This window comes from Ictidomys tridecemlineatus, chromosome 11 (genome assembly GCF_052094955.1).
Source record: "Ictidomys tridecemlineatus isolate mIctTri1 chromosome 11, mIctTri1.hap1, whole genome shotgun sequence".
Taxonomy (NCBI): Eukaryota; Metazoa; Chordata; class Mammalia; order Rodentia; family Sciuridae; genus Ictidomys; species Ictidomys tridecemlineatus.
The window spans coordinates 112,407,380-112,537,988 of record NC_135487.1 but is presented as its reverse complement, the minus strand read 5'-3'; the positions used below and the strand labels follow the sequence as shown (position 1 = coordinate 112,537,988).

At 38.4% G+C, this 130,609-nt stretch overlaps 3 protein-coding genes, 2 long non-coding RNA genes and 1 pseudogene across 8 annotated transcripts in view; 4 read left to right on the top strand and 2 right to left on the bottom strand.

The window, feature by feature from the left end:
- Window positions 1-15,950: 15,950 nt before the first annotated feature.
- LOC144367767 (uncharacterized) lies at window positions 15,951-22,235 on the top strand. The gene is made up of 3 exons (XR_013427276.1): window positions 15,951-16,264; window positions 16,704-16,980; window positions 20,786-22,235. It is a non-coding gene; the product is annotated as an uncharacterized LOC144367767 (long non-coding RNA).
- Window positions 22,236-26,674: 4,439 nt separating this feature from the next.
- LOC144368647 (dual specificity protein phosphatase 4 pseudogene) lies at window positions 26,675-27,843 on the bottom strand (annotated as a pseudogene).
- A 7,963-nt stretch (window positions 27,844-35,806) lies between these two features.
- LOC144368301 (uncharacterized) lies at window positions 35,807-56,220 on the top strand. 4 transcript variants are annotated; one of them, XR_013428105.1, is made up of 6 exons: window positions 35,807-35,966; window positions 36,245-36,354; window positions 42,713-42,804; window positions 43,021-43,253; window positions 52,784-53,134; window positions 54,084-55,987. It is a non-coding gene; the product is annotated as an uncharacterized LOC144368301 (long non-coding RNA). The 4 variants fall into 4 exon arrangements; XR_013428106.1 differs by lacking the exons at window positions 52,784-53,134; window positions 54,084-55,987 and adding an exon at window positions 55,996-56,220; XR_013428104.1 differs by having other exon boundaries at window positions 43,057-43,253; window positions 52,784-55,987.
- Window positions 56,221-58,747: 2,527 nt separating this feature from the next.
- Window positions 58,748-74,557, top strand: LOC120890498 (uncharacterized). The gene is made up of 5 exons (XM_078027811.1): window positions 58,748-59,834; window positions 65,653-65,859; window positions 66,623-66,671; window positions 67,511-67,677; window positions 74,226-74,557. The coding sequence occupies exons 1-5, from the start codon at window positions 59,627-59,629 to the stop codon at window positions 74,555-74,557; spliced, it is 963 nt and encodes a 320-aa protein (XP_077883937.1). The 5' UTR covers window positions 58,748-59,626.
- Window positions 69,001-77,424, top strand: LOC144368300 (myomegalin-like). The gene is made up of 4 exons (XM_078027114.1): window positions 69,001-69,111; window positions 74,226-75,552; window positions 76,550-76,688; window positions 76,977-77,424. The coding sequence occupies exons 2-4, from the start codon at window positions 75,496-75,498 to the stop codon at window positions 77,096-77,098; spliced, it is 318 nt and encodes a 105-aa protein (XP_077883240.1). The 5' UTR covers window positions 69,001-69,111; window positions 74,226-75,495; the 3' UTR covers window positions 77,099-77,424.
- A 52,271-nt stretch (window positions 77,425-129,695) lies between these two features.
- Window positions 129,696-130,609, bottom strand: part of LOC144367766 (regenerating islet-derived protein 4) — a 15,375-nt gene continuing 14,461 nt past the window's right edge. Inside the window, exon 5 of the mRNA XM_078024928.1 lies at window positions 129,696-130,609. This exon is cut by the window's right edge and continues 153 nt beyond it. The gene's annotated coding sequence lies outside the window, so the exon portion shown is untranslated.

The following is a 130,609-nucleotide window of genomic DNA, read 5'->3' as shown; positions in this document are numbered from 1 at the left end:
AGTTTTGCTTAGATTTTTTCCTTATTGACTGCAGGTGCGCATAATTGTATTAATAATCATTATCAGCTCGTGAAATACAGATATTATTGTCCCATGCAGGACCCCATTTAATCTGTTTAATTGTTGAAGTATCAACTACCAAAGTCTAATTATGGATTCTCTAAGTGTGCAATTCTACAAGGAAACAATGCATAGAAACTGTGGCTGGGTAAGATATACTATTAGGCTTTCAGTCTAGAATTCAGACTGTGGCATATGGTTAGCATCTTGCAAGCAGAAGGAAACGAAACTATGAGTATATTAATTTGCCATCAAGGATGGGTTATCAAGTATCATTAATTGCATAAGGTTTTTGTTTGCCCCTTGTTGCTCTATGACATGGGAGATAAGCCTGAGTGACTTTATAGCTGCCAGAGGTTTATTTTGTCTCCAACAGCAGGCAGATGTTTAGCACAGAGAAGGTCTCACCCTGCATCCGTAGAGGATAGCTCACAGCTGTGGTTCTGGACATTGTTGTAGGCAATTGCAAGCAGCTTATTTGAGTTTATGTTTTGCTCAATAATTATTAGATCCCGAGGACAGTATATTTCACAGTTAACTGAACTGTGCTGTTGATTTTCCTCGTTGGTAGGCCTTATATGCATTTCTAATCTTTTCTAAAGGAGGAAAATTTGGGATATATTTCACCAGTTGATACCTGGCAATAGATTAATGACTGACATTTCTAAGAGTCTGCTTTGATGAATTTAAATAAAAACATGTTAACCTGATGCATTAGAGTCAATGTACTCTTGTTGCTATCATTGTAAAGGGAAATGATTCAGAGGAAAAATGGAGAAAAGTTGTGTTAGATAGATGAAAAGGTCCTTCAGTACTTCCAAAACACTATTTTTCAGAGATTATTATTCCCACAGGAATTTGAATACCATGTGATGTTCAAGTTAACACACCTTGAGAAGAAAATAAGACCCTCTAATTCATGAATAAGGTAACATTAATACAATGATCAAGTTAACTCAGTTGTTTTGTAATAAGATGAACCACAGATACGAGTTACATTTAGTGCTGAGTTAAATGTCACTGATCTTGGATTTTGCACTGTAGATGTATGCTCAGTATCACCAGACTTTCAGCTTAGTTGCTTTCTGTGTAAACCAAAACCAGTATAATAAGTCCCATTTACTTCACAAGGTTTATATAAGAATCAAATAGATAATAATAATGAAGCATTTTGTGAGGTTCAAATTCCTATGTAAATATAAAATGTTATTTATATTAAAAAAACTTAAAAGGAACCACAGTATGAGATATATGCTTATCATTAACATTTATTGCATGTTACCATGTCAAGTACTGTGAAAGCTATCTATAATTTGTTTTTTGACACAAAAAGAAATTTTCAAAGTTTGCTTTATTATTTGATACAATTAAAAGGGTAATCCATTCTACTTGGAGGAAATCAAGAATGCTACACATTTTGCCTTAGATCATGATTCTCAGGCTACTGCTTTCATTATACCATTCTGACTTAGGATTCTGCTTTCATGAAAATATCACAAGAATTTTCCATGTGTTAAGGTCTTTAAATGCTACATTTCATTTGACCTGCAATGTGTTTAAAATGTAACAATAGGTGTCTGCCTTGGACCATTTCCTCTGCTATAACAAAATATCTGAGATCAGGTAATTAATTAATTAATTAATTTATTTATTGCTCAAGACAGTACAATGATCTTGACATATCATACATTTGATTCAAATAGGGTATGAATTCTCATTTTTCCACCTGTACAGATTGCAGGGTCACATTGGTTATACATTCATGTGTATACATACAACAATCCTAGAGATCAGGTAATTTATAAAGAACAGAAATTTATTTCTCGAGTCTGGGAAGTCCAAGTCAAGGTACTGGCAGGTTTGATTTCTGGTAAGGACCTGGTTCTGCTTCCAAGATAGCAGCTTTGACAGGGAGGGCAGGCTGGAAAACCTGAAAGGCTGAGCTACTTCCTTCTAGGTCTTTTCTAAGGTCACTAATCCCATTCATGAGTGCTCTGCCTTTGTGACTTAATCACCTCTGAAAGCTCCCACTTCTTAATGCTGTCACATTGGGGCATAAGTTCCAACATAGGCATTTTGGAGGGACACATAATTTAAAACCAGAGTAGCACCAGTTTTGCCTCAGTCTGATAATAGGCATTGCATGACTTTAGTCCAGATTCTGAATAGGTTTTGTGTTGTGTGTAGATTGTGGCCTGCAGGTGTGGACTACATTGAAGACATGGTTTTGCAGGTGGAGGTGTTATTATAGATGAGAAAGTCCTCTAGGGAGTTCTTGTAGTTCTAGTGATGGTTCCCTAGAAGTACCTGTTATATTTTACAGAACCTTGGGGACAATCTGACAGTACTATAAGTAATGCTTGCTGAATATGCAGTAGGTAAGAGACTATTAGCATTCTTTAAAAATAATTTTGGTTTTTGGACTTTCATTCCCACAAAAACTACTTATATATTTCCAATACCTATGTTTTTCTGTATAAATCTTGGGGAAAATTGAGGTCATTAGTGTTTGTGTTTATGATCCTAAATGATATTCAGTTTTGTCTTACTGAATAAGCCACAGATATCAACTAAACAATAGCTACATAGTGATAGCTATTATTTCTAAATATACTTTAGTAAAAAACTGGCTTTTTCCTCATACAATGGAAACCACTCTCTGACCACAGCTTTACTTTTCTGTTTGAATCTATCATGTACAGTAGTGCTACCATGTTTTTTTTTAATTTTAGTTGTATATGGACTCAATGCCTTTATTTGTTTTTATGTGGTGCTGTGATCAAACCCAGTGCCTCACACTTGCAAGGCAAGTGCTGTACCACTGAGCCACAACTCCAGCCCTAAAGGAATGTTTTCATAGGTGGTCATAAAGTACTGAATTCCATTTGAAATAAGAATTGAATATCCCTTAATTTGTTATTGAGTTTATATTCCTTTTAACACTGTTCTTAAAAGGTTATGAGAGATTTAAAAGCATACCATTATCAACTATGTAGTTCAACTTATTGACTGTGTACCTGTGCTTCTCAAAATTGTGCTTCTCTTCCTTCTGTAAATATGATAATCTCTGCCACACTGTATAATCAGGCCTACTTAATGTACATAGATCCTTCTATTTGATTTAGATTGTTAGTCATGCTAGAAAGGGTAACAATCACTCTACACATAAAGGACAAGAAAAATTATCCATATATGGTCTATAAGATGGAATAAATTTTGAATTGATGCAACAAGGGAAAAAATCTATTTCCTATCCATACAGTATGAAAAAGCCTCTTACAAAGGTCAATCTATCAGAAAGATTTTCTCCTCTAGCAGAATCTGATTGCTTCTTGTCAAGAGTTTGACTCTCAACAAAATTCATCATATTATCATTGAAAGCAATGGATTTGCTAATGAATACTGTTGTTATAAAATTATTTCAAAAATCTGAAAAGAAAATTTTATTGTTATCTGCTTGATTGGTAGTGGTGGGTGGCAATGTTGATACAGATGTTTCTGTTGAATTCAGTTCGTAATATCAGTGAGAACCAAAAAGAATGCTAGACATCTACCCATGTTCTTATTTATATTTTGAATAAATCAACTGTATAATCAGTTTATCCCTATTTGCAAAATTTATAGAGCTCATTGACCAGATATTTAAACTTCCTAAGTGCCTTAGTTTGGAGAAGCTATTTTGTTGCTTCTGTTTTGAAGCTGCATGATCTATCTCAGCATTTCAATTTTCAGCACTTTAAATAATATGCTCTGAGAATAATTTATATGTAAATTTCATTTTGAAACTCTCCAGAGACAACTGAATTAAAGCAAAATTGATGTCAATAAGTCAAGGAAAAGTTATAAGTCTCTTTAAATATGAAGAAAGAAGACTCCAAGAGCAAGTAGGAGACTCAACACCTTTCTCTACTTCACTGGGGTAAATGTCCCTGGTTTTCAAGTACATATAAGATATTCCTGTGCAGATGGGGAAACTCTCCTGAGTGGCGATCTAGGTTTCTGTTCATTCTCAGAGACACAAATGTGTTCTGGACATTCTATTTTGGTTTAGTGCAGATATTTTTAAATCATAAACCATCATTATGAGTGTGTGAGTGCAATTGACCAGGTGACTATTTAATGTCTATCTGTGCCATCCACTTGGATGCTAATAGGAGCTAGTAGATTACACCTGGTAAAACAGCTGATAAATGCAGTCTGCAGTGTGTTGGCCCAACTCTGGAATCTGCCCTTCTCAAATGTCACCCCTCTACACATACTGATTTCATTATTAGTATATCAAATTTGTAGAAAAATACATAAATTGTTTAAAAAGAGCCATAACCAACATTGTTGCCTGAGCACATAAAACGTATACTCCAGATGAAGCTTAGAGCTAGCTATATAATCACCCTGGCCCCTGGAGAGGTTATAAAAGGCTTTGTATGTAAAATAAAAGTGCTGAGAGCCATAGCCGAGTCAGGATGACTCGTGGCATTTTTGCCAGAAGTAGTGGTTGAGAGGTGACGCCAGTGAGCCTTTAAGATGATGAGTTTTGAGTTCTCACAGAGTTCCCGTTGAGTTCTGGGGGGGGGGGGGATTCCTGAAGAGTTCAAATTGGTTGGGGAAGTGCCCGAGGAGGGATTTTCGGTTGGTGTGTTCATAGAAGAGCCCTGTGGGTGGTGTTCGGGAGAGTTCCGGGGGAGTGTGTGTGGAGTGTGTTGGTGGAGTTCAGAAATAAAGTTTTTTCCTGCTTGAGTGGCTCATGATTTGTGCCCAGCCAGACTGTGGCATCAAAGATGCACACAGAATGTGAAAGTCATCCCTAAGAATATATGTATAAGGCCAAACATCAGAGCTTCTGTAACATCATGTCCTTCCTATGTATATGTCAGTATTGTCCAAGCAGGAGGCCATAAAACCAAAGTGAGGTACCTGTAGGGTCCTAACTGCTCATGAGCACAAGGTCAATCAATATCACCAATGCTGTGATACATGCCCATAAATTAAAACATTCTCCGGTAACGTTGATTTAAAAAATTTTTGTTGAGATTAATGTATTGCAATCACCTCAGACCAAATATTATTGGAGGTTGTGTGCCATATCTCCAAAGAACCCAGCTAACCCTTTTAGAAAGAAACAGATGTAGGGCTGGCGATGTGGCTCAAGTGGTGGCGCACTCGCCTGGCATGCATGAGGCCCGGGTTCGATCTTCAGCACCACATACCAACAAAGATGTTGTGTCTGCCGAAAGCTAAAGGATAAATGTTGAAAATTCTCTCTCTCTTTAAAAAAGAAAGAAAGAAACAGATGTAAAATACTAAGAATCATTATCTAAATCTAGTTTCATAAAAGTAATCAGATTATCAGATAACTGCCTGAGAATGTGGAAATTGTCAATGGAGGAATGTAAGTCATACTTGAATTCAGTCAGTATTCCTGAAAGTGGGTAAATATCATTTTTGTTGAAGAAAAATAATCTAGGACATGAATTTCTAACTTGTGCATATATTCTAAATAACTAAGAGTTTAATCACTTCCTATATGTTAAATACTGTACATAATGTTATACTACATCTCATTTAAACCTCCCAAAGTCATATCAGCAGTTCCTATTGCCATTTATAAATTATATATAGAAAACAGAATCTGAAAGGCTACAAAGTGCCCAAAGTTACTCAGCAAGAAAAAGGCAGAGCTGGAATTGGAATCCTTGTTTGCATAATCTTGATTGACATCCCTTTTCAAAAATAAAGGTAGATTTTTTCTCTCCAAGTTGGAAAATCTTCTGTTATACTAGTTATGCTGATGTTAAAATGATTACAAAGTCTGTGTGGGGACTACAAATGTCCAGTGAAGACACTGAAATGGCTTAATTATCTCCTATCCATAGTCACTCTCCTTTCTATTATTTCTAGAGTAAGATCTTATCAGTTCTTAAACTTGACTAAGCAAAGGAAGGGATAAAACTTAATAGCAACACTGTAGTTCTTATCCAGAGGAAGACATATGCAATTTTTAATTTCTTCATTTCTTTTTTTCCAATGTTTTACAGATTCTGCCTTATGTGGTAGCTAAGGTGAGGGAAGATGTGGAAAGTCTTTGTATCATAATGGACTATTATATCCACAAGGATAGGAGCTTTTCCACTGAGAAACTATGTTCTGTGTCAGTTATTTACATCACCTGCATTGCTAGATGGTATCATATATGACACCAATCTACATTCGTACCAGTTGAATTGAAGAAATTTGTAAATAGGGACATTATCTGATGTATACATACAAAGGAATTTTCACTGTACCATTTTTATTTGCTATTTATTGCAACCTCAGACATTTCAGTTTGCTGAAGGAAATTCACCACAGCACCTCTTGTGGACATTTATTTATATTTTAGGGGAGTACAGGAAATTTCAGGGCAGTGGTTGTGGGATTTAAGACCTTTCACTATAGAACCAGTCTGCCAAAGCCACATCAATCATAATTGACAGTTATTTGTCTCTGTGGGCCATTTAGTAGCCTAAATGAAATCACTTAGTGGTCTAAATTTAATTCCAGCTTGAAAAGGAGAACAATAATGGGATGCACCTGTTAACTCAGAGTGAATTTCTCCTGTGGACATAGTAAAGTTTACCTTCAGAATTCTAGTTTTAAGTGACCTAAGAGTTTTAAAAAGAGAAAGATGTTTTATTCAGTGAATGAATGTAGTGAATAAAGCAGATTTTATTTCAGTGTGTACACAACGGTAATTCTCTTATAATATGCACTTAGAAGTGAATATCGTGTGTCTGCCTTGATTCTCCATATTTGTCTGATTGAACTTTGTTAAGGTGAACTATGTCATAGTATTTATTATCAAGTGACTCAGAAAAAGTTGAATACAAGCTTACGTGATTTCTATTTTATTTTGTATGATTTCAGGAGTCTTATAATTTATTGGTAAAAATTAGAATAATCATCTCTGGGAATTCTGCACATACTTTATCAGGCATTTGTTCTCAATATAAATTATAAAGTGTGTCCTGGCAGTTGTGGCTATTCCCCTCAAGTTGACATTAGTCATGGTGGTGAGAAGGCCTCTCGATGTGTAGTTCTTGTGCATTATAGTGATTGACACCTTCGTTAAGTAACTTGGAACACTTTCCTAGAAATACTCCAGATCCTAGAGGAAATAAGTGGGGAAAAAAGGAAAAACTAGTGTCAGCAAATGAATACTTAATAAGTACCTAGCTCAGTGGTGGGTAACAATAAGTGCTCTCTGATTATTAAATAGAAATTGTTGTACACCTTTTTAAAGATAGTTTTAATGACTTATAGATAGTCTTTTAAAATTCTTAATCTCCTACTTGGAACCATTTCAAGCATTTTCTACAACAGGCATTTAACAAATGTGATATGAACAAAGAATGAATGTACCATTGATTACTTCTTCCACACTTCTGCTGACTGCCTATTCCCATCCCAGGAAAGGGGCTGTTCATCAGGTTGTCATTTCTACTAGATGTTGTTGACAGTCATAAACTGAGATAATGATGTCTCATGATTCATGGCTCTCGGACAAATAATGGTTCAAACAGTACTCAGTGGCATAGAGTTGTGTCTGCTTTTAATGCACAATCCTTGATAATGTAGGTATAGTGCCGATCACAAACTCTTCAACAATTCAGAGGAAGCTTGTTTTTCACAAGTTCCATTTTCTAAGACCCTTTTATCACAAGTGGATACTAAACCTGATTGACCCATTTCCCCCAGTCAAGTAAGGGAGCCTCATGATTGTTGGTTTGACTTCTTTATATAACTCAAAACAATTTTATGACTAGGTCATGTTAAGCAATGGGAAGTTATCATAAAGACATAATTATAATCAGCATCTTTGACAGCTGATTTGCTACAGAAAGTTCCATTTGCAGAGGAGAAAGTGTTCAAGACTAAAGTGTTAAAGACATGCACTAAACTTCCTAGAAGTATATCAACTTGATTATATTACAGAGAATATGAATGTTCTTTAATCTGTTTGAAGTGAATACTTCTGATTGACACTATAATGTGGTTTTATCTCTTTGAATTTTATTGTTGTTAAGAAAGTATATTTACTTGTTGATGGTAGGAATATTTCATATATTTCTATTCAGTATAAATTGTTGATTGTATTATTTAGTTGTGTAGTTTCTTTTTTTCAAATATTTTTATTTTTTTACAGCTGTGTTTTTCTTTCTTTGTAATCGGATATTGAACTGTTCAGCAATCATTCACACATACTGTTGTAACACCAACTTATTGAAAAGGTAATCTGCAGTTTTAACAAAGCACACATTGAACAAACAAAATCCAAATGACTTTTTTGCATTTCTAAATAATAATGACTGAATATATGCCTGGGAAGCTCCAATCTCTATTTTTCCTGGAGTGCAAAGGAGTTGTGCTTTTTCCATTTCTGGAACCAGCCTAACTTAGCTCTTGAACTTCATTCACCATTACAAATCAAAGCATCTGTTATGATCCATCCATTCCTCCTACTCAACCTAATGAATCTGAAATTTCTTTTAGGGATGAGCTGACAGGTGACAAATCTGCGTTGAACATGCTTTTCAAAGAGGTAGTTTCTACCCTGCTGGTTCTAGTTGAAAAATGTTCAGTCTTTCAGGAATATAGTTGAGCATTGATGACTAATATTCCCCATCCTGTTTGATGAAAGAATTTCAATGCTGGGCCTTGTCATTAATAAATTTTCAGAGTTCATCTTGAGGTATTTTTGTGACCTAAGAAAACTGGAAATAAGACAAATGTGCATCAAGCACACAAAGAATATGATGGTGTAACTTTATTACTATGAACAAATTTAAGTTGTGTGTAGTAAGTTATTTAACAACATAATAAAATGGATGTTCAAATAATAAGTAATGATACTTGGTATATAATGTGATAATATTTTTGATTCTAAATTACAACTTAGTTTGTAAATATTAAAAAGAATGAAGAAGTACAATTTTAATTGCAAAATGTCTTCAGGTTGTGATTATGTTTTTTCTTACATGTGTATACATATCCCTTCAAATTTCTCAAATTTATATATTTCTCCAAATTTTACTCTCAAATGCTTACTTTTGTTTTATTTCAGAAAGCAGTTCAATGCTCAAGACTTCAATATTCATCATGTTGTAAATAAGAGGGATAATAACAAACATACTGTGGTGATTTCTTCATTACAAAATGAAGATCACATTTTTTTCATAGCACACTTCTACAAATAGATTTTTAAAATTTTTGACAGGCAGTTTTTCTTAAGATGCATTGAAAAGTTGTCAGTGGTGTGATGGATATAAGTTATATTTTTCTAATTTATGGATGCTTTTTGAAGAATAAATTCAAACTTTTTATGGCATTCTTTTGACTTAACTTTTTCCAAGAAAAGAGGCTTAAATACATTAGTTTATCTTCTGTTTTCCCCTGTTTGTAATTATGCATATATATGCCCATAACATGTTTAAGAAAATTATTCTCTTACAGGGAAGAGAATTAAAAAATATTTGGCAAACTACTATATGTCGGTTGAACTCCTACATCTTTCAGTATTTAATTCAAATATTACCTTTTTTAAGAAGGTTTCTGTGGTCTTCTCAGCTGGATGTCATCTCACTCCTTTATGTGCACGCTCTCTCAGAGATGACAACTTTAGACTTTATATCTTGCATCTTTTATATCTTACCATATTTTCTATGTTTAATTAATATTATGGTCTTTATTTGAATACTGCTTTAAGGATATAATATATATTTTTTATGTATCCCTTTAATTATTATTCTGAGTTCTTGAATATGGTATGTAATAATATTTTTGGATGATTCTCTGGAACATCTGGGCATTTTTATTGTTTCTGTTTACTCTTTTTTCTGTTGTTTACTCTTTTTTTTTTAGAGAGAGAGAGAGAGAGAGAGAGAGAGAGAGAGAGAGAGAGAGAGAGAGAGAGAATTTTAATACTTATTTTTTAGTTCTCTGGGGACACAACATCTTTGTATGTGGTGCTGAGGATCGAACCCGGGCCGCACCCATGCCAGGCGAGCTCGCTACTGCTTGAGCCACATCCCCAGCCTGTTGTTTACTCTTTATTTGAGCCTGAGTGCCTCTAATATTTATATTGGAAATTCAGGACCATCAAATCTGGGATAAGGGTGGAATTTACTGTTAATGTTATATGCTCCACAAAATATTTCCTCTAAAGTACACTTTAGAGCTGCCTTTAATATATCCTATTGGGATTCAAGGATAAAAATCTCCCTTGAATACAAGTGAAAATGTTTATTCATTCTAAATACATTCTCTATGATTTTACAGAGGATTCACTATCTCAGCTGATATTTTCAGACTAAAAACCTTAATCTTTTAAATTAGTTCTCATGGCAGTTAATTAAACTTATTTGTTGTTGTTCTTAAATATAACTAATACAATCAAATCTTTGCCAAGTCTTCAGGACAAAAAATATATCCATTCTCTAGTAGACATAAATAGATTTTTTCTGATTGGCCGTATTTTAGGGGGCTGAAACCCTGTTACCCTTTTTGGGTACAGCAAGCCCTTAGAAAATGATGTTATTTTAATTAAAAAAAGTTTAAAAATCAGTTCTTTAGCCATAGTAGCTGCATTTCAAAAACCATGCATGATTATTAAATACTTTCTTGATAGTACAGATATAGCATATTCACATCATCACAGAAAATTCTTTGGGGTGACAGTAGTTTACAGCTTCTCTGTTATGGTAGCTTTCATATGGACAATTTAGCTCATCCAACCTTCTCAATTAAAAATAAACTGCTTTTACTGAAAAAAATTATATTTCCCTTGTCATTTGTTTTATACTTGCAGCATTTGACTCTTACTCCCCATTTTTCTGTCAGAATGTAATCATTTTCTTAATGTCTAACAGCCCCAATTATCCTCTTTATCACTGCTTTTCAGTAATTTGATTCTGATGTATCTAATATGGTTTTTCTGTGTATTTTTTCTGCTTGTATTTATTCATTGAGATTCTAGGAGTATCTTTTTTGTCATAGTCAGAAGTTCTTTGCCATTTTGTTTCTGAATATTTTTCTGTTAGCTTCTCTGGGACTCTAGAGGCATTTTAAGTAACTTGATATTCTTCACTGATCCATGAGGCTGTTTGCTTTTCATTTACATTTTGGTTATTCTCTATTGGTACAGCTTCAGATTTTCTTCCCTGTTCTGCAAAGCTTTATCACCTGTGTTGTCTATCCAAATTCCTTAATAGGACACCCATAGCACAAGAGTTAACAACAAGAATCAACAAATGGGACTTACTTAAACTAAAAAGTTTTTTCTCAGCAAGAGAAACAATAAGAGAGGTAAATAGGGAGCCTACATCCTGGGAACAAATTTTTACTCCTCACACTTCAGATAGAGCCCTAATATCCAGAGTATACAAAGAACTCAAAAAATTAGACAATAAGATAACAAATAACCCAATCAACAAATGGGCCAAGGACCTGAACAGACACTTCTCAGAGGAGGATATACAATCAATCAACAAGTACATGAAAAAATGCTCACCATCTCTAGCAGTCAGAGAAATGCAAATCAAAACCACCCTAAGATACCATCTCACTCCAGTAAGATTGGCAGCCACTATGAAGTCAACTATGAACAGAGCAGGGAGGAAGAGCAGGAAGAAAAGATTAACATTAAACAGAGACATGAGATGGGAGGGAAAGGGAGAGAAAAGGGAAATTGCATGGAAATGAAGGGAGACCCTCATTGCTATACAAAATTACATATAAGAGGTTGTGAGGGGAATGGGAAAATAAACAAGGAGAGAAATGAATTACAGTAGATGGGTAGAGAGAGAAGATGTGAGGGAAGGGGAGGGGGGATAGTAGGGGATAGGAAAGGTAGCAGAATACAACAATTACTAGTAGGGCATTATGTAAAATTGTGGATGTGTAACCGACGTGATTCTGCAATCTGCATTTGGGGTAAAATTGGGAGTTCATAACCCACTTCAATCTAATGTATGAAATATGATATGTCAAGAGCTTTGTAATGTTGTGAACAACCAATAAAAAAAAAATTTTTAAAAACTTTTATATATTTAAATTTTTCTCTTTAAAAGTTCCATTTGATTGATTTGCGTATCTTTCATTTCCCTCTTGGTCATGGTCATATTTTTCAGATGACTAGGAGGTTTGATCAGATGCTGAGATGGTGTGTTTCCTGTTGCTATTTTTAAAAATAAATATCATTGGGCTGGGTATGTGGCTCAAGCGGTAGCCCGCTAGCCTGGTATGTGTGTGTGCCAGGTTCGATCTTCAGGACCACATACAAACAAAGATGTTGTGTCCGCCGAAAACTAAAAAATAAATATTAAAAAATTCTCTCTCTCTCTCTCTCTCTCAAATAAATAAATAAATAAATAAATAAATAAATATCATGCTTTTCTCTAATAGTAATTTTGATTTCTTCAGTTTTATCATCTGGTTTTCATGCTTTACAAGGATTGGCCTCCGTATCATTTATCCCCATTAACTAAGGTCCACGTCTGATGTCTAAATTTGATGCTCTCAGTAATCTGTTAGCACTCTCCAAAATTGCTGATAGACCCACTGTGGATCTTGTGATTAATAGTTCAGAGCTTTCCAACAGCTTTTTAAGCAGACACATGCATTTTACCCCATTGTGTGCATGTCATAGAGATCAGCATTGATTCAAGGGACAACCTGAAGCAGATTTCTGGAGTTCCTTTTCTCCGTAGTTCTTTTCTCTCATGAAAACTGCCTCACAGGGCTGAGTCTATAGATCAGTTAGTAGAGTGCTTACCTAAATGCACAAGGCCCTGGGTTCAATCCTCAGTAACACACACACACACACACACACACACACACACAACCTTCCAAAGTCCTCCTTTCTTAGACACTCTGAGCTCTGGTTTTAAGCTCTTCAACTCAGGTCACTGTATTTGCAAAACATCCTCCAACCCCTCTTTATTTTCTGTGATCTAAAATATGCTTTCTAGGCAGAAAGCTGGGGCTACCCTAGGACTTAATTTGTATTCTTTCATGTCTTGGCTTTGTACTGCTTGTGGTTTAATGTCTGAAAAACAGTTGCTTCTTCTGTGTTTCCCTGGTTTTCTAGGTGTTTGAGTCAGGTGGGTTAAGTTTAGTTCCTGTTATTTTATCATGACTGAAAGTGGAAGTCCTTCCTCAACTAATTGAAAATTCATGTAATACGAAGTTACAAGCCAACCAGTAGACTAATAATGAAGTATTAGTACAATAATAATAGACTTGACGCTTGACTTTCAGAGAATGTTGGAGTGATAACACAAGAAACCACAAAAAAACATTCTTTCTCATCAATGCTAACAGAAACTGGCAAGATTAGATGCATATAGACTTTAGGGTACCTAGTAGTCATTGATTACAATTACACAATCTACAGTTGGGAGTTTGTCACCCTCATATGATAAAAGGATGGTGTCAAAGATCACATGTTGACATTTAAAGTGAGAACTCTAGAGTACCAGAGTATCCTGTTAAATCTGACCAAGGACCACTGTCTGATGCAGAACACTGGGCTGTGTAAACCATGAGTACAATCTAATCTAACATTTTTTGTGTTTGCATTTTAACCCATATATCGCTGTCCAGAAAATAAAATGTCAACCATAGAAAATATTTAGTCTAGAAAATGACTATGTTATTTAAAAAAATTATCAAATATCAGGAAAAAGAAAGTAATATGATATCCATGGATTATCTTACTGACTTGGACCTCTACTGGTAAGAAATAAAACTAACACTATGTAACACAGCTAACATTGTTATATACACATACTTTGATTTTTGTTGTTGTTTCAGTTGATTCTTGTATCATTTTTCTTGAGGATTACAATAGCTCAAATCTCAAAATTTTAAAAAATTGTGACCTTTTTTCTTTAGTCCTAGCTTGATTAGTTTATAAAGAAGCCATTTAAATGTAGCTAAATTGAAACAATACAAGGCTGTGGTATATTTTTTGTTTCTAATAGTGTCTTACTCTTAATTTTTATGTAAATGGCTTAATATTTTGTTTAGTAAATAAGCCTTCATTATAGACAAACAATGTTGAGGGGTCTAGTTTGACTTAAAGCTTTAATAACCACAAAAGTAATAATTGGCAGTTTTATTCAAAACACTTTTATGTTGTTTGCTTTTGATTTGGGAGTTCCTGTTTTAAATGTATAGTGGGTAAGTTTTCAGGCATATCCAATTTACGTGCTTTTAAGACTTCTTCTACATTAATGCTTAATTTAGAAATGTCATTTAAAATGGTTCTTAAATATCAAATGCAATTATTAATTTGGTAGCTGTGATATTTTAAGAATTCTCATATAAATATGTATTCATTGCTGATTAAGTATATCAATTAGCTAATGTTCAAAATAGAAGTTTAATTAAGTTTGACTAAACACAATTAAGTCTTCCCCCAAGCTCAGAAAACAATTTTTAAAAATGTTAGGAGTCCTCAGGCAACATAGAAGCTTTGTATTAAAGGAATAAAAAGTGGGGTTGAGAATAAAATTTCAACAGTTACAAAGTGTGTTAATTTTCTGATTATTATGAACACTGACTACATATGTTGTTTTGTAATTGATATATACTATTGGTTTAATTAAATAACATATACAGCATTAATTCTAATTAAATATCTTATTCTCAAAATTATTCTTTTTCATGCTAAACTTTCTAAGTGAACTTCTGATTTTAATACCTTTTTTTTTGCTTCCACAGCCTTTAATGGAATTAACTGTTTCTGATAATAGGGTTTTGATATTGAAATTGATAACATATATACATATAATAGACAATGGAGAAATAAAAATGCATGTTCTCAGGGAGAAATTGGAGGTTACATTGCTATGTTCCATATTTCATCAGATTTTTTTTTCTGTTATGGAAGTTGTTTTTCATTCACACAAAAAGGCAGTTTATTCCTAAAATTCTTTTAGCAAATATGGGCTAACTTTGCTTTAGCATCCTGATAAAGGGCAATACCTCCCATATTTCTTAGGATACAAGACATCTTTTGTTTATCAGTAAACCAATGTGGATCTAAAGTGGAGGTATCTATGTTATAGACTGAAGTGGCTCTGAAAGGAGACTAAAAGTTGTAATAGAAGAAAAATGCTGGATAAATTGTGTACTCTCCTTGCCCATAAGGACTCTAATAATTATCTGTCTGTATATCATTGAACCATTCCTTTAGGCCTTAAATTTATAGAAAGAGGAAACTCTTTGTAAACATCCAAGTTAAAGGAAGACTGTAATAAATGATTGGCACCATTGACAATTTCAGGTAGGATTATGTCATATAAATTTCTACTTGAAAACAAAGAGGCTTGAGTACAGCCTAACAGTGTATTTTCTTTTTTACAGTGTATTTTCTTTTTCTTTTTTTTACATTCTTTAAAAAATATATTTTAATTTTTTTTAAAGATAGAGGGAGAGAGGAGAGAGAGAGAGAGAGAGAGAGAGAGAGAGAGAGAGAGAGAGAGAGAGAGAGAGAGAGAGAGAATTTTTAATATTTATTTTTTAGTTCTCGGCAGACACAACATCTTTGTTGGTATGTGGTGCTGAGGATCGAACCCGGGCCGCACGCATGCCAGGCGAGCGCGCTACTGCTTGAGCCACATCCCCAGCCCAATATATTTTAATTTTTATATAACAGCAGAATGCATTATGATTCATATTCCACATATATATCACAATTTTTCATTTCTCTGGTTGTATAGAAAGTAGAATTATACCATTTGTGTCTTCATATATGTACTTAGGGTAATGATGTCCATCTCATTCCACCATCTTTATGTTTCACCACCTATTCATAATACTAATTACATGACGGGAAATGTAGAAGAAAAACTGGCTATGTTTTCTCAAGCTTTGAAACACTGTACTGCTTCTCTGCAAGTTGTGAGGATATATATTTTTAGCTGGTAAATATCCATAACAATGGAAGTATTATTACTTGTTTGGAAGAAAAAAATAAATGAAATAGATGACAATTTCCACATGTAATTTCAAATTAATGAAATTTTCTTCTCCCTCTTTTCCTCCACTCCTTCCTATTCTCTATGTTATGTCTATTTTACCTACATAGCAATGTATCTTCCAGTAGGAAAGAAGGAAAAAATCCTGTATTAATTTACATATCAAAGTAAAACAGAAAGCCTGGGTAAGTTTTCAAGTGAATTGTCAAGTTGTTTGTACATGTGCACCTTGCTTTGTATTCTATTCTCCATTTTCTGCATTTGATAATGATTGGAAATTGCAAAAGAAGGTACCATAGAGCTTTATTATTTTCTAACTATGAAAATAATTTAAAGTAAATTAAATATAGAATAAGTGATTAAAGGATGGGCTAACTGAAAAAAGAAAAAAAAACATTTGGTCATTTTTCGGAAATAAATTTTGGATAAGTGAATCAGGTATTTATTCAAACTTGTATGTTGAGTATTTTTGTTACATTGAGCCATGCAATGTATACCTTTTATATTACTAAATTTGGGATTTGAGCTATCCTGAGTATAATATTGAAAAGCTAAAAAAGCCAGTGATACCTGTGTATCTACTTGTTTCCTTTTTGACTGTGTTCTTTTGTTTCTTTGTTTAAGGATTAAAACTAGGTGAGCTAACCATGACTGGCAACACACAGGCTAACAGTATCACCGACAATAATGACCTCAGGTCCATCAATTCCGGTGTTTTCATTGGCAATTTAAATTCAGCCATTGTCAAGAAATTTTACATTAAAGCCATTTTCCAAAGTATGGGAAAATAGTTGGATGCTCAGTTCACAGAGGTTATGCATTTGTCCAGTACATGAGTGCACAGCATGAAGAGCTGCAGTGGCTGGGGAAAATGCCTGGATCATCCCTGGTCAATCGATGGGTAAGCCGTGTTCACTTACATATTGATCATTTCATAAATTTATAAAAAAAATTTAAATAATCCTTCAGAAAATTTTTTTTGTGTCCTTTTGTGTAGACTAATGAAGCTATTAGTCTACAGCTATTTCCTAGAAATAGTTAAAAATTAACACAAACAGTGACAAAACAAAAACTATAATCATTATCATGAAACTACTACCATTACCAGCAGCAACAACAAAAAAACCTTCAATAGACCTCCCAGTGTAGAGACATGGCCACTTCCTTGGGGAGATAAGAAGTCAACCTGTGTTTTACACTTGAGTGTTTTAAGTGTTTGTATGAGTGATTTCGGGTTTGAAATACAGAGGAATTTGCTGGCAGATTTAACTGAATCTAAAGATACAGCCACCAATGGTAAGGATGTACCTATGCAATTTCACAGGAAAGGACATATTTTGCTGGTCAAGAGATACTATTATGTATTTTAAGTGCTACAATAGGTACATGTCCTCTTTTCTGGCCCTGAGTTTATTGCAGCAGCCTGCAAATTTCCTTCCTTTACTTCTGATCTTCAAGTGCTGGTAGCCTTGATAAAATAATCAATGATCACAGGACAACTCAAATATTTCTACTTAGTAAGTCAGCTTCCTAGGAAGCAACTTTACAATGACACAACAACATATTACCTCTTGTAAGTCTGAGACTGGTGGATACAGTCCCCAGCTACTTTGGGGGAAAAATTTTGAAAGTTATTATATTTCTCCTTTTATTATAGAAATAATTCAAAGTAGCTGTTTGAATTAATAATTTTTTAAAAGGTGACAGCAAAAGCTGGAGTTGTAGCTCAGGGGTAGAGCATTTGCCTTGCAAGTGTGAGGCACTGGGTTTGATCCTAGCACCACATAAATACAAAGTCATTGAGTCCATATACAGCTGAAATAATTAAATAAATAAAAGGTGGCAGCAAAATATCCTTGAGGCAGATTCTACAGTATGTAATTTTCTATAAGTATATTCTTTCCATGCGTGTGGCAGAAACACAGCTCATTCTGTAAGAAATTAAAAAAGGTGGGGGGGGCGCTGGTGAAGTTCATATAGTGCTTATGTTGCAAGCACAAGGCCCTGGGTTCAATCTCCAGCACCAGAAATTTGAAGGAGAAAAAGAAAAGGGGAAAACCTCAGTCATGTATGACTACCACTGCCTTCCAATTTTTTTCTAATTCAAATGAAATCCATGGAGAACCCTGTGAGGAAAATAGAGTGAAAATCCATAAAGGGAGACAGAAAAGAAAGGAGAACAGGTACCTATTGTAGCACTTAAAATGCATAATAGTATCTCTTGACCTGCTGACCTAAGACCTTCAGAATTGACAGAGAATTCATCATAGGGTTAGGGTTATGAAAATAACACTATATTCCTAATGGTGAAGTAGAAGAACATGGAGAAGGAGGAGGAGAAGGAGAGAGAAAAGGAAGAGAAAGAGGAGAGAAAAAGAAAAAGTAATGAAGAAAGGAAGGTGTGCTGTGTCCTTGGAAATCTGCCAGGGGCTCCATTGGCTTCCAAACTTCTCCATGATTCTAATAAATATAGTCATCTCCCCCCTCAATACAATGGCAGCCTTTCCAGAACTATGTCCCACCACCTTGTGCTCTCTGCCCTGAAATTACAATTCTGCATTTTTCTCTATTGCTGGCTCCTTCACCAACAAGTCTTCTAATCTAATTCAGAACTTAGGAGAGAGAAAAAAAACTCATTCTTCAAAGTGTTTTAAAAAATTAATTTGGAGGTTATTAGATTGAGATCCCTCCAGTACTGTGGCTTCCTATTGAAGTAAAACAACCCACAGCTCAATGAAAACAGAAAACAGAAACTCAAGATTAATCACTAGACACCAACAATTAACTTGCAACTAAGAGCTTTGCAGTTGAACCAATCAAATATTTTGTCTTATTTCATTAGCACCTTAATTATTTCTCTGCCACCCATTGAGTGGAGTCTTGATCTTCTACCAACTGAGCTATTAACTCATGAATCAATGCTGGTCAAATAACTATTTAAAATTTTAATATGACTACTTTTTCTTTGATTCAAACAACAAAATCCTCATCTTCCTATTCCTTACGTTAGCCAGCATCGTTTTCCCCTGAATTTTCATTTCTTATAATCTGTGCTGTGAGGAAAAGAAACAAAAGCCCCTGAAATACTACAAGGATGGACAAGGGAGGATATGCCAAGAAAACCCACATCTGGTGTGCTTTGAGAAATAGCCCTGAATCTGCATACGCAGATGCACATTTTGTTCATGGAATATGGTACAACTGTCCTGCACTGTTCTATAGCCTTTGTTTTGCAAGTTTCACATTGTTATAACACTTGAACCTAGATTTCCTCCCCTTGGTGTATAATCAGGGAGAAAGGTTAAGAATCCAACCAAACAAGCAGGGAAGTTTCACCAACTTTGCATTTTTAAGTCAACAGATAATATTTTATGGTTATTCATGGGGCACAAAATGATAATTTAGTACACTTACACAATGTGTAATGACCAAAATCAGGGCTGTTACCATTTCCATCCCCTAATAAACTCAACAAATTTTTAAAATACTAATTATGTTTACTGAACACAAAATTATGTTATAATTAATTATAGGTATCTATGAAATTCCCATATACTAGAAATACAAATAATATCCTCTTAAATAATACAAATGAAAGAAAAAAAATCACAAAAGAAAGTGGAAATTTTTCAAACTTAATGACAATGAAAGGAATGTATGCTAAAATTTGCAGCCAAAGTGGTACTAAGAGGAAAATGTAAAACTTCATGTTGATGTCAGAAAGACAATTTAAAATCAATGATCTTAATTTCTATCTTAAGAATCTAGAGAAAGACAAGCAAATAAAATCCAAAGTAAACAGGACAAAGAAATCATAAATAGCAGAAAACAATCCAATAGAAAACAGATAAACTACAGAAAAAAAATCAAGTTTTTAAAAAGATTAAAAAAACTGAGAAATACCAAGCAAGAGTAATTGAGAAAAATGACAGAAAATACAGATTATCTTTAGGTGGTATACATAGATTCTACAAACATTAAAAGCATTATGTCCAGAAATACAATAACTTAGGTAAAGTGGACAAATCTCTTGAAAAATAGATTTCCGAAGACAACAAGATTATCCCTCTATGAAAAAAATTGCATTTATAATTTAAAAAAATTAAATATTTTGGGTTTTTTAAGTTGTACCTTTATTTTAATTATTTTATGTGGTGCTGAGGATTGACCCTAGCGCCTCGCATGTGATAGGTGAGTACTCTACCGCTGAGCCACAACCCCAACCCATAATTTGAAAATTTAACACAAATAAAATTCTAACTCTCAGAGATTTCACAGATTGAATTCTTTCATTTATTTAAGGAGAAAGTGATACAAATATTCACAAGTTAGAAAATAAAAGGAGAAAAATAAATCTCCCTACTCATTTCTTAGGTAGATATAACCCTGATACCAAAACTAAATGGAACATATCTGATGCCAAAAGATCTGATAACAACAAAAAAGTATGCACAACTCTTTCTCATAAACATATGTGCAAAAAAATCCTCTACAAAAGCAAGCTAAATCCAGACATATGTAATAGGAATAATACATCCCAACCAAGTGTAGTTTGGGAATGTAAAGTTTGCTCAAAACTGGAAAATTAATGAATGTAATTTACTTCATTAACAGAACAAGGAGTATATATAATAATTTCAATAAATTTTTAAAAAGTATTTGACAAAATTGAAACTCATTCCTAATTTTTTTCTTTTGCAAACTAGGAATAGGAGGAAATTTTTGTCACCTGACACAATGTGTCTATGAAGAACAAACAACTGATACATTTAGTAGTGAAATGCTGAATGTTTCCCACCTAACATCAGGAACAAGGTAAGGGTTTCCCTCCATGTTCACTTACTCTAATGCTGGTCATCTTAGTCCACAAAATAAGGAAAAATAAAGATAAGCTGAGAGGAATAAGTGTGGAAATGAAAATAGGAAACTACTTTCATTTGAAAAAAATCCTAAAAAATCTTCTTCAAAATGTTATTATTATTTTGTGATATTGACAGGGTCATAGGATTAAATGTTAATGAACAAACATGCAAAAGTGTTGACAAAGGAAGAGAACCTGCACAGCGACGAATTGGAAGACTTTAATGTTACCAAATATGTTATTCTTCTCTTTACATCTGCTAAGTTTCCAGTGTTAGTTGAAAAACTTCTCCCCAAAGTCAATGTTATACAAATACTTCTTAAAATTATCAATTAGTGTTTATTTTTTTAACATTTTGGGCTTACATCCATTTAGAATTTTCTTTTTGTCTGATGAGTCAGTGCTCCAGCATTATTTCCTTCCAGATGGACATCTAATTTTGCCAGAAGAGATTTTTTTTAAGTTATCATTAGCTCCACTGATTTGATATATCATTAGCTTATTTGTTTATATGCCAATATAATCATATTTTTCAAGTTCAAGGAATAGAATGTTTTATTCAGCTTTGTTTCTGTGACCAAAATACCTAGCAAGAACACCTTAGAGGAAGGAAAGTGCCTGTGCAGCTAAATATAAATGGAATAGTTTGTCATACATTCTTTACTATCTGACTCCTTTTGTGCACCATAATATTTCTGAGATTTTTTTATGTTATTACTCGTATCAGTAGTTTATGTTTTTATTGTGGAGTTTTATTCCATTTCAAGGATTATGATAACTTGTTTTATCCAGGCACTTGTTCATGGACATTTTGATTGCTTCCATTTGGGAACTACTCTGAGCATAGCAGTTCTGAAGTTCATGGGAACATGTACTTTTCTAGTTTTATGCATTTATGTCTGGTGACAGCATTGACAGGTCACATGATTAGTGTATGCTCATCTTCATAAGCAGCCACCAAACTGTTTTTCAAAGTGATAGTAACATGTATCCCTCTCAACAACAGAGGATGGAGCTGCAGTTGTTCTAAATCCCTGCCAACACTTGGCATTGTCATTTGAATTTTAGACATTGTGATGGATGTGAGTTGGTCTTCATTCTTGCTTTCCTGATGACTCGTGCTCTTGAGCAAATTTTCAGGTGTTCATTGATGTTGAAATATTTGATCCTTCTTTAAGTTGCTTGTCTGACTATTGCCAAGTTTGAAGATTTCCAATGACCATAAATCTTGTCAGATACCTGAATACTGTTAATCTATAAAATATATTATTATTACTAATATTGTAAATATTATATGTGACATCTTTTCATTTTCTTTTTCTTGATGGAATCTTTCAAACAGCATAGTTTAAGATTCCCATAATGTTTGATTTATCCCTCTTTTACCTTAATAGTTTGTCCTTTCTGTGTCAGATACAAGAAATCATTGCCAACGTAAAAATTCAAGACCAGAAATTTTTTCATCTTAGTTTTATTCTCCAAGGTTAGAGCAGCTTTTATTTCTAATCCAGAAACAATGGATTAGCACACTGAGAGACCAAACTGAAGTCTTTCTCTAAATAGAGAACAAGGGGTAACAGCATCTATAACAAAAAGATAAAGAAGTATAAAAGGGAAGCTAAGGTAAATGATTCCAAATCTGACTTGTAGAACAAAAACAAACAAACAAACAAAAAACCCCAAACAAAGAACACATTGGAGGAGCACACACAAGAAAAAATAACATAAACATAAGAAAAATGTCTTAGCTTGTCTTCAGATCAAAGACATACAAAATATTAAAGAAAAGTTAAATCACACATACATGTGTACACACACGCGCACACACACACACACACACACACACACACACACACACAGGCATACCCCAATAGAAATTTAAAGTGTTTAAATTTAAAGTGTTCCAGGATAAAAACAAAGTGCAGATTCTGCACAAAATTACATATGAATTCACAATAGTAGTACATAACGAAAAATACAAAGGAAGATCTTATTATGTTATAAAATTACTAATAATATAACTGTGGATTTGACAGCAATTTTTTAAAAGAGGTGCATAAAATAGAAGCATGAGGTAAAGTATGTTATTACTAATCTCTTTAAAAAGTTTCACGTGATGCTAACAGAATTGCAATAGTTGGAGAAAATGGTAACAAATTATTGTGTAGGAAAACTGTTACCCAAAGCAATTTTTACTACCCCAGAAAGCATTTCAAACCCATGTAAAAGGGAAATATGAACTGGCCAAGGCTCCAACTGTTCTTTTCACCATGTGTCAAATTGAGAAATCACCAACTGGCATGTTTCACGGTTGCTGTTTATTTATGTCACTATGTTCATGGCTGGTCCCTAAGATCTGAGTTGGCAGAGGCAGAGGCTCTATGTATACAGACCAACATCTCTAAAATATAGAAAAAAGTGTATTTTCTCTTTTCTTATAGTAAACACAGAATTACCTTTGTTTACCAAAATGTGTGTGGATATTTGATCCTCTAACAGTCAGTTCTCTAGTAGATACCTCTGGGGGTATCCTGACAATAGGGTTATATTCCACAGTTTGAGGGTGAATCTTATGAGGCTGCAGTCCACTTTGGATGTGAAATGCAAGCATAAAACCTTATTTTAGGGGGTACTCCTATAAATTTGTAGTCCACCAAAGAGGACCTGTGCTTCTGTATATGTGGGATGTGTGTGTGTGTGTGTGTGTGTTTTTGTGTGTGTGTATTTGTGTATATTTACATTTCATTTTATGTTTATTTATAAAATAAATATTTTATAAAATAAATATATATAAAATAATATAAATCAATATTTTATTACACACACACACATACATATAGCTGGTAGGCTATAAATTGGGGTTCCTAATGCCCTCCTTAGGTTTGTTTAATTTTCTAGAGCAGCTCAGGGATACACTTGTGTTTGTAATTTCATTGGTCTATCAACAAAAGATATTACAGAGGAGACTGATGGGAAGCCAGATGAAAGAGAGCACAGGTAAGGGCGAAGAGGCGCAGAGCTTCCCTGCCCTCTCCAGGAATGCCACTCTCCAGGAACCTCCCCATGTTCCACTACCTGAAAGTTCATTGAAATCATGCCTATTGAATTCCTATGAGTAAAACTGAAAATACTTTAGATGGAAGTATGTAGTGTGTCAATGTCTAGGTCAATCCTGACATGCCTGGTCATGTTACTGGAAAGCAGAAACATGTTCTGTGCTGGGCAGAGTATTGAGTCCTTGACAGCCTGTAGATTTCCAGATTTGGGCAGGTGGGGAGTGGTGCTTCTTGTAGTAGACTTGATATGTGTTGGGGGTGAGTTAAAGTCAGAGCTCTAAATTAACAGTCAGCCTGAGAAGGGCACCTGCCAAGGCATTTGCAATAAGAAATAACTGCCACTATTCTATTGACTGTGTCCTCCTTTCTCTAGGGAGCAGGCATTTTAGGAAGTGTCTACAGTGGGCCTGCAGGAGAGATGAGAGGACCTGTCCAAGAAAGAGCAGTGCCCTTCATTCTTTTATTGGTTTATTTTTCTTGCTGTTGTCTGCAATCCTTGTATTTTCCAGGGTAAGGATAGAAAAATATCTTCAATATGTAAGGATCAGAAAACCAAAAAAGACACCCAAGGTGAAAATAAAACCTAATCAAAGAGATGTAAAAATAAAAAAGCTACCCCTATGTATTCTGTAACATCAGGTTTTATTCTAAACAGTGCATCTTTAAGATACTTCCCTTTGCTTTACTCTTGACAATATCAGTGACTGCTATTTTCTTTAGGCAAAGAATAGTGTAATCTACTTAGAAAATTTTACACACACACACACACACACACACACACACACATATATGTGTGTGTGTGTGTGTGTGTGTGTGTGTGTATAAAATTTTCTCTATATTGACTAAACTAAAAGTAATTGTCCTTTGAAGTTGGGGTTGTGACTCTATGTTGGAGAGCTTGCCTGACATGTGTGAGGCCCTGGTTTGATCCTCAGCAACACATAAAAATAAATAAGTAAAATAAAGGTATTGTGTCCATCTACTACTAAAAAGCCGTTTAGGGGCTGGGGATGTGGCTCAAGTGGTAACGTGCTCGCCTGGCATGTGTGCGGCCCGGGTTCGATCCTCATTCTCTCTCTCTCTCTCTCTCTCTCTCTCTCTCTCTCTCTCTCTCTCTCTCTCTCTCTCTCTCCTCTCTTTAAAAAAAATAAAAAAATAAAAATCTGTTTAAAAAAGGGGAAAAACACTATTGTCCTTGATGAAAACTTATTTTAGGTTTCATCCAATAAATTGGTAGTCCACCAAAGGTTTTGATTGTGTGGTTGTCATTCTCATTCACTTTTGTGTATCAATTCTTTTAAATAGGAATTTGTCTTACATTTTCATTAGTAAGTAAATTTGCTTTTCCTTCAAATCTTTGTCAATCTGATTTTTAAAAATAAGCTTCTCTTGTTCTAAAATTGAGGAAATCATGTTATTTCTGTTGAAATTATAGTCCCTTATGAATCTTGTAGGCAGAAGTGAAAATGAATGATATTGAGTCTTTCCAAGAAAAATCAATTCAAGTCTCTTTTTGTGCATAACAGCATTTTAAATTATCCTTCCAATAGATCTTGCACAGCTTTCTAATTTTTTTTGTCTAAGTATTTGGTTTGTTGTTGCTATTACAAATGGATCCTTTCTTCCTTCACATCTTGTGGTAGTTGCTGTATGTGTAGCAGTAGTGATAATAATAGAAAAAAATGTACTGAATATTAACCATGTGCAAGTCAATTGTTCTAGTAAGGACCTAGAAATATCCCCTCAGAACTCAAGTGTTAAACAGGTAACCATGTTCAGAGGTGAAACAGTTGGATTACAACAACTGGATTGATCCATTTGATGAATTAAAAATTTGAATGAACTATTGTTTGGTAACTGTAAGCAGGTGAGTCATGATGGGAGGAAGATAATATTTCTGCCTTGGAGCCAGCCAGTGGTAGTCTAAACACTCTGAAATTGTGAAACAAAGTAAATCTCTCCTCTAAAAGTTATTTTTTCAGGTATTTTTCATCAAAGCTCATTAACATAGCAATGTTGTGTTTTAGGTCAATCAACTCAATCTTCACAAATAAGGCATCAGTCAAGTCTTATATGTAGAGAGGAGAATACACTCTAGTAATTATATTACATAATTAATTACATATAATTACATGTAATTATATAATATAATGCAATTATATTACATTAAGGGATATATTCAAGATATTTCCATAATTTATAAATTTCTAGGAAGGATAGAGACCTCTGTTTGGATGCTGCACAGCTAGAAAAAAAAATGGAGTGAGGAGAAAGGTCCAAACACAGCACAGAAATATTCCAGTGGACACTACTCCCCAACTTGTGCCACTTAATACCTTGCTGCCAGGAACCCAACTTCAGAGCTTGATCAGGATACTCACTGTCCACAAGAACATAAATTCCCTACATGTCATTCCTACCCTGAATCGTCCATATGCACATGTAGGTTTGTCTCACATGAATTCATCTTATTGAAGAATCAATGCCAACTGCAATCCTTACTCCAGATGAGACTGGGAAACTGCACTTATATATTATCAGTCTATGCAGTAGTAGAAGGTATGATAAATGGAGAAAAAGACATCTACCATAGTAGACATTAGACTCATTATATACCCTTGATACAAATTTATATATTGTTCAGTCCCACAGAGGCATCCCTGGCAGCAACCTTAGTTTCAGGGGTTAGGTGAGTGGCTCTGAGTGCTGGGGGAGGTAAGGTTGGGGTTGTGCTGGTCCTGCAGTCTGCTGGGGGCCAATTGCAAACCCAGAGAGATAGGGAAGCTGAAGTCAAACTGTGAGGTAAGGGTGGAAGTGGGCTTGCAGTACCCCTAAGGGGCCTGAAGGGCTGGCGGGCCTGGAGGGGCAGGATGTGGCCAGCACCTGGGACAGCTGCTCCATGCAGCTCAAGGCCTTCTCCAGCCTCAGCTGCTCCTTTATCATCTGCTAAGCCAAGCAGATGGTAGCAGAGCAAAGGATGCCCTCCTAGCAGTGCACCATCCCTAGTCCTTCACTGCACAGTCCTACTCCATGGCTTCCATGAACCAGGAGCCCATGTTGGACTTGTGGTTGTCATCCACCAGATGCGTTTGTACTGGTAGCATCCTACCATGTGGTTTGGGCATTCAGAGCCATTCATTAGGACTGTGATCCCTAGGGCATGCAGCATGTCTCTCCAGGCAGCCTGGAAGGCACCATGGAAGTAGAGGAACTGAAGAATCTCCAAGGGACCCCACCGCCTGTGCAGAGCGGCTCCAGTGGAGCTGCAATGCAGGTGAAAGGACTCCATGGCACTGGGGAGAAGTCTGCCGGGGTGCTGGTTTTGGAACAGAATTCTGGGTAAGCAGAGGAAAACTTCTTACAGCCATGTTTGAGCAAGCAGATGTCTCTTCACTGGGACTTACGATGGAGTGTCTGCACTATTAAAGTCAAGGTGAGGTCCTCCCTGAGCCCCTGGAGCCTGAGCTCCACTCAAAGTAGAGGATGACAGCCAAGAAGAGACTAGAGCACAAGAGGGCGCACTTCCCCCTGAGCGTGCAGGATGGACTCCAGGATCCTGGAGCCCTTGGCCCACCTATTTTCCTGGGTGTTGTATCAAAGAAGGTGGACAGAACCTCTGACAGGAAAGGTGTGCAAAAAGTCCAGCAGCAAGCGCTTGCTGGCGCTCCCCAGCCCCAGGGTTCAGGGGCTGCCACTGCTGTCAGCCCAGCTGCCTCCAGGCACTGCAGTCTCCACCCCGCCCACATAACCCAGGGCAACCACCACCTCCCAACCTCTTTGCCTCTGAGGCCACCACAGCTACAGCCTCTGCCTGCTTCATAGGCTTTTTGAGCACACTGCGGTCCATCTCTCCCAGTTAATCAATCATCACCATGGAGTGTAGAAACTGGGGCGACAGATAGTCACCCAGGCCAGCCAGCCAACAGGAATGGGCGAACAAGGGCTAAGAGAGGGAGCCTTCAGAAGTGACCGCCAACTTGGTCCTCAGAGACTTGGGCGGCCAGAACCCTATTGGGACCCCTTCCTCCTGCAGCCTTCAGGTTACAAAGCAGCCCTAGCAGCCTCAGGTGCCTTGCACACGCTGTGTTTGGACAAGGGGGATGGTAGCACAAGTGTGTGTGTTGAAGGCAGAGAAGCACTGGCTCACCCCTGTCATTGCCTCAAATGTGTTTTGCTGCTCCTGCACCTTGAGCTGCAGCCTGCTCATTGCTGTTCTTCCCCCAGCATTGCCAGAGCTCTGTGCACTGCCTCCACTTTTTCTTGGAGGAAGTTTGATAGCATGAATAACTAAGATATAGTCCTTTCCCTTTCTTTCTCTTCCCACTCCATCCTGCCTCTCAGTGACAACACAGTCAAGATCTTCACCTGACCTGTGCACATCTTCAAGACACCATTCAGCTTCTGGCCACTTGCACATTTGCCTGCTATGGTGCTGCACTCTTTGTGATTGCACGTTGGTAATTGGTATAAGCTACATCCACTGGCCCTGGACTCCATGGACATATCTACTCTAAGCAAATTCTTAATTATTATTAGAAATAAATTAGTGTTAGTGCTTCTCAAGTTGCATGATCAGAGTCAACACTGATTTAATCCCTATGTCTTTTTCTAATGTAAGTAGGTGGAATTAGAAGCACTTCTTTATGAACTACTTCATCGGCCTCCTATTGCTTTTGATTTGTTGAATCTTTGTTATCTGTCAGCTCAAAAGCATTTCCAATTTTCCTTGTAATGCTTTTCTTTACCCCATATATATTTTTTATAAAAGTCTTTGCTTTATTTGAAACTTCTGATGATCTTTGAGTTATTTTTTATTGTTGACTCAAAATTTAATTTTTATGTTCAAATCATCTATTCTCAATAAATCCTTGAGGAAATTTTGAGTCTTGATTTATGATTGCATTTGTTATCTTGCTTTTCACGGCTTCAGAATACCTGAGATAAACTTTTTTTCCTTGTACTTTTTCTATTAATTATAGACAGTGTTTCCAATTGTATATATGGCAGTGGATTTCCTTTAGTTATTGTTAATATTTCTCCATATAATTCTTTTACTAGGTCCCTGTTTATTTTTTGTATATGTTTTATACGTATTTTCACATGCATATTTTTTGAATATTCATGTTTATATATATATATATATGTGTGTGTGTGTGTGTATATATTCATACCCTAACTCTAACCCTTATACTACACAATATTTAATAGTAACCCTAAATTTACCCCATTCCTAAACCTACATTAATACAAAAGCATATATAGTAATATGAATATTCTCACATACTTATATTCGAATATGCAACTGATAATCATATACAAAAGTATTTATATAAGTTCACATGTAATTTATATGTGCACACCTTTTCCTATTTCAAAACACATATATTTCTGTGTATTGCAAATTTCTACATGTATATTCTTATGATTATTCATGTTTTTCAATATACCTATTCAATTCCTAATGTTCATTTGTATTTTGACTTGCATTCAATTATCAATGGTATATTTGCATATGTATATTTGCTTTCACAAATTAAAAATGTGTCTTCCTACATCTCACATTAAACTCTTCCCAGTTTCAAAACATCAAAATTGCACATGCACTTTCTTAAAATATTCATATTTTTCAGTATAAATATTCATTCCCTTACTATATACCAAATTTAATACTAACCACAGTTTTACCCCTATAACTAACCTACATTCAGATAAAAGCCTATATCCTTACATGAATATGCATATATATTTTCCTTACATACACATCAATGTTATATTTGCAGAAGTGTTATTATATTTCATATATAAAATTTATCTTTACATTTGCATATTAAAAATTTGTACTTATGTCTCATATTAACACTTCCTTATTTCAAAACATATATTTATGTTATTTTTTATGCAAATGTTACCATGTACATTCCTAGGTGTATTCATGTTTTCAATGAATATATTTATTCCTTAAAAATAAACCTAAATGTACACAAAAATTTGAAATCGATACTAACCATATATTTACTTGTATACCTAAACCTAACTTAAAATAAATGCATACATAAATTTTAATATTCATTTGTAAATAGTTATGTATACGATTATCAATGGTATATTTGAATATGTATAAGTATATATTCATATATATAATTAATCTGTGCAGTCCTATTTTTAAAAATCTGTATTCATATGTGTCACATTAAAACCTTTCTCAGTTCAGGGCTGTGGCTGTGGCTCAATGGTAGTGCACTTTACTGGCATGTGTGAGGCACTGGGTTTGATTCTCGGCACTGTATATAAATAAGTAAAATAAAGGTCTATCAACAACTAAACTTTTTTTAAATAATAAAAAATAAAACCTTCCCTAGTTCAAAACTTATTTATATTTTCATACATGTATTCATGGGTTATTCTAATGAGTATTCTTGGTTTTCCATATGCATTTTTTTCCACTAACCCTAGCCCTTACCCTACAGAAAATTTAACACTAAACCTAAATATAACCGTATACCTGAATCTACATTAATATAAAGCATGCATAAAATTGTGAATATAAATGTGTAATAAGACTTATATATTCAATTATCAAAAATATATTTGCATATATAATATATATGCATATTTATTTGTGCATTCACAAATTTAAAAATGGCTACTTTCATACCAGTTTATAAACACCCCCACTTCTGCTTTTGCTCATCTGATCCCATCCTCTCAAACTTGAAACCTATTGTCTACTTATTTTCTCTAAAATAACCATGTCCACCTGTAGGTTTTTCCTGATAGATTATCTGCAGCTGAATATCAATGTGAACACACTGTTGACAGGCATGCAATTAAACATATCAACATTAGTCGAGATATGCTGAACACACAAAGGCTAGTACATAAATTCATACTTACATTGGATATCCACTCTTCCAGACTTGTACTCTTCATATATGCACCCTCTCCATTCTTCTGCGTCCATCACTCTCTAAGGGAAACACAGAACCACAACTTTTGTTTCCTTCAGAGAACAAGAAAACCTCACACTTCCCTGGTATTTACCACCTAAGTATGAGCTTAATGAATGCTTGATTTTATACTTTGAAAAGCACTGGCTTACTAGTCTAGAAACTCGGTGGACAGGGCCCATATTTGTTTTGTGTCCAACACCCAACAGTATGCTCTCAATAGCGTTTCAATAAAACGATAAATAAATGACTATAATATTATTTTTTAAAATATTTTTTTAAATGGGCCTGTATCTTGGTGCTGAGAATCGAACCCAGTGCCTCACAAATGCCAGGCAAGCGCTCTACCACTGAGCCACAACCCCAGCTCCAAAGATATTATTATTAAGCGATTCTGTCACTCAGTTGCTGCACCACTACCTTCTGTGTCTGATAGATAAGATGGAGGAGGCTGGGAGAGGCTGAGTGGAGGGTCGGGGCAGCGGGTCGCTCCTAGCACTGTCCAGACTTAGAAGATCCCAGAGGAGTGCAGGTGGACCTAAAATCGACAACACGTGTGTTAATGAACACAGGGACCTCTGCATATTTGCATTTGTCAAAATACACCTTTGAGGGAGAATTAACCAGTGACAAACCATCAACTGCGTCTACACAGTCAACGAAGAAGAAAGCCAAAGGGGGAGATGAGCTTTCAGAGTTTGACTGAAGCAACTGATAAAACCACGCAGGCCAGGCCTCCAAAGGATGGGAACTTAAAAGTGCCATCGCACACCATCGGGCACCACATCCAGCGGGTTCTGAAGCCTTGTGCTTCCCGCCCAAATTTGCAAGTTTCCCGCCCACCCGCCTGCCTATCCCGGATGTGGCCCACGCCTAGCTCCGCCCCCCACGCACACGCACGTGCTCCGCACTCTCCAGGACCCCGGAAGGCCCAGGCGCCTGTGGGGAACACAACCCTCAAGACCCGCCCGAAAGAGCAGTTCCAAGGAGTTGGCTTCTGGGCCGTCCTTCACCAGGTGACTTCTCACTTTCCAAGCCCTACTGCAGTGAGTCCTGCGCCTGTGCCCGCGTCCATTCCTCTGAGGGTCTGCTGCTCACCTGGAGAGCTGGTAAGAAGCCCAACAGGTGGCCCTCCATGTGGCCGCCATAGCCTCCGCCCCGCGCACCCTGGGTACACAGCCTCTCCTGTGTGCTGCAGAGGACGGTGGCAGCGCCATGCAGGACCCTGGGAGCGCAGCGCAGGATCCTGGGAGTGCCACAGAAGACCTGGGAGTGCCACGCAGCTGGGGGGCTCCTGCTGAGAGGACTTCACTGGGAGCTGCAGCTGGGTGTCAGCCTCCAGGTGAGTCTGGGAATTCTTGGGTGGAGTCCTGGAATGGCTACTCTGTTCTCAGGAGTCCAGCTCAATTCTGTTGACTCTAGTAATGAATTGGGTTAGACCCTGAAATCCCCTGACCTTTCCCTGTTAGCTGTAGGCCAAGTGAAAGCCTCTGAATGTTAGTGAGTTGAAATGACCAAAGACTGAATGCCCCCAAGGATGTTTCAAGGAAACTATGGGGAGTAGATGGAACCCATGTGTTAAGGGGGACTCAACATCAGTTTTGAGTGATTTCATGATGTAGTATACCACTAACACAAATATTATAATAATATCAAAATAGAAGCATTAATATTATAATAATAACAAAATAGAAATACAAAAAAGAAAGACTTTGTATTTCTATGTGCTACCCTAAGGAGTTTATACATATTTTCTTATATAACACAACAACTTTATTAGTAGGTCATGTATGCTGGAACTTAGAATGGTAATCAGCAAAATAGAGAACAGAAGTTGTATTATTTTCTAAGTAACATCATCAGAATATTATTTCCATGTAAATTAATCCTGGTGCTTCCATTTTACAAGTGTGTCCCCCTTCAGTAAATTCATTCTGAACTACAAAAAAGTTGAGTTTGGGTTGTTTTTTTCATAGAAACTCCAACAAAGCATGTTTTTATGAAGGTAATATTGTGTCTTGAGTCTTCATGAATACTGATTGAGCCACCTGCTTTATGTGCCAACTACTCCTTACACTACTGCAGATAAAGGTTTCTAATCTCATGGAGCTTATATTTTAAAAGGAAAAGATAGGCAATAGATAAAAATCAGGTGGTGATCACTGCTAAGGCAGAATGCCAAGATCAATGCTAAGACACTAGAACAGTGTCACATCATAGGGCTTCATTGATTTTGCCCAGCACCTTTCCTGTTACCTAAGTCCTAGGCTAGAGGCCTATCTCTGTGGGTCCACAAAAATCAGAATTGACCACTTGCCCCAAAAACCAAATGGAGATTACAATGGGGAAAGAAGGAAATAAACTTTAATAATCATTGTACCTATATTTGGAAGACAAGTGATGTCAAGTGTCTCAATTCTGTCTTTCAGGAAACTGATGTGAGTTTTACCTTCAGAGGAAGAACTGGGGTAGGAAACAAGAAGTATGTGTAATAAGCAGTGTTGGTCAAACTGTGGTGTGTTTTATGATTTTCTTGAATTCTGATCATACCACATGTTATTGGTGTTGAGGAAATTGCCAGCTATTCAAAGGGCAATTTCCACTTGCTTCATAGAATACTTATCTATTAGATCTGTGATTCTGGGATGTCCTATTCATTTCCCATGGGCCTATATTGCTTCTGCTGAGAGAAGGCCATCTCTTCAGGGTTGATCTGCCTCCAGGACTAACTGTACTAAAAGTAGGGTAAAGACTGAAGACTTCTGGGCACCACTCCAGGTTCCTGGAACAGGACATAGTAAAAGAAATTGGTCTGTAGAAAATATCTTAGTTTTTCTGACCTTGATGTCTTCAGCCTTGAAGGAAGTAAATTATCAGATGTAGTCAAATATTCCTTAAATGATTAATAGGCTTATGCTTCTGTAAATTAGTAGAGCAGTTATGGAAATACTATGAGGCTCCTCAAACAAACAAACAAACAAACAAAAAACACTGGGGATGTGAGTCGGTGATTGAGCTCCCCTGGATTCAATCCTCAGTACCAAAGAAACAAACAACAAAAAAGTATTGTTAAATGTTTGAGGGTTTTTTGGAGCATTTTGAAAATCTAGGACCTGTGATTGTTAAAACCTTGGGGAAAAGAGAGGACATTTAACAATGAGCAAACTAAGACACAGAACATTTAGGAAACTAGTTCAGTATTTTCTAGTGAGTCAGCATTAACTTCCAGAATGAAGTCTAGCTCAACTCTTTTTTCATTCCTTCCTAAGGTTATACAGTCATGATGCTTTCATTAATTCTGTTTTATTCCTCTACAAAAGGGTAAGTCCTCTAACAACAGCAACCCAGTAGCATTAACAGTAATCAAATCATGCCTTTGATAGTTCTTAGCATCTTCAACCCCAACCCAAACAAACATGATTGAAGTACAGGATAGTGAACAGATTATGTGTGGTATCCACTATATCTTTGGTTTACTGAGTTACAATAGAATACTAGCTGGCAGCATCTACTGAGTCAGATATGAAGCTTGAGTAAAAGATGTGACCATAAGGGAAAATGCGAGAACTCTACTTGCATACATAAACTTAAACCTTTGGGCTAAGGTTAGGATTAAGTCAGTGCCCTTCACTGAGTTGAAAGCAATTTGAGTTTTTACTTTCCAAGAATGAAAAACTACATTTGACTATGATGTAATTATATTTCTGAGGCATTAAATTTACTTAATAAATGTAAAACCCAGAAAACGCAAGAGCCTGAGAAGATATACCAAGGAGAGTGTACATTCAAGTATAGCAAGAAGTGTTTTCAGCATCTTGTCCAGTCACCTCTGAGAATTGTCATTCCCTTTCAATACTAAAGGTAAGGTCACACAATAAAATATTTTCAAATAAATCTTTGAGGACACAGGTCAGAGATCGTAGATGGCTCTGCACTGAAATTTACCTGTGTGTCTTGTTTGACAGAGCAGTTCTTGTTTTCCTTTTTTGTTCATTTGTGATACTTACTGGGAGTGAATTCAAGATCTTGCACATATTAGGCAAGCACTCTCTTACTGAGCTACATCCCCATCCCTTTATATATTATTTTATTCTACTTTATTGAGTAAGGGTTAATGTGTTTAATTTGCCAAAGCTGGGTTTAAATTCATGATCTTCCTACATTATCTACTTTAGTAGCTGTGATAACAAGCATGTGCCATTGTGCCCAGGTTTTTTTTTAATTTTATTTTGTAATTGAATTCTTTTGCAAATTAGTCACATCAGTTTTACCTTTTGTTCTCTGTCCTGCCTGAAACCTTGTATATAATCCACCTTGCTAGTTCCTGGAGCTTTTGAGTTTACACGTGCTGGAATTTAACTTTTTGAGAGATTTTCACATAGGGAGTAGGTTATCTCAATAATAAAATTACACGAACCCAAAATGTTCCTCATGATTCAGCCGACATTGAAACCCTAGGAACTCTCTGTGACCGTCCACTTCCACTGTGTTGATGAGAACCCCCAGCCGTCTCATACTCTAACCTTACAAAGCCTGGGTCTTTGCTTATATTTTGTAGTTTATCTTTTATTATAGCAGAAAGTCAGAGTAACTTCCATATTGCAGCTGAAGGATCAGATGGATGCTTCTGGAAAGAGAGGAAGATGACACCAGGGTGCTCCTCAGCTCTGGGTCTTGCAGACACAGGGCTTCCCCATCCTGTGCAGAGGATTTCTTCTAAAGAGGGCAACTGAATCTGGCTTCCCCAGTCAGCTCTTGTTACAGCATTTATTTGAGTGCCATGGCAGCTGTCATTCTTAAGAACTGTTGACAGATTTGTGCTTTCTGCCTCTTGTTCTTTCTTTAGGAAAAGTGACATTGTCCTAGCCAGGTGAATATCCTTGAAGACCATGAACAAGAAAAGAATCTCTGTGATTGGGTGGGCCTGTTGGCTCTGTTTTGTCAATGGCTGCCTGGATGAAGTCTTGGAAAACCTGTTTGCTTTGAAAGGACTGATGACATTGGAGAGCTCTGGAGGTATCAGGTCAGTGTTTTTGTCCCTTAGTACTTGAATCCCTCCCTGCACCTGGGCGCATGCAATATTTTATCTCATGTCAGGTAATATGAGAGCTTGGTAGTGACTAAATCTGATAGAATTCTGCCTGTTGACTTCTTAGCAGCCCCTCACCCCACCTTTTATGGGAGTTTGACTTTCCCTCTGTTGGCTGCAAAATGCCACATAGATATGACCCTTTTTCATTTTCTGCTGTCTATGTAAACCACAGAGAAGATTTTCATTTCATTCGTTTTGCTGTTTTTCAGAAGATAGAAATGATCCGGAGAGGAAGGAAGGATGAGAAACAAAATCACATACATTAGAAAGCACATGGGATTATAAAATGTAGAGTGGTTCCTTCTGATATGTCTTAAAGGTAAGTGAGGTAGAATTACCTGCTAAAAACTTGTTCCAAGAACACCCACTGCCCTGCCCAATCTTTAACCTTATTTTTTCTATTAAAAATTCAGGTATTTCTCTGACAATTCTAGTCCTTGAAGAAAATATAAACTCCGATACTGTTATTTGTTTCAAATTTCTTGCATTGAGAAGTTCAAAGTTCTTTGTATTACAAAAAAGGGAAGAGGGCACCTGCAACTGGGTTTTCTTATTCTTTTAGGTACTCAATTTTAAAGTTAAATTGTTTTTAATATGCCTCCAACGCTGTAATTTGTTAGTAAGCATTTTAAATATCATCTACTTAAATGATAGTTATGCTTAATCAGTGCCCAAAAATATCAGATAGCTTCACTGCTCTCTTAATTGGTTTTCCTTAAACTCACTTTCTGAACTGGTGAATGGAATTGATGTGCCAAAGAAGGTATATACCCATTATAGAAATGCAAATCAAAATAACACTGAGATTCCATCTCACTCCACTCAGAATGGTAGTTATCAAGGATATAAGCAACAGTAAATGGTGGTGAGGATGTGGGGGAAAAGGTACTCACATACGTTGCTGGTGAGACTGCACATTTGTGCAATCACTATAGAAAGCTTTTTGGAGAGTCCTAAGAAAACACAAGTGAGTGAAGGGAGTGGGGAGGCAAGGGGTAAGAGCATAGTGAATGAATCAGAAAGAGTACTGGCACCAAACCAGATATATGGAGGAATGTTAGGTTTCTTGAGTTCTTAATGTGTTCTGGAGAATAATGCTTGATCTGAGGTACATGTGGTAAAGATTTTTTCCCATTGTGTAGGCTCTCTCTTCATGTTCTTGATTGTATCCTTTGTTGTGAAGAAGCTTTGTAGTTTGAATCCATTGCATTTATCCATTCTTGGTTTCACTTCTTGTACTTTAGGAGTCCCAGTAACAAAGTGCGTTCCTAAGCCGACATGGTGGAAATATGGGGCTACATGTACTAGGATCAGGCCCAGGGTCTCTGACCTAGTGCCTCCACCTTTGATCCGCTTTGAGTTGATTTTTATGCATGAGAGAGATGCTTTTTATTTCTTTTTGGTAGGTATAGATTTCCAATTTTCCCAGCACCACTTGTTTATGAGGCTGTCTTTTCTCCAATGTATATTTTGGTGCCTTTTTCTAGTGTGAGATAACTATTTTTGTCAGATTGTCTCTGTGTCCTTTCTTGTGTACCATCGGTCTCTGTATGTGTTTTGCTGCCAATATCATGCCATTTTCATTCTGTGCACCTCATGTGCAAAAAGACTGTACCTTGCTCTTTTGTCAATGCATACTTTGCAGACATTGACAGACCCAAAGGGTCCCCACTCTGTGTTCCTAAATGCTAGCTGAGCGAGAGCTGGTCCTGCATTGAGGGTATAGTTCAAAATCAGGGCACCATCCACATCTACATAAGCTGGCATCCTTCATCAGCCAGAGCAGCCACCTCAGCAGTCACTTCAGCAGTGTTAGCTGGGCCTCTCAGCATTCAAGATTCTCAGATTTTCTTTATCCATTCATTTATTGAAGGACATTTAGCTATTGTGAATTGAGCTTCCATAAACGTTGATGTGGCTGCGTTACTGCAGTATGCTGATTTTATGTCCTTTGGGTATAAACCAAGGAGTGGGATAGCTGGGTCAAATGGTGACTGTCTCCATAGAAGAGGTCCAGAGTACCATAGAGCACGTGCTGCAAGTTAGATCCATTTCCATTAATGGAATGTGACAGATTTTGCAAAACTCTGGGGCAGCAGGAGAGTTTGCTTTTCCAGTGTCTCTTTTTTTAAGTTTTTAATTTGTTTTAATTAGTTATCCATGACAGTGGAATGCATTCATGCCCTTTGGTTATCATTTATACATGGGATATAATTTCTCATTTTCTGAGTATGCATGTTGTAGGATCACATTGGTCGTGCAGTCATATATATATATATATATCTATATACATAAAGTAATAATATCTATTTTCTTCTGTTATCCTTCCTATCCTCATGTTCCCTCCCCTCCCTTCACTTCCCTCTGCCAAATACAAGGTAACTCCATTCTTCTCTAGTTCCCTGCCCTCCCCTTTATTTGAATTAAAATGCACATGTCCCAGAAACCATTTTGCCTTTGGTTTATGGGTATTGACTTCTTTCTCTTATCATGATATTCTCCAACTCCATCCATTAACTGGCAAATGCCATAATTTCATTCTTCTTTAAAGCTGAGTAATATTCCATTGAATATCTATCTGAGATTTTCTTTATCCATTCATCTATTGAAGGACATCTAGCTATTGTGAATTGAGCTTCTGTGTATGTTGATATGGCTGCGTTACTGCAGTATGCTGATTTTACGTCCTTTGGATATAAATTGAGGAATGGGATAGCTGGGTCAAATGGTGGTTCCATTCCATGTTTTCAGAATATTCTCCGTACTGCTTTCCCTTGTGGTCATACAGTTTGCAGTCCCCACAGCAATGTATGAGTGTATCTTTCCCCCCATATGGAGTGTTAGTGTAGTTTTGATTTGCATTTCTTTAATTGCTATAAATGTTGAACACTTTTTCTTATACATTTGTTGATCGATTGTATTTCTTCTTCTGTGAAGTGTATGTTCATTTTCTTAGCTCCTTTATTGATTGGGTTATATGTGTTCTTGGTGTTAAGTTTTTTTTAGTTCTTTCTGTATCCTAGAGATCAGTGCTTTGTGAGAGGTACATGTGGTAAAGATTTTCTCCCAGTCTCTAGGCTCTCTTCTCACATTATTGTTTCCTTTGCTGCTAAGAATCTTTTTTATTTTAATCCATCCCATTTATTGATCCTTAATTTTACTTCTTGCACTTCTGGGGTCTTGTTACAGAAGTCTGATCCTAGGATGACATGGTGAAGATTTGTTTCTACTTTTTCTTCTGTTAGGTACAGGGTCTCTGTTCTAGTGGCTAAGTCTTAGATGCACTTTGGGTTGACTTTGGGGCATGGTGTGAGAGAGAGAGGTTTAATTTCATTGTCCTGCATGTGCATTCCCAGTTTTGCCATCACTATTGGTTGAATAGGCTATTTTTTTCTCCAATGAAAGTTTTTGGCATCTTTGTCTAATGTGAGATAATGTATTTATGTGGGTTTGTCTCTGTGTCCTCTGTAGGGCATGACATGTGAACTTGCTCTACCCCTCTGACCTTTATCCTGATTGGCTCCTGCACATTATATTAGCTGTGTGTACTTCCTCAATAAAGGAGATCCTGCTTTGACTGGTCTCCCTGGTGCTTCTGATTGTCCTCCAGTGGGGAGGGCTGGGTGGGCGGCTGGCGGACCCTCACCTTTCTTGAACCTTCCAGTTTGGGGCCTGTTCTCCTAAGCCTCTCTGTGGGATGGAGTGCATTGAAGAAGTTAAAAACCCCAACATCCTCTATTCTGTACCTACAAGTCTGTTTTGGTGCCAGTACCATGTTGTTTTTGTTACTATAGCTCTGTGGTATGGTTTTACGTCTGGTATGGTGATGCCTCCTGCTTTACTTTTCATGCTAAAGATTGCTTTGCCTATTCTGGGTCTCTTATTTTTCCAAAGAAATTTCATGATTGCTTTTTATATTTCTATGAAGAATGTCATTGTGATTTTAATAGAAATTGCATTAAATCTATATAATGCTTTTGGTAGTAGAGCATATTGGACAGTAATAATTCTGCCTATCCAGGATCATGGGAGATCTTTCTATCTTCTTAGTTTTCTTGACTTTCTTTAATGTTCTTTACTTTTCATTATAGAGGCATTTCACCTCTTTTGTTTGATTGATTCCCAGGTATTTTATTTTATTTTATTTTGAGAGTGTTGTGAATGGGCTAGTTTTCATAATTTCTCATTTAGTGGATTCATCACTGCTGTACTAGAATGCGTTTGATTTATGGGTGGTGATTTTACATCCTCTGACTTTGCTGAATTCATCTGGTAGTTTCAGAAGTTTTCTGGTGGAGTTTTTTGGATTTTTTTAGATACAGAATCATGTTATCAGCAAATAGGGATAGTTTGGGTTCTTCTATACCTACTTGTATTCCTTTAACTTCTTTCTTATAATTGCTCTGGCTAGAGTTTCAAGGATGATGTTGAATAGAAGTGGTGAAAGATGACATCCTTGTCTTGTTTTAGTGTTGAGAGGGGATGCTTTCAATTTTTCTCCATTTAGAATGATGCTGGCCTTGGGTTTAGCATAGATAGCTTTTACAATGTTGAGGTATGTTTCTACTATTCCTAATTTTTCTTGTGTTTTGAACATGAGAGTGTGCCGTATTTTGTCAAATGCTGTTTTTTGCATCTATTGAGATCCTATGATTCTTGTTTTCAAGTCTATTCATATGATGATTTACATTTATTGATTTCTGCATATTAAACCAACCTTGGATCCTTGGGATGAACCCCACTTGATCATGGTGAACTATGTTTTTAATATTTTTTGTATGCAATTTGTCAGAATTTTATTGAGAATTTTTACATATATGTTCATCAGGGATATTAGTCTGAAGTTTTCTTAAAGAGTCGTTGTCTGGTTTTGGTATCAGGGTGATGTTAGTCTCATAGAATGAGTTTAGAAGGCTTCCCTCTTTTCCTGTTTCATGGAATACTATGAGAAGTATGGTGTTAATTCTTCTTTGAAAGTCTCATTGAATTTAGCAGAGAATCTGTCTGGTCCTGGACTTTTCTTGGTTGGTAGGCTTTTTAAAATATATTTTTATTAGTTTTAGATAGGCACAATGCCTTTAGTTTATTTTTTATGTGATGCTGATAATCAAACCTAGTGCCTCACACATGCCAGGCAAGCACTCTACCACACAACCCCAGACTGGTTGGTAGGCTTTAGATGGTGTTTTCTATTTCATTACTTGCAATTAATCTATTTAAATTGTGTATGACCTCCTCATTTAGTTTGAGTAGGTCTTATGACTCTAGGAATTTATTTATGTATTCTATATTTTCCTTTTTTTTGGAGTACAAATTGTCAAAGTAGTTTCTAATTTCCTTCTGCATTTTAGACATGTCCATTGTGATATTACCTGCTTCATCTTCTTTTTTAGTAATCTTAGTTTTCTTTTTCTCTTCGTTAGCATGGCCAAGGGTTTATGTATTTTATTCATTGTTTCAAAGAACCAACTTTGTGTTTTGTCAATTTTTCAATTTTTTTCCTTTAGAGTTCATTGATTTCAGCTCTGATTTTTATTTTTTATTGGTTGCTCAAAACACTACAATGATCTTGACATATCATATTTCATACATTTGATTCAAGTGGATTATGAATTCTTATTTTTACCATGTGAACAGATTGCAGGATCACATTGGTTATACATCCATGTTTATAGTGTCTGTTGTATTCTGCTGCCTTTCCTGATTTTAACTAGTTTCTATCTTCTATTGCTTTTGGTATTGATTTGTTCTTCTTTTTCTCAGGTTTTGAGATGTACTGTTAGGTCCTTTATTCGTGCACAGTGCAGTAAACTTTCCTCTTAGTACTGCCTACCTAGTGTCCCAGAGATTTTGATATGTTTTATCAGTGTTCTCATTTACCTTTAACAATTTTTTTTATTTCATCCTTGATTTATTTGACTATCTGTTCCTCATTAAATAATGTATAATGTAGTCTCCCTTTGGTAGAGTAGCTTCTGTTTTTTACTTGAGCGCTGATTTCTAATTTCTTCCATTTTAATATGATAGAATGCAGGGTAATTTCTTTGCTTTTTTTGTATTTACTAGGAATTGCTTTTCAGTGTAAGTTATGGCCTATTTTAGAGAAGAAGACAAGTGCTGATGAAAAGAAAGTGTATTTACTCGTTAATGGATGAAATATTCTATATATTTCTATTAAGTATAAATTATTGTATTATTGTGTGGTTTCTTTTTTAAAAATATTTATTTTTACTTCTTAGAACTTTATTTTATTTATTTTATATTATATGCTGTGCTGAGAATTGATCCCAGTGCCTCATACATGCTAGGCAAGTGCTCTACCATGGAGCCTCAACCCAAGTCCCTCTATAGTTTTTTCATTAGTTTTTGTATAGAAGGGCTGTCTAGTAGTGAGACAGGTGTGTTAATGTCACCCAGTATTATTGTGTTATGGTCTATTTTACTATTGAAATAGAGAAGGATTTGTTTGATACATGCAGAGGTCCATTTTTTGGGACACAAATGTTTATAATTGTTATGTCCTCCTCATAAATACTTCTCTTAAGAAGTATGAAATATCCTTCTTTGTCTCTTCCAATTAAATTTGACTTGAAGTCTACTTTATCTGAGATGAGCATGGAAACCCCAGCTTGTTTACACTATTAATGTGATGTTTTTTCCCATCCTTTCACCCACAGCCTGTGGATGTCTTTCCCCATGAAATGAATCTGCCAATCTGCATATTCTGATTGATGAGTTCAGGCTGTTAATATTTAAGTTTATTATTGAGGTATGATCTGGGTTCCCACTCATTTTGAATTATATCTGGTTATTAATGTGCCTTAGTTTTTAGTTTGATTGACTATTTATTTAGTGTAGATCCTCCCTTTCCAGTTTTTTTAAATTCATCCTCATGAAATATTTTGTTGAGAATGTTGTGTGGTGTGGGCATTCTAGTTGTAAATTATTTAGTTTTTGTTTATCATGGGGAACATATATCTGGCAGGGCTCTGAATGACATTGGTTGATGTACATCTCCCAGCGAGGTGCCCTATGGCCCTCAGGACCCTCGAAGTGGAAGCTGCTGTCTGTGTTTACACACATGCCTGCATGCACACAAGGATTGCTGTTGGCATCAAGACACGAGCACCTGTGACCAGGACCCATGCACCAGCCAGAATTTCCACACATGCAGACAGCAGAGGATCATCTGCTACTTACACCAGCCCCAGAACTTTGGTAAGCTTGCTTTCTGCTTTTTAATTTGTTCAAATATATTCTTCACTTGTTCTGATCAGTTACACATGACAGTGGAATGCACTTTGACACATCCCAAATCAGTGAAGTGTAATTTCTCCTTCATCTGGTTGTCCAGGAAGCAGATTTACACAAATCATGTAATCATGTGGGCCCATGCATTAGTAATGGCCAAATCATTCTACCATTGTTTCTTTTTCTTTTTTGTAAATATTTATTTTTTTGGGGGGGCTATACTTGGACACAATATCTTTCTTTAATTTATTTATTTATATGTGGTGTTGAGGATTGAACCCAGAGCTTCACACATGTGAGGCCAGTGCTCTACCACTTTACTACAACCCCAGCCCCTCTACCATCGTTTCTAACCCCATAGTGTCTTTTTTCAATTTTTTTTTAAAGCTGTGTTTTTCTTTCTTCGTAATCAGGCATTAAACTTTTAATTAATCATTCACATCTACTATTGTAACACCAATGTATTGAAAAGGTAATCTGCAGCTTTAACAAAGCATGCTTTGAACAAACAAAATCCAAGTAACTTTTTATTTTTGCATTTCTAAGTTATAATGACTTATGATATGCTTTGGAAGCTCCAGACACTACAAACAAGACAAGGCTGTGGTATATTCTTTGTTTCTAATTGTGTCTTACTCTTACTTTTTATGTAAAAGCTTAATATTTTGTTACTATTTTGTTTATTAAATTGGCCTCCTTTGGAAAGACAAATTTAATGTTAAGTGGTCTAGTTTGAAGTAAAGCTTTAATAACCATAGAAGTAATAATTAACAGTTTTATTCAAAATATTTTTATGTTAAGTTGTTTGTTTTTGATTTGGGAGTACCTGCTTTAAGTGCATAGTGGGTAAATTGTCAGGCATATCCAATTTACTTACCTTAAGACTTCTTTTACTTTAATACTTAATTTAGAAATGTCATTTAAAATGGTTCTTAAAGATCAAATGCACTCATACTGGAAAAAAATTCCCAGATTCTGTTAGTTGAGTGCCATACTCTGAGACCGACTGGTCCCATTATTAGAAACTCTAGGTTTGAATATAGGACTCCTCACTTTACTAGTTATGACTATAGGGATTTAAATTATCTGGATCTTGATTGTTTTTTTGGTAAACTCAACTTTCAACTACCTGTTGTACTTACTTTGTAAGACTTTTGTGAGAATGAAATGAAAATAAAGGATATGCAAACTATAAAAAGGTCAAATGCTAACTGAAAAAGAAAAAAAATTTGGTCATTTTTCGGAAATAAATTTTGGATAAGTGAATCAGTTATTTATTCAAACTTATATGTTGAGTATTTTTGTTACATTGAGCCATGCAATGTATACCTTTTATATTACTAAATTTGGGATTTGAGCTTTCCTAACTCCATATGCAACAAAGTGAAATTAAACCCCTATCTCTCACCATGCACAAAACAGAATTTAAAATGGATCAAGCACATAGGAAATAAACCAGAGACCCTGCATCTAATAGAAGAAAACTCTGCCCTAAAGCTCTCTTCTCTACAGTCTGTTTTCACCCCTCATCCAGGCTTGCCTCTGCTGCTAAGTTTCATTATTCCCTAAATCAATTTTGCATCATCTAAAGGAACAAATTGTATATTTCTCCACAGATTAGTAGCTATCCATCTCAGCAGTAACTCAATGATTGCATTTTTTTTTCAAACCTCCACATCAGAAAGACTTAGATGGGAAAGAATAATTTAAATCTAGTCCAGGTTGTACCCCTCGAACTGAGAAAGTTAGGATTTCATGCCATATAAAGGAAATCTTTGTCATTAATTTATTAAACCACTTTTCAATTGACAGATATAATTGGAATGATCATATAAGGAAATTTTAATTCATACTTTCTGATTCTGCTCCTTCTTTGTTCTTTCCATATTATTGCTTCTCAGTATTGTTATCAACTAGAAATTCTTAAATTAAGATTGAAAGTGACCTCATTTCTAAAGCATTTAAAGTTATCACAGGTGAAATCTTTCTGAAGAGCTTTCAGTCTTTCAAATACATGGATATACAATCTATGTTACTAATGAATTCTGAACATTAAATTGACCTGAATGATTGGAGCCCAAACTTTTTTCTCACTTTTATCAAATTTCTGACATAAAACTTAGAATGTTAAGAGTTGAAAAAAGCTATTAGAATAATGTACAGACTCTGAAAGGATTTCCAGGTAGCTACATTTTTTTCTTTTCTAAATATAATGGAAATTTCCAATAATTTTTACTGAAAAATAATTTGGCTTTCTAAATTTCATAGTTTAAACAAAAGATAAAATTGTTAGACAAGCTGTACTTAATTCAATAAAGGACTGAAGGCAAAATATCATGTACTTGATAAATATATGTAAAGTTTCTTCTCTGATTTCATTCCAGCATTAAGATAAAATAGCTAGGATCATAGGATTGTGTTCTTTGTGATTCAGGGAGTTTACTTTGACTCTCTTCCTGACAAACATTGGACTAATCCTGCCCAGATATCCTGAACATCTCAATACAACAGTGAATGAAAGATGAAAGACAGTTCAGAGCCAGTGCAGAGCCATCACAGATACAATATCTATAAGTGAATATATTACTAGTGTGATAATATAGGTACATATTTATATATGCCTACATGCATGCATATATATACACACATATACATATTGTCACACATATACACATCTATTTACATAGTAAAACAATTATTTAAAAAAGGAGCATATGTCTGACTGAATGACAATTATTTGTTTTCATTTTAGTATTTAAAGCAGTAAAATTAAACCAGATTAACGTTCTATTTGATCAATCATCAAGTTACACATTTTTACTTTTATAGGACTATAAAAATATTTGTTTCAGAGGGAGCAAAAGTTTTTGGCAGTTTCCTAAAATGGGCAACAGTTAAGCCTAAACTCTTCTTACTGTTTGGCAACTTAAGGTGTATTCTAAATTCATAATTTAAAAACTTTATGCTATTTATCTCTTAGTAACAACAGAAGTGACAGGTTTTCTATCTGAAATATAAATCACTTACCATCATTAATTCTCCTCTTTTAACTCCTATGCATAATGCCCTGCCCAAAGCATTTATAGCAAACTGTTAAGGATATCTAATTAATTGTGTGTGGCAGAAGAAAAATGTTCCAAACTCTTGACCTACAATTACAATTTCTGGCAAACTTAAAAAGTCATCTTTGACATTTATTTAGCATTTATGTCCCTGATTTCTATTGGCTCAGAGTCACAAGCATTGATTGAGGACTTGTAAAGCAATTTGTTTTGACCTCTGCTCTACTATTTTCCAAATTATTTTAAATTGAGCCAAAAAATTTCTATATATTTTATCAGTGCAATAACCAAAATTCTCGATTAGCCCATTAGATTTTATTTCACCATTTCTCCCACATTGTGTACACTAAGTTGTTTAAGATTGTATTGCTAAATTCCTCATTTTCCTGGAGTTTGTACTTGGAAGTTCACCAGGTAAACTTCAAATCAATAATACTTAATTAAAACTAAGTACAGGTGCTCTATATACTTCACAATGCTTAATTAATCTCCCCCAATAAAATAGTTCAATTCTATTTTCACAATGGAAATAGTATTATGAGTCTGTTTCAGTCAGTTATTGTGATGCTAAACTTCATTCCTATTTCTCCCTTGGGGAGCAATCATATTACCTACTGGTTATCATGGCCTGAATTTTATGCCATGTAAATTGGTTTTATAAACTATAATTGCATATAGTTCATGAATATTCCATAAGTTTTCTAAGATCTGCCTACACAATTTTTTTTTTTATTGGTTGTTCACAACATTACAAAGCTCTTGACATATCATACTTCGAACAATAGTTTCAAGTGAATTATGAACTCCCATTTTTACCCCAAATACAGATTGCAGAATCACATAGGTTACACATTCACATTTTTACATAATGCCATACTAGTGACTGATGTATTCTGCTACCTTTCCTATCCTCTACTGTCCCCCTCCCCCCCATCTTTTCTTTCTATCCCATCTACTGTAATTCATTTCTCTCCTTATTTTCCTTCCAATTCCCCTCACAACCTCTTTTATGTAGTTTTTTATAACAATGAGGGTCTCTTTCCATTTCCATGCAATTCCACTTTTCTCTCTCTTTCCCTCCCATCTCGTGCCTCTGTTTAATGTCAATCTTTTCTTCCTGCTCTTCCTCCCTACTCTATTCTTAGTTGCTCTCATTAATTTTTTAATTATCTTAGTATCCATTTTATTCAAGTTGTTATTTTAAAATTGTCTTTTTAACCTTCATGAAGTGGCTTAAGCCCAGACTATTTCATTCTAAATATAACATGATTTCTAATGTCATTAAATAATATTCAGAGACTCATTGTCAAGACAAGACCAAAAAAAGAAAAATACAAGAATGGATACAGTCCACACTTTATTCTTTTCACATTACTGTAAAAATTTGATTTGTCATAATGTTAATTGATTATTTGGAACACTGAATCCAATTGATCTAGTCACTTTACCAAGAAAAGAAGATAGTGTTAAACAAAGACTTTGATAAGATTGGTATGGAGCACTAAAGTAGATTAATTAGTTTGCGGCATGTTTTAATAAAAGTGGTGCTGTGTACTTTCATAGATAAAATATGCATTCACACATAGAACAATGTTTTGTTGACAAACTGAATTTTTAGTTCTTCATAAAACAATAATCTTTGCATTCAGTGCATTCTAGTTTGGTGTGAATACTGTGTAGTATATGTCTGTGAGTCCTTCAAAGAAATATGAGAGATTATATATCTGCCAGAAACCAAATTGTCTTAAAGCAATTTGAGTCCTTTGTATCTGCAGTTTCTACATCTGTGGCTGCAATCAACTGCAGATCATTTACTATGTATGTAGTCAGGCCTCTCATGGCTGCAGCTGTACAAAATATGTACAGGCTTATTTGTCATTCCTCAAACAATACAGTATGAAAACTATTTAGATACCATTTATATTGTATTTGATTTATTAAGAATCCATAGATGACTGAAAGTACCAGGAAGTGTGTGTGTATATTATATGGAAATACTATTCCATATGGTTTAAGGGATTTGAGCATCAGTTCACATTAGTAAAATTCCAGGAACCATTCTGTACACATCAAGGACAACCATATATAAAATGAAAAAAAATATTAAACAATTGTTTTGAATAACTGTATACATAAATAAATCTCATTCTTAATGTAATTATTCAAGATTACGCTTATATAACTTCCTTTTTGTAGCTATGTTCGGTGTAATATCTTTCTTACAGATAATTGTTGAAAAATTAGTTAAGTGTAATAGAGATGTTTTGGTTACTACCTAATAGTTCACATGGTGTAAAGGACAAGGATAAGTGTAAGTAAAGGATAAGGATAAGTGTAAGTAAAGGATAATGTGTTATCTAATATGATTTAAGTTCTATTTGTTTTTTTCAAATGAGAAATAAAGAATACACTTCCATTTTTAACAACAAAATCTATAAAACAAAATTTGGCTTTAATTCATATTTGAAAACTAAGTACACAATATGATATAAAATATAATACCTGTGTATTTGTATATATGTATGTATACACTCGCACCTATGTATAAATATAGGTACATTGATCGAGTGATTGATGGAAGAAAGGTATTGCATTATTACTTCGAATTTACGAGCCAATTTCCAACAATTTGCTGTAATTTTTTTGCTCTTATTAGTTTCACCAAGTCTTTTTTATGGCTACAGCCCAAGTTATCCTTTTCAGCTTTAAAGTAACACACTAAATTCACCCATTTATTTGAGAAGATTTTTTTTGAGGGGGGAACTCTCCTATGCTGGGCTTTATGAGGGTAGAAATAATCAGCTTTACTAAAGTTTTTAAACTCAGAATCTATGTCTATACTCTCTGTGGATAAATTGAGGATGAAATGTATATCTAGTTTATGCATGGTTGGCTGTAGCATATTGGCAGGGATTTCATACCAAGGAACCAGAAAAAAATGATATCTATTCACAATATATAGAGAAAGAATCCTAGAATGCACAAAACCTCTTGGATTCTGCAGTGTCTCAAGTGCATTGACTTCTGAAGTATGTAAAAATCAGTGTAATTTATAGAAAAGTTGGAGCCACTGTTGTGTTCTCTGTGTGTGTTGTGGGTCCTGCTTGTATCAAATAGGGAGCATTGAGAATCCATCATCCTCAGCTCATTTTCTAGTCAGTGCATCTTCTTTTATGTTCTGCCATGAAAGCAGCAGCACTCTGCCATTATCCTAGGTGGACCAGTTTCTTTCTTTTAGAAGGTAGTTCCCCTGACCTTCTGTGACCACTCCCTTAGGCCTCTTTGAGAACCACCTGGGACTCTTGCATCTGACTTTCTTGATTTAACCATACACTTCATCACACCAGACTGAAAAAGAGGGACAGGAGGAAAAGGAGGAAGTGGAAGAAGCCCTTAAGGACTCATTAATGAGACCCATAAGACATCCTCCATTTACTGTGAACTGCCTGATATCCACCAACTTCCCTGCTCCAGTGTTGACCTCTTAGTGAGTATGAAGTCACTTCTCTTGGTGCAGCTTGGGAGTAGTTCATTAAGAGAGAATTATACTGATATCAGTTAGATTTCTGTTGGGGTTCAGTGAAAATTCAGGATGGTGAACACAAGAATAACCAGAGTGGGGTGGTTGTGGAGACTGCAACAGTCCCACAGGCACCACTGATTCATGTGTGGAGCAGAGATCTGCATGGTCTCGTTCCTCCAAGCTGTAACAGGTGATCTCTCCTATAATGTCCTTGCTAATTTTTGATCCTGAACAGTAAGTCTACTTTGAGGATTGGTGAGTGTACAAATAAGTTAGTGCTCTTGATTGTATCATGGGAGATATTGTTTGTATGGTCCCTCATGAATGTGTTAGAATTATTCCTTAAGGCCTGGACTGGACCCTGACACACTCCACTCCCTTTAATAGAAATTATTCTGTTTGCTCAGTAGCACAAAAGATCTTTCCTCAAGGAAGGTCTATAGATCCCACACATTATTTCAGTCCCTGTAAATAATCTCAAATCTACAAAGAAACTAGCTTCTGGAGTAAGGTCTGAGTCTTGAAGAAAGTGTTCTACAAGCCAGTCTTTAAGTTTTTCTTGATCATTGGGATAATGAATAGTCTCAGCTGATCACCAGATTCAAAAAATAGAGTATGATGCTATTAATTGACCAAACAAGGGATATCTGACCAGTGACTAAGGAAAGGACACCTTTCCATTTCTCAGAAGATACACCCCAAGAGTTCCTTGAGTGTACTCCTCAGAGTTTCCTTTCATCACATAAAGAATACACTCACCCTGTGAATAAATTGGTACCGGGTTGGTAACAGGACATAAGGATAAGTTTTTGTTGTTATTCTTTTTGTCTGAGTATATTTGCAGAAACTTAAAGCAATCTGAAGCAAAAGAGCCAGTGCACTCCAGGTAAATGTGCAAGTCATGGATAATGAATGTAATGGTGATATCTTGAGATTGCAAGTCCCAAGGAAGAGCAAAAGTACAGAATGTACTTATTCCATCCATTCTGGTAACCAGGAAGGGGGCCTCTTGTTTCTTTTCTTGGTTTCTACCTTCCATTAGTTTTTACCTTAGCAACCTAGAGACAGTCTCTTCCTGGTGTTAAAGTCAAGTTTCCTTCAGTCACAGTGAACCACTGTGCTCTCCTATGCAAAAGGCAGTTAGGAGGAGACACACATCATTTTCTGTGGGTTAGGCCTGAGTTTGTTGGTTTTGTTGAATTCCATAGCAAGAAATGTGACCAAACCACACCAAAGTCATATAAAATCAAAATATTAAAGAACAAGGCCTGAATGCCCAACATCTTTTGGAATCAATAATGCCTCAGGAACTTTGATTTATTAGAACTTGTTCAAGGAATGTGTAAGAAAAGACTCTGGGGTTGTACTGTTTGTTATTGCTGTCATTGTGATATGACAGGCCTGAACCACATAGGGATAGATGAGTCTCCTTCCTCACCAGCAATGTTACCTAACCAATGAACTGAGCACCTGAAGCCCTCTCTCACACTCCACCCTTTCTCAAATTCCCATGAAAGTCAACTTGAATGAGGTGCTTTTGACTCATTCCAGCTGTCATGACTTGTCTCACTCCGTTGGCCTCCCAAGCAAGAGTCCAGCCTCCCTCTCCGAGAAACATGTGGTTTACTCTACTCTGGATGTGGCTAGTGAGTACACTGCTTACAAAAAAAGGTTATGGAATGGGGCTGTAGCTCAGTGGCAGAGTGCTTGACTAACATGAGCGAGGCACTTAGTTCAGTCCTTAGCACTGCATAAAAAAAAACAAACAAAGGCATAAAGAAATAAACAAATAAAACCATCCATCTACAATTATTTTAAAAAAAGAGAGAGGAAAAGCAACTGGCTGAGGAGTGCAAGCTGGCAGAGCATTTTGTAAGGTGCCCAGAGGACCTGCTCACAGGAAGCTGCTCCAAAGTGCCCAGTTTATGAGAGATTCCATTAGGCAAGTGATATTTGTACCTGCTCTCCTGGTATCTGCATTTTGTGTGTAGTCTTGAATGATGAGGACTGGCTCAGTGGGAGGACAGTAGATTCTTCCAGTAGGTAGAGGTCATACTATCCCAACACTGTTCCTGTCTAGATCAGGCATGTGCCTTTTAGATAGCAGGCAGCAACTACCTAGCATAGTTTCAGGAAAGATCGTGTTACAGGTGCAAGTTTGTGAAATTGAAAAGAGCGTGGCCTAAGAAAGAAAACTTTTAAGGAATTTGCAGGCTGATTTAATTGTGGGCCAAGGGAGATTTATCCTTTCTGGTTTATGTTTCCTCTTAGAAATATTGCTTAATGCACATTGCATGATAACTGTAGCATTCAAATGGAGAATGTTTATGAGTGTATTTTCGAAAGTCACTCCCAGGGTTTGTTTTAGGGAGTTGAAGTAGTAAAATCTGAGGGTGGGATGTAGGGTACACTGCAATACTAAAGAGGTGAAAAGGAGAGAATTTTCCCTTGTTAAGTGATAAAAGCAGGCCTGGAGGGTCCTGTGTAGTTCGCAGATGCATGGAGTGTCATGGGATAGGGTCCCTGAAGAGGAATGAGTATGTTTTCTATGAAAGTCATATTGGGAGGTAAATCACTGTGCCTGGGAAGCAACCATGTAACATCAGGTAGGTACAGCTGGAGCTTCCCAAAGTTTACCAATTTTCTGCAGTTTCTGTTCATGTGGGGAGAAAAAGACATTTTTCCCTCTGCCCAGTTAACCAACTAGCATGCTGCTCATGAGATCTATTTTACAGGGACTACTCTGTTTCATGGATAAGAATACCTGGGCAGGCCATTTCTTTAAAGTAATGAATGAGATCTTTCTAAATTCATACCAGTAATTTCTCTGTGCCATGATAGGCTACTGTGTTTTTAACGAATTTGGTAGAACTGCTTAATATCTAAAGGGGCTTTAATAAATTTGTTTGTAGGAAATAGTGAAGAGCATCATGATGAAGAAAAGCATCACTTGAATCACTGGCCCCCAGGGAATCATCATGGGAGGGTAATTATCAGACAAAATGGAGCACACAAACAGGCCAAAATAGCTGCAAAGGTAAAAACCGTCTGCTGGTGTCACTGGTTTACTTTGCTAAACCACTCTGTATGGCCTGTTTTCTGGTGAGCATTTTTGTCATCTGTCTGAGAAGACTTGGGGACTTTCTCCCTTAAAAAAAGTCAGTTGTTCCTTTGAAAGAACTAAAATGAGAATGACATGAATAACTTCTTTCTGCAGTGTTATCCCAAGATCCTGGACAGTTCTGCCATAGCAAGAACAGCAGGTACACAAACAACACCAGTATATCATATGATGTGAAAATATTGACAGGAAGAGGACTAGAAGGCACAAGTTCTCTGGGACTTTTTACATGCAGGAAGCTATATTCACTTGATAGGAGAGTGTAAAATTCAACTTTAGTTATGCATAAGATTGACTCACTCCTGTGGTTTTCACTCTGAACACTTTTCTGTATCCAAAGCTGCTGTCCTGCTCTTCTTTGTAACTGCCACACTGATGCAGAGCCAATTCAGTGTCCAAATATTACGAAAATTATCCTTTAAACACATGATGCTGTCCCTGAATCACACACATTGCAGGCTGTTTTGCCTTTTCTTCCCAGCTCCCTCAGATCCACTCCCTCTTTCTCCTGGGAGGCATGGTCTTCGTAAATCACTGGCACATGGATGCTTTTCTAAGACCTACCTTTTAGAACAAGCATAAGTCAATGTGTAAGTCTTTTCTTCAGTCAACCTTTAACTTTTATACAAATTAAAAATTTTTAAAAAATTAAAACTGACAGAAGCACAGATTACAAACCCTAGAGTGCAATGTGGATTATAGGTGGGAAACAAAGTGTCCTTAGGGTAGTTTTCTCTTCTTCACATGCAGAGTTATGTGCAGGACTCCGTATGTGGCACTGTGGACTCATTGAAGGGGACACTAACTAGAAGGCTTTAGATGACACTGTAAAGGACTTCATTGTAATAACTGTGGTATGCAACCACTTTTATGCATTCACTGAGTGTATCCTGCCAGGTGCTTCAGTGCTTGGGCCCCACTGGAAACTGAACACAGAGATGGGTCAAACATAATCTTAGCTTTTACAGAACTGTCAGTCTTGTAAACAGCAAGTGAAAGAATTGATAGTGGACTCATTGGTGAGTGTAGCCAGTGCTGTATCAAAAAATGTTGGTAGTCAGGTTGATCCCCCTACTGGTTGCTTCCAACAGGTCCCAGCATAATGATGTATGACTTCTCAGACCAACACCTGCTCTCCAGTTTGGCTCATAGAAATCCATATTCTCAAGATCTGAAGATGATTTTGATGATATCAACAGATACTGAGTATGTTCTGGCGAGCTGGAGAAAGAGGCAGGATAAGTTAGACACATAAGTTCTTCCTTGCGAAGATTATCCTGATGTTTTCTCTAGACCTCGGCATTTTCTATCCACTTCAAAACAAACTAATATTGTCATTCCTCAAAGTTCAACTCTTGTTTTTACTCAAACTTCATTTCAAATGCAGGTAAATAATTGAAGTAATTTTCAGGTTTGCAGTCCAAAGGGAGGAAGGTGGGGCTAAAAGCCAGGCTTTCTGACATTCAAGTGGATGAGAGTCCATGACTCTTGTGTTCATAGAAGCAGAATAAACTAACTCCCCTGCTTTGCTCCTCAGTTTATCCTGTGATGTGTGTAAAATGTAAAATCTCCATGTATCTAGAGAACTTACATTATAAGTGGGTTAAAGCAAATGAATGCATTTGCTGAGGTCCTACAGATAAAGCACTGGGCTCATTTCCCTGCAGCATGCTAGGAAGAGTATCCAATCCTTACTGAAAAGAGCTTAACGTATCTGCTTCAGATTCAGCCATGGTTCTCAGTAGGTGAGAACATTGATTACAGACACCAGTAGCCTGACCTAGTGAAGGGAAGATTGCCATGAAGAGCAGAGTCAGAACTGGACATTATCTGCTTTGGACTTAGTAAGAGGGATCTGGAAATTTTCTTCCCAATGAGCATCCCACAGTTGAGGGTTCACAGAGATTTAGCATGGCTGTCGTCCATGTTTCTATTCTCCTTTCCATGTTCCTATTGCCTGAGCCAATTGGAACTTTTGTAATAAATGAGGAATTCCTTCAGAGTCCTATACACCAACAGATGTCCCAGTGAGAGAAAAGAGGCCACAATAAAAATGGAGTATAACAAAATAATATTAAGAAAGTGCAGAACACAATTTCAAACACTCATGGTTTACTCTTTGTTCTGTATTTTTAGTGGATTTTGAAATAATGGCTGCATATTCAGAGAAGAACATTATGACTATGTTACATTGACAGTTTTGCATTGTTCCCTTGAGGAAAAGCCTTATGATCCACTTTATTATTAAGGAAATAGTGAGGTGACCACTGGGTAGTCCTGTAGATAATTTTAACTTGTTGGGAAACCATTTTTACTTCGAGGATTCTCAAGATATACCTGTAGGAGTAATGTGAAATATGGTGTTTGGAGAAGGGAACACAGAAAAGTTGGTAACGTTGCCATGAGGGTACACAAGTACTGAGACTGCCCAATGAGTGGTGGTCTACATCTGTAGTGACCTTCTGAGGAAACCAGTGGGTCAGCCATCATGAGGCCATTGGAAGGCAGAGGCTCCCACATTCCATGACATCTCCCACCTTCTGATTCTGTTAGACTGTTACCTAGCGCACTCAGCCCTACCTCCTCATTTCTGTCTTGAGTCCATGCTATAGACTCAGGTGTGTGGATCCTTGTTTGAAAGGTGAAGGAGTTTGAAGTGTTGTGGACTGCTGAGTACTTAGTTCTCAACAGTAAGTGAATCGTGACAGCTGCTGTCTTCCCTTAATCCCAATGAATTCTACTTGGGTTATTTTATTTTTCTAAAATATTTGGGTCAGAAGCACTCAAACACTGAGCCACATATGCAGCCCTTTTTTGTATTTTATTAAGAGACAGGGTCTCACTGAGTGGCTTAGCACCTTGTCATTGCTCAAGCTGACTTCTAACTCTAGGTCCTTCTGTCTCACCTTCTGAGCCTCTGAGATTATAGGCGTTTGCCACTGCATCCAGCTCTTGGATTCACTTGTTTTTAACCCATAACATGTTTGGGTTTCCTCTTTGCAGGTCCTGGCTGTACATTTACTGTACAAACATGGCAGTATTCTTCAGCCCTTCCCCTGATGGAGGGGCTGAAATGAACCTTGACGGAGAGCCTCAGATGAAATTGAAAGAAATCATACGGGGACTACAAGCCGAATTACAAGAACACAAACTGAATTTCCGTAATCTGGAAGAAAAATTCATCTTATGTCAATCTACCGTGTATACCCTGGCCAACGAGTTCCAGAAATATCGTAAGTTGCAGATAGGTTTATGGTCACTAAAGTGAGGTATGATTGTCTGTTTCCCCTCTGAGAAAAAGATTTTCCCCAAAACTTTTTCTCCTCTTTTCTTTCATCAAAAGGAAATCCATCATTTCTAGAAGTAAAGATATTGTTATTTTGCCTTCAGTTTACTAACAATAGAATAATGAAACACAAAGACTATAGCAACTTCTAGTTTACGGGGAAGTGTAGGGTGGGCATAGGTTAATTCCCAGTTACTGATGTCTACTGGAGACATGAAAATGCCTTTTCATCCTCAAGAATAGCTCAAATCTCTTATATTAGAATCCAGTCTGTACCATATCAGTTCCACAGACATATAACAGCCGTGTTGGTAAAGGTCTGGGACTAATGATTCTCCATTGAGTTCAGGCTTCCCCTGTGTTTGTAGTGAGTGATGTAGAAACTACTCATTGACTGACTGTACATTTCTGAATTTGATTTCAGGGAGTGGTGCAGAGGAGGAGAGTGGAAAAGAACAGGGATTACTGGCTCCCAGGTAACACTGAGTGTTAAGAGCCTGGAAGAGGATGGGTTAAATATGAGGAGGGTCCCCAGATGAGCAAACCAAGAGGTACAAAGAGTCCACACTATTCACATGCAAAGGCAAACACAAGCTGCTGGTATGACTGCATTCCTCAACCATGGAAGAAGTCCATCTTTTAAGGAGGTGTTTTTCTTTTCTTGTGGTTCCTGTCTGTATCCAACTAGAAGTAATCAAACTAACTAAATTTTTTTTTTTTTTTTTTACCTCACGGAATCTACATCTCCTGTCTTATATGGGTCCATTGAGTATGAGATATATATCGGATTTCTTTCTGGTTGATAAGACTTTTTGTCTGGCATGTCATAGCCTTGGGTGGGGGGAATACACACACACACACACACACACACATATACAAATGTGCGCACAAACACACACATAAAGTCCATTTTCTGTGTATGCTGTGGCTCATGGTTGTATCACACAGGGAGAGTGGAGTGTCTGTCCTCAGCTCTTTTCTAGTCAGTAGATTGAGCCCCTCTTCCTATCTCCTGTCATAAAGACATGTGCACCCTGCCCACATCCTAGGAGGATCATTTTCTTTCTCTTTGAAAGGAGTACCCTCTTGCCCTTCTGTGACCACTCCCTTAGGCCTCTATTTAGACTAACTGGGACTCATATTTAATCCTCTCGTTTAATTGTACTCTTTATCCCTCCAGTCTGAGACAAGCCCCACAGGAGGAGAAAGAAATCCTGCAGGACGTATTGAATGAGGGCTGTAACACTTGCCCCAGTCACTCTGAATCATCAGATATCCACCAGCCCACCTGCTTCAGTGCTGATCTCTTGGGTGAGCATGAAGTTTCCCTTTGTCTAGCTGCAGCTCATGACTACCCCATTAAAACACAAATGCACTTCTATTAATTATACTTCTGAGGGTCCAGTGACAAATTCAGGATGGTAAACCTAGAACTAACAAGATCAGGGAAGTTGTAGAGACTGTAACCTACTCACAGGTACCATTTATGTGTGTGCATATCAGGGCTCTGCATGACCTTATTCTTACAACCTAGGACAACTGATCTCTCCTAAGTGTTCTTGCTCATGTTTAATTCTTTGATTACAAGCACAAGCCTATAATCCCAGCTGCTCAGGAGGTTGAGGCAGTTGGATCTTGAGTTTAAAGCCAACTCAGAGGGCATGTGATGTGGCTCAAGTGGTAGGACAGTCACCTAGCATGCATGAGGCACTGAGTTCAACTCTCGGCACCATAAAAAAAATAAAAAATAAAGGTATTGTGTGTCTACCTAAAACTAAAAAGAAAATTTTAAAAATTTAAAAAGCCAGCCTCAGGAAAAAGCAAGGCAGTAAACAACTCAGACCCATCACTAAATAAAATACAAAATAGGCCTGGGGATGTAGTGCAGTGGTCATGTGCCGCTAAGTTCAATCGCAGGTACCAAAAACATAAAAGAGAGAGAACATTGAAATGGTTAATTTTGCTTCCATTAAAATGCTAGAATCAGGTGGTAGTAATATTTATACCAGAACAGTTCTGAAAGAGGAATTTCCTTCTAGTACACTGCCAAAGTTAACTTTGCGATCTTTAAAAAAAAAAAAAAATCCCTAGTATTGAGAAAAATGAGGCTCAGGGCTTTTAATCCTCTTCATAGAGAATGAAACTGGTTCTATTTGAGAATTGTGAGGGGGCCCAGAGCCACTAAGTGTTGGAATGAGCTTTGTGGAAGGAAGGAAGCTGCAGTTAGTGAAATCCAGAAGAACCTGGATGAGTATCCAGGGATCAGGAGACCAAAATGCATTTTGACTTTGTCCAATTACATGAAGAGCATTCCATAATGATCCCCCCAGTCAGAGACGTTGTGCATGATGGATCAGCATAGCATTTCAGACCATTTCTTTAAACTCAACATGTGAGTTCTCCCAGGTTAAGTCCCTTAGTTGCTCCCTGAATTATATATACATAAATTATGTCTTCTTCTGAGGGAGGTGTCTGTATTGGAATGAGTGAAGGGGAGTTATTTAATGACCTCTGCATTTCTGAATATGTTTACAGAACACCATGACAATGAGGACAATGATAAAGAAGAGTCACTTTATTTCAGGTAACAATGAATGACCAGGGGCAAGAAAAAAATGGATAAAATAAAAGGGGTGCAGGAATCCTAAAAGTACAGAGCATGAGGTCAAATGTAGTCAAAGTTTCTTAAAGGCACAGTAGGAGTGCTGATTGCAGTGAAGTTGTTGATTCAACCCAAGATGATGGAACCCATTAGCAAAATTCTTTGTCTTCTTTATAGTATTGTAAGAGTAAGTCTTCTCAAGAATAACTGAGCAGCCTTGGGCACTTCTAGATCTTAAATAAATCATATGTTCCCTTTGTAAATGTCAAACTCAGGATGAGACTCAAAAATCATTTCTGTACTGTTAGCCTGAGCTCATCAACAGGTATTGCATAGCAAGAAAAATAGATAGAATAAAAATAATATCATGAAATAATATGGATGTGCAAAGAAGGCAAAATGTCTCTGAGACTCTTGAATTCAGGAGACTATTGATCAGACACTTGTGTCTAAAATTCACCATGCTTTATGCACAAGGTTGGCCCCTGCTATGCTTCTCATTGTGTGATCCTTCTGTGACTGTGTCTTATAGGTGAGTTAAGCCTCCTTCCTCATTAGCTTGTTATCTTGTTATCACTACACTGAGCACTGGTGGCCCTTGGTCTCTCTCATACCGTGGCACCTAAACTATGTCCTTGAGATGAAAATGGTTTTCTGGATCATTTTTGAAGGGAGGCACCTGTTTTGGACTCCACCCTTCAGCTTTGAATCGGGACCAGCTGGGAGACTGTAACTTCTAAATCACCATGATTTCATCTTTTGTTCTTCCCTGCCTCAGCTGTCTCAGCAGTATCAACAGTGAATTTCAGGAAGAGGAAGAGAATGACCTCCAGCTGGATGAAAAATATTTTCAGTACTCTGGTCATCCTAATTCATGTGACATACAAGAACTTGTCATAAGCTCTGTGTTCCCATCACATGAGTGTAAAGTCAGCTCTACTGTGGATGGAACCAGTGAGTACTCTTATCCTAATTCAGATGAATGCAACTTGTCTCCCTGGTAAATCACAAATTCTCTGCACTCAACTCCACTATCTAGGCTGAGACATATGCCTGAAGAGCCAGGAGACCATTTTGTTTCTCAGCAGGTGTAGAGGTCAGGTGGATCTGAAGCTTTGTTATTTTTCCTGCTAGGTCAGTTTTTTTTTAATCCTGGTCTGCAATGTGCCAGCCATAGTTGCAGGTAGACTGGAGTTAGGAGGAGGGGATTAGAAGCATCTCACAGACATCACTACAACTTTTTCCAGGAGGGATTGGTCAGACCTCAGTCTTTAAAGGGGTTAAATCATTCCTTCTGCAGTGTCCTTGGAAATTGCATTTATTTTCTTATGATTTCCTCTCTTCTTTTCATGAGATAGAATATTCAAAAATCATTGTGGAGGTCTTTTATGGTTCTTGAGTGTTGACGCACTTTCTCAACTTCCTCTGAGAAGGCTATCGTTCGATTAATCATTCCTGTTTCTGTTTCACCATACATTGCTGTAGTTTTCAACCCAAAGGAGCACAAATGATTCTTTCCTCCATAGATTACATGTTGAATCATCTGTTCCATCTGAGAGTTATGTTCTCATGTAAATTGTCAATGGCCAGTGTACATGTTGGGGAACTGACCCAGTTATTCAGTCAGCAGAGAGCATTTCTCTCCACAATTCCCAGGAATGTCACTCTTGTTGAACAAGAGCCATGAGTGGTAGAACCTTTATAGAGTATGTAGAGAAAAAAATATATTCTTGCCTCTCACTCAAGGTAGAGTTCAACTTTTCCTCAGATAAACTTTTGAAATTCTTGGGAGTCTTTACTCATTAAATCAGTTTTTAGGAAGAGCAGAAGTCTGATGTCTCACTGTATCAGAATGTTTTATAGTAAAATTAACTGACTAAATTTATTTTCCAACCCTTGCTTTAGTCAGTGCCTTTTCAGGTGTGACCATCTTTTTCTGTTTCCCATTTCCACTGAGGTGCAGTGATGCAAAAGTTTAATCTCAGTGTCACAACATTTCAGAAACAGAAATAAAATACATGTGTGACCTGTAACCACTGCCAAGGGATCTCTGTATACAGACTACTCCATTAAATCCTCAAGAGACACTATTCACAGTTGGTGGTTTCTCTACAGTAGTGCTGAGGACACTGAGATTCAGCATGATCACTGCCCCCCAATCTCCACTAGTGTGTGGTGGGAACACAGGGCCCATGTCTGCCTGACTCCTCAGCCAACATATTTTTACTGCTGTGCAGCCTGATCTTTCAAAGAGGAGGCTGGGTTGGGTGTTCACCCATTTCTAATTCTGTATGTTACAAATGTTTTTGAGACAATTTCAAAGAGAAACAGACATTGCTTCTCTGGAACAAAGAATTCATAAGGCCTCTCACATGGGTTTTTGAGCTATTAATCAGTATACTTTATCCCTGGGATGAGCCAGTGCCTCATCCATTCCCTCCAAATAGAGATGGACACATTCACCTTTATACATGAATCTGAAATGAAGAAAAAGAGCATTCTAATTGTACTAATATTCATCCTGTGTGGGTTCACTGACCCTAAAGTGTATATTGTGAACAGGACACAGCTGTAACTATAGTAGTGGTGCTGACCTCTCTGCTCGGACCTATCCTCTGTGTACATAGAAAGCCCTGCAGAAACAACATGAATATAACTAAGCGACAACTTGATATTTTGTTGAGGACTTTTACATCTTGCCCACTAATGGCATGCAACAATACTTTTAGAGTTTGATAAATGGCTCCAATAGTTGCAGAGGATCTTCTACTGTGAGCCTTGAAAAATGTCAGCAAGGTTCCTCCCTGATAAAAGCAGGTAACCGAAAACAGGACAAAATTCTAACCCAATTTAAAATATTTATTGCAGATGACCTAGAGGGTAGTAGTAGCTCTGTAGTCATTCACGGAAGTGGTAGAGAGAGTGAGTCTACATTGAATTACAGCCACTTTGAGACCAAACTACCCCAAAGCCCTTCAGTCTGAGTTCAAGGTAGTTTAAATGTAATATCCTTGAGGGAAGGTGAGACTTTCCCATGGGACTTCACAGATTTGGCCACTTTTCATAATAGATACTATATGTAGGAGGGGCTGGAGGTTTAGACACAGTGGAAATAAATATTGTACCCAATGATTGAGGGATCCAGCCTCAAGGAACTGAAAGAAGTAGATTGAAGGGGAGGAAATTTGATTTGATATAATGATACTAAATAGGTTTTCATGAAAAGGAATGGGCCAGGATTTCAGGGGTTGGACATATAAAAGGAGTTCTCCTTCCCACCAAAATTATGTAACGACAGAGTGGCTGGTAGAAAGCATGCTGTACAAGACCTTTGTGAAGAAACTGTCCACGTTGCCAAGAGTCCATGAAGAGATTCTTGTGTCAGTGGCCATTTTCAATCCTTCAGTGTCTAATCTCCTTTTTTTCTCTGTTTCACCATTGCTTTCACAAACAGGTATATTGGTTTAAGATATTTTCTCCTTCAGGTCAAGAGGATCTCTCATGCATGTTACTGAGTGTCTTCAATGACAGATGATTAATAATGGATGAACTGAGACTTGGGGACACACAGTACAATACAGGCAGGGAGCAGCACCTGTAGACAAAGACATGAATGCTGGAAAACAGTGAAGCAGAGTGAGAGTCAGGGAGGAGACAGCCTGACAAGGAAGGATGGTGTATAGGAGTGTTGGGATGTGATGTTGGATAACCTTGTGGGGCCAGGAATGAGGACTTCAAATGCAGGATAGGGAGTTGGAATTATTCAGGGGGATGTAGGAATGCAGTTTTCCCAAGCAGAGTGGGAACATGGTAAGAGCAGGACATTGAGTTAGAAGTTAGTGAGGCTGGGCTCAGTGGTCCCAGCAGGAGGTTCTTTCATGGCCAGGAGCATGAGGCCAGCATGGGTAACACTGTGCAGCTGTATCTTAACAAACGTTAACCTGATGAGACAGTTGATCTTTGGGGAAGTTCACAAGAAGAGAAGGTAGTGAGGAGGAGAGTAGAAGAATCTAGACACCAGTGATGAGAGTATGATGAGGTGTGCTCTCAGGGTGATGGAGCCAAACAGTCAGATTGAAGAAATTTTGAGAAAACTGAAGCAGATCATGGTGAGAATGAGGGATTTTCAAGGAGAGTGTGTGGAGAACACAGTAGTGGGCAGCAGGCCCTATTGTACCCAGTTCTTCCTGAGTCTGACCTGGATAGACATGAGGCTGCTGGAAACCTCCAGTCAGCTCAATTTCTAAGGACATCTATTCATTTCCCTAGGGACATAGAACTCAATTATATCAGGAGGAATGTCCAATTTGCCTCTGTAGTATGTGGAAAATATAAGGATTATGGACCCGATATCTCTTCACAGTTTCATACAATTGATTTATAATAAGGAGCCAGCTCCTCTGCTGCATTTCTTATAGCTGCTAACAGCCTCCAGGTGGCAACAGACTGTATATGTGTATGGATTGTAGGTGGTACATAGGCCACAAGGAGTCATAGGCAGAGAGGGTCCCATAACTAGGAATGTTATACAACCACTGGACACCCCTCTCCATGGTATCCTAGATTCTTTCCATGATCTTTCCTCCCTGGGAAGAGAGATCATTAACTCTTTTTATTTCAGTCACTTCATTGAGTCTCAATAGAATGTCCTCTCTACAAACAGTGATGGAGTTTAATAATCCTGGGAAAATAGCCTTGAACTCATTTTTTTCTTCAAAGCCATCTTAAGTGGATGATTTTTCTTCAGGGACACTCTTTTCTGGACACCTGCCTTTGTTGTGGTTGTTCTTGTTCAGTAACATATGACAGTAGAATGTATTTTGCAAATTACACATTAGTAGAGTATAACTTATCCTGTGGATGATGCCGCTCTTTTTGTTTATGATGTGAATTTACCCTGGTTATGTACTCAAATACAAGGCTAGTGAAGTCCAGTTAATTCTATTGTCTTTCCTGTTTCTCCCTCTCCTCCCATCCTTTTATTTTCCTTTGTCCAATACAGTAGATTTCTATTATTCCCTTCCCCAACCTCCCTTGTTTCCGGTTAGCATCTAGAAGTCAGAACATATAGCCTTTGGTGTTTGGGATTGGCTTATTTCACTTAGCATGATATCTCCAGTTCCATCCATTTCCTGCAAATGCCATTGTTTTATTTTTCTTTATGGCTGAGTAATATTCCATTCTCTATATACATTATATTTTCTTTATCCATTCATCTGTTGATGATGTCAAATGGTGGTTTCATTCCAAGTTTTCTAAGGAATCCTCATAGTGCTTTCCATAGTGGCTGCTCTGATTTTCAGTCCTACCCAAAATGTATGAGAGTACCTTTCTCACCCCATTCCCCACCAACATTTATTTTTACTTGAGTTCTTTATAATTGCCATTCTAATTCAAGTGAGATGGAATCTCTGTGTAGTTTTAATTTGCATTTCTCTAATTGCTAGAGATGATAAAGAGTTGTTCTTGTATCTTTTGGCCATTAGTATTTTTTCGGCTGTGAGGTGCATGTTCAGTGCTTTGCCCATTTATTTATTGGGTTATTTAATGTCTTTTTTTTTCTTTTGGGTTTTTAGTTTTTTGAGTTCTTAATACATCCTGAGGATTGAATGCTCTTGTCTGAGGTGCATATGGTAAAAATCTTTTCCCATTCTGTAGGCTCTCTCATCACATTATTGTTTCCTTTACTCTGAAGACGCTTTGCAGTTTGCCATCTCATTTATTGATTCTGGCCTTCTTAGCATCCAGGCACAGAAACCAAAGGTGACATATCCATCACACTCATGATCTCTGTCACTGTACCTGAGATACAAGCTGGTTTCCCAAATAGACCGGGACATAAGAAATGGGCATTCTGGATGGGGGTACTAACGAAAGAAAGAACTGGGATAGTTACCCTCTTCTCCTTTTAGGTGTCACTAAGAAGGCCTGCCTCCAATGGCCTTTGAGTGGGCATGTGAGCCCCAGTGTATCAGAGATGCAAGCCTTAGATGCACACCTGGATGTAAATGCCCAAATGAGTAGTTGTCAGGGGACAATGTTGGATCACCAGTTAATCTGTGGTGATGGTGGAGCCAGGCTGAGCCTTTCCTCTGCTATCTATAGCTGTGTAACCAACACTGACCCTGGAATATAGTGGATGCTCTTCCTAGATAGGAAAGGAAAGGGAATTGGTAAGCTCTGATCCACATGTTCATTGTCAGAATATTGTGGGTGGCAGAGATGGTGGGCCTCTCCATGTTCTCTCAGTCAGACTTAAAGCTGTGATTCTCTGACATAGTGATGTGAGCTGGATCCTGGGGTCTAGGGTTAAATACACTCTCAGGTCCTGGGCTGGCCTTTACCAAGTGCATATCTTAGGTGCTTTCATCTCTTTCATGGTTTATTAGTTAAAATAATTTCCATAGTACCAATTCAGTAAAAATAAAATAGGTGTCTATAACTTCCATATTTCTTGAATATTTTCAAGAATTGGAAGCACACTTGCCTCCTGTCAAGTTTATCATAATGGATATGCCAGAATCATCAACAAAATGAAAGTATCAGTCTCAATGTCTTTATTTTTATGTGGTACTGAGGATAGAACCCAGGGCCTCATGCATTTGAGGCAAGTACTCTAACTCCAAGCTACAACCCCAGCCCTGAAAGTATCAGTCTCTATAAGCTACACATCAATCCTTAGACTTTCTTGTGCAAGGCTGCTTTCTTGATTAGGTGACTCTTCGGGGTCAATAGTTGTGTCACAGGATAATAGTTCCTGTTTTATTTTCAGAACTGAATTTGGATACTTGCATTGAACTGCAGAACCCTCCCAAGCTTGAGGGTGATGCCCTTGGAGGCTTGGATGTCAAAACACCTGGATGTGAGCTGCATGTCCTCACTGATACCATGAGTGTCATGAAACAGAAGATCATGAAAAGAAAACAACTCTTCTGCAAGTGGAGAATGGCATGCAGATTCCCAGGACTTCAAGCTTCGGGTAGAGTGGTGATGGCTTCTGTGGCTCTGGGATGCACTTACCTATTTTAGCTCTCTATGAGGATATAGCTCCTTCTGCTGTGATTTCTCTTCACCATTGGTTTTTTCCAACAGCAGATGGAGACTGTCTGGTCTTATGTCTCTATTTTATGGTCTCCCACCCTGAGAGGCCGTTCCATCTCCACATCCTGTTTGCATTCAGAAATCTGCTCTGTTCCTACATCTGCTGTCCTGATATTCCCTATAACTGACACAGGAAAGCCCAGCTTAATTGGGGGTCCTAATCCCATGAAAAGCATCTTTCAGACACATGCCACCTTCCCTATAATCACACACTGTCTAGGCTTTTGATCTACCCTGCTTCCCTGACTCTGCTGCCTCTTTCTTCTGGGAACATGGCCTTCATACGTCACTGGCACATGGCTCCTTCTTGGACCCTCCTTGGCAAACAGGACTAAGTCAACACACAAAGAAAAATTGTGAAAACTGATGGGAAAGATTATGACAACTGAACTTTATTTGGGCTGTAGGTGACAGACCCAAACAGGTCTGGAGTCATTTTGTCTTCACCCCTTAGCCCACTCCATTTTCCATGACCCTTTTTTCTGCTCATTCCTGATCTGAATTGTAATAACTTTCAAGATTTCCTGCAGATTCTTTTTCCTGTCTAGCCAAGGTGACTGAAGAACCCACATGGGCTCTGTGTTGAAATGGGTGAAATAGCACTATGTAATGACTCCTGGATGTTTTTGAATTGATTGTAGAAAACCATGAGAATGATGATGAAAAAGACCAAAATTCACTGAATTCCAGGTAACAACAAATAATGTAGAGATTGTAAGAAAGGGCAAAATAAGGGGTTAAGGATAACCTGAAAGAATAGACCATGAGGTCAAAAGTAGACACATTTGATGACCAAATGTAAAAAAGACTACTGTTGGCAGGGGTGATGTTGACTAAGCCCAGTGTGATGGAGCCCTTTAGCAAGGTTATCTTTTATCTTCCTGGTGCTGGTATAGTGGGCGTGACTGAGAAGAACTGCACAGTCAGTCTTGGGCATTTCTTCCTTTTAACAAAATCACTTGTTTATTTTAAGTTGAATAACTAGAATTAGAGGCATACTATCTTTCTATACTATGGCCTGATAATCGCAGACAGGTATGTCATAGCAAGAAAAACAGAAATACGCTCCCTTTCTACCCCTTTCCCCCCCTCCAAAAAAATGTATTATGTCAAAAAAAAGGATAGAAAAAGTTCTAGAAGGCACATATTCATTGGGCACTCTATCATGTACCAGGCTGTATTTGCTGGCCATCTATATGCAAGTGTCAGTATCAGTCATGCCCTAGGTTCAACTACAGCTTTGCTTCTCATTGTATGATCCTTCTGTAGTTGTACTTTATAGATGAAGTTGAGCCTCCTTTCTCATCAGCTTGTTATCTGGCCAGTACACTGGACACTGGTGGCTCTCCCTCTCTCGCTCATACCATGGCACCAGAACTATGTCCATGAGTTGAAAATTATTTTATGGATCACTTTTGAGGGGTGGAATGTGTTTGGGGACTCCACCCTTCATCTTTAAATCAGAACCAGCTAGGAGGCTGTAGCTTCTAAACCATCTTAATTTTATCTGTTATTCTTCCTTGTCTCAGCATTCCCAATGGTGAGCTGCAGGAGAAGAAAGAGGATGACCTTTTGCTGGGGAAAACTTATTTTCTACCCTCGGATCATCCTAATTCATCTAACACACAAGAACTTGTCAGAAACTCTGTCTTCCCATCAGCTGAGCCTACAGTCAGTTCTGCTATGGATGAAGCCAGTGAGTACTCCTATCATAATTCAGATGAATCGAACTTGTCTCTCTGTGAAAGCAAAAATTCTCTGCACTCAACTCTGCTGTGTAGGCTGAGATATATGCAGGCAGAGGCAGGAGACCCATCTTGTTTCAGAGTAGGTACAGAGGTCAGGTGGATCTTAAGCTTTGCTGTTTTCCCACGGCCTGGTCAGGTTTATTTCATTGTTGCCTTTGCTATGTCAGCCATATATTTGCATGTAGGTTGCAATTAAGAGGGAGCACATCATGAGCACTTCAGAGACTCTGACTGATTCTGTCTTTAAAGTATGTCCACTGTGCTTGGCATGGGGGCTCAGGCCTATAATCCCAGGGGCTTAGGAGGCTGAGTCGGGAGAATAATGAATTCAAAGCCAGCCTCAGCAACAGCGGGGTGCTAAGAAACTCAGTGAAACCCAATTTGTGAATTAAACACAAATTAGGGCTGGGATGTAGCTCAGTGATCAAGTCCCCTGAGTTAAATCCCTGCTGCCCCCCCCAAAGAAAAATATGATGTCCACCATTTCTATTCATGATCTTTTCTGCCTGTGGATCAAGATCAATAAATTCCTTTTTTTGTCCCATGCCCTGGTGTCTCTGTAGAATGTTCTCTCCAGAAATAGTGACTAAGATTAATTTTATTTGGATACAAAACATGAAGTCGTTGTTACTTCAAAGCCCTCTTTGTCAATTGGATTACTTTATTTTAGGAACTTTTGCATGGGCACCACCCACCCAAGAATACCTAGGCACATGTACAAAAGATGACATGTCCATTGGACACATGATTTCTGTCACTGTGCCTGGGTTGCTAGGTTGGGTCAATTGGCAGGGACATAAGAAATGGGTTTTTCAGGAGTGGTTAGCAAAGGGAGAATTGGGATTGTTACTGAACCCTCTTCTTCTTTCAACTTCCTCAGAGAAGGCCCAAGGGCCTTTGAGTGGACATGTGAGCCCATACATATCATAAATGCAAGTTTCCCATGCACAGGTGGAGTCAAGAGCCCAAAGGAGCAGTTATCCATCAGATAAATAGATCCCTCTTGTGTGTATTACACATTGTTTATATATGTGCTTTATCATATATAATGGGTATACATGCAGTGTATCATTATTATGCATATTTTCAAATTCCTTAGGATGAGTTTTCCTTTCTTTAATAATGTGTTTCTCCTTTGATTTTGCTTGATTTTTATTATCTCTTCCTTCCCCAAAGCACAACCTACCTCCACTCTGATTTTCTAGTGTTTTCAAATATATCTGGGTGTTATTGGATTTTACAAATCCTGTCTTATTTGCACATACTTACAGAGCATGTCCTCAATGATGCCACAGGTGTCTGCAAACAAAAGATAATTACAAGAAAAATTCTGATGAGCAAGAGGAAACTAGCATGCAGATTCCCTGGCCTTCAGGCTTCAGGTATATTGGCTCTGGGATGCACTTGACTCCTTTTAACTCTGTAAGATTGTAGCTCCTCCTTCTGCAGTGATTTCTCTGCACCTGTGCTTGTCTCCAACAGGAGATGGAGCCTCTATTTGGTCTTATCTGTATTTCCCATGGCCTTGTAGCCCTGACCTGCCCTTCCATCTACATTCCCTGTTTACATTCTGAAATCTGCTCTGTTCTCATGCCTGCTCTCCTAATATTCTTGATAACTGCCGCAGGGAAGCCCAGTCCCAACCCTATGAAGAGCATCTTTCAGACACATGCTACCTTCTCTTAAATTCTATACTTTCTACACTTTTTTTGCCTTCTGTGCCTGACTTCCTTGACTTCATTACCTCTTTCTGCTGGGAATGAGTTTTTCCTAAGTTACTAGCACATGGATCTCTCTCTGGGGGTTTTCATAGGGAACAAGTCTAACTCAAACCTGGGTTGTTATCTTTTTTTAATATTTATTTTTTAGTTGTAGTTGGACATAATGCATCTATTTCACTTATTTATTTTTATGTGGTGCTGAGGATCAAACCCAGGGTTTTGTACATTCGAGGCAAGTGCTCTACCACTGAGCCACAAACCCAGCCCCCTGGATTGTTAATTTAGACATGCAAATTAAAGTGTCATTTTTTATTATGTTTTTTATTACTTCTTTTTAGTTATTCATGAGAGTAGAGCCCATTTTGAGATCATATAGAAGCATGGAATATATATTAATCTAATTAGGACCCAAGGCTTTTGATGTACATAAAGGTGACATTCTCTGCATTGTGTACCTATATGTACATAGCAAAATTATGTCAGCTTCATTCTTTTTCTTACCATTCATTTCCTTTCCTTACGGTACTCTTTTTCCTTCATTTCCCTTTGTCTAATACCTAGAACTTGTATTCTTCCCCTCTTCCCTCATTAGTGTAGATTAACTTCCAAATGTCAGAGAAAACATTTGATATTTGTATTTGGGGAGACTGACTTAATTTACTTAGCATAGTAGTCTCCACATTCATCCATATACTGGCAAATATCATAAAGTTATTCTTCTTTATGGCTGAGTAATACATGTATGTGTGTGTGTGTGTGTGTGTGTGTGTGTGTGTGTATCAAAACCTAGGTTGACTCCATATCTTACCTATTGTGACTTGTGCTGCTAAAAACATTGATGTGATTATATCACTATAGTGTGCTGAGGATAGCCTCTTCAACAAATGGGGCTGGAAAAACTGGAAATCCATATGTAGTCAAATGAAATTTAGCCCCTCTCTCTTAAAAGTAGACCAGAAACCCTGCATCTACCAGAAGAACATGTAGGCCTAACACTCTAACATTGAGGCTCAGGAACTGAATTCCTTAAGTAGACTCCTAAAGTTCAAGAAATAAAATGAAACATCCACAAATGGGATGGCATCAACCTGAAAAGTGTTAAAATTGATGAGCAATCATCCTGGATAAAAAGCTGTATTGCAAGACCAGAAGATGGTGAGATAGTGGAAAGCTGCATTACATTGTCTCATGAGCACAGCAGCAGGAATATAGACACTTACTGAGGTTGATAAAAAAGTAATTTCACAAAATATAATAGTGTACATTCAGTTGGACTAGGGAATCAGAAATTTGAGTACAAAAAGAAAGAATAAGAATATGTAGATGCCAACTCACCTGCCACATGGGTACCGAAAGCAGCAAGGATTCCCCACAAAGGGAGGGGAGAACACAGAGAAACACAGATTGAGTACAGAAAAGCCTGAAATCAGAGAAGCTGCCTGAACTTGTTTGATTTAGAGGTTGCAGTATTTAAAATCTTAACAATTAGAGAAATGTAAATCAAAACTACACTGAGAATTTACTCACCCCACTCAGAATGGTAAATATTAAAAATAAAAGCAACAGTAAATGATGACAAGGATGTGGGGAAAGAGATTCACTTAATACATTGCTGGTGGAATTGCAAATTGGTGCAACCATTCTGGAAAGCAGTGTGGAGCTTTTACACAAAACTTGGAATGGAACCGCTATTTGACCCCATTATCCCACTCACTTTATACCCAAACAACTTAAAATCAGCACACTGCAGTGACATACCACTTCAATATTTAATATCAGCTCAATTCATAATAGTCAAGCTATGGAATCAACATAGGTGCCCCACATCAGATGAATAGATAAAGAATTTGGTACACATACAAAATGGAATACTACTCAGCCATAAGGAAGAATGAAATTATATCATTCACCAGTACATGGATGGAACTGGAGACTATCATGCTTTGTGAAATAAGGCAGTCCCAAAACCCAAAGGCAGAATGTGGATGCTAACTCACAACTAGAGAGTGAAAGATTAGAGGTTCATTGGACTAGACAAAGGGGAATGAAGAGAAGGGGGGAACATGTAATAGGAAAGACAGGAAAATGAATAAGACACATCTTTCCTATCTTCATGTATGAATATACAAACAATGAAGTTCTTCGTCATGTACAACCACAATAATGGGGGATCCTATTTTCAACAATTTATACTTATTCTATGTATGTATAATATGCCAAAATATGCTATTATGTAAAAATAATAATATTTTTAAAAAGAATTTTCAATAAAAATACTGTATTCCTAGATTTGGGGTTGTAGCTCAGTGGCGGAGCACTTGCCTAGCATGTGTGAGGCACTGATTGGATCCTCAGCACCACGTAAAAATAAATAAAGTAAAAGTATTAAACAAAAATAGCTCTGCCAAAAGAAAAATACTGTATTCCTAAATATATATATATATATTGTAATTCCCACCACTTCAAGTTGGGATGTTAATATATTAGCCTACATAGTTGTCTCCTACTATCTAATTCTTGAAGTAGTTTTCTATTTCAGTTTGTTTTTTATTATTGGTACCACTGTTAAATACAAAACACCAGACAATAAGTAATGCTGCAGAGCTCTAGTAACAAAACAGCATGATATCGTCACAAAAATAGACCCAAAGACCAATAGGACAGAGTAGAAGACAGAGTCAAATCCAATACTTAGAGCCCACTGGTACTTAACAAAGGTGCAAAAATATACATTGGAGAAATGAGCCTTTTTAATAAATGGTTCTGGGACAGCAGGATAATAACTATGTAGAAAAATAACACTAAAACCTTATTTCTCACCCTGCACAAAACTCAAATAAAAATGGATCAAACACTTAGGAATTAGACCAGAAACTTTACAACTGTTAGAAAAGAATGTAGTACCACCATTCTACATATAATTGTTGGCACCAGCTTCCTCAAAAGTACATGAACTGAAACTATGAATAAATAAATAAGTGGGACGCCATCAAACTACAAAACTTCTTCCCAGCAAAGGAAAGAAAGAAGAGTGTGAAGAGAGAGCCTACAGAATGGGAAAAATATCTTGGCCAGCTACTCATCTGATAAGGGATTAATACCCCAAATATATAAGTAACTCAAAGCACTTCATACAAAAATATCCCAAATAACCCAATCAATAAATGGGTAATAGAAAAAATGAAATAGAAACTTCGTAACCAAAAAAAATTACAAATAGCCAAATAGATGAGAAAAGGTTCAATATCACTAGCAATTAGGGAAAGCAAATGAAAACAATGCTAAAATTTTATCTGACTCCAGAATTGCAATGTTCAAGAATATACATTAAAAAAATGCAGGCAAGGTTGTGGGGAAAATGTAAACTTGTATATTGTTAATGGGACTGCAGACTAGTACAAGTCCAGAAACCACTATAGAGATTCATCAAAAAACTAGAGATGTAAACATCGTATGAGGATCTGCCCACTCCTTGGTATTTTGCCAAAACTTCTAAAATCAGCATACTACAATGATAGCTACCTCAATGTTTATAGCAGCACATTTCAGAATAGCTAAATTATGGAATCATCTTAATAGATAAATAAATTTTATAATTCTGACGCATATATATGATATGTGTGTAAACACACACATACACACATTGGGGTTCTTCAAAGGCATAAAAGAAAATGAAATAATGACATTTCAGGTAAATGGATAGCAATGAGAATATCATGCTTCGTGAAATAAGCCAAACACAAAAACTCAAAGTTGAATGCTTACTCTCATGCAGAAACTAGAGTAAAACAAAGGAAATGGGGAGGGCAGGATAGGATATCATACAGATAAAGGAAAGAGCAGTAATGGAGAAGATTGAGAGGCAGAGTGCAGAGATGGTAAGGGGAGTCAATGCAGATGATTGTTTTGTTGTTTTATAGATGAACACAATATATTTATATATTTTTTTAACCTGGTGCTTAGGGTTGATCAAAGGGACTCAGGCATTTGAGGCAAGTTTTCTTGACTAAGCCACAACCCCAGCCCCAGAATGAATTCTTAAAAAGTTGTTATGTGGACATATAAATATACCACAGGGACTCCACCTTTATGCATAGGTAGAAAGAAGCAATCAAATATAAATTAATAGATGAACAAAAACGAAGTCTAGTAGATGAAAGAGATTTGGGAAATGTTAGGGGGAATGGGAGAAAAAAAAGAGAGGGAAGGGGGCAATCATGAACTGAAGTCAAATTGCATGTGTGTATGATTTTGTCCGAATGAACCCACTACTATGTATAACTACACAGTTCTAATTTTAAAAAAGAAATATAGATAAGAAAATCATTATGAAATTTTCTGTGTGCGACATCCTTTTTCCTGACAGAGAAAGCATCATCCATGTTCCTTGAGTCTTCTGTGGCTGCCTTTCTTCTCATTCTTCTTCTTGCCACAGTTGTCCTATTGCTCTGTTTGGGTCATTGCCCTGTACACATTCTTATTCAATTGTCTGTGCCTTTTCTATACAGAAAACTTTCATGTTTATAATATTTCCCTGAATAGCCCACTTGTCAATGAAATCAAAATTTTTTTCTGAAAGTTTATCATCATGTAATCATGTAAGAAAGATTATAAAACTAAAGAAACCAAAAGGTGTCTAGGGGCTTGATCCACCCTGCATTTCTGAAGGCTGCCTTTCTTGAGCCTGGGCTCTTTCACTGTCTCTGCAATGGTGAGAACCTAGGATATTATCATGAATAACAGCAGATCTTTATTATTGTGGTTTTCTTTTTCAGAGCTGGATTCAAATGATGCTTCAGGAATGAAGAACTCTCTGAAGCTAGAGGGTGATACTAAGGATGGCTCCTTCGCCAACAAGCATGGCCGCCACATCATAGGCCACATTGATGACTATACTGCTCTCAGAGAGCAGATTGCGGAGGGGAAACAGCTGGTTGAACAGATCCAGTCTCTCCTGACACCCACATGCAACTTCCTGGGCCTTGAAGCTCAGGACTCAGAGGTAGTCACACCTGCAGCTCCTGCCTTCACTCTTTCTTTGTGCCCTTCATCCTTAATTCTAGTTTCTTCTCCCCTATTTATTTTTGTGGCCTGCATCTCCCAATGACAGAGAAAGCATCTTCCAATTATTCTAGCCAAGCCCTTGTTTCCCTATCTCCTGATTCATTCTATGTTCTACTCTGTGGTATAGGAAACCAACTAGATATTCTGCCTCAGAGCCACAGAGATGTCTGTGCAGTGTTGCCACCATCCTCAGTAAAGTATTTGTTAAGAGTTGATGCCCATATGATGTTGAAATCAGCACGGTCTCATGGCTCATTATCTATTATACTCATGCTGACCCCTGTGGATTAAAATCAATCAGATGGACAGGTACTAAGGGATTTGCATCCATAAAGGCCTTGTGTGTGGAAAGAGTAAGAACCTGGAAATGGGAGGAGGCAATCTGCAAATGCTTCTCAGAGTACATCTCTGTTGAGAGACAACAAGTGCCAATGGCTGTGCTGTCTGAGCCACCAGAGACCCATGGATGTATAGACAGAGCCTTGCATCCAGGTAACCCCCACTTCAGGGCAAGATACATACCCCTATTCATAAACCAACTAATGGGCCACAGGCCCAATGTGAGAAGTCACCTCTTGTGCCTCGAGTTCACTGGTGCAGAGGGGTCTTTTATTGTATGCGAGGAAGGTAAAAGGTCTGTAGAGGACATGACATGGGAATGAGCTGTGACAGCCTTATATAGGGTGTCCAGGTGAGGAGTCATTCCAGGTAAAAGGAGCCACACTTCAGTCCTGGGACCTCAAAGGGATGAGCCAGGGTTTCCAGGTTCAAGCAGCCCATGCTTTGTGCCTCATCAACAAAGGAAGCTTGAGTCTTGTGCAGGGCTGCAATGTCGTGAACCCTGAGATGTCTCAACTTCAGTGATGTCCATGGCTCCCTCCCACCTTTCCACAGGCACCAGGCAGCAAATGTTTCCATGAGCTAAGAAGCAGTGCTCATGCCCTGCAGCACACCCTAGATGAGTCAGCCTCACTCCTGACCATGTTCTGGAGAGCAGCTTTACCAAGCTTCCACGGCCCTGGGCTGCCTGGCGAAGTGGTAAGAGGCCAGTGTTGTCTTCTGGTATAAGCCCTGCTCTTCTGCCCCATGAGATTCTGTATTCTCAGTTCCAGGGCTTTCTGAGGGTCAGGAGCTACATAGGTTGTTAGAATGTGCTGGATCTTAATGTAGCATCCTGGAGGGAGACCCCTGGTGGATGTTTTCATTGAAGCTCTGATTACCTTACTTTGTCCTCACACCCCAAACCCCAAGATAATAATTCAAAGAGAAGAAAAGGAAATGGAGAAGTACAGACATAGATGCCCTGGTAATCTATAAATATCTGCTTCCAATAAATCTGGAGTTTGAACTAAAATTCAGGGGCCTTTGAAGCTTCTCCATTCCTCAGGGCTTCTTGGTCAAAAGATCAAAGGAAGTCACTGTGATCCTGCAGCTTCTTTCAGTCATGCTCCTAGAATCCCAACACACCTTTTATCTGTGTTCCAATCTGGGGAAAAGGTAGAGCCCCTAAAGAATTGTCCTGCTTTGGGTGGGCTAGTCTCTGGATCCCCACACTAGTTTTTATTTCCATATTGATGTAACTGGTATGTTTGGGGAAAAAAACTATGCTAATTACAAGGAAGCACTTTAGCATCTTCAGGTTCATACAGACATTTTGAAATGTGAACACTGTCATCAGGCAGCCCTGTGTCCCAGACATAGTATCTCTGAAATTCCAAGTCCTGCATGGATGGGAGAAGGGTGAGACAAAACTACTTCAAGGACTGATTTGGAGGTCTTGTTCACAGTTGGGAGTTGCTGTGGGTCTGGAGTCACAGTCTCCTTGATCCTTGATTGGGGGCTTTCAGGTTCTCAACATTCCTACCTGTGGTCTTTTTCTCAACTGTTCTGAACTGAGGGATTGAGAAGTTATAATGAAGGGAACTCAGTCTGCTGAGAAGATTATAGAGTTCTGCTTCTGATTGGTAGGAACCACGAAGGACTGCATACATTCGGTCTCCAAACTGTTGTCTGAGAGCTTGTCCTTCTTCCCCAGGATGAATCAATGGAAAGGGAGCTCCTGGATCTGCGAGCCCAAGTATCCAAACAGGAGAAGCTCCTTGAGAGCACAGCTGAACGTCTGAAGACTGCTAACCAGCAGAAGGAGAACATGGAGCAGTTCATTGTCAGCCAGCGTAGGTGCCCCTGAGCTGTGGAGCAGCAGAGGAAAGGGCTGGTCTTGCAGATGTCCCACTTGTGCTGCAGATAAACAGTGACCACAGAGGCACTGGGAATGTTGGGAAGGGAGAGTCTGATGCACTGGGCCCAACCCTCCTGTGACATGAGCAATTATGGTTGCAGAAGGAGGGGGGGACAAAGGGGTCAGCAAGAGGCCATGATTGAGGGGTGAGAAGAAAATGCATGCCCAGCAAATAGGGCCCAGTTGGAAATTTCTTCTTTCTGGGGCTCTTTTCTTCTTTCAGTGACCAGGACACATGATGTTTTGAAGAAGGCAAGGACTAACTTGGAGCGAAAGCAACGATTGCATCTTACACAGTCACAGAGCCTGCTTCAAATACATCACCATCTGACATCAGCTCTGTAAGTGACCCTGACCTCCTTTACCTTCTAGGAGATATCAGGTTCACCACACAGGTCTTAGCTCCTGGATAGCCTCCTCTTAAGATTCCATCCCTTCACGCTTCTGCCCGCTCAGCTTTCTTCCCTGTTATTATTCTCCTCTCCTCACCATCTCTCCCCTTTAGCCCAATTTTCTCTCCTTGATGTCAGTCAAGCAAGGAGGCAGAGAAATGCAGTTCAGTTGGTCCCTGAGGGAAGAAACTTTCAAAGTCTCTCTGTGAATTAGTTGTCTACCAAGAGATCTTGAGGCCATATGTGCATTCTGGACTTTCCTGAACTACTTTATGAAAAACCAAATAAGGCATAACCTTATAAATTGACTTTAGTGCACAAAATTAGGTTAAGAACAGAATTTTATTTTAACACCTCATTATCTTTAGAAAACATAAAGGAAGATCCATTTGGTCTCCTGGATATAAAAGAAAAAACTGATAATGAAAAAAAGATGTATGAAAGATGATATGTCATGAGCTTTGTAATGTTTTGAACAACCAATAAAAAAAAATAAAAGAAAAAAAACTCGTTAAGGGAAAAGTTTTAAAATATATATATATAGCAGATATTCTTTACATTCACTTAAATGCTGTGCTAATAATTCCCTAGAAATCCTATTAAGAGAAACTTGATGTGTAACTGATTGTTTTAAATATGAGAAATTAAACCTTTAGACTTATATGGTAAACATCAGAGCAGTTGAGCATTCTAGGAATGTTCCTAAGTTGTACCCTGAGAGCCTTGACACCCATAGTGTGATCAAGCATGGGATGTATATTAACTAGTTCTTGTTTTCTAATTCCCTTTGTTTCTTCTCCCAAGAATTGCTTTCTTTCCTGAGCCTCTTAACACAACACTTAGAGGATTGGCTCTGTACAGCCTCTTTCTATCCCTGCCAAGTTAACCCACAGCCTCCATTTCCTACTGGCTCCCTCCAGTGTGCAGGCCACCCTCTTTTGTTCCAAATTTCTGGTCTCTAACTCCAGGCTAAATGTTAACTGGTTGTATGCCATTGGCTGGCCCCTTTGCCTCTGTGAGCTACTACCCTTCATCTGTTAAAGGTGGACCTAGACTTAGATCATCTCTGAGGTCTCTGCCAATTTGACTTCTCCTTATGAAAAATGAGACACACACTTAACAGGGGAACTTGCCCCAATATGTCCTCTTCAGTACAGGCTGTTTCTACATGTGCGTGTTTCATGCTTCATCCTTCTTTTCCTGGAATATGACAAGGCCTTTATTTTTCTTCAGACCACATAACATGTAGTATGAACTGGGTAATAAAAGGACAGTAGTAGGATCTGACCATATGACATGCAGTAGGGCTATGGCTGGGGCACCAGGGATTTGGGTGCACAGGGAAGCTAATCCTCTAAGCTGGAACCTGGAATCTCCTCCAGACCCAGTGCATCCCCTTGACTCATTCTTTTTACTACCTCCCTCCATGTTTATGCCTTCCTGCATGCTTTGCCCTAATTCCAGTGTCTGGGCATCATAAGTGGGGTCTAACAGTTCCATCTGAACAGAATTCTTTTGTTTACTTGCAGGTGAAATCGTTAAGGGTCCTTCTGTGTGCTCCAGCATGGAGACCCTTGCCTTCCAGGAGCCACAAAAGAAGCAAAGCCACCACAGGTCCCTGCAATGACAGGTCACATGATTAGTGTATGCTCATCTTCATAAGCAGCCACCAAACTGTTTTTCAAAGTGATAGTAACATGTATCCCTCTCAACAACAGAGGATGGAGCTGCAGTTGTTCTAAATCCCTGCCAACACTTGGCATTGTCATTTTAATTTTAGACATTATGATGGATGTGAGTTGGTCTTCATTTTTGTTTTCCTGATGACTCCTGCTCTTGAGCAAATTTTCAGGTGTTCATTGATGTTTACATTCCTTTCTTTGTGTAGTATCTGTTGAAATATTTGATCCTTCCTTAAGTTGCTTGTCTTACTATTATCCAAATTTGAAGATTTCCAATGACCATAAATCTTGTCAGATACCTGAATACTATTAAAATTGTAAATATTATATGTGGCTTATCTTATCATTTTCTTTTTCTTGATGGAAAATTTCAAACAGCAGAAATTTAAGATTCAAATAATGTTTAATTTAACTCTTTTTTACATGAATAATTTGTCCTCTTTATCTCAAATATAAGAAATCATTGCCAATGTAAAAATTCAAGGCCAGAAATTTTTTTCACCTTAGTTTTCTTCTCCAAGGTTAGAGTAGCTTTTATTTCTAATGCAAAAACAATGAATTAGCACACTGAGAGACCAAGCTGAAGTCTGTCTCTAAATAGAGCACAAGGGGTAACAGCATCTATAACAAGAAGATAAAGAAGTATAAAAGGGAAGCTAAGGTAAAAGAGTCCCAATCTGACTTCTAGAACAAAAAATAAAAAGACACATTGGGCGAGCACAGATAAGAAAAAATAACATAAACATAAGAAAAATGTCCTGGCTTGTCTTCAGATACAAAGACATATAAAACATTAAAGAAAAGTTTAAATCACACATACATATGTGTACACACACACACACACACACACACACACACACACACAGGCATACCCCAATGGAAATTTATCATTTTAAAGTGTTCCATAACCAAAGTAAAAAGAGAAAGTACAGATTCTTCACAAAAGTACAGAGGAATTCACAATAGTAGTACATAATGAAAAATACAAAGTAAGATCTTATTATAAAATTATTAATAATATAACTGTGGACTTGATAGCAAATTTTTAAAAGAGGTGCATAAAATAGAAGCATGAGGTAAAGCATGTTATTACTAATCTCTTAAATAAGTTTCATATAATGCCAACAAAATTGCAAGATGTTAGAGAAAATGGTAACAAATTATTGTGTAGAAAAACTGTGTTACCCAAGGCAATTTTCACTACCCCAGAAAGCATTTCAAACCCATGTAAAAGGGAAATATGAACTGGCCAAGACTCCAACTGTTCTTTTCACCATGTGTCAAAATGAGAAATCACCAACTGGCACATTTCACTGTTGATGTTATATTTATGTTACTATTTTCATGGCTGGTCCCTAAGATCTGAGTTGGCAGAGGCAGAAGCTCTATTTTTACAGACCAACATCCCTAAATTATAGAAAAAAAGTACATTTTCTCTTTTCTTATACTTAATGCAGAATGACTTTTTTTCACCAAAATGTATGTGGATATTTGATCCTCTAACAGTCAGTCAGTTCTCTAGTGGATCCCCTCTGGGAGCCCTGTAATTCAATTCTATGCTGACACTTCTTAGAGAATAGGGTTAGATCCCACAGTTTGAGGGTGTTCTTATGAGGCTGTGCTCCACTTTGGATTCCAAAAGCAAGCATAGGCTGTGGGGTGTGTGAGTGTGTGTGTGTGTGTGTGTGTGTGTGTGTGTGTGTGTGTGTGTATTTATATTTTATCATATAAACATTTCATAAATCTATTATATGTATAGATGGTAGGCTATAAATTGGGGTTCCTAATCCCCTCCTCACTTTTGGTTAATTTGCTAGAGCAGCTCACAGAACTCAGGGAAACACTGTGTTTGCAAATTTATTGGTCTATCAACAAAAGATATTACAGAATAGATTGACAGATGAAAAGAGAGAACAGGTAAGGGAGAAGAGGTGCAGAGCTTCCGTGCCCTCTCCAGGAATGCCACTCTCCAGGAACCTTCCCATGTTCTGCTACCTGAAAGTTCATTCAAACCATGCCAATTGCATTTTTAAGAATAAAACTGAAAATACTTTAGATGAAAGTATGTAGTGTGTCAATGTCTAGGTCAATCCTGACATGCCTGGTCATATTACTGGAAAGAAGTAAACTGTTCTGTGCTGGGGCAGAGTATCAGGAGTCCTTGACAGCCTGTGGGTTTCTAGATTTGGGCAGGTGGGGAGTGGTGCTTCTTGTAGTAGACTTGATATGTGTTGGGGGTGAGTTAAAGTCAGAGCTCTAAATTAACAGTCAGCCTGAGAAGGGCACCTGCCAAGGCATTTGCAATAAGAAAAAAAACTGCCACTGTTTTATTGACTGTCCTCCTTTCTCTGGGGAGCAGGCATTTTAGGAAGTGTCCACAATGGGCCTGCAGGAGAGATGAGAGGACCTGTCCAAGAAAGAGCATGTGCCCTTCATTCTTTTATTGGTTTCTTTCTCTTGCTGTTGTCTGCAATCTTCCATTTTTCAGGGTAAGAATGGGAAAATATCTTCAATAAAGAAAGATCAGAAAACCAAAAAAGATGTCCCATGCTGAAATTAAATAAGACACCCAAGGTGAAAGTAAAACCAAATCAAAGAGATATAAAAATATAAAAGCTACCCCTATGTATTCTGTAACATCAGGTTCTACTCTAAACAGTGCATCTTTAGGATACTTCCCTTTGCTCTACTCAATGTCTTGACAATATCAGTGACTGCTCTTTTCTTTAGGCCAAGAATAGTGTAATCTACATAGAAATTATATATATATATATATATATATATATATATATATATATATATATAAAATAGTATTCTAAATAAACCATTTGTGACAGTTACTATCAAGAGTATCACTCTATACTGACGAGACCAAAAATCCTTTGGGGCTGGGTCATGACTCTGTGATGGAGAGATTACCTGACATGTGTGAGGCCCTAGTTTGATCCTCAGCAACACATAAAAATAAATAAATGAAATAAAGTTATTGTGTCCATCAACAACTAAAAGGCTGTTTAAAAAGGGGAAGAAACACAATTGTCTCTCACGAAACCTTATTTTAGGGGGTACTCCTATAAATTGGTAGTCCACCAAAAGTTTTGATTGTGTGCTTTTCATTCTCATTCACTTTTGTATAACAATTCTCTTAAATATGATTTTCTCTTACATTTTCATTAGTATGTAAATTTGCTTTTCCTTAAAATCTTTGTCAATCCGATTTTTAAAAATTCTTGAGGCTGGGGTTGTGGCTCAGCAGTAGAGCACTTGCCTAGCATGTGTGAGGCCCTGGGTTCAATCCTCAGCACCACATATAAATAAATAAATAAATTTCACAGTATTGTTTCCAACTATATCTAAAAATTAATATTAAAAAATTTTTAAAATCAGCTTGTATTGTTCTAAAATTGAAAAAATCATATTGATATTTCTTTTGAAATTATAGTCTTTTATGAATCTTTTAGGCAGAAGAAAAAATTTAATTATATTGAGTCTAAGAAAAATCAATTCAAGTCTCTTTTTGTGCATAACTTAGTATGTTAAATTATCCTTCCAATAGATTTTGCACATCTCTCTTATATTGTTTCTGTAATTATTTGGTTTGTTGTTGCTATTATGAATGGATCCTTTCTTCCTTCACATCTTGTGGTAGTTACTGTATATGTAGCAGTAGTGATAATAATAGAAAAATGTACTGAATATTAACCATGTGCAAGTCAATTGTTGTAGTATGGACATAGAAGTGTCCCCTAAAGAACTCAAGTATTAAACAAAGCAACCATGTTCAGAGGTGAAACAGTTGGATTACAAGAGCTGGATTGATCCATTTGATGAATTAAAAATTTGAATCAACTATTGTTTGGTAACTGTAAGCAGATGAGTCATAATGGGAGGAAGAAGGTCAGAGAGAGCATGACCTTGGGCTATATATGTCCTGGTCCCATCCTCTCTCTCTCTCTCCCTGCTTCTTAGCTCCCATGTACTGAGCAGATTTCCTCCATCATATCCTTCCCCCATAATATTTCTGCCTTGAAGCCAGCCAGTGGTAGTCTAAACACTCTGAAATTGGGAAACAAAGCAAGTCTCTCCTCTAAAAGTTGTTCTTGTATTTTTCATCAAAGCTCATTAACATAACAATGGCATGTTTTTAGGTCAATCAACTCAATCTTTACAAATAAGGCATCAGCCAGGCCTTATATGCAGAGAGTAGAGTTCCCTCCAGTAATTATATAATTAATTACATATAACTATAATTAATTATATAATACAGTGCAGTTATATTACATTAAGGGATATATTCAAGATATTTCCATAATTTATAAATTTTCCACGAAAAACCGAGACCTCTAGTTGGATTCTGCACAGCTAGAAAAAAATGGAGCCAGGAGGAAGGTGCAAATACAGGACAGAAGTATTCCAGTGGATACTGCCTCCACAACTTGTGCCACTTAACACCTTGCTGACAGGAACCCAACTTCAAGGGACCCTACTGCCTGGATGCGCAGAGCACTTCCACTGGACATGTACTGACTTCAAAAGAACACAAATTACCTACATGCCTCTCTAACCCCGAATTGCCCATATGCACATGTAGGTTTGTCTCACATGAATTCATCTCATTGAAGAATCAATGCCAATTGGAACTCTTCAGATGAGACTGGGAAACTGCACTTTAAGGGAAAAGTTTTGAAATATATATCTATAGCAGATATTCTCTACATTCACTTAAATGCTGTGCTAATAATTCCCTAGAGAAACTTGATGTGTAACTGATTGTTTTAAATATGAGAAATTAAACCTTTAAACTTTAAACCTTTAGACTTATATGGTAAACATCAGAGCAGTTGAGCATTCTAGGAATGTTCCTAAGTTGTACCCTGAGAGCCTTGACACCCATAGTGTGATCAAGCATGGGATGTATATTAACTAGCTCTTGTTTTCTAATTCCCTTTGGTTCTTCTCCGAGGATTGCTTTCTTCCCTGAGCCTCATAACACAACACTTAGAGAATTGGCTCTGTACAGCCTCTTCCTTTCCCTGCCAAGTTAACCCACAGCCTCCATTTCCTACTGGCTCCCTCCAGTGTGCAGGCCACCCTCTTTTGTTCCAAATTTCTGGTCTCTAACTCCAGGCTAAATGTTAACTGGTTGTATGCCATTGGCTGGCCCCTTTGCCTCTGTGAGCTACTACCCTTCATCTGTTAAAGGTGGACCTAGACTTAGATCATCTCTGAGGTCTCTGCCAATTTGACTTCTCTTTATGAAAAATGAGACACACACTTAACAGGGGAACTTGCCCCAATATGTCCTCTTCAGTACAGGCTGTTTCTACATGTGTGTGTTTCATTCTTCATCCTTCTTCATCCTTCTTTTCCTTCTTTTCAGAGTGTGAGTAAATTATGATCAAATTGGACAGAAGAAATAGTTCTAAAACATGGTTAATACTGCTGATTTTAAAGCGAGATTCCTGAATCTTGCTTCTGTGTGAGCATAGGTTGCTCTTTGACAACACAGATGGGCCCTTCATCACGTTCACCTCCATAGCTGGTTACTCCACTTCTAATGCTGGAGACTACATCGTGACACTGATGTAGTTTTTCTACTTGCTTTGTGCTTAAAGTGTCCCACAGTCAGCTCAACACCAATCCAACAAGAAGAGCAGGGAGAGCATGGAGCGGCTCCTGCCTCTGCTTCCTATAGAGAAATGCACATGAAATATCACTGACATCATGGAAATCGGGGTGTAGCTTCTCAGCTTACTCAAGCAGACTCCTAGCAGCACTAGGATACCTCAGATTGTGAAGAATTGCAATGCCATTATTACCTCCACTTTGGGCACTCCTGAGACACCAGGCTCATTCCGTGGTTCAGGAGAGCTTGTGACAAAATAGGATTTGTGATGCCTGTGCCTATTCCTTCCCAGCTGTCAGCAGATAACAGGTCTCTGGGGTAGAGGCTGCTGTTGGTGAGACAGAGGCCCAGGAGGGTGCCAGATCTCAGGCAAGAAATGATGAAAAACCTGCTGTTTCAGACATTTGGGAAGTATCAAGACTTCCAAGTTCCATGAAGAAATGCCTCATAGAGGCTGGGGAATGAGCCCAAAGCAAGGAGAAGGTAGCCCCTGCATGCTCCCCCTTATAGATGAAAGACCTTTTTGTATAATTTGCCTTCACCTAAGTTTGCTTGAGTTACACCCTGATTCAAGTCTCCTGGGCCTTTCCCCAAGTGCACCTGCAGGGTCATACTGGCTCCTCTATTAACACTACACTTATTTCCACATGGCTCAGAGTGATTGATCACTGCCGTAAAATCCAGCCCAGTTGGTTGTTACATGATGAAGTGCTTTTAATTTACAGTATTGCAGAGGGTCTCACACTGTCAGAACAGCCCTCCAACAAAGGTTTTTTGAATGCACGAGACCAGCTGGTGCTTCCCTTATCTGAGTGAGAGGGTGAGTGTCGCAACCCGTCCCACCACCCAGCCTGGCCAAGAATCACATGGAGTTGGGAGTTGAGTCAACCATAGAGGTGCAGCAATCTCAACTTTATTGTGTCAGGGACAAGGTTATATAGTGATAGAAAGAGTAAGAAGAGACAGTACCAAGAACCAATAAGGAGCAGTTACGTCACTATCACTAAGGGCCTAGGCAGATTTCAGTTTAAACCATTAGGCGGGACTAAGGTCAAAAGCCCACGCACAGGCTAAAAGCCGGCAAACCCCAATCCAGCCAGGTCATGTATACGGAAATGCTCTGGAAGAACCCATGAGGCCACCTCAGCCAACACCCAATAATGGCCACGGTCCCAAGGGAGGTAAAAGATTCCAACATCACACATCCTGCACTGGTTGGCTTAGGGTCCTAGTTCTCCAAAGAGGGTAGTTGTTTGGATTCTGAACCTGTGCCCAGTTCTTGGTTTCCTGCCAACTAGGTACACATGAGTCTTGCTTTGAGTCAGGCAACCCCCTGGAGGGCCTCAGTGTTCTAAGGAAAGAAAGGGTGGAACATTGGTCATGCAATATTCTTATAAAACAGAAAACATCAATCATGATAGATCCTTATATTACAACTAAGTCATGGTCATTGAGACACCAGGAAACTTTGCACTGGGATGCCATTAGCCACAAAGAACTTACAACAAACACAATTATTTCTAAAATGAGAATTGCCTAATTTGCCACTTCTGCATGCATTTAGAACTTGTTTTATGCATCTGTATAATAACTCTTGAGTCAGCTAGTCATTTCTGTGCCCATGAGTTCACTTGTCTTCATTAAGATTTTAAACAAGTGGCTTAAGAAATGCTTCTGCAATTTTTTTTTTTAATTTAAAGAAATGGGAAAGGACAAAAAGACCAAAATCACTCTGTGCACTGATTTGACTTGATTTTCAAGGGACATTGAATGCCAGTGCTGCACACTAAATTCCCTCACTCTGACACAGTTTGCAATAAGACTGCAAAGTATAGCCCCTTTTGTGCTTCAATAAGCACAGTGTGTCACTGGGTGATTGTGTGCAGAAGCAACTAGGTTCATACACATGCATGAACACTATGTGCACATAGATGACCTCAAGGGAGACCAAACTGCCTGCCTGACCATGGCTTCCTAAGGGAGTGTCTCTTGTGACCCACTTAGTCAGAAGAATCATAAGCCTAGGAATTCTCTGGGAGTCCAGGTGACACATGTTGTGGTACATGAAAGAAATGTGATCACAACACTGGGAGCAACCAAAAGATCTTTATTGCAGCAGTGCAACAAAGAGAAGAGAGAGAGAGAGAGAGAGAGAGAGAGAGAGAGAGAGAGAGAGAGAGAGAGAGAAGAGATGAAGAGGAAGAGAGCAAGAGCAAGAGAGAGAGAGCACAGGCAAGAAAGATAAAGAGAGCAAGAGAGAGAGAGCACACGCAAGAAAGATAAAGAGCAAGAGAGAGAGAGAGCAAGAGAGGGGCGCCTGGCAGGAGGAAGTTTTTATAGCCCAAATCTAATGGGGCCTCTGGGTCTGCAAGCTGCCTTGTTGGCTCAATGGGGGGTTAAGTGTTCAGCCTTGAGTGGGGTTGAATGTTCAGAATTGATGCAAACAGGTGATAAAGAACCAGATTGAGGGGGGGTTTGAGTGCGTGGACTATTTGTAGCCAACATCTGTTCAGCCTGCCCTGCAGACAACACAGTTCAGCCTGCTCTGCACCCAACATTCCTCCCCTTTTGTTTTTCTAAGTGACATGGGGGATGGTGTAAAGTCCTCTGGCTACTTCCTGCTTAATGGTGGGAGGCATTGGACCTAGAAGGGGAAGTGGAGGAATGTTTGGGGGACAGGTCTGAGAACACCAGGGCAGCCAGAAATAACACTCAGTGGCTACAGACAACTACTGTTGTAGAGGTAAAGTCCATAAAAGTTCCTTGAAGCCACAAGTCTTTGATGGTATAAAACCAGTCTTGGATGGAGGACATTCTTGGTATCAGCCACTCTTCCTGTAGCAGGGACTCTAGGAAGTACTGGAGGTGGCTTGGTTGAATCCAGTAATGTTATGGGTGACAGAACGATTGCAGCCAGCAGAAGGGCAATTGCCTTGACCCATAAACTGAGAGTGGGTGGTGTCATCCTGGTGTCATGTCACTTGGATGTAGAAGTGGTATCTGTGGTTTGAGATAAAAACTTGAGAGAGAATAATGATTAGTAAAAGAAGAAGAGGGTTCGTGAGAAATTTTGAGTTTGGTGGGCGTGGTGGAAGTCCAGGACTGGACATTTGGAACAAGTACCTTTTTAAGGTGGGAGACATGGTACCGGGGAGTGGCCCAAAAGCTTGGCCACCATTGGAGTAGTAAGTATGACTGTATGGGGTCCCATCCTTTGAGCTTCCAACGATTGAGAATGCAGTTCCTAAAGTAAGACTGAGTCACCCAGTTGAAGAGGGTCCAATTCAGTTGGTGGTTGTGCAGGGATTGAGGCAATGAATGGAACAGGAAGGCACCGGTCTGCATATTCCCTTAGGAGTTTGCATAGAAGTGTGAGATTAGGCAGGTAGGACACAAGGGGAGGAGGAGTGATTGGAAAGCTTTGGTTGATTAAGAAATGGCACCCAGAGAGTAGCTCAAAGGGGCTAAGGCCTGAGGGAGCTCTTGGGGCTACCTGAATTCAGGTGAGAGCCAATGGCAGGAGATTGGGCCAGAAGAGCCTGACTTCAATAGCATGTTTAGTGAGATGATCCTTGAGAATGCCGTTAGGCCTCTCAACCTTACCCAGGGATTGGGGTTGATAGGGGATGTGGAGCCTCCAAGTGATGTTGAGACCTTTGGAGACTAGTTGAACAACCTGAGAAGTGAAGGCCAGACTGTTGTCTGTCTGGATGGAAGTGGGAAGTTCGAACCTGGGAAAGATCTGCTGGATGAGGATGGAGGTGACAGTGTCAGCAATTTCCCTGGATGTAGGGAAGGCTTCTATCCAACCTGAAAAAGTATCAACCAATGTAAGTAGGTAGCAAAGCTTTTTGTGCCTAGGCACATGAGTGAAATTGATCTACCAGTTTTCCTGGCTAGTGGCTCCTCTTCTGAGGTGTGGGGAGTTTAGGTTGATGCTTTCTTGTGGGGATACGGTAGAACAGACAGAATAAGCAGAGTGGACCTGCTGGAGAGTAGTTCTCATTCCTAGGAAGTTAAAGAGGGGTTGCAAAAACTGGAAAAATGGGTTAGAGAGGGTTTTAGATAGGCACAGAGTCTATGGAGCCACAGGAGTTGGTCATGAGTCATAGGTCTCCATCTTGGGCATCAGGGCTGGTAGTCTTAAAGAAGTAGTTGATTGATCAGCTTGTTGGTGAATTTATGTATCTGATCTTGCATGAACTTCTATAGGCAATTTAATAGACATGGTCCTATTAGGAGAAACCTAGAGAGGACTAATAGGAGTCCTTTGAGGGGGAGGAGCCAAGGCCATACTTGACTGAACATTCCCCATGGAGCCTGTTGGCTTATTTGCTGTCTCCTCTTTTCTAGCTGTTCTTGTCTTTTATTACTCCCAGGAAAGACTGTGTTTTGGCTTAACTGGTTTTGGTAGGTGTTTAAGATCAAGTTGGTCAAAATTGACTTTGTTTCTGTCTATTGTTAAGAGTCAGCTGAGTTCCCATAGGGGTCGCTCGTGGGGGAACTTGAGAGCAGCTTCTTAGTTCTGCTAGTGCCATTTGTGCTAGGATAGGTCCAGGTCTTGCTTGATCATGTGGCTTCCCTTGGAAGCATCAGGGATGTCTCCTGTCTCCAATGCCTTCTATTAAATCTATACTTAGAACCTTTTAATTTCTCTCTCCTGTTAACTCCTTCTTTATTCACACTTTGAAACAATCCTTGTAAATTTCTGAATTTAGGCAAATTATTCCATTTTAATAAGAGATATTTTGTTATTTGCAGCACACAATTAATCACATCTGTTGACCATTTCATGAAAACATGAACAATGTTTAAGTGTATAGAATTATACTGTAGTAGGGACAGACAAGGCAAGGCACCTAAGATAGCACTGAAGATAGGGAAATAGTTTTATTTGGTTGCAGCCAGATTCAGAAGGCACAGCTTCTGTTGTAATCAATTAATCCCCTGAACCCCAAGTTTAGGTTGTTTCAGAATTATGTACCCATCATGTAAGGGAAGGGGCTCAGAAATTCACAGTCTGCAGAAGTTCATAAAAAGAAGTTTTGTGTATTTGTGTGTGTTTGTGTGTGTGTGTGTGTGTGTGTGTGTGTGTGTGTGTTCTGGGCAAGTTAACCCTTCCAAGGTCACACCTGGGAAACAACAACCTGTGGCTTCTCCTGCCAACACTTCTCCTCCTCCTCCTCCTCCTCTCAACACTCCTCCACAACCTCCTCCAGCTTCCATTCTTTCCACCCCAGTCCCTCCACCTCAGTTTTGTCCACCCACCACTTGTTCAGCCACCTGTTTATGCTCTAATGCAGCACCTAACCCACAAGTTACCACATCTCATCACCTGACTCAAACTTCACATGTTGTGGTCCCCCTTTGAGAAGTCCCTGGATGGGATGGTATTTTAAGGGTTTATGTTCCTTTTTTTCTATGCTTGGCCTTTCTCAAGTGGAAAAAGAATTGGGATCTTACACTGATTCTGTCCAATACTCTCCTCCCTGAGGAAAGGAGAAGGGTCTGGGACCATGCTAGGGCCTATGCAGACCAGGTTCATCAGACTGATGCCCGATAAGCCTTAGGGGCCCAGGCGGTTCCAGACCAAGACCACCATTGGGATTATAATGACCCTGAAAGACCTGGGATGCAGGGACCACCTGATTACCTGTCTGATAGCTGGCCTAAAGGTGGCAGCACAAAAGGCTATTAAGTTTGATAAACTCCAGGAAGTCATCCAGGAGAAGAATGAAGCCCCCTCAGCCTTCCTAGACCGACTAACAAAGGCTCTCCTTCAGGACACTAATTTGGACCCTGAATCCCTGGAAGGAGGCAGCTACTTATGACCTATTTTTTTCTCACAAAGCTACCTTAGACATCTGGACAAAGCTTAAAAAAATTAGAAAGGGGACCTTTGACTCCTCAGACTGAGGTATTGGCCATGGCCTTCAAGGTTTACCACAACAGAGATGAAAGAGTAAAATTCCAAAAATGCCAGATGTTGTCTCAGGTGTTATAGGGCTGCTTCCAACCTATGGAAAGGGGAAGACAACAACCCCCACAATGAGAACCCCCTGGGCCCTGCTTTAAGTGTGGTAATGAAGGACATTGGGCTAGGGCTTGCCCTAACCCCAGAGCACCACCCAGACCATGCCCCAGATGCTGAGGTCCTGGCCACTGGGGATCAGACTGCCCCAATTTATGGAGGGGAGCTGAGGTCGGTCACCCTGCCAGTGACTTGCTGGGCCTAGCAGCTGAAGATTGAGAGGGCCCTGTGTCTTCTGTCCTGACCTATTCAATTACCAAGCAGGAACCCAGGGTGGTTATCCGAGTGAACGGGTGTCCCATAAATTTTTTTGGTAGACACTGAGGCCACATTCGGTTCTGAGAGAGTTTTGGGGACCTACCTATCCCTCTGAGTCTCCTATTGTCAAGGTAGGAAGTCAAACCATCATGCCATGCAGAACTTCTCCCCTCACTTGCTCCTTAACTGTGTTCTCCTTTTCACACCATTTTTGGGTTATGCCTCAGTGTCTGGTCCCCTTGCTGGGAAGGGATATATTATCCATCTTGAAGGCCTCCATAACCTTACCCTTATTGTCCTCCCCTACTCATATCCTCATCATGGCTTTACTTCCCAATGAAGAAGAGACTTTACCTCTTTGTGTCTGTTGTGGAGACCCCAACAACCACCAGAACACACGTTTTCCTCTCCCCTGTAAAATAGTAGATCCAATTGTATGGGACACTGAAACACCATCCTCTTCAAATTTCTCTCCTGTGGAAGTACACCATAAAGACCCTAACCACTTCCCAAACCAGGCCCTATACTCACTGCCAACTGCCAGTCTTAAGGGCCTAAAGCCAATCATTCAGAGCTTATTAAGAAAGGGGTTCCTCCATCCCACACACTCTCCATTCAATTCCCCAATTTTAGCAGTAAAAAAGCCTAATGGAACATACTGTTTGGTGCAGGACTTAAGGTTAATAAATTCTTCAATCAGGCCCATACATCCCCTGGTTCCAAACCCTTATACTATCCTTTCCTCCATTCCTGCAAACTCCACCTGTTTTCAGTTATTGATCTTAAAGATGCCTTCTTTTAGATTCCTCTATCCATCTCTTCCAAAGACATATTTGCCTTCACCTGGACCGATCAAGAAACTAGACCTTCTGACAGTTAACCTGGAGTGTCCTGCCCCAGGGGTTTTGAGACAGCCCACATATTTTTGGAAAAGTCCTCCCTGGAGATCTTGAGGATTTTTTTCCCTCTATGCCCAGACTCAACCCTCCTACAATATGTTGATGATCTCCTTCTATGTAGTCCCTCATTAGAAACCTCAAAGTCTGACACAGCCAATCTCCTGAATTTTCTTGCTCACCAAGATATAGGGTTTCTCTACAAAAGGTGCAGCTCCCTCTCTCTGAGGTTATTTACTTAGAGTTCCACATTTCCCAAGGAAAGAAAACTATCACAATTGATAGAAAAGGCCTTATTGAAAGCCTTCCAGTACCAAAAACTAAGAAGGAGATTTTCTCGTTCCTGGGTCTGGCAGGCTATTTTAGGGCATGTGTACCAAATTACTCATTACTTGCCAGACCATTATATGATCTAGCAAAGGGGAACAAGCATGAGCCCTTGTTACTTTCAGCTACACCACATTTCAGAACCCTCCAGAAGGCCCTCTTACAAGCACCTATACACCTGCCAGATGTTAATAGGCCTTTTACTCTCTATGGCCATGGAAACAAAGGGCAAGGCTTGGGGGTGCTTGGAAAAACATATAGGCCCACCTTTGCTCCAGAGGCATACCTCTCAAAACAGTTAGATTCAACTGTCAGGGGGTAGGCTCCTTGTCTCCGCACTTTAGCAGCCTCCTATGTTTTATAAAAAGAATTGCAAAAGCTTACATTTGGAGCTCAAATCACTGTCTCCTCTGCTCATCACCTCAAGGACTTGCTAACATACAAAGGACTGCAAATCCCCCCTCCCTGTCAAATTCTCTCTCTCAGTCTCTTTTCTCTATGACTTCTCCATGTCCTTCCAACCCAGCAACTGTGTTACCCATTCAGGCTCCAGGTCAAACACAGTCACCAATATATAAATGCAGGGAAATTCTAGAAAACGTCCTCCCATGCCCAACTAATATCACTGAGGGACCTCTAGACCAACCTGATTACACCTGGTTCACTGATGGCAGCTCCAATATGCATGAGGGGATCAGAAAAGCTGTATGTGCCATAGGTTCCCTATCACAAGTAATAGAAGCCAATCCCCTGCCTGAAAATGCCACCAAACAACAGGCTGAGCTGGTAGCTGCAATGCAAGCCTGAGAAATGGCAGTGGGAAAAAATCTTACCCTTTATACTGATTCCAAATATGCTTTCCACATTCTCTAATGTCATGCAGCAATTTGGAAGGAGATGGGTCTCCTGAACTCAAATGGCACCTCTATAACCAACTCCACATACATCACCCAGCTACTACACGCCTCCCAGAATCCTAAAAAACTTGGAGTTGTCCATTGCAGATCACACCAAAATGACTCCTCCCCCATCACACTGGGAAATTCAAAAGTCAATCAGGCAGCCAGGTCAGTTGCCCTTTCAGACCCCACTGGATCTCTCATCACCATGTGCTCTCCAACATTACCCAATAACTGAGACCCAACAAAACTTGCCCTTTTTACTTACCTTCACTCCATTTTCAACACCAGTCCACAGACTCTCAAAACCTTTCTCCACTCTTTCTTTTCTCTGACTCCTCAGGATAATGAAGTGATACAGCAAACCACAGCCTCATGCCAGATATGCAAAAGAGTGAATCCCAAAACATCTTTAAAACCCAGAACCTTCCCTTCTCATCAGGCTATGGGCCACATTTCTGGGGCAGATTGGCAAATAGACATTAGCAACAGGTCCAGTGTATAAAACTTCAAATACATACTAGTTTTAATAGACACATTCTTGGGTTGGATACAGGCCTTCCCCCACCTCAAATAAGCAGGCTACCATGGTGGCTAACATCCTTCTAACCAAAATAATCCCTCAGATTGTGATACCTGCTTCAATTCAATTTGAAAACGGACCTGAGATTGTCTCTCAAGTAACCCAGAATGTGGCAAAGACATTGTCCATCCCATGGCACTTTCATTGTCCCTATCGCCCCCAAGCCTCAGGTAAGGTTGAGCGAGTCAATTGCACAATGAAAGACATCATAATGAAACTATCTTTAGAGATTCATTTAGATTGGGTTAAACTCCTCCTTCTAGTCCTACTATTGGTAGGCCAGTATATAAGATGTGTGAAAACAGAATTGTTATTGGTCCAAAGTGACTGAATCTAAGATTTCTCAAGGCCTCTGTTAAGATATAAAATTTGGTGCTGCAAATTGAGGCAGTGGACAATATTTAGTTTAAATTATGTAATTGCATAAGGTTATTTTTTTAATTGCTGGGGATAGAACCTTGGGCAAGTATTCAACCAGTAAGCTATGTATTCACATTAAAAAGAATAACACTTATTCAGAATAAAAATTATTTCTTAGCAAAAAAATCAGGAAATTATTTTATAGTATTTTGATTACAAATTTGCAAATAATGTAATAGTTATGATTAGGAGGTGATATAGGAAATTAATATTTTGCTACCTAACACAATAAAAAATGCATTTTAAAATGAAAATCAGGATTTCATTCTTTTTTTGTTCTTCTATTTACTTGTATGTGAGATAAAAAGCTGAAAGTTGTTTTAAAATATGCAAAAAATGGGCTGTGGGTATATTTAAGTAGAAGAGCACTTGTATACCATGGATTCAATCCCCAAGCACTTAGTGGCTGTATTGACTTATTTACATCAACTTTCAGTATATTTCTTTCTTCTCTTTTGTGATATTAATTGGCCCCATAAGTTAAATTCCTGCTTCCTCCTTAGATAGAAATATGCAATTTACTTTATTTACAAATGCTTAATTGCATAATTTTAAAAGATTTCTGGTTTGAAATATCAGGTGGCCTGTAGGTCTCTACAGATGACTAGGACTTTTAGGATACAGAGAATGTGCATTTCAAGCTGCATAGTCTCTTTATACGGAAAATGACAGCAGAAAAAGAATTGATATCAAGATTCAGGTTTATTAGAAATTTGCATGCCAGAATAGAATAATATTAGTGTTTCCTTAAGGAGGCTCAAGGTCAGCATCCTTCCATAGCAGTTTGTGAGCCATTTTTCAAACATGTACTTGTTCCTTATATTTGTTGTTGATCAGATCTAGATTTCCAAGTCAAAGATTCCATATTCAGCAATCACTTTTCATCAGACTTAGGAGAGTGTTGGATGAGAATGCCTGAAAACTTCCAACTTAATAAGCTCAAAGTACTATGGCAGTGTAAATTATCTTTTGTGCCTTAACCTTGAAAACATGTTTTTGTCAGTTTTTAAACTGTGATGAATGTGTCCAACAAACTGGGCCAAGCAAATAAAGAGGAATAGTTGTTTATGGAAAGATTATTAAATAGATGACTGTAGATTTTCATTCTTTAGACCCAAGAGAAATTCACTCCAGTGCAGATCAAATTTTCTTCTGCCACCTGAGGTACTCAAGCCCTTGGTCCTCTAGGGTTATTGTTTATTGCATAAGGCAAAACTGCAAGTCTTATTGCTCCTTTTTTGTTTTGTTTTGCAAATAAAGTGGATACTGAGGCCTTTTTCCAAAAAAGCTCTCTCTGGAATGCTGTAATTGAAAAAGAGTAAGATATTCTGATTCAAAATTATTAATACTGAAGGCAAGAGGCATTTGACCCTCATTTTGAAGAAGGGGACTTTCTCTAAGTATGTGTCTTTATTACAAAGGAGAGAACTCATTTTGTATATATCAACAAGTTAGAATTTTTGTTACCAACAGGTTTGGCAAACATTGAAAAGATGACAAGATTGAGAAAATTGGTAAAATAAAAGCTTGGACTCCTTTATGTCAGAAGAAGAGAGAATATGAATGAAACAGGAGAGGTAGACTTCAGTTATTTTGTTTAACCTCATTAGAAAGAGATTCTGTTTTTTTTTTTCGGCTTTACATACTGATGGTTGTAAGGTAAATGTATTGTAATGAAAGATTTTTTTAAGAGAGAGAAAGTAAACCTCATTTGAGCCAAAGTGGATGTCAGTAGTTTTAGTTCAGAACTTTTACATAGGAGGTAGGAGAACACATTATTACTGAATTTATAATTACTTTAAATATACAAAAATGTTTTAAAATGCTACCTCAGCCAACTATAAGTAAGCATTGTAATAGTTAAGAAATACTCATGTGAAAATAATTTGAATTCTTATATCTCATTTTGAACCTCTTAATAAGAATTCAGAGATACTAGCTTTTCACCACATTTTTTTTCCTTTCCAATGTCACATTTATTTCTGAATTCTTCTATTTCACTATATTCACATTTTGTGCTATTTTTCCACTTAGGTTTTCTTCCATCTTCCAGAAAGATGATTGTGTATTGTTAGATCATTTCATGTTGAGTACCAATGACCAGTGAAGTGAATTAAGAGTAACATTAAGCAGCCACTTGAAAAACAACTTTTATAAACTGATGAGGAATTGCTTATTAAAATTTCAGGAGATAAGAAAGCAATCATACACTTTTGTTATTTGAGTTTACAAGACTCACTGTGAACTCCTCTTTGTATTGTTGCATTTGATGTTCATAGTGGCCAAAGCAAGGGGCACTATGTCCTTTTTACTTTGAATAATCTGGGGTTTAAGTGAGTTTTTTGTACCTTGATCAAGTTTATAAAACTAAATCTTGCCCAGAACTAGGATTCTAGACCCACAACCTTGATGTCAAATTCAGTGTTTTTGACATTTCTAGACGTAAGGTCCTTTCAGTCTTACAGCAATGAATGAAACAAACTAAAAATGATAGCCCAGGAAGATTTTCTCTGAAGGAGATTAGTGTTTGGATATTTTTATTCATTTTTTAATACTACTGAGGATTTTGGTTCTCATTTTTTGTGCATGTATGTTTTTGTTTCATTTTTTCTGAGTGGGATGATGGCTCTGATACTCTGTAACTTTCCAAAATACATACATGGAGAAAATATAAGGTTTATGATGCAAGTCTGGGTTCATTACACTGGTTCCTTCTATGATTTTATTTGTATTTATTTTGTTTTGGGCAGTGCTGAGGATTAAATGCAGGGCCTCCTGCGTGCTATACAAGTACTCTTGCTGAGATATACATCTGAATACCCTGTTTATTTATTTTTAAACTTTATTTTTTAGTTGGAGATGGACATAATATCTTTCATCTTATTTATATATTTTTATGTGGTGCTGAGGATCAAACTCAGGGTCTTGCACATGCTAGATGAGTGCTCTATCACTGAGCTATGACCCCCAACAACCAAATTTTATTTTTTTAAAAGTCATGTTGCCTTGTTTACCAGGACTTTCATTAGTTTTCATGAATGTTGAGATTTCCAAACTTATTAATAAGCTCATAATTTTTAGGACAGTTCATAGTATTCCTTTGCATGCACAGTATGTCATTTATGCTTGGAAGAAAATTTCTGTCCTAAAGAGTTTCCTGTGCCTAAAAAGAGAACATAGTAGTTAAATGTATGTGCTCAGATTCATCCACAGGGAAGTATGGTATTTAGTTAGAGAGCAATCAGAGCAATAGAAAGAACCATTCTACTTTTTCCATCTCTTAAAACATGCCAAAGGGAATAGGTTCATTAGTTCTGTACCATTTTTCACTTATAAATATTTCTGTTTTGCTGTTTAAGGTGACTTCTGTGTTTCAATGAAGAATTCTGTCAACATTTCCCAAAATACTTATATAATGCATGTCAGCTATATCCAGCCATACAATGATTCTTACATAATGGTTTCACTTGTATTATTAATTGCTCAGGCACCAATCATTTCTTAGATTTGCTTTTAATTTCAATCTCTGTACCTTCAATGATGCAATATTTCTGGGAACTAGGTTGGCCATAATAATTTACAATGTACAGAAGCCTTTGAGTAAAACTCTTTCAGGGCCAAGGAACAAGTGACTGGTCCATTAGAAGAATCAATTAGGATCATAATTTAAGAGAATTATTGCCTTTTGACTTTGAATTCAAAAATAATTTTTACAATTATGTTTTAACTCATGGGTTTTGAAATAGAGCAAGTGAATGCATGAGACTTGTTGGGGTACACTAAATAGAGTATGGTTAGTGTTAGTCATTTTGGTATGGTGACTCTTCTTTGTATGTCATACCTTCTGTTCCTTCTATTGACATTGGCAAAGGAATTCTCCTTTTGAGAATGGAAATTGAAGATTCGTTAGGAAAAGTTTGATTAGAGAAATAGATAAAAATGAATCAACCTCTGCTTATGTTCTCAGCAATGCTATTCTCTCTGCTTACCAACAGTGAAATATTTGCTATAACATTATTTTTGACTGTAACTATTAGAGCTCCAAAAATTGTTTTGGATCATTTCATATAAAAATAGAAAACCTGACATTCCTTAGTTATAAGTTATGACATGTCTACAAACCAACATATGTCTTTCAGTCACATACACCTATGAAGCCTGAATATTACTTAAGATATAAATATTGAAAAATTGAAAGGATGGTAAATATGACTTAAAATGTTTTTCCTACAAGATTTTTCTGATGGTGAAAGTAAACTAGATTCTTCTCAGCCTGGATCTAAAGTTAAATTTGATTTCATTCTTTCTTCTTTAGAAGAGGGAATCTGGGGTGATGCCAAGGGTGAAGTTAAGTGGTCTTGAGTTTTGCTATTTTGGCTTACTGTCTGAGTCCTGAATGTGGACATTTCTTTCAGAAATGCTGTTGGGTCCACTGAGCATAGGCTAGCCCACTGAGCATAGGCTAGCACAGTAAGCAAGGCTGGAATACAGTGCTCACTTCCTTTTCCCAGTTGGTCTTCCAGGCATGCCTAGAGATAGCATTCCTATTTAGTTTATTTTCACCATTTTAAATGGTTGAGCTTCAAAACCAAATAAAACATGTTCAATTAAATGATCTGTGTAACTTCAAGTCTACGTAACTTCCTTTATGAAACACAGTGATAGATTCTTCTGTTGACCAAGCATCAGGAGTAATGGTTTGGTTATGAAAATATGTGTAAAATATCTTTGTTTTGCTACAATAATATCTCCACTGAGTGTAAATGGTAGTATATATACTATTGGATATATACATTGTGGCACAGGGCATTCCCAACAGTATTTAGCAGGAGAAAAAGGGGATAATCAGTAGTGTTTTGTGTGTACAAATATGTTTGAGAAATACTCAGTTAAACCAATTTATTCATATTTCTTTACTTCATTATTTCTCCAAATCCTCATTAAGTTGATATGTATTGTAAAGCACCAAAACAGGAATAGAGAAGCATTCTCCCAACTTAGAGAAGACATCCACCCAATCCACTCTTTTTGTTCTTCTTGGACACTAACATTTCTAGGAATTCCTAGATTCCTGGGGAAATATCAATGTAAAGTAAAGATGTGGCCCCTGATCCAACCATATCCAGCTCACTCAACTAACTGGCTCTAGAAAGCAGAGCTGATTGTTTTGTAGAGCTGTCATAGATTTCAAAGCCAAGGTTGGCACACACTTCTGCTTTATGGATTTTATTTTGTGTATCCATGAATCTCATTATTGTTCATCTTTTTTTTCAGTTTTATCTTCTCCAAATAATTCTCCCCTTCTTAAAAATATGTATTTTAAAGCCCTAATTCTAAGATAATATAGTTCTGAAACTATAGACACTTTGGAGAAAACTTGTAAATTTAAAATGGTAAAACAAAAATTTATCCGTATTAATACCACTAGTTAAATATTGGTGAATGCCACTCTAATTTTTTTCTATAAAACACTTATTTCCATACATATATGCTTTAAAAAGTTTGCATCTATTGACTATTTGATTTATTTTGTGTTTTTATATATTCTAGATAATCATGTTGAGTGTTTTCTGGAAGAGGGTAATATCTATATAAATAGATAGATAAGGACAGAAAGAATTAAAGACAGTCTGAAAGATGAAATAGTAGCTTTTATTTCTGGACAAATTCTTTAACTCTCAAATAATATTTACCACATATGTTTCTGAATGCTTGTAGTCAAGTTATGAAAAAGTTAATGAATTTCTTATAAAATCCTCCCAGTCATGACAGGTGTTTTCAAATACACTAAGGAAGTACATGGCTTGAAATTTTCCATTATTCAGTGCTATAATCATTATTTGAAACCTGTGTTTTTAACACTGGACAGTTGAGATATCTGTGTCCTTAACTGGTAAACTTCTACTTCTTGATGTGTAATTTTGCACATTCTGGCTACAGCTCTCATTCATTACAACTCTCTCTTTATAATTTTACATTTATTTTATTTTGACATTGTTTCCCTACCTTCATTAAGAGAAAATATTTAATGTGTTGACATTTAAAATATTGGCCACAGGGCTGAGGTTTTAGCTCAGTGTCACAGCACTGCCTTGTATGCACAAGGCCTTCACTTCTAGCCCCAGCAGTGCCAAAAGAAAACATGTAAGACAATGAGTTGTGAATGCATGACTGCAAGGCTTTGCAAAAGACAGACGGGTGGGACCAGAGTTAGCAGTGAATTCTTCCTAAAGATTACAGTTTGGGGGCTAGGTCTAGTTTCCAAGAATATGTACAATTTATCAAAATTATAAAAGGTGGGGGATCAAGTTAAATTGCATCATTAATACTAATGGGATGATATCAGTTTTAAAATATTAATGGTAAAAGTTGAAAGATAGATAAAAGAAGGTATTCACAGTGTTACTTACTAGTAACACAATCATAATTTTAAAGGAATTTAAGCATTTAAAAGACATGGGCTGGGGTTGTGGCTCAGTGGTAGAGCGTAGACATGGGGGAGTCTGATTGCTTTGCTTGTTCTCTGGACTTGAAAGCCAAGGTTCCAATCTCCAAAATGTGTATTCATGTGTGTGGAGGTTCTACACATTGTCAGGTGCTTAGCAGCATTCCTGGTCTCTCCTTCTAGGTTCTAGGCCACTGCCCCCAGCCCACAACCCTGAAAGATCACATTCACAATGTCAATAGCAACAAGGTTGAGAGACCTTGGTTATAAGGATTATGCAGATCCAAGAACACCCACAATGTTGGAAGTGAGAGCTCTGCACTCACTCAAACTAGTAGGGTGAGACATAAGTAGATATGGTTACCTAGAGCAGCAACTGAAAAACAGCACATGGAGAAGCACTGGGAAATGCCATAGATGTTTTAAAGCAGAACTCTAGAGAAGGTTCAAGGAACTCACAGGAAGACCAAAACCAACTGAACAAATATCTGAAAGGTAATAATTAAAACTAGAAGGAACAGACCCCCTCAAAAAAAAAAACCATAAAATGAAAAACTTGAATGCTGGTAAATCAATTACATTAAACATTAATGTTCTAAATACACTAATCAAAACACAGAGATTGGCAGAGCAAGGTAAATTATATGTCGTCCATCCAGAACTCTCTTCAAATGTAACTACAGAGGCAGAAAAAAAAACTGGTGTCTTGAAATTTCATAAATGAAAGAATTTGAGATGGGTATAAAAATGTGTATAAATATAATAAACTATTTCTTACTGCTCAGTTTCTTAAGTGATATGGAACAGCTGAAATGCAAATTGTATTTGATATTCAATGTGTGAAAAGCATGTTTAAGACAACTCTATTTTAGGAGTGGGCAGAGAAGTGGCCTCACTCAAGGTCTCAGTGCTTCATAGAAGTGTGCCACAGCAGGCCTAAAGTGCACGCTGTGGTACCCAGGTGGTGCTGGAAAGAATACACAAGCAACTGCTCCAGAAAGTCAAAATGGATTTGCAAGACCCCAGAGAGAAAAATTGAAAATAAATAATAAGACATCTGCCCTTACCCCTAACTTAACAATACTTAAAATGTCAATGATCTAAATATACCATTTGAAAGAAAGAGACAATGATAGAGTCCATTAGGGGCTGGGGATGTGGCTCAAGCGGTAGCGCGCTCGCCTGGCATGCATGTGACCCGGGTTCGATCCTCAGCAGCACCACATACCAACAAAGATGTTGTGTCCGCCGAGAACTAAAAAAAAATAAATAAATGTTAAAATTCTCTCTCTCTCTCTCTCTGTTCCCCCCCCTCATTCTCTCTTAAAAAATAAATAAATAAATAAAATAAAAAAAATAAAAAAGAGCAAGGCAATACAAAAAAAAAAAAGATAGAGTCAATTAAAAAAATACAAGGCTATTACATGTTGTATGTGAGAAGCTCCCTTCAAGCATAGTGATATGGGAGCTGTCAGTAATGGAGGGGTAAAATTGTGTTGAGTCACTTTAATTTAGTAATGCAGCAGTGACCACATTAGTTTCATATGAGTAGACATTACAGAAAATAAAATGTCTGGGGTCAGCAAGGGACCCTATGTAGGGAGGAAAGAAGGGCTACACCAGGAAAACATGCTTTCTTAAATAGGTATCTACCAAACCACTGAGCTTCAAACCACTGGGGCAAAAGATGGCACATCTGAACAGAGAAACAGATCAAATTCTTATTAGAATTGAAGACTCCAACTTGAAGATATTGCCATTGGACACATTGTATCAATAATTGACATGTCTAGTAAAGAGATGGAACTGGCAGGAATCAGTAAGAACAGACTGAAATTGAATAGTCCCATAATCAGCTGCATCTTATTCACATTCACAGACTGCTTTGTGCAATAAACACAGAACATGCATTCTCACCAGGTTCACATGGAACATCAACAAGAGAGCCCATGTGCCAGTTCAACAAAGTAAACCTCAAAGATTCAGAAGAATCAAGGTTGCAATGAGAAATAAATGCTCTCTCCCCATAATAAAATGAACAAAGAATAAACAACCGAACCCCAGGAAAATCTTCAAGTGTGAATATTAAACAGAACCATTCTGTATAACCCAGGAGCCAATGAGGAAGCTCATTGGACATTTTTAAAATTCACAGAATCAAATGAAAATGAACATATAACAACAGGACAGACACTATCACCAGGAGCAAACCAGAGGTGTCCCTGCACATTCCAGTGCTACAAAAAGAAACACAGCAAAACCTACACTCAGAGGGCTGAACTTGGAAGAAGCAGGTGCCTCTTTGTTACCATTGTGGGTAAAAATCTGCTATAATAAATGTTATCCAAAAGTTATGAACTGTTTATTTCTTTAATTTCCTATCTTCAAATGTAACTACAGAGGCAGAAAAAAAACTGGTGTCTTGAAATTTCATAAATGAAAGAATTTAACCATGGGTAATTGAAAATGCAAAATAGAAGTCACAAATAAGGGAGATGATGGTATAGTGTGGCCCGAGTTTGAATACAGCCCTATCACACTCCTTGGCTTCTAACTACAAAGAAATGCCTCCTTTTTGTGGGCCTTGGGTGCTCTATTTGTGGATAGAGGTAATAGTATCTAACTTTAAAATGTTGAGATATTTCAAAGCTCTTGTGTCTGCTGATAGTCCTTTTAAGTATAGATTTTAATGTTAATATTTAAATTAATTAAAATTAAATATCTGACCTCTAAGCTTTAATTTGTCTCATTAAGGCTGGCATTAATGGAGAGGGCTCACAGAAGAGTAGCCTTAAGGCCTAGCTTTTCTCTGTTTTCTGCCTTTGAGATCCAGAAAAGCATTGTGCACCTTCAACATGATATTTCTGGCAAGATGTATTTCAATTCTTTTAATAATCTTCACTGAGCTCTTCATCTAAGGTTTGGGTGAACTTTTATTATACTTTATTCTCAGAGAGGAGTGGAGCAGCTCTATGCCAGGACTAAAATAATAATAATAATAATAATAATAATAATAATAATAATAATAATAATAATAATAATAAAATAACAACAACAATAATAAAACTGGCTATAGTCTCCCAAGGACTGGTTTTGAAGCCAGTGGTTGTCTCCTCAGCTTGAACAGGTTTATGATCCAATAGACAGTGTTATTTAGAGTCTTTAAGTAAGTGAAAGAGTACACAGGATCTTACTTGTTTGCTGCAGCCTACTTTGACTATAAAAGGATCAGAACTAGATTCTCAGAGAAACAGCATTTTCAGGAGCTTTGTGTTAGAGCTCAGTGTGAAAATTCACATTGTTTTATAAGTGCACATTAAACTGCAACACCTAAAAAAGCTGTTTCTGGAAAGCCAGAGGTGCCCTGAAATTTGTGGAAATGGTTTCTTACACATGTGTAAAAATGGAACAGTTTTATTTGATTCTTCATTTTCTGCATGTGACATTAATCGAGACAGAGTTTTCTAGATCAGATCCTTGGAGTAAATGTTTTTCAGATATGATTCCTATTTTATACTGGAAGCAAATAACACTTTTTTTTAAATGTTGGCTATTCTCATGGATAGAGAGAGCAATGTCCAGGAAGTGCTTGGCAAAAGTCTTTTTATTTCATTTAATTTTTACATGAGTTTACTGCTCATGGATCAGCAATTTGCTAATAATCTAAAGAGCCTAAAAAGATGCTTTTAAAGCAACAACCAGTTTTCCACCTGATGTGTGCATCAGACATCTCTTGGATCCACTTCAATGCATTTGGGAGTCCCCTGTCCTTACTCCAGCTACTGCTGATGGCTCTCACAGATTCCTGTGAGTGCAACTTGCCAGCACCTTGCCTGGTGCCCATGCCTGCCACCTATTCTAGAGCTTCCAGAATGTTTCCTGTAGCTTCTCTGAACCCTACGAGGCCTGCTCATTGTTCCAAAAGTATGACCATGTAAGTTTTAGAAGTGGTCCTTTGACCAATATAGCGTATGCTCCTGAATAACTTCTTTTCTCTCTTCCTCCAAACAATCCTGAAACATCTTTCATACAATACTGCAGTCAGGAAGGAGTCAAAAACCATTCTCTGGGAGCAGTTGCCAACTTCCTAACTCATCCTTGTATTAGTTTTCCATCCTTCTATGCTTCATCCTTCTTGTCTCTTACTCCTACTTGCTGGCTCACACACCCTAATAAATATTTTCACTTAAGATTTTGTCTCTGGATCTGCTGGCTTGGGTGGGGTGGGAAGGCTAGGCTAAGTTGAAGTCATTTTTGACTATATTGTTTTTTAAAGAAAGGAAGTTATAATGTCTACACTGTCTTCACATCCCCTCACTTCAGTTTTCCAAATGCAAAGGAGTTCACTCTTGCTTTGCTATGTGAGTCTCCAGTTACACGTGTGAGACAGTTTACAGAGTCAACTTCCTGTCACCATGACAAAACACCTGAGATAATTAACTTATAGGGAGATACGGTGTATAGTGGCTCATGGTTTTGAAAGTCCCAATGCATAATCATATGGACACGTTGCTTTTAGGCATGTGGCGAGGCAGGAGAAGCGGAAAAGTAAAACACTGTTCACTTCATGGGAAGGAAATGAGAGAAACAGGAAAAGACTGCTGTCCCACAATATCATTTAGGGGCATAATCCCAGTGCCTCTTAAAAGTTTTACCACCTCTCAAAAGCACCATACTAGGAATCAAAGACTTAACACATTCAAGATCAAGGCTGCATCATGTGGTTACTTGTCCCTTTGCTTTGGATCTGTTGAATCTTAAAGTAGCCAATCATGATGTCCACTTCAATCCCAGTGGAACCCTAATAGAGTTGGAAGTTTGGGTCAGGTCAGAAACTTTGGCCCTGGACTTTTTGTCTACTAACTTTAACCTTGCCCTATTTTTTTTCCAAGTCAGATTTTTAAATTCCTCCATTTTTTTTTGTTTTTTCATTTCACCCTCCTCTGTTTCTAGATTTGAAGTGTGCAAACAAACAAATATTGGTGTAAGACTTTTAAAAAATTTAAAAACACAGGTCTGGGTGTATGGCTCAGCAGTAGACCACTCGCCTAGAACATGTGAGGTTTGATCCTCAGCACCATATAAAAAATAAATAAATAAAATAAGGGATTGTTTGCAAATACAACTAAAAAGTAAATATGAATTTTTTTTTAAAAAAACTTAATAATACATAAGTGAGTAGGTCTTTTTTTTTTAATCATATAGCCCAGATATCCCAAAGTCACATTTTAGGCTTTTACCATGTGACAAAGCTTTAAAAATTATTAGAAAATTATTATTTTTAAGCAGTATACAATCTTTTTATTTTCATTTACAAACCATTTATTTAATTTATTTAAGAGCTAGAAATTCTCTGACATCATATCTGCTTGTGAATTTTTGGGACATTAAAGAGGTAGGCAAGAATGGTGAGGGGATATTGAATTTTATAGAGGGCTTCATTGCAGCTCATGGAAATTTCAGATCCTAGAAGAAAAAAAGTAGAAACGCAGAATTCAAACATGAAACTTACCATCCCCCAAACAGTATTTTCTAAATACTGTTTGGGGGATGGTAAATCACTTTCTACAAATACTGAATATTCTCTGAGATATTCATGTATCAAGGCTGTAGACAAGGAGAACTATGCCAAAGTCTGAGCATCATGATTCCATCATGAGAATATAGAAAGAATAAATTCCAGTGAAAAATGAAGAATAAGGAAACTCAATTTTTAATATCTGGTGAGCATTAGCATACTCAGTTTTTATCTAAAGCAAAACCAATGTGGAGATATGGTGGGAGAAATACATGTAACTGGGATATACATGATCAGATTGGAATAAAAATACAAGGGACAGATTCTGTGGATAGACATAAAATAAGTGAATAATGTCATACTGGCCATTACAGCTGAGATTGAATGATATGATGTAAAATGTATAAAACAAATATTAGACATTTTTCAAGGAAAGGAGACTAAAGATGTCAAAATGTTCATAAGGTAATGTGAAACATGAGCTACATATGACCCTTTCTAAACACCAAATAACATATACACAAACATTGAGAAAAAAAACTCTAGTAAATAAAAACCACTTCAAATGGTAAATACAATCTAAATGATATGGGAAAGGTAAGAATATAAATAGAAAAATAAGTATGTTTATATCCTTAACCACAAAACTAATTACAGTGCTAAAAGATAATAACATTGAAACTAACAAATCCATAAGTCCATAATGATAAACAAAAACATTTTAATTATTCAGGTTAACATTAACTGTGGATGAAAGCTGAACTTCAGAGAGACAAGTGTATTTTTTAACAACACAAGCCAGGAAAGGCAATAATATAGAAAAAACTTAATTACAAAATTTCCAGGTTACAAACAGAATTATGATAATTTATAGGTAGGGATCATAAATGATGGTAAAATTTTAACAGAAAGATCATTGGTGAATAGAATATTTGTACATTATTCAAGTACCAGTCTCTAAATTGCTTTACAATGACAAAGAAACATCTTATCTCCTCCAGACTAACCCACTGGATGCCTCCATTATCAAATGACCAGTTCTAGCATCAAGTGATGGACACACAGGACACAGAACACTCTGCCTACAGGTTGCATGTGGTAGGAAGCACAGAGCATTAACTGCACAGTGTTCTCAGCTAAAAGTTCATGCTGAATTTAATCCTAAGAAGGTTGTCATATAACTTCAGAATGTAGGCCATGGGGCAAAATAACTAATCTGTCTTCTATAAACAAGTCAAAGTCACTAAAAGTGTGACAAAAAAAATGATAAAGAGGCTTTTTCATTTCAAGAGTATATATATTTTTATAAATATGTATTTATGTATATATAAAATGTATGTGAATGTGTTTATATATAAAGTATATACATACATATATATACCCTATATAGATTAATATATATGTGTGTGCGTGTATGCTTTATATAAACACACACACATATAATTATACATATATATTGTGTGTTTTAAAATATTTTTTAACCCTAAATGCCTTTTATTTTTGTCATCTTATTTCTGGTAACTTTTCCTAGTGACATTGACTGAGGAAGATATGTCAGCTGTCTTTTTCAGTGGTCTACATTTTGCCATTGTCTGATAATTTCCTTATGCTTGAATTCAGGCTAAAATTCAGCTAAATCCCTGAATCACTCATAATGTCTGTGTATCTGGAGGCAGAGTGTCCACTCATAATTGTGGTCTCTTTCCTGTTTCTCATGTCTTTGGTTTTATGCACATTGAGATTGGAGAGAACCAGAATTAACGGTGCTGGGAAAACTGGAAATCCATATGCAACAATAAGAAATTAAACCATTATCTCTCACCATTATCTCTTCCACCTGGTGCAAGAGGAACAGGAAAAGTTCGTGCTCTTCACAAAACTCAACTCAAAGTGGATCAAGAATCTAGGAATTAAACCAGAGACTCTGTGTCTTATAGAAGAAAAAGTAGGCCCTAATTTTCATCTGTGAGATTAGGCCACAACTTTCTTAATAAGATTCCTATAGCACAAGAATTAAAACCAAGAATCAATAGATGGGATAGACTCAACCTACAAAGTTTCTTCTCAGCAAAAGAAACAATCTGTGAGGTAAACAAAGAGCCTACATCCTGGGAGAAAATTATTACACATCACATAGAGCCCTAATCTCTAGGGTGTATAAAAAACTCAAATATCTAAGCACAGAAAAAGCAAATAACCCAATCAACAAATGGTTCAAGGACCTAAAGAGACACTTCTCAGAATATAATATATAATCCATCAACAAATGTATGAAAAAAATGTTCATCATCTCTAGTAATTATAGAAAAACAAATCAAATCTTTCTAATATATCATCTCACTCCATTCAGACTGGCAGCTATTATGAAGACAAACAACAATAAAGGTTGGTGAAGATGTGGGGGAAAAGGCATATCATACATTGCTGGTGGGACTGCAAGTTGGTGCAGCCAGTAGGGAAAGCAATGCATAGATTCCTTGGCAATCTGGGAATGGAACCACCATTTGACCCAGCTATTCCTGTACTTGGTTTATACCCCAAAGACTTAAAAACAGCATACTACAGGGACACAGCAACATCAATGTTTATAGCAACTCAATTCACAATAGCTAAACTGTGCTGCCAACCTAGATACCCTTCAGTGGATGAGTGGATTAAAAAAAGAGGCATGTATACACAATGGAATTTTACTCAGCAATAAGAGAGAATAAAATAATGGCATTTTCAGGTAAATGGATGGTATTGGAGAAGATAATGATAAGTGAAGTTAGCCAATCCCCCCATAAAAACAAATGCCAAGTGGTTTCTCTGATATAAGGAGGCTGACTCATAGTGGGAGAGGGAGCATGGCAGAAATAGATGAATTCTAGATAGGGAAGAGGGGTGAGAGGGAAAGGGAGGAGGCAGGGGATTAGCAAGGGTTGTGGAATGTGATGGACATTATTATCAAAAGTATGTATGAAAGTACGAATTGGTGTCAACATACTATATATACAACCAGAGATATAAAAAATTGTGCTGTACACACGTAATAATAATTGTAATGCATTCCACTGTCGTTTGATTTTTTATAAAAATCAATATAAAAAACTGGGGGCGAAAGATTGGCCAATAGAATATGTAGATCTAGGCTTTGGAATTCTAAGGTATTTGGCTAAAGGAGTGGAATAACAGTAAACCTGGACATCTGGAGGGAAAAAACAGCTGTATACATCCGTAAATTCGTTGCTGATAAATAATGCCTCCAGTGCTCACTTTGGCCTTTAATTTGGTTTGCTATCTTATCTTTTTCATCAACTGGAAAATTACATTTGGCAATGCATTTTTGTTCAAATAAGCCACATTTTTTTCTTAGTCCCAGCCGTACTTGGCCTCTGAGAGAGGGAAAGAGAAATCAAATGAGAGCTTTGGTCAGGCCAGCTGACAGTTACCCAGGAGGTATGGCTCAGTGGAGTAATGGTCTGGGGTCCCCTAAGCACCTCTGGAAAGATGAGCTGAAGGGCTGGGCCACAGGCTGGCTGGTGGAAATGTGACATCTACAAAGTACAGGAAACCCTCCTGAACTTGTACTTTAGCACAGGATATTGGGCACCTGCATTGCCCTACCCATCAGCAGTGATACCAAACACCTTATTCCTGATCCTCTTTATCTTGACCCAACTGAGGACTTTTCTCACCTACCAGGGAAGGAGGCTCTTAGTACCACTAATGCATGTTTAGAAATAGACTGGTGCAGGAGGAAGAGGAGAATTTCATGCTCTTAGAACTCTGTGTCCCAGGTTCTAATGGCAATGGGTGTGTGTGTGGGTGGGGTGGGGCAACTCTAGAATGGTGAGCCAGCAGGGACCACAGGCAACATCCAAGTCCACTATCACATTTCACTAAAGAGGAAAAAGTGATGTCACAGGGGTTGAGCTTTAAGTAAAGCCACATGACCTGTCTTAAGAAGCCTGGATCCAAAACCCAGGCCTCAGGCCCTTTCCATTAATATTGGGGAAGGGAGAAGAAAGCTACAATCTGGAGGCCTCCCCAGGCACCATGAACTGTTGGGTCTCCTTAGCTAGACAGAAGGAAGAATCCATGGGAAACATTAGCAGTTCTTCGGAAGCAGATCAGGAGTGAAGAGGAAAAGGAGACATTCAAAGTGCCATAAGCCAAGGAAGAGCAGTGAGCTTAACCACAACCCAAATCCTCTCTGGTTCCCTGTGGTGACTCTGAACCTTGTCTGAAGGTGAATTATTTTCAGGACATTTAGTCTGGACAGCTCATCACCTATCTGATGTGAAAGGATGACATTGTGTATTACTGCACTCTCCTCCCTTTATCTTTTTCCTTCCCCAATTTCTACTTTGGCAAAGATTTTCAGTGTCAAGAATGACATAATGAAGCCTAAATAGCCCTCATTTTTTAAATTTCCATTGTGATTTACCATTCTATAGGCTTCAAGGAGTGAGATTAAAGAGATTTATTTGGGGATTTTTTTACATAATGAAATTAATGGACTTAAAACTCCCAGTTGTGATGCTGATCCCATTAAAAAGTTGTTAGGTCATGTAGTAGGATGTAAACTGCAGTTTTTGTTTAAAAGACAAAAAACAAAAATTAAATACTCATTATTTGTAATGGCAAGAGGTATTGTTTTTTGTGCACTAAGTTTCATTGCAGCTATTACTTCTTATTTTATCTTGTATTCTAAATGAGTTGCACACAAGTACTTCAACAGAGAGAGACTACAGGTCTAATCCATGAATCTGCATGTTTTCCTTTGGAAAAAAAATTTGATATAAAATGAGTCTTCATGAAGGCAAATTGGCTTTTTCTCAATGGCTGGTGGATACTCAGCCTTTTCTATGCAGTAAACCACATGTTTGGAGCATTTTCATGTTGGTAATTCGAGATCATAATGCACCCCATTCTCCTTTTCATTGTTAAAATTATCTGAGAGCTTTTGAAAATTCTGATTCTCAAATTATATCCCAGACAATTTGCATGAGAATCCCAGGTGTGCTCTCACATTCATCTTAAGGAACATCTTAAGGTACCTATTGCATGGCGGCATCATTTAGATATAGTGAATGGACTCTGACTCCCACAAGTCCTTTCATCTCCCCATCACTTACATGGTTGACTCTTTCACCCTTGGCAATATAGGTGGGTCTCTTCTATCTGAAAATTGAACATAAATTCCTCTTTTGTCATTTGGACAGGTCTGAGGCAACAAATGTCCTGTGTTGTTGACAATAATATTGGGTTTTGATAGAGCCGGTCTCTAAACTTAATTTTATCAAGAGCAAAGTCTGGTATTCTCAGACTTCAAGATTCAATAAAGTGGGCTGGAGATTTGGCTCAAGTGGTAGTGCGCTCGCCTGGCATGCTGTGCAGCCCGGGTATGATCCTCAGCACCACATACAAACAAAGATGTTGTGTCTGCCAAGAACTAAAAAATAAATATTAAAATTCTCTCTCTCTCTCTCTCTCTCTCCCCCCTCTCTCTAAAAGAATATTTAAAAACAGATTCAATAAAGTTGCATTTTCAACTCTTAACTGGGCATGTAGAAATGGAAACAGGAATAAAAAGGGAGAACACAGAGCCTATGGAGCTCAGGATCTGAGCTATTTGAAGCACCACTCTGGGGTCTGTTATCAGACTGATATCAATTTACAGTGCCATCCAATGTCCTCTATTTAATGTCAGCTTAAATGAGCCCATGATCTATAGACACTGAGTTCTGGAAAACCCAATTTCGTTGGCAAAGAACTGCAAGTGTGGTGTTGAAGAAAATTATGCCTCAAGCCAATATGCTTCTCCCACCTAGAGACCAGTTTATAATTTAGTGTTTGTAATCAGGGCTCTTTGTCATCAATTATTTTTTAAATATTTGTTTTTTAGGTGTAGATGGACACAACACAATGCCTTTATTTTTATGTGGGATCGAACTTGTCCTGCCCATGCTAGGAGAGCCCTCTTCCTCTGACCCAGCCCCTCTCATCAACTTTAACAATTTTCATTTGCATTTCCAAGAGAACAGTCCAGGTTGACTCAGTCTTGTTTCTCAAGGCAGGCCCAAGAGAAAGAGCCTTGTGCCAGTGACTTTTGAAGGCCATGCTCCCAGAAGAAAGAGGCAGTGGAGTCAAGGAAGATGGAAAAGAAGACCAAAAAAAGCCTATAAAGTGTGTGATTTCAGGGAGGGCAGCACGTGTTTAGAAGATGTTCTTAAGAGCTATCCCCCTGGGTGTTATAGAGTAGATCAGGACATAAGGCAGAGACCCCATGTGCAAACAAGAGATGCAGATTAAATGGCATGACAGGGCAGCAACTCAAGGAAGATAAAGGTAAGACCACACAAAAGGTCCATCAGTTTTTAGAAACAAATGAAGAGAAGTCACAGCATGAGAAGGAATTACAGTCTTTTAAAGAGAGAGTTAAAGAGTAAGTGACTCCCAGATCCACAGATAAATCACCCATGTACCAGAAGGCTGAAGGCCAGGAAATCAGCATGCTGTTATCCAGTTTTGGAAGTGTAGTTTTCTGTGGATAGTCTTCTTTCTCAGGACAGTGGTTGCATTAGTGAGGCCAGGTACTTGAAACCCATGTTTGTTATCAAAGAGCTTCACACTTCAGGTTGGATGGGTTCTTCTTTCCAATGTTAGAATCCAAGTTTATTTCTAAAAGGAAAGCCATAGACAATAGGATCTATTATCTATGACCTTAATGTAATAAACACTTCCACACAAGATGTTCGTAAATCAAGGAAGCAGTCTTAGACAAGGAAGTCCGAGCATGGGGTAAAGTCTAGAAAGTCTTGTATATTTCTATTTTTATTGTTGTTTTTACATATCCAGTGGTGATAAAGCTTGTCAGGAGGCAAAGATTCTCTGATTGTATAAGAAAATATTTAAGTAAAATAAGATTTTTTAAAAAAAGATTTATACGGCAAAGACAAGGAAATCATACTTGAAATAGTTTACACTATGGTTAGGAAAAAATAAAGTAAATAATCAAGCAAAATCAAAGTAGGAGACCACTGTTAATGAAGACCTGGCTCCCAAGAAGAGCTGGCTGCTGGTGTTTTCATTTGATGCTGACCTCCAGTCCTGAGCAGAGGCCACGCTGAGTGAGGGACATGGAGGCTCCTCTTCTTCTTGGGGTCAGCATCCTGGTCCTAGCACTGGAAGACAAGCGCCAGAGGCTGAAATTGACCCCATTGTGAGGTCTGCTTCCTGTGCCTGTGGCCTGGATCCTGGGAAGTTACTCACTTGGAGAAAAGGTTTTTGCAGATGAAACTGAGATGAAGGTTTGAGGTGATCCTGGAATATCAGAGTGGTCCCTAAATTGAGATTTAACAATCCTGAGAGAGACACTCACAGACAAGAGGGGTAGAGAGAGGCTTGTGATACTGACCTGGACAATGAGAGATGCAGCCACAGCCTGAACAAAAGAGCCACCAGGAGCTTGCAGAAACCAGGAGGTGATCCCCAACCCCCTGACCCTAGAAGGAAGTGCCCCCGACACCTTGACTTTTTTGTGAGGGACCATCTGCTGCTTTAACCACTCTGTGAGTGCCTACTGGTCACAGTCAGTTTGGGAAAGAAGAACAACTAATGCAAGTCTTTTCCACTAGTGATTATTGGATGATCTTCCCAAAATATGACATGTGGTACAGGGGGCTCCTCCAGGGACATCAGCTCCTCTGCCCCTCCTGTAGGACACTTTTCCAACTGTAAGCCACTTTTGCTTTTGCACCACACCTAAGCTTTCCCCTTTAGGGAACCCATGGGCCAAGAAAGCTGCTCTTCCTGAATGTGCAGAGAGCCCAGGTGCTTCTCTTGTCCTGCCCTGGCCTTGGGCTAGAGAAGGAAAGCCAAGTCCACAGCCTTAGAGAGTGAGGGACTATGACCAAGCTGTCACTGTGCACCCCGTCTGCCTCCTCCCCTTCCCATCTCTGTTTGACACACTCCTCTGTTGACCCACTCCTTTCTTTCTTCCAAGAAAGACATTGCACAGAGATATTTATCTCAGGTGTTCTATTGAGGGGAAGGGGAGATGAACACTGCACTAGTAGATTGTCAGTCTTCACTTTTAACAGTGATGTGTCATGTATTTTTATATTCAATTTAGTTGATATATGGGGAGTTTTATAGGGGAAAAAACAGGTAGACAATTTAATGTCTAACTCCATAAGCTTCCAAGGGCACAGTAATTGATGATCAGCCAAGGAGACTGGACTGGATTGAGATCAGGTGCTGCTTCACATGGCACTAGAGCTACTTAGAGGTCTGGGATCTGCTCTGCTGTTCCATGTCTCTAAGTAGCCAAAATCCTGCTAATGTCTGCTGCTGAGGAAGGCAGGGTTGTTTCTTATTCATCCCACACTGGCCTGTTTTTTAGAAAGGGTATGCTCTCAAATGGAAGCTATTTATCTGCAGAGTTTCTCAAAAAAATCCTAAGGAGCCCTGCCCTTAAGGCTGTGAACTTTTCTCGCTTGTCCATCAACACAGGAACCTCCACAGAACTCTGACTTTCTCACTGCAGCAAGTTTCCACCTTGTCCTTGACAAGACATGGCAGAAAATACTGGAAAGAAAGGGTTCAGCATTCAGCTCCCAATATCCGGTCACTTTCTGATTTATAAATCAAATCTTTTCACTTTCAATTTGTCATTGGTGAAATTGAATTTTTATCTGGATGATGCCTGCTTTAATGCACCTTTTCACCTATAGCAATTTGCACCCACCATTGGAGCCTCTGCCTGTCTTCTGGAGTCTTGGCAAAGCTGTTCAGGGCTGTCCCTGAGCAGCAGGGCCCTCCTGGATTTGAGTGGGTTCCCTGATTTCTCTCCCTACTCCTGGAATTCCAAGCCTCCTTGCCTCCTCTAGACCTAGAAATTCAGAAGCTTTTCTCTATTGTTTTCAGGTTATCTTGTAATGCATATTAACCAATAAAAGCCTTTTTACTTGACATGTATAATTATGAATGAATCAGTGAGACATGACTATTAGGCACCAAAGAAGAGTGTAATTGAAGAAGTTTTTGATGGAAGATTGGCGGGGTTCTTAGACACAGCATAGATTCATGTTACAATTAGCTGTCTGCCTTTCATTTTCTCCCAGCACCAGTGTTGTGGCCAGAATGCAGGTGTTGCCTTCCACTGTCCCAAGGGGCAGGCAGAACTCCTTCTGGTGCCACTGTTGGGAGCCTTTCTTGGGGAGACTCAAGTTGTTGCCCTGTTCCTGGTCCTATGGTCATTTGCAGAAGGACAGAGGAAGTGCAGAGCTTCTGGCTGCAGTGCAGGAGCTCTATCTACCTGATCAGCTTTCCTCTCTCCCTGCTACAGGGCCAGGCAAAGCACCAAGAGGAGGCAGGTGTTGCCTGGCTAGAGCCTGCTGGCCTGTTGGGGTTTTTAGCCCCCTGTTTCCTCCTGGCCTGTTGGAGAGATGGGGAAAGCATGCCCCGACCAGGACAAGCCAAGAAAGGCACCCAGCCCTCCCTCGAAGGAGGACAATCAGATGCACCAGGGAGACAAGTCAAAGCAGGATCAGAGGCCAGCAGTAGTGTCAGCATCTCTCATTCCGCTTCAGCCACCAGGAATGTGTGCATGGAAGAGATAGATATTGATGGGAAATTTATTTATTTGAAGAATACTTCTGAACAGGATCAATCAATGGGAGGCTGGGAGATGATCAGGAAAATTGGAGACACTTCAGTCAGTTATAAATATTCCTCAAGATATGTGCTGAAGGCAGGCTAGACTATTACAGATAGACCTCATCTGGAAGAACCAGAATTCCTGGGGCACTGGTGAAGATTACATTGAAAAATTCTCAGGGAGAGGAGGTTGTACAAAGAAGTACAGTCTTTAAAACAACCATACCGGAGGAGGAAGAACCAACCAGAGTGGATGTTGAGGAAGAAATTTTCCACCAGCAGGGAACCCCAAGAGCATCCAATAGAAGCTGTGTAATTATCTAAACTTCTCAAGTCAACTGTCTTCCTCAAGATAAAGAAGTATGGTAATCCCTACCTGTATACAGTGCAGAGCCTTCTCAGAAGCACAGAATATTCTTATATTTTCTTTATGTGAATTTTTAAGCTGTGAATCTGATGGCCTTAATTTCCTTTTTGACACTGAAAATTTTGTGAAAGAAATCATATCCATACACTTTGTTACAAGATGTGAATTATTGACACTGTACTAAGTGTGTACTGTTTGGTAAGGGTCCCACAATTTTTTTTTTTAACAAAAACCGTTTGTGTGTGTGTGTGCGTGTTCTTTTTTTTTTTTTTTTAAGTTCTCATGAGAAGGGTCTGGGAGGCTAAATAAATCACTGTGTGTTTGGGCATAATTTGAAGATTGCTCCATCTGGATTATCAATCTTCTCTTGATTATTTTCTGCTATAAATAATGGTTCTGTGAGGGGTGGGGGAAGCATTTTTCAATATATTGAACTTTTGTACTAAATTTTTTTTGTAATAAGCAATCAAGGTTACAATTTTTAAAAAATGGAAAAGAGAAATTTTGTAAGAAGGCAATATTAACCTAATCATCATGTAAGTACCCTGGATGAAGGATTTCACAAAACTTTGTTTTATGGTTACTTCTCTTAGATTCTTAAATTCCTGAAGGGAATGGGGATGGTGCTGTGGGATGTGAGGGTAGGGCTTCTCTGTTAAACTGTATTAGTTGTGTTTTTTAAGATAGTGTAACATGCTTAAATTTTGTAAGTAACATTAGCACATTTTTTAAAAGCTGTCTAATAAATAAATAAATATGTACAATTATAATTTGTCAATTTATAATTTAAAAATGTCAAAAATGTAATGATTTTTAAATGGGTGACACCTATTTAAAAATCTATCATTGTAAACTGCAATCCATTTAAATCTATCATTGTAGATTAGACAATGATACAACTTGTTTTAGAGATGTACATTAGCAACCATGAAAATGTTTTACGAAATTAGGAAGATAATTGAATTTTAAAAAGCAATCCCTAAGAATCAAAGGCAAGATGATAGCAGTAACCCAAACATGAGTGAAGTTAGTGGCAGAGCAACAAAGAGAGAAACAATGCTGAGAGATTGTGAAAAGTAATTTGATTCTTTGTGCAAATCTTGGAAATTTTTCTTTAAGACTCTTGGTGATCTACTATTTAGGGTACTGGTGGCATTGCTGTGGGGCAGGTGAGACAGTGTTTGTAAAAAGAAGATGTGGTTTTGTTGGTAACCATTTGTTGGCAAGAGGGTGCAGGAGTGTTTTATCTGGCTTTCTGTTGCTTTGCAGAAGGAAAGGAGGACATCCTTTATCAACCAGCAACAGAAGACTCCATCTTTTTTCTATTTTCTCTCAAGTTATTTGTTGACATTTCTTTCTGTTTATTAAAAGGAGAGATTCAAACAGGCACAGAAGCCAGGGAGAATGCCACGTGAGGACAAAGGTAGAGGTCCAGGTGACCCTTCTCCAAGCCAAACAAAACAACTGACACAGCAGCTGCCCTTGAAAGTGGAAGAGATGTGGAGCAGGCTCTCCCTCCCACCCTGCTGATGCTTTGGCTGTGCAATTTTGGCCTCCAGATCTAGAAGAGAACATAGTTGTCTGGCTGGAATCCTTTGTTGGGGTGGTCATGCTGAAGTGTACCCCACACACTGTAGCCAAGGTAACTCCAGTGTTATTGGGGATCCCAGGCCCAGAGTTGAGTTAGGAACCAGAGGGCAGGCATATTATTTAGGAGGTGATCTCAGGAAGGCCCAGTGAGTGATATGCAATGGAGACAGGGAAGGGAAGAGTCAGTACAGTGCACTGCTCCATGTGCTATCTCCAGGAAAATAAAGGACTCTCTCCTGCCAGGAACTGGAGGACAGAGAAACAAGCCCCCAAGGGCCATGGCCAAAGATCAGGGTGCCTGGGATATTGGCCCATCAGTTCTTGTCAGTCCTCCTATCAGATCTGCTTGCATGGGGTAGGAGGTCATAGTTCTTCTGTCAGAGATTCTCATTCCAGGAAATTCATCCTCATATTGTCATGTGGATGTCAAGGGCCATGCTGAGGTCCCGTCTGTGCAGGAGCTGATGTTTGCGCATGTCAATCCTGAGCCCATCAGCACACAAAGGCAGAAGGCACAGATACAGGCAGAGTCTGGCCTTTGTGCAGCCCCTTCCTCTGTGAAGGTGGCCCCTGAACTGGCTTCTCACTGAGGCAGAAGAGTCGGTGTGCTGGGCCATCACACCTGGGACTCTGTTCTGTATGCAGACAAGAGAAGGGGTTTGCAGCTATAATAAAGCTCCTCTGTGGTAAGAACATTGGTGTCCCTTCTAAATTCCTGATGAAACTGAACCCCCATTGTGGTGGTATCTAGAGGTGGGGCCTTTGGAAATAAAAGCTCTGAGGGCTCCACCCTGATAAATGGGATTAATGCTCTCATTAAAGACCTTCAAGGGCTGCCTGGATGCCCTTTCTCTACTGCCATGTGAGGATGCCTGGACCCTCTATGTGGAGTTGTCCTCACCAGGCACTGATTTGCTATCACCTTGACCTTGGCTCTCTAGGCTCCAGAATTGTGATGATTTAAACTAGTTTGTTTATAAACACCAAATCTTAGGTATTTTGTTAAAGCTGCACTAATGCACTAAAACAATTACCTCCTTGATTGAGTTTAAGTTCATCAGAAGGTGATCATCCTAGATGGGTCTGACCTCATCGGGTATGTCATTTGAATACCAGTCTAGCAGGGAGAAAGGGGAAGCAGTAGGGACTTTCTGCTTTGATGGCTTTAAAAAGGCAAGCTGCCATGAGTTTTATAGCCCAAGTGAAATGGATTCTGCCAACAACCTGAAGAACCTGGAAGTGGAAACTTGCCCACCTCAGCTTCCAGATGAGAAAAGGTCAGCCACAGTCTTGTAAGACCTTAGCAGCTAAGCCATGCCCAGAGCCCTGACCTGAAAAAGCTGAGCTGACAAAAGTGTGTGTTCCTATGTTACATAACAGAGGTAACTCACACAGAGAGAAGCGGGAGAGAAGATTTAATAAAAACATGCATTTTTATATTTATGCATTTATACACATGTTTGAATATTTATTAATTTTTTTAAATTAGAAAATAATTGGTTAATAATCAGTTTAAAACCTTAGCTGGATGCCACTGAGATGTGTCAAAAACTATTTATACACCTATTGAACAGGGCAGAATTTTATTAATTGAAAAGGAACAAATACAGAGCATGGTGAGTTGAAGATTCTAGAAGCTCCCATGCTGTGTGTTCCAGTATTCATTATGTTATGGCACAGAATCCACATACACTACCCCTGGTCCTCAATGGTGATGCAGCTGAGCTATGTCCTATAGACACTGCATCTGCTAGAGGTGTGGCTGCATTTCTGCTTACTGTCTGCTTATGCAAGCAGTCTCCAGAGACCACCAACATTGCAGGGTTCATCTGTGAAGATGAATAAAGACACACAATGGTCATTTCCACAGAAAAGGCATAAGGGGCTGCCTTTCGCACTGCCCGAGTGCTTACACCAGGCCATACCTAGGTAAAATAGCCCACTGAACACTCTGGAGAGCTTTCCTCCTCCCCGAGCAGCTTTGGGATTGACCAGGTGTTTCAGCCTCATGTAGGTAATCCAGGAAGATACAGGGATAAATAACAGAGGAGAGAGAAAGGAATTGGTGCACATAGAGAGGAGGTTGTCAGGCTGGCAGTGCAAAGACCTGGTGGTGATCTATTACCCTGCAGCCATTACAGTTTGTTATAGAGGCTTCGCCTGCCACTTGAGCACAACCTACTTTTAGTGTAGTTTCTTAGCCAACCGCAGGTCCTCCCACCAGGTCAAATTTGCTTTTATCCAATGTTGGAGTTTGTGAATGCTGTCAAGATACAAGAGAGATGATCAACCAGTGTTTTAAGAAAAGTGGACCTAGATACTGTAATTAGGTAAATGCAAAAGCAACCCATGAATTTGATTCTTCATCCAAACTATTCTACTCTGGCCCTGTGAGCTGCTGCCACATTGGCCTGCAAAATCAGTATTGCAAAGTTCTAGGGGGGACTTTACACCTACAAAGGTTATTTTAAAAAACATTTTGTGCTTTGCAAAGAAAGTACTTGGTCCCAGGCTACCTTATTTCTGCCTCCCAACTCTACCTCCAAGTTGAAGTTCCAGATGGCTCAGGAATCATTAGGTCATTTTCCCCTAACATTCCTGTAAACACAGGGCCAGAGAAAAGTGAGCACATACCCTTGGTGCCCAATCTACATAATGTTCAGCACAGCATCCGGATTCAGGACAGTACTGTGGCCTTCACAGTAGTGCCCTTCATGGCATGTGACACTCACTCTCCTTCACATGCAACTTTGCACATTAAGGAACATGACTTTAAGTTAGGCATGCCTCAGTGTTTATAAGGTGAGAGCTCTGCAGACCTGCCACTTGCATCTTGGACAAAATCTGGGAACAACAGGGATATGTGTCCTGTATTTTATAGAGCACAGACCACATTGCCCCTGAAGCTAAAGTTGTTAAGTTGGCCAAGAACCCCTGTGGCACAGAGAACCTGCATTTGGATGCTTTTTAAAGGACCACATGTTGACATTGACTAAGATGGAAGGGACACAGATAAACTTGAAACTGACTGAGAGCTAAGGTGACAATCTTGCTAGAATTAAATGGAAAGACATGAACCTCTTCTGAGGTCAACATGTGCATTGAACATGTATTATCAGGCACTTTTCCCCTGTTGCCCACCATAGCAGAGGGCAAATGTGGATGCAGGGCTTTGGGAACCTGTCCAGGTAAGAAGGAGGAATAAGGTGAGAAGAAAAAAAGCAGTGCTCCCACAATCAAGTCTACAGCAAAGATTTTCCCAGGTGTAAGTGCTCAGTCCTTCCTTTCTCTTGAGTGTCACATAGTCAATCTGCTTGTTCAGGATGAGGTGGCCTCACCACTGTCTCAGCCAGTCAATGGCCCCTCCCCTGTGGACACACTTTTCACATCCACTTCTCACAGGAATGGTGCCTTCAGATGCTGAAAGCTGGGTTTCCTCAGATGGCATGGGCATTTGTCTGCCTAGGCAGCTGCAACAGGACTGGTGGCTTAAAGGACATACTGTGTTTTCTCATAATGCTGGAGACAGAGCTTCCAGGCCCAGGTGATGGCAGGGCAAGTCTTCCTCTATGGGCTCCCAGAAGAACCTGTCCCCATCTCTGACTCCTCTTCTGCTTTTGGTATTCCTTGGCTTTTGACAGCATTGCTCCAACCTTCATATGGATTTCACATGTATATACGTGTGTCTGTGTGTGTGTGTGTGTGTGTGTGTGTGTGTGTGTGAAAGAGAGAGAGAGAGAGAGAGAGAGAGAGAGAGAGAGAGAGAGAGAGAGAGAGAATATGTCCAAACTTCACTTTTGTAAGGACAATGTTGTATTGAATGAAGGTCCTCCCTGATGACCTCATCTTAACTTCATCATCCACCACAAACCTGACTTTTAAATTAGGCTATGATCACAGGTACTAGGAGTGAGGACTCTCTTTGGGGACACAACTCAGCTGAAATCTGAAATCTCTTTAAAAGATGCATTGAGAGGACTGGGGTTGTGGCTAACTGGTCGGGCACTGCCCTAGCATGCGCAAAGCACTGGGTTTGATCCTCAGCACCACATCAAAATAAATAAATATAATAAAGATGTAAAAAATTATATATAGAAAAAAAATCCATTGAGATAGGCAGACTATGTGACCAGGACCTTCCAGGTTTCTCCTGACTGTTGCTCCCCTGTCTTCTCATGCAGAAAAAGATATGCAATGAGCAAAGTTCACCAAAGCCATGTGTCAGAAGGTAACAGCTCTGAGGCTAAGCTCCTTCAGAGTAGAGACTGATATCCTGGGCTTCTTTCTGACTGAGGAGAGCTCCTGCAGAACTAGTGGAGTAAAAACCATGATGACATATGACTTTATTTTTCAATTATAGGGGTTTGGCAAAATGTATTGGTTTTTTGAAGAGTTTTGTGTAGATGTGCTAGTTTTAATATTATTTTTTTTCAATTTTCACATTATCTCAGGGATCTCCATGTGATCTGAGAACAACATATCACATAAAGCTACTGCTGCTTTTTTTTTTTGCTGGCTCAGATGATCAGAAAAAATATGAGAAAGCTAATGATGAAATTCAAGTGGAAGCAGAGCATGGACATCCACAGTGGATACACTGGGTGATTGAGAAGATGTGGTGGCTCAGATGCAGTCTTAGAGACACCCTCTAACTGATCACTCTCATTGCAAAAATTTGAACAATTCAAAACTAAATTCTTCCTTGTCTCACATTCATTGACCTTTCAACTGTATTTTGCTTCTCATGATCTGTTACCTGAATAGAGGTCACTTTCCTTTCTGGGGTTTAACTCTCAGAATCCTCCATTATATGCAGCTCATGAGGTTCCATAGCCTTCTGGGATCTAGAATTTCAGCACCAGCCCAAACATATTTCTTCCAGGGCCTCTGAGAATGAGAATGGATCTTCCATTTATCAGGCCCCCTCTACACTGGAGCTCCTGATGTGGGAAGGGCCAGTTATTCTCTAAGAGAAAACATTTATCTAGCAAGATTAGCTATACATGTAAACACATCCTGTTGAATAAAATACGAACATACAGAAAGCAAAAACAAAGTTTAGAAATGTGTTAATGAAGGTTTACAAATCATCATTTTATCATTTTCCTTAGTGCAGAATTGACAGGGTGTATCTGGTCACTAGTGAAGTATAATGACCCTAACACCTGAGGAAACAAATCATTCTCTGTAATGAAACTAAGAACTAGTTACCTGCTGAGGGAAAGTATTTCTTGTTTTCAGCAGCAAGATACTAAAGTTAAAGATTACATGTATGAGTTCCTTTGTTGCTAAGAAAGCAATACAAAAGGCATTCAGCATTACTAATGATGCAAAGCTGCCCTGGATTTGCCAAGTGCCTGCTGTATGTCAGTATGCTTGCTGCTTCCAAGCACTGCCCTGTGCAAAGCAGAGAATGATGAAGTGAACATAGTAGGTATTTTAGTGCACTGAGCACTCATGTATTCTGCTGGCAAAATTTTTCCTCCCCTTTCTGTAATTGGCTCCAGCTTGTTCTTTGGGATGGAACTGAGGTCAAGAGCAGGCACTTCAGAGTGAATGCATTCAATGTCATGAGACTTTATCTTTCTGTTTCTACATGTGCAAGAGTGTTTGCTAGAGGCAGTTCAAGAGCGCTGCATGGTTGAGTCAGGATAGTTTTGAGTCAAGAGTTCAAGTGACAGAATACTCACAGGTAGAACTTGCAGAAACGGAACTCATTGTAAGGGAGCATGCTGGTTCTTGATGGTCCCCAGGGGAAGGTGAAAGAATGAAATCACACAGCTCACAGTAGACGAGAAACAAAAGAGAATGAAAAAAAGGAAGAGACCAAGCTCACTTTATGATGAAATCCAGTGAATGTGTCTCTTCTCTCGGTGTCTAATTGAGATTGATGACTTGGGAAGGGAGCTGCCTTATGTTATCTTGGATATGTCAGTGTCTACCTCCCCTTCTCATGCTGAATCCCTCAGAATGGTGGAAGCTGGTTTAAAGGATTTTGAACTTGTCAAAGAAAATTTTCTCACAAATGACTATTGAAGCATCTGAGGTGAGGTGTAAGCCTGGCAGCATTCAATGTTTCCAAGCAGTTGTTCACATAAGGCTCCAGTGATGGTGAGTAGCAGAATTCCTCTGAGTCCCTGAATACTTCTGAATCTCTCTCAGGACATACATGCTGTCTATAAGTAAATGACTAACCACTGAATGAACCTGCCCAGGCCTGCAGGGGTGCATTCCTCAGTTCAGGGCTTAGTGTCTTTTTGACAGTGGGCTTCTCAAACACCCAGAGCTCAAGGAGCAGGGCTGCATTTCTGTTATTTGTAGCAGTCCTTCTTGTATTTACAGAAAATCAGGTTTATTTTATTTAGCATGATATAAATCCAATAAAGAAGGACCTCATTTAACCATCCACCTTTAATTTCCCTTGTATAGCTTCAAACTTTCTCCTGTTTCCATGACTCAGTCTTCATAGGCCTGGTACTTAATTATGTGCATCCCACACCAGGCATTTCACTTTTATGCAGATATTCTTATTCCCAGAGAAGGGCGGTGTCACTCTCACATGTGGTACAATTAATGTGAAGTAAAAGATAAAATCTATACACTATACTTTTGAAACTGAGTAGCATAATCACAGAGACATCAGGAAGTTATCAAAGATGCTCTTTGAACTGTACTTTATGTCTCTAAGCACAGGTCAGAGTTGCATGATGTCCAGGTTGATACTCAATGAACACAGTCTTACTTGCAGGCAGGGCAGAGATCATCATGTCTGAGTAAATGAACTGCCTCCCCCTGCATTTGGATACTTCAGTCAGTTGTGCATGTCGAAAGGACTGGGAGCTCCTATAGGCAAGTTCAAGAGCTTGGCTTAGAAAGCCGATGCAGGAATGCTGCAGTCTCTCTCCAGGGCTCTGTGTTCCCCATTTCCCTATGAAGACTCCTCTCCAGGAGCATGATGGAGTCCCACCCTCTGCTTTAAGGCCCTCTTTGCTTCAGTGCAAGATGGAGAGAAGGGGATAGGACTAGACCTGTGTCCACTCTCCATCACTGGGTGGCCCTCTGCTTCTCTATCTGAGCAGCTGGGACACAATGATCCTGTCATTGTGAGATGTGCCTGAAATGGCAAAGGTAAATATACAAACATAGATCCATGACCTGTGTTGCTACCACAATCATTTCTACATGAGTGCTTAGGACAATTTGAAACAAATTCCAAGGGTACAGTACCTTCTGTGGAAAGCCTAGCCTCAAAGCCGTGGCAAGGAAGGCAGATGCCCAGATGAAAGAGAAGAAGTCTGAATGCTTACTGAAGCTTGTATTCACTGAGTCTTGTCCCCAAAATGGTCAGAAGTCGTAATTTCTTTCTCCCTTGAACTGTCACTGTGTCCTGGTGCTTTGCTACACTGCCCTATGAGAACTCAAAGCCTTGCTTACTCCAGGACACACTCTCCCTCCACCTCCAAGCCAGTCAAGAGCAGGGAGGGCCACCCCACCATGATACGCACCTGGGATTTGGCCTCAAATTCTGAGTGCTATCGAAAATTGGCAAGGACAGTGACCTGGTATAGCTAACCTGAGGTTCTAAGTTGTCACCAAATAGAAATAGCAACATATGTTCAGAGTCAGTAAAACACACTGCACTTCCCTCTCTTCAGTCCAACTAGAAAACCAATAGTTGCAGAAGTGTGACAAATGGAAGGCCACATGGCAGATCGTGGTGCTTGAATGGCCATATGCTATTCATTCAAGTAAGGACCAGCAAGCCCTCAGGATGAAAACTGCAGTGGGCTGGCTAAAGAAATGACCACTGTCATGAAGCCTGGAGTGTGGAAGCAGAGCCATTTGCTGAGATGTCACCAGCTCCTGGCTGAGAGACACTGGATTGACTGCAGCTTCTAGTATGGACCTGGGTGTAGTTTTGCGAAGTCCCAACTGCTGACTATGGTGGGCCTCAGAATAGAACAGGGATCTCCCAGAAGACCTGCTGGCCAGTTTACTCTGCTCTGCAGCCTGCACACTGTAGCATATGTCTTGACCCAACCATAGCTGCCCTTGCTCTTGCGGTTTTGAGGATGGTAGCCCACCTGTATGTGACCTTGTTCAGTCTTACTGCAGCCTGAACAGGTGCAGAAGAGGCTCCTGAACATCTATCAGATAAGCAGTGACTTGCCATGTCAGGGCACATGATCAGTGTTCACTTTAAAGAGGTCTGCAGACCACCCTGGGCTGCCAAAGTACCCATTCTTGTTGTGGGGTGCCAAAAGCAAGATTAGCCACCTGCCTGCTCTCAATAGGGTCCTTCGGGGTTAGCCTGGAGGTGGTGGAGAGTCTCCTGGTCATCTCTTCCCACTAATTATCATGAGAAATTCCCATCCTTTGGCTTTTTTATGCAACCCACACACATTTATTGTAAAAGTAAGTAAACAAAAAAGCAAAAAGTGAACAGGAGCAATTTCTTTTCCTTTCTTGGCTGTGTGCTTTGGCTAGCAAAATATTAAAAGCAGAGTGTTAAAGATGAGGAGGAGGAAAGGGCAAAAAGAGAGTAAATCAGCAAGACATTCCTGGCATCCACCATTGTGTTTCCTGGTCACAGCCATAGCTGTCCTGCTGGCTCACTTTAGCTGTGTAGCCTTGCTCCAAGCACCAGCAGCCACAAACAGCTCATGTCAAGAGGAGTGATATCACTTCAGCCTGGATAAGGGACTGAATTTTCCTACATCACTATTTTCTCATGGTCAGCATTCACTTTTGAAAATCCTGGAACATATCCAAGGCAAGGTGTTTTATTTATTTATTATTTAATCTAAAAATCAATGGTTTGTCTGTCTTGATGTGATCAGGTTACTTTGTACTTATTGATTCAATGGCTACAAAGACTTCACATAAATAAATCTGGTGGAAGTGCTCATTGTACTTTTAAGATAATGCTCAGTCTTCCCTTTCTTCGGCTATCTTGTGTCTACACTGCCCCCTCTGTCCACAGAGCCTGCTGGAGCCCACGGTTTTCCTGTTGCAGTCCTCCCATACTCCAGTAGAGGGTGCTAAATTATAGTTCGGCAGCTACTGTGGTCTAGCAGCTAATTATGACTGCTCCTATGACTTCCATAGAGGACAATAATGTTTGTCCTCATTCCAAACTCTTCTCATATCTTAACTAATTTAATGCAAAAATCCCTGAGAAAAGAAGACAAATATCGAGAAATGAAGCTCTAGGTCACACAACCTGTTGAGGATGTCAGACAGATCCAGACAGATCCTCTGTTCTTCCTACTGTAATTCACCCCCATGGGTTGAGATGGGACTCTTACGTAACTGGACCCGTCTCATGAAATAACACCTACCTGAATTTTCTCTTTCTCACGTCAGGTGCTTCTCCAGTTTTAGTTTAGACTCCCACGTCTCAGGTCTTGTAGTGGAAACCTAGGATAGAATTTCTCAAAGGACTCTTGACTATTTGGGTAAAGAATCACTCTGACCCACTCTCTGCCCATGTATGTCAGCAAAGTCTCAGAATAGGGCTGTGGAGTTTGTGCACAATACAAGAATACACGGCTAAGAGGGTAAATGGTGGCTAAAATCCAGTTGGCTTTGGTCCTATGAGCCCATGGGTTTGTTTTTTTTCCCATGAAAATAAGGAGTGATCCCTTTTCAATTTCTACCAAGTCAACATGTGGGCTAGGAGTGGTCCTCTCTTTCCAGGTAAGCCGAGTAAATTCCTGAGCTGTAGAGGAGTTACATGTGGTATAACTTGGCCAACTTAATCATCACATTCTATCTTCCTGGCTGTGGTGATTGGTTGGGGGAATGACACATAACTCAGGTCAGGCTACTCCTGGCTAATGAGACTTCATTTGGAGGCTTTTGTGTGAGGGACGAAGACCTCTCTTCTGGTAGGGATGAGTGCTGGAGCTGCTAGAGCCATCTTGCAACTAGATGGAGCCTGATAATGAAGCTAATTCCCAGCAAAAATGACCAAAAAATGAACAGAGAAAACCTTAACCTTGAACTTGATAGCATTATGTTAAGAAAAAGTAGCCAGACGAACTCTAGATAGGGCAAAGGGGCGGGAGGGGAAGGAAGGAGGCATGGGAGTAAAAAAGATGGTAGAATGAGATGGGAAGCATTACTCTAAGCACATGTATGAAGACACGAATGGTGTGAATATATACTTTGATTACAACCAGAGATATGAAAATTTGTGCTCTGTATATTAATATGAATTGCAATGCATTCTGCTGTCATGTATAACAAATTTGAATAAAAAACAAATAAAAAACATATAAGTAAATAAAAATAAAAATTTTAAAAAGTAGCCAGACTCAGAAAGTTGGGTGTTGTATGTTTTTTCTCATTATGTGGAAGCTAGGGAGAACAAAGAAGGAAGAGGGTATGAAGGAATCTTTTGAAAACAGAAGGAAAACTAGTTGATAGAGGAAAGAGACCAGGGAAGGGAGGAGGTGAGGGAAAGGAGAGGTACTGGGGAATGGAATTGGCCAAATTATGTTATGTGCATGTAAAATATGTCACAATGCATCCCACCATTATGTATAATTATAATGCACCAGGACAAAAAAACATTTAAGAGATGTAATTTCCAATGCTCCTGTGGTTTAAAGCTATATATACATTTGCTATTTTGTGAAACCTCAGCACATTTTCAAACTACTTGAATCTGTTTCTTTCTGTTTATAATCCTAATTAGCCCCCCCCCAAATTTTACTTTCTTTGAAAAACAAAAAAACAAAACCTATCCTGGTGATTTTATTGAGCCATTGGTCAAGTTATACCTGAATCTCCCATTTGTTTATAGAATGTGAAATAGCACAAACCAATAAATTCTCTTCTCATTTGGTTGTCATAAGCTATTCCATACATACCCCAGCACATTTCTATTTCTTGCACCCTGTCTTGGCCTTCTATTTTCACTACAGAATCTTCCATCTTCTCATACTGTATTTTTTATTTAGTTTAGTACTTGTCTGCTTCTATTCCCCACTCCTGCTGAAATGCATGCTCCATGTTTTGTTTGTTCAGTGATGTTTGTTTTCAGTGCTGGATTCTCCGCCCCCAAAACGAGTTCTTGTACACAATTTGTATTAAATAAAGTTTTGCTGAATGATGTAACTACTCAGTGAATCACAAAGGATAACTGAAATTTCAAATGCATACGTGAAAATCATCACAGTTCTAGAGTTAACCGTGGACTAGCCTAGTGCTCTTTCTCTTTCTCTTTGTGGTACTAGGGATTGAACCCAGGGCCTCACATATTCTAGGCAAGTGTTCTACCACTGAGCTATACCTCCAGCCCAAGCCTCCTTGTAGTAAGAAAGGTGACTACTTGTCAATTCTTAGCAATGTCATGAGAATCCCAATGTATACATGCAGATCTTTGGCATTTCAGCAATTCCAGGGAGAGTACTGTATTATTATTACATCACCAAGACTGTTAAGGTGGCCATGCTTTTAAATATTTTTTTTCAATCTTATTTTATTAGCTTTTTTTTTTTGGTTTTGAGTTTTCATTGGTGTAAAATGTATTTTAAATATTTTTAGTATATTTACAGAATGACAGATTTTACTTTATTTTGATGTATCTACTGTCTATTATTTTTTGGCTTCTCATGTTGCTCATCCTTACTTTTACTATCATGAGGTATCATTCCTCCTGGAAATGTAAACAAATTAAGAAGGGAAGGTGGGCCATATTTTCTTTTATCTCTTGGTATGTGTCTTAGAAAAAAAATGAGACCTACTTTGAGGGTATATTTTCATCCATATTTCCTTGACATATATGGCATTTAACTCAGCAGGCTTCTCTGGCGCACATCAGTCTGGCAATCTGAATTTATCTATTTTCTTTATCCAAGAATCTGGTACTTTTCTTTCCCCAGCGGCAACCTACTCGGGACCTTTTAGGAACTGGTAGTTGCTATTTTGCTAAAACTAACTCTATTCTTCCAAAAGATGACCCTTTGCCACTTGCCTGTCATCTCATCTGAAATCTCACTATTAACAGATTTATCTTTTATATGGACAATCCTTTCTAAAGCTTCAGAGGAAAAATTCATTGCTTTTGATGGTTTCTTCTTTGGCAAGGAAGAGTATGGTCCTTTCTTCCCTGAATCCTTCTTTCAGCCAGCACTCAGCGGGTAGTCTTGGACTGCTGAGGTGATAAGGAGTGTTTTCAAATTAGGGTAGCAGAGTCTGCATGCTTACTGGCTGCTGTGCCAATAGAGGAAGCAGCTGCCTTCTCCCAGCCTGACTGCAAGGTGGGGCTCTAAGACCTTCCCATTGCTTTTGTCTCTAAGAAATATGAATGTGATCCTGCCAAAGAAAAACTTTCTATAATCAAGTCCTTTTTATTTCTTCTTAGATTGCTATGCAGATTTATGATCTAGGGGACGTAGTCTGTTCGAGGGTACAATTATTTCCTCATAATTGAAGTAACCATACAACAATTTCAACTGTCAAAGCAAAAGGCCATGTAGGTGACTCCTAGGCCCACTAGGCTGCACTATCTGTGATTGTCTTCCCAGCTCCCAGATCTGAAGTATGCATAATCCAATGACATCCCCCCACACCACTCATCCCTGATCTGAGGTTGGCAGGCATGTCACCTCCTTTTCTCCCCTATTCCAGCCAGGGCTACTGCTGAGCAGGTGAGAGGCAGAGACTCAAAGGAGAAAAATGAAGAAATGCTTAGGAGTATTTCTGAGTCTAATATTACCTTTCTACTCACTGGATTGGAACACAGAATCCTCCTATATATGTAACTATTTATTAAAAGAATTCATAGCCCAGCTCAGTCTACTAGGGACTCTAGTGATGAATGTTTCCATGGTAAAAGGAAGAATATGCCAGTGGCTGATGGAGCTATGGAGAGGGTGGAGAAGCTGAAGTGGATAGAAGCTCCTTCTTACGTTTCTGCTGTCTTTGAATCTTTACACTTACAGCCAAAGACCTAGCTGTTTCCTCAGTTGGAAATGCACACCCCTAGCCTGTTTGAGACAATCAGAGAGAGAGGAGGAGGAAAAAAGAGTACAATGGAAAGAGATTGTAGGGTGAGCTTTTAGTGCTAGAAGCCACTGGCATACCAATCCTGAGATCTCTGTCTCTAGGCCTAATAAAATCCGTGCACCAGAGACCTTATCCACCTTAGTGGCTATGTCTACTGTCT

Coding starts and splice junctions, on each gene's coding strand:
- LOC144368300 (XM_078027114.1), top strand. CDS start 75,496: ATGTTCTGGAGAGCAGCTTTACCAAGCTTCCACGGCCCTGGGCTGCCT. Junction 75,553..76,549: donor CTGGGCTGCCTGGCGAAGTG/GTAAGAGGCCAG, acceptor CTTCTTCCCCAG/GATGAATCAATGGAAAGGGA. Junction 76,689..76,976: donor GCAGTTCATTGTCAGCCAGC/GTAGGTGCCCCT, acceptor TTCTTCTTTCAG/TGACCAGGACACATGATGTT.
- LOC120890498 (XM_078027811.1), top strand. CDS start 59,627: ATGATTTCATCTTTTGTTCTTCCCTGCCTCAGCTGTCTCAGCAGTATC. Junction 59,835..65,652: donor CTCTACTGTGGATGGAACCA/GTGAGTACTCTT, acceptor TTTTATTTTCAG/AACTGAATTTGGATACTTGC. Junction 65,860..66,622: donor CCCAGGACTTCAAGCTTCGG/GTAGAGTGGTGA, acceptor AATTGATTGTAG/AAAACCATGAGAATGATGAT.